This window comes from Dromiciops gliroides, chromosome 2 (genome assembly GCF_019393635.1).
Source record: "Dromiciops gliroides isolate mDroGli1 chromosome 2, mDroGli1.pri, whole genome shotgun sequence".
Classification (NCBI taxonomy): domain Eukaryota; kingdom Metazoa; phylum Chordata; class Mammalia; order Microbiotheria; family Microbiotheriidae; genus Dromiciops; species Dromiciops gliroides.
In genome coordinates this window covers 642,766,627-642,910,805 of record NC_057862.1, presented here as the reverse complement: position 1 = coordinate 642,910,805, position 144,179 = coordinate 642,766,627, and the positions used below count along the sequence as shown (strand labels likewise).

General features: G+C 40.1%; 1 protein-coding gene across 1 annotated transcript; it reads right to left on the bottom strand.

Moving 5' to 3' along the window:
• Nucleotides 1-67,532: 67,532 nt before the first annotated feature.
• Nucleotides 67,533-103,091, bottom strand: IRF8 (interferon regulatory factor 8). Its single transcript, XM_043986910.1, has 9 exons — nucleotides 102,992-103,091; nucleotides 90,861-91,035; nucleotides 88,001-88,184; nucleotides 83,833-83,921; nucleotides 78,017-78,122; nucleotides 76,684-76,731; nucleotides 73,723-74,109; nucleotides 70,435-70,550; nucleotides 67,533-68,405 (listed from the first exon to the last, which is right to left on the bottom strand). The coding sequence occupies exons 2-9, from the start codon at nucleotides 91,032-91,034 to the stop codon at nucleotides 68,229-68,231; spliced, it is 1,281 nt and encodes a 426-aa protein (XP_043842845.1). The 5' UTR covers nucleotide 91,035; nucleotides 102,992-103,091; the 3' UTR covers nucleotides 67,533-68,228.
• Nucleotides 103,092-144,179: the final 41,088 nt, after the last annotated feature.

The window sequence follows — 144,179 nt, the reverse complement described above, 5'->3', positions numbered from 1 at the left end:
CTCCCTCCCCTCCCCCTCCCTGAGGTGGTAAGCAATCAGATATGGGTTATACGTGTACAATTGTGTAAAATATTGCCATATTAGTCATTTTGTAGAAGAAAACTTGAATAGAAAAAATGAAAGAGTGAAAAATAGTATGCTTCAGTCTGTGTTCAGTCAAATATCTCTTTAACAGAGTCTTTTTTTTGTGGGGCAATGGGGTTAAGTGACTTGCCCAGGGTCATACTGCTAGTAAGTGTCAAGTGTCTGCGGCCGGATTTGAACTCAGGTACTCCTGAATCCAGGGCCAGTGCTTTATCCACTGTGCCACCTAGCTGACCCCCTTTAACAGACTCTTAAATGACATGAACTTGAGGCTTGTCACCATCCTGGTTGCCAGCCCTGGGTGTCCTTCAACTTATTAATTCCTGAGGGACAGAACAGATCAAGGAGTTCCAAGGTGAATTTTTACATATTGTTTTAGCATTATTATTGAATTTAATTCAATTGAGCAAACACCCATTAAATACCTAATTCATGCAGGTGCTGGGGAATGATAAAAATAGTTTTTCAAGAGAAGGATGGTGTAGTTTTCTTACACTGAAGCAAGACACCCTACCCTTTATTGTATATGCATGAACCCAAGACCAGGTGACCATTTTACTCCCCTACTGGATAATCTCCAGCAGTCCCCTATTATCTTCAGCATAATATAGAAAAACCTCTGGATTTTACACTGGAAAACTAGAAGCCTCAAATACAATCACACTCTGGTCACTCATCATGGCCCAGAGATGACCTTCATTTCTTGAAGGCTGTCAGGTGGACACAAGTTCTAACAGGTCCTATCAAGATGGAAAGGCTTAGAGTACAGCCCTGATGGTGGACCAACTTTGTGGCTACTATCCAAGGACCAGCCTAACCAAGTTCATTCATTTATCAACATTCTACAAGCATTTACTTGAGCACTAGTCATTATTTTTCCCCAAAAAACCCTTCTCTCTTCTTAACTTCTCTATTACATCCTTCTCTACTTCTACATCCTCCAGTCACCCTGGCTCACAACCTTAATATCATCCTCAACTCATCCATACTCTCACCCCACACATCTTTTCTACCTTTCACATCTCTTGTAAAAATCTTTTCTCCACTTGGCTCTAAAAGCTCTTTCTACCTTTTCCTTCCTTTGACTCTACAGATTCTGTCCATGTTGTTCTTCCTACACTCCATCCCCAATTCCATGTCTTATCACTGGATCTCCTTTATGCCTGAAATCATCTCCCTCCTTATTTGTAGCCTCCTTCAAGATTTAAGTTCTTAAAGCTTACTTTCTGTCAAAGTCTTTTGTTGTTCCCTTCTCAAAACCTCCCCCTCTGGCACCTTCCCTTCTGAAATTACTTCCATTTACACTATATTTTATATGTACATATGGTTTGTAAGTTGTCTCTCCCATTAGATGGTATGCTTCTTGAGGGCAGGGATCATTGATTTTTTTTGTTTCCTCCACACTTAGCACAATGCCTGGAACATACTAAGTGATTAATATGTTAAGAGCCCAACTCACTGACACCAAGTACTTGTCTAGGTGCTAAGGAAGCAGACAAAAATAAAAGCAATTCCTTCACTCAAAGAGCTCACTTTGTTCCTGAGGACCAACCCAAACCTGAAAAAGAATCCCCACTAAAAAATGCCTGATAAGTAGTCACATTCACTACAGCTAGGGAGTTGGGAAATATACCCAAGAACTACCAAATTAGTACCTTCTTGGGGAGATCAGTCTTGTCTATTTTATACTGACCCCTTATCTAGACACCCAGTTGAGCATCTTCTTTAACTTTAAAGGGTGATACCAAGACATAGTGCAAAGAACAGTGGATTTGAAATCAGGAGAGTTTGATTTGAATCTTGGCTTTGCCCCCCCACCAACACCTGGACAACATTGGGCAAGCTGTTTAAACCTCCCCAGTCCTCAGTTCCTTCTTGTGTAAAATATGGTGGGGGAAGGGAGAAAAATGTACACAGATATGTGGAAGAAGCTTATCTCAGATTGATGAATTTTTTTTGAGCCGTAGTATCTCAAGAAAGACAAAGACTGAAATCTATGTCAGTGGGGAGAAGAAGTCTACTGTCAAAATTACAGGTCCTTTAAGTGAATGCTCTGAAGGCACTTTTTGTGGGGGCTCCAGAAGGCAACATTAGCTTTATAGATTTAAAAAGTGGAAGGGACTTCAGAGATCATCCAGTCCCTCATTTTACAGATGAAGAAGCTGAGGCCCAGAGAGGCTGAATGCCCAAAGTCATACCAGCAATAAGTTTTAGAGAATAGGATTTATGTTCAGATCATCTGACTCCAAGTCCAGCCCTCTTCCCACATTGTAATGTCCAAGGTCACATAATTAATAAGTGGCAGAGGAAAAATTCAAAACCAGGTCTTCTAAGGGGCAGCTAGGTGGCACAGTGGATAAAGCACCAGCCCTGGATTTAGGAGTACCTGAGTTCAAATCTGACCTCAGACACTTGACACTTACTAGCTGTGTGACTCTGGGCAAGTCACTTAACCCTCATTGCCCCACAAAACACACACACACACACACACACACACACACACACACAAACAAAACCAGGTCTTCTAACTTGAAGGTAGGTGCTCACCAGCATACAATACTTGTCACATAATAAGAAGGTTGAATGAAAACAGAAAGGAATGGTACCTATTATTCAATCCACCCCCTCCCTTTCCTCCTGCCCTTTTAATAGATGGAGAAAATGAGACAAAGTTTCCTTTGTTTTCTTAAAGAAAGATCAAGTCAGAATAGAAATGTGACCTTTGTCACTTGTTTCAAAACACACCTTGAAAAATAATAAAAGTTTGTTGTTCTATAATTGTAATCCCATGTATCTCTGATGGCCTTGACTTTGGGGTTGAGGACAACTAGGCTTCACTCATGGAAGCAAAGTGAACTTTGGTCCTCCTTAAAACTTTGTCTAGGTTTATTCCTCCAGAAAATGGGGTGAGTAGATTACTTGAGGCTATGAGTGGAAGAGGAGGAAGAAGAAAAGGAAGAGAAAAAGAGGAGAAGGAATAGGAGTAACTAGCACTTACCTATCATTTTAAGGTTTACAAAGAATTTTAAAAATAGAATCTCATCTTCACAATAACCCTATGAGGTAAGTTCTACTATCATTCCGTTTTACAAAGCAGAAAACTGAGGCTTATAGAGCTTAGGTGACTGGCCCAGTGTCTGAATGAATGAATGAATCAATGAATCAAAAGACACTTAGTACTTACCATGTGCCAAGCATGGTGCTAAGCACTGAGGATATAAGTAGAGAAGGTGAGACAGTGCCAATTCCACAGGAGCTCACACCCCAAGATTAAGTTCAGCTTCAAAGAAGATGGAAGGGCCCAGAAATGCTAAAGATTCAGTGACAGAACAGACAGCAAGTACTTAGTACTAAGTACTTAGATTATAGCAATAGAGATGGGAAACTGAGACAAACAGGTGAAGTGACTTGCCCAGGGTTACCCAGCTAGCAAGTATCTGAGGTTGCACTTTTTTTAACTCAGTTCTACATGACTCTAGGCCCAGAGCTCTAGTCGCTATACCACCCAGCTGCCTAAATCAATATTATTCAATAGCTCTGTTCTTTTCCTACCTAGGTCTTTGAATTCCTTAAGCTCTTACTCGAAATTTTATCTTCTCTTGAATTCATTATTGGGATATTGCTAATGATGGAATAATTATTCTATTATTTCAATAAAAGGTTGTATTTTATGGGGGAAAGCCCAATTGACTAGATCACATGCTAAATGCTCTGAAACCGTTATTGACACTAGATGGAAGGCTAGCCATTGGTTTATGCAGCTATAATCCAAGTCACCACTGTTCACATGCTGTCATCTACATGAATTACACACACAGAGCTGAGAATGACATATTCAACCTCTTTAGTGCTGGCCTTGCACCCTCAAACCTACAGAGAAAACCCAAGCACAGATCTGGACTAAAAATCATCAAACAGTGAGCTCTATGCACTTAATTCACATCCCCAAATGATGAAGTCATTCTATTGTGATGGAGTCCAAAAGAGCATAGGCCTTCTAGTCAAAAGATTCAGAATATCAGGGTGTGAGTCCAGCTGTAACTACTTACTTAGCTAGGTCATGATCTTGAACAAGTGCTTATCCTCTCTGGACCTCAGTTTCCTCATCTGTAAAAAAAGAGAGATTGTGCTAAATGACCTCTAAAGTCCCTTCCAGTTCTATCATTCAGAGTGGCCTAGGACAGCATTTCACTGAAGACAGTAGACTCTCCTCATGTAAGCCGACGGTTTATAAATAAAGAAAAATAAAGCTTGGTTCAAAATTAGCACAAGACAGACACTTGACAGAGACAGAGAACACAAGACATGGTTTCCTGTCTCTCTCACTTTTTTTTTCAGGGTTTTTTTTAAGAGTTCTAGTGTAGGTTCCTCCCTCTGCACTACCAGCTAAGACCCCCTGGCCGGAAGGCTCAGAACCCGAAAAAGAATATGAGCCCAAGCATTGCACAATCCTCCTCCATTGTCTTTTTACGGTATGGGCGAAGGGCAGAAGGGAGAAGGCAGTGGGGAGGGGAGAGGAATGACACTCAACTGCAGGTGGGCTCAGCCTGCTACAGGATTGGTTTGGATTAAAATATTTATAACATTAACAGCTCAAATTTGACACAGTACAGTCTTCGAAGCACTTCCAGCTCAACAACCCTGTTAGTCAAAAAGCATTTATCAGGGTCATCCTTTGAGCCAGGCACTGAGCTAAGTGCTAGTAATAAATGGAAAGAGAGATAAACCCATAGTTCTTGCTCCCAATAAGTTCACCTTCTAAGAGGGGAGACAATATATAACTTTCAGTCCTTTGTTATTTCTAGTATACTATATGCATCTGCAAGAAGACCTAGGGATGCCATGATAACTCTTCTCAGATATCTGAAATTCTATCAGGAAGCTAAATAGCACAGTGGATATAATGTTCGATTTGGAGTCAAGAAGACCTTAAATTGAGTGCTGCCCTAAACACTTCCTATCTGTGTGACCCTGATCAAATCACTTAACCTTCCTCAGCCTCAGTCTCCTCACCTCTTAAAGGGTGATAATAATAGTACCTACTTCCTAGGGTTGTTGAATAGAGGGACAGGACTGACCGAGAAATATACTGAATCATGAGAGTACAAATTGTTACTCAAAGCAACCCAACAGATGCCTGATGGGTTCTGTTAAGGGATGCTATACAAGGAATTGCTGCATTATTGCAAGGCTGAACTAGATGGCCACTTTGAGATGCTATAATTCTGTGAATCCCTGAATTTCCTTCAGTTCTGATTTATTTTTGTATCAAATATAAGGGTGTCACTTCCTGCTAAAATGGAACCAGATTGGTCTCTCCAGATATCCAGGATGAATGGCAAGCTGCCAACCTGGAGGGCACAGCCAGCCTTGAAAATGGGCTGAATCAGAATGAGCAGATGTGGAGTTCAAGGATTTACATTAGAATCCTGGCTTTCCTACTTATGCAATATGTATGTATGTATGTATGTGTACATACATGTATACATATATGTATATTTGTGTATTTATATGTATATATAATTATTATTATCTATATAATAACTATATATAAAGTATTCTGCAAACCTAATGGTACTGTATAAATGCAAATAGTCATCATCATCATTACTGTTTAAGTATAAACAATAGGTATATGGATATACAGATAGCAGGTCAGAGGTCATTGTCACATTTTGCCAAATTTCATGCCCAAAATTGAAAGCAAATTTTTCTCATTCTGTTACCTCCAAGTTACTGATGGCCATATGTGGCAAGTAACCTGACATGGAAAGAGCAGCACTGAACACTATTTCCATGACAGCTCTGTTCTTCCCAAAACAACTCCATTGCTTTTTCATTCCTGCATATGACCAACCATGGTTATGTGCTGATTCTATGTTCAGAGAGTGCGTATGCTTCTCAGTGCTAGAGTCTTCCCATTGTTGATAATTTCCTATTTTTTTTTTGTCTATAGCTCTTTTATACCCCATTAGACTGTAAGCTCCTTTTTGTATTCCCAGTCCTTAGGAAATAAAGCCTAGAACATAGTGGGTGGTTAATAAATGTATTTTTTTTACTAACTGGAACATAGTAGGGATTTAATAAATGTTTATTGAATAATGAATGAATGAATATGTATCTACGCTGCATGAGACTTAAAGATTCTGTATTGTTGATTTCCAGCGCAAAGCCAAGATGGTGGAGGAAAGGTAGTAAGTTTTCAGAACTTATGACATGATTGTTCCAAAAAACCTCCAAATAATGCCATAGGACAGTTCCTGGAGCAGCAAAACCCACAAAATAATGGGCTAAGATGATTTTCCAGCCAAAGACAACTTAGAAGGTTGTAGGAGGGGACTGCAGTGCCAGGAGTAAAGGCCAACCCCATAGTCACACTGATACAGATGCAGTCCCAGGCAGTCTGAGCCAAGGAAAGAGACCCCCAGAGTTTCTGAATCAGCTGAAGTGCCAGTGTCATCTGGAAATAAGCTCACGGTCTGGTGAGAGGGCTGAGTGATTGGCCTGGGGGAGATTACAGGGATCTCTGCTGGTGCTGAGGTGGAACTTAGGTTTTTCACCCCTGATGGGAACCAGGAAGTAGACTTGAGTAGTAGTGGCCCAGGTTGGGGAGGGGCTCAGGCTCGTCTAAGTTAACAACCACAGCACACGTTTTGCTGTTTGGTTAATGAGCAAGTTGAGCTGGGGGTATCTACAGACCAAAGAACAGGCCAGGCAAGTGAAGAAACTGCCCCTCCTTAAATCATACCACCTGGGACCCCCTGAAGCTTGGGACCATGCAGCCTGGAAACAGTGCCCCACTTTAAGGAGGTAAAAGTTAGTTAAAAGACAGGCAATATGAGCAGACAGAGAAAGGTGAGGACCATAGAAAGTTACTTTAGTGACAAGGAAGATCAAGGCACACCCTCAGAAGAGGATAACAACATAAGAGCTCCTACAGCCAAAGCTTCCAAGAAAAATATTAATTGGTCTCAGGCCATAGGGGCACTCAAAATGGACTTTGAAGATAAGGTTAAAAAGGTAGAGGAAAAAATGGAAAGAGAAATTATACTGATGCAGGAGGGTCATGAAAAAAACAGTCAACAGATTGAAAAGCCAAATTGGCCAAATGGAAAAGGAAGTACAAAAGCTCTCTGAAGAAAATCATTGCTTAAAAATTAGGATTGAGAAAAATAGAAGCCAAAGACTTTATGAGAAATCAAGACACAATAAAACAAATCCAAATAAATAAATAAATAATAGAGGGCAATATGAAATATCTCCTTGGAAAAACAGATGACCTGAAAAATAGATCCAGGAGATATAATTTGAAAATTATTGGACTACCTGAAAACCATGATCAAGGAAAGAGCTTAGACATCATCTTCCAGGAAATCATCAGGAAAAATTGCCCTGATATTCTAGAAACAGAAGGTAAAATAGAAATTGAAAGAATCCACGGATCACCTCCTGAAAGATATGCCAAAATGAAAACTCCCAGCAATAGTATAGCCAAATTCCAGGGCTCCCAGGTCAAGGAGAAAATACTGGAAGCTGCCAAAAAGAAACAATTCAAGTACTGTGGAGCCACTGTCAGGATAGCACAAGATCTAACAACTTCTAAATTAAAGGGTCAGAGGGCATGTAATATGATATTATAGAGGGCAAAGGAATTGGGATTACAACCAAAAATCACCTACCCAGAAAAACTGTTCTTTCAGGGGGAAAAATGGAACTTCAGTGAAAAAGAGGACTTTCAAGTGTTTGTGATGAAAAGACCTGAAGTGAATAGAAAATTTTTCTTTCAAATACAAGACCCTAGAGAAGCATAAAAAGGTAAACAGGAAAAAGAAATTAAGAGGGATGTTAAAAGGTTAAACTGTTTACATTCCTACATGGGAAGATGATACATCTAACTCATAAGAACTTTCTCAGTATTAGGGCAGATGACAGAAATAAATTTGGACAGAGGGCACAGGTGGGAATTGATTATCAAGGGATGATATCTGTAAAGTATTTATTTTTTGTTTATCTTTTTTTGTGGGGTGGTTAGAGTTGAGTGATATGCCTGGGGTCATGCAGTGGGTGAGTGTCTTGTGTCTGAGGCCAGATTTGAGCTTGGGTCCTTCTTGGTCCAGGGTGGGTTCTTTGTCCACTGTGTCACCTAGATATCCCATGATGACATCTTTAGGGAAAATTAAGGGGTCAGAGGAATGCATTTGGGGGAGGGGGAAGGGCAGAGGTAGCATGGGGTGAAATCCCACATGAAAGAAACAAGAAAGGGCTTATGGAGTGGGGGAGAGATAGGGGGGAAGCAGGCAGTAAATTAACCTTACAAATCATCAGAATAGGCTTAGAGACCTTAATCTCATCAGAGTTGGCTCAAGGAGGGATTAACATACGCACCCAACTGAGTGGAGTAATCTTCCTAAAATGGGCAGTGAATGAGCCTTACACTCTTCATAATTGGCTCAAAGACCTTAATCTCATCAGAGTTTGCTCAGGGAGGGAACAACACACACACACACACTCAATTGGGTGGAGTAATCTATCCAACTCTGCAGGAAAGTAGGAGGGGAAAAGGATAAGGAGGGAGGGGTAAAAGAAGGGAAGGCAGATTGGGGGAGGTGGCAGTCAAAAGCAAATCCCTTTTGAGGAGAGATAAGGTGAAAGAAAATAGAAAATACAGTAAATATCAAGGAGAGGGAATAGGGTAGAGGTAAACAGTTAAAAATAGTAACTGTGAAAAAGAGAAAAGGAAAAAAAATTGTACAAAAAATGTTTATAGCAACTCTTTCTAAGAAATGGAAATCAAAGGAATGTCCATCAATTGTGGAATGACTGAAAAAGCTGTGGTATATGATTGTAATGGAATATTACTGTGCTATAGGAAATGACAAGCAGGATGATTTCAGAAAAACCTGGGAAGGCTAATATGAACTAATGTATATGGAAGTGAGTAGAATCAGGAGAACATCGAGCACAGTGACAGCATTATTGCTCTATGAGCAATTGTGAATGACTTAACTACTCTCAGCAGTGCAATGATCCAAGACAATTCCAAAGGACTGACAATGAGGCATACTATCCACCTCCAGAGAAAGAAATGATATTGATTAAACACAGACTGAAGCATGCTATTTTGTGCTTTCTCTTTTTTTTTACTTGAGTTTTTTCATGTAAAATGACTAATATGGTAATGTTTTGAATAATTGCACATATATAACCTATACTGATTGCTTGCAACTTTAGGGAGGGGGGAGGGAAGGGAGGGAGGGAATGAGAGAGGGATAGAATTTGGAACTCAAAACTTTAAATATATAAATTATAGACTTATGCTCAAAAAAAAAATTCTATACTCTTGGAGTACAGACAGAAAAGTGGCTGACTTCTCTCAACATTCCCCTCCAAACAACTTTAAAATAATGCCTCAAATTGAATTCAGGAGTGGACGAGTCAACAAAAGATTGGGGGTAGACATTTTTCCAGCTCAAAAGAACCTAGGAAGTTGGCAGGAAAGGTCTGCGATACCACAGTGGGCACTAGCTTAGAACACAGTGCACTTGGTGGTGACATCAGTAGCAGACCTTGGAAGTGACTGCAACAGAAATAGCAGCAGCTTCAGGAGCTCTCAGGCCATAGATTACTCTTCTGAAAGATATTATAAGGGACCTTTGCTGGCACTGGTGCAGGACCCTGTTGCATTGTCCATAGGCAGTTCCAAGTAGCAGTCCCAGGGCTACAAGGAGCACATGGGCTTGTTGCTGTAGGGGAGTAGGGGCCCTTGTCACAGTTCCATGGTAGAGAATAGAACTTATGGTTGTTCATAAGGGTTCAGGGGCCATGATCTCAGTTCCAAGGCAGAAAGGAGCACTAGCGTGAATTAGACACAAACCCAGCAAGAATTCCTGGAAGAGCTCAAAAATTATTTTAAAAATAAAAAAGAGGGGGCAGCTAGGTGGTGCAGTGGATAAAGCACCGGCCCTGGATTCAGGAGTACCTGAGCTCCAATCTGGCCTCAGACACTTGACTAGCTGTGTGACCCAGTCATTTAACCCCCATAGCCCCGCAAAAAATAAAATTAAATTAAATTTAAATTTAAATTAAAAATAAAGGTAAAAAGCAAAAGAGAGATTAACCAAATTGAAAGATCTTTTTAATTAAATAAGAAATTAAAATAGGAGCTGGTTTTATGAGGAAGGGGAGAAAATAAAATATATAAACCATTGGTTAATTTGATGTTTTTAAAAGAAGAAAACCAAAGTACCACTATCAAAAATGAAAAAGACAAATGCATCACCAATAAAGATGAAAATAAAGCAATTATTAGGAACTATTTTACCTAATAATATGCCAATAATTGGATGAAATTAATGGATATTTACACAAATAGAAATTGCCATGATTAACAGAAGAGAAAATCAAATACTTAAATAACCTTATCTCAGAAAAAAATTGAAAAAGCTATAAAAGTGTTCTCTTAAAAATATCTCTAGAACCAGATAGATTCACAAGTAAATTCTACCAAATATTTAAATAACAATTAATTATAATACTATATAAGCTATTTGGGAAAATAGGCAAAGAAAAAGTCCTACCAAGTGCTTTTTATGACACATATATGGTGCTGATTGATACCTAAACCAAGAAAAGCAAAAAACAGGGAAAGAAAACTATAAGCCAATTTCCCTAATGGATATCAATGCAAAAAATTTAAATAAAATACTATCAAGGAGATAATAGCAATATATCACAAAGATCATACACTATGACCAAGGGGGATTTATACCAGGAATGAAGGGCTAGTTCATTATTAGGAAAACTATTAGTATAATTGACCATATCAGTAATAAAAACAACAAAATCATACAATTATCTCAATAGATGCAGAAAAAGCTTGTGACAAAATACAACACACCTCCCTACTAAAACTCTAGAAAGCATAGGAATAAATGGAGCTTTTCTTAAGAAATGATAAGTAATGTCTAAAACCAACAGCAAGGGGGCAGCTAGGTGGTACAGTGGATAAAGCATGGGCCCTAGATTCTGGAGGAACTGAGTTCAAATCTGGCCTCAGACACTTGGCACTTAACTAGCTGTGTGATTCTGGACAAGTCACTTAACCCTCATTGCCCCATAAAAATAAAAAATAAAACCAATAGCAAGCATTATCTATAATGGGGATAAGCAGGAAGCCTTCCCAATTAGATCAAGGACAAAGCAAGTGTGTCCATTATCACCACTACTATTCAATATCATACTAGAAATGCTATCTATAGCAATAAGAAAAGAAATTGAAGGAATTAGAATAGGCAATGAGGAAACAAAACCATCCCTTTCTGCAGACATCATCTTCAAATATCATGCATATATCATGATGATATACTTAGAGAATCCTGAAGAGTCAACTGAAAACTAATTGCTGGGAAAACTGAAAAGCAGTTTGACAGAAAGTAGGTATAAACCAATATTTCATGTTGTATACCAAGATAAGATTAAAATGGGTATAAGATTTAGACGTAAAGAGTGATAACATTAGCCAATTAGGGGAGCATGGAATAGTTTACCTGTCATATCTATGAATAAGGAAAGAATTTATGACCAGTTAACCAGTTTGGTTAACATGACAGAAAAGGAAAATAACAAATATTGGAGGGGATGTGGAAAAATAGGAACACTAATGCACTATTGGTGGAGTTGTGAATTGATCTAAGCATTCTGAAGAACAATTTGGAACTATGCCCAAAAGACCATAAAATTGTACATACTCTTTGACCCAGCAATACCACCTTTAGGTTTGAATCCCAAATAGATCATAGAAAAAGGAAAAGGACGAATGTGTATAAAAATATTCACAGTAGCTCTTTTTGTGGTGGCAAAAAGTTGGACATTGAGGGGATACTTATCAATTGGAAAATGCCTGAACAAGTTATAGTATATGATTGTAATGGAATACTTTTATCCTATAAGAAATAACAAGAAGGATAATTTCAGAAAAACCTGGGAAGACATATTAACCAATGTAAAGTGAAGTGAGCAGAACCAGGAGACCATTATACACAGTAACAGCAATATTGTATGATGATCAATTGTGAATGACTTACTTAGTGATCAATACAATGATCTAGGACAACTCTTAAGGGTTTATGATGAAAAATGCTATCCACCACTAGAGAACTTATGGAGTCTGATTGCAGATTGGCATATAATTTTTTAGCTTTATTTTTCTTGCTTTTTTTGTAACATGGCTAATAAGGAAAGGTGTTTTGCATGATTTCACATGTTTAATTGATATTACATTACTTGCCTTCTCAATGGGTGGGAGAAGGGAGGAACTCAAAAATCTTTAAACTAAGTGTTAAAAATGAATAAATAATAATTTGGAGGGGGAAAAGAATCCTATACTCTTAGAGTTCAAAGAGAACCCAGAGTTCATGTTGTCCAAAAGTTCTTACTTACTTTTTTGAATCCAGGACACCTTTGCCTATATGATGAAATCTATGGGTCCCTTCTCAGAAATGTGTTTTTAACCCATTTAAAAAACAACAACATAGGATTACAAAGGAAACCAAGTATGTTGAAATACAATTAGCTAAATATTTTTTAACAAGTTTAAGCAAGGACCCAGGTTAAGAACCCTTGATCTAGTCCCTTGCTTCTTAAACTGTGGGTTGTGACACCATATAGGATTACATAACTGAATGTAGGGGTCACGAAAAATTTAGCAACAGTAAAAGGTTTTGTATACCTGTTTTATATAGTTATACCTGGAGGCACATAAAAATTTCTCAGGTAAAAGGGGTCATGAGTAGGAAAAGTTTCAGAAGCCCTAATCCAACCACCCTATTTTATAGAGGGGAACAATGTATAGGGAATAGAAGTAACTTTCCCAAGGTCACACAGCAGTTTCATGGCTGAACCAGGACTAGAAGGCAGGCATTTTGAATGCCAGATGCTTTTCCCTGACACTCTGTGCCCTCACTTATCATTGTACACCTGTGACTGTTATCAAGGAATATGAGGCAGAGTTGTCAGAAGAGATAACAGGGGAACTGATAGTACCAGGAATCTAAATCAGACCTTCCCATGGCTCTACTTTAAGGGAAGAAGAGGTGCAAGGAGAGGTTAAAGGCCTCCTGGTCAAGGTTGGAGTGGAGGTGAGAAGGAAATCAAGCTGCTGTTCAGCTTATCTTCTCTGGTCTTAACCTACCCCATTTGTAAAATGAAAGTGTTTGACTAGATGGAAGCAAAGGTCATTCCTAGCTATGATTTTATGGAATACTGGTTTTACTATTTATTATCTGTGTGACCTTGTGCAAATTACTTCCCTCTCTGAGCCTCTATCCCCTCATCAGCAAAATAAAGGGGAATGGACCAGACTAGATGATCTCTAAAGTCCCTTCCTGTTTTAAATCCTATAACTCTACAAGTTTTGGAAAATGATAGCTACATAGATGAAAGATAATAGATAGATAGATGGTAGATATAGATAGATTACAGATCGATAGATCGATAGATAGATTGATAGATGATAAAGATAGACAGATGATAGAGAGATAGAGAGATAGACAGGTAGATAGATAGATGATAGATTAGAGATAGAGATAGATAGATAGTATATAGATAGATTAGAGATAGAGATAGATAGATAAATAGACAGGTAGATAGAGAGATAGACAGGTAGATAGATAGATCATAGATTAGAGATAGAGATAGATAGATAGATTAGAGATAGAGATAGATAGATAGATAAATAGACAGGTAGATAGATAGATAGATAGATAGATAGATAGATAGATAGATAGATAGATAGATAGATAGATAGATAGATAGATAGATAGATAGATAGATAGATAGATGGATGGATGGATGGATGGATGGATGGATGGATGGATGGATGGATGGATGGATGGATGGATGGATGGATAGATGGATGGATGGATGGATAGATGAGATAGAGAGAGAGAGAGAGAGAGAGAGAGATAGACAGGTAGACAGAGAGATAGATGATAGATTAGAGATAGAGATAGATAGTAGATAGATTAGAAATAGAGATAGATAGATAGATAAATAGACAGACAGATAGATAGATAGACAGATAGATAGATAGATGATATAGATAGAGAGACAGGTAGATAGAGAGATAGATGATAGATTAGAGATAGAGATAGATAGATAGATAGATAGATAGATAGATAGATAGATAGATAGATAGATAGATAGATAGATAGATAGATAGATAGATAGATAGATAGTAGATAGATTAGAGATAGAGATAGATAGACGGATAGATAGATGATAAAGATAGATAGATAGACAGGTAGATAGAGAGAGAGAGAGAGAGAGAGAGAGAGAGAGAGAGAGAGAGATAGACAGGTAGATAGATAGACAGGTAGATAGATAGACAGGTAGATAGAGAGATAGATAGTGGATGGATGGATGGATACATAGATACATAAACACACAGATGATAGATACATAGATATATGGATAGATACATGGATGAATGAATGAATAAATGAACCAATACATCTTGGAATATGGCCTCAGAGTTTAGAAGAATTAAAGCAGGGAGGAACAGTGCATGGATGACATCTACTTACTTACATCTATTGAATTCAGAACACTATGTTAATTTCAAGTCAGGTCAACAAGTGTTTATTAAGCACCTACTGTATCGCAGGCACTGGGCTAAGCTCTGGATATTCAAAGAAAGGCAAAAACAGCCCCTGCCCTCAAGGAGCTCACATTCTAATAGGAGAAACAATATATAAACAATTCTGCCCATACAGGGTATATGTAGGATAAAGTGGAGATATTCTCAGAGGAAAGGCATTGTCATTAAGGGAAACTAGGAAAGGCCTTCTACAGAAGGTGGGACTTTACGGAAGTCAGAGAAGTCAAGAGGTGAAAATGAAGAGAGAGATCATTTCACGGACTGGAGACATCCAGGGGAAAAGCACAGTTGGGAGATGGAAGGGTCACATGTAGTGGTGTGTTGGAAAATGTTTAACAACTGTCCCTCTGAAAAAAATGTATGCACTTTAAATTCAATGAGTAGTATTAAATTTCTCTTTATCAGTTTCTTCAGTCTAGACAATCAGCAAAATGCTAAATCATGTCATGATTTGAAGTATTTGACTATTTCCCAGTTGCAAATACTCCCACTGAAAATTGTACAATTAAGCCCACTGAGCTGCCTCCAGCACACCCCTGTTTGTGTGGATAGAAATGCAAGTAGGCCAAGGTTGGTGAATCTTAGAATAAGAGAAGTCAAGGTAAAATGTCGGACTTAGTACCTTAGAATAAGGTATCAAAAGACTGGAAAGGTAGGAAGGATCCAGGTTATAAAGGGATTTAAAATCCAAAAACAGAAGATTTTATATTTAATCCTAGGGGTATAATAGTTTTCTTTTCCTCTAATGGTGACTGAGCAACAGCCATTTCATATCTAGTTCCTGAAAATTAGTGTCATTTGAGGAAAATGTCATTATAACCTGGTCTAATGGCTAGGAGGAGTTGGGGGTACTATAGTGGATAGAATACTGGGCCTGGAGTCAGGAAGACTAATCTTCCTGAGTTCAAATCCTGCCTCATATACATATTAGCTGTGTGACCTTGGGCAAGTCACTTAACCCTGTTTGCCCCAGTTCCTCATCTGTCAAATGAGCTGGAGGAGGAAATGGCAAACAACTCCAGGATCTCTGCCAAGAAAACCCCCAAATTGGGTCACAGAGAGTTGGACACAACTAAAATGACTTTAGATGGTTAGACTTAAAGTCAAGAAGACCTAAGTTTGGGGGCAGCTATGTGGCCCTGGATTCAGGAGTACATGAGTTCAAATCCAACATCAGACACTTGACCCTTACTAGCTGTGTGACCCTGGGCAAGTCACTTAACCCTCATTGCCCCCCCAAAAAAGGGGGGGAAGTGCCAGGCTCAAATCCTTCCTCAGACATATTTTACTAGAAGTGGAACAAATCACCTAAAGTCTCTTGGCCTCAATTTCCTCATCTTTAAAATGGAGATAATATCGGGAGAATCAACTTATTCAACAAGCACTTATATATCAGGCAATTGCTAAGCTCTGGAGTTATAAAGAAAGGCAAAAAAAGAGATCTTGCTCTCAAGCAGGCTGTATTCTAATAAGAAATGCTTTGAAAACCTTAAAACACTGCAGAAATGTCACTAATTACAAGGCAGTTTGGATGGTCTGTGGAATTTACTTGAATGAGCCTGTAATTCTATGTAAACTGCCATTTGGTTCACACATTTGGTTGGGAAAACTTTCCAGGATCTGGGTGAGAATTCCTGGTAAACTCATTGGCACAAATCCACTAAATATCTTATCATTTCAGCTCTTTTGGAAAAGTATTTGGAAAAGCATTTCTTTTCAGCTCCTGAACAAAATCTACTCCAATCTAAAACTTTTTTTTACTTTGTTATCTCCTCACTACCCAAAAGGCTCAATGAGGGACTTCAATGGTAACGGTTCCAGGATCACAATGAAATCAACCATTGAGTCGTCACAGGTCCTGATCCTCCTCTGTCAATTTATTGTTAATAACAGAATCACCATCATCTTCCACTAAAGTCCTACTCTAATGTCTCACTAGGACATTAAGATGACCCTGGGCTCTCCAAGGCTATGCCAGCAGAGCAGTAGCCCCAGCAGGTCCTGCCAAACTCAAAGATTTGGGGTAGAGGCCAATGAGGAGCCATCACCTGTTGGCCACTCACTGGCTTAGCTGAGGTCAGAAAGGCTAATTATCAAATTGACAGCAGAGCAGTCATTTCTGCCAAGGAAACTTCTGAAGAATGTGACCAAGTTGAAGAGGGATGGGATGTGCATAGTATGTGTGGGGAAGTTGGAGGGGTAGGGAGGGGACAGCCATACCATAAATGAAATTAGAATTTTGGAAAAGTTGAAGGAAGTATTGGATTTAATGATTGTTTTTACACCAGACCTAAGATTTCACTGTTATAAGGAACTCTTGGTATGGAAACTCCCATCACCAATACAGATTGGCAACTCCCCTATAACTTTTTTTTTTTTTTAGTGAGGCAATTGTGGTTAAGTGACTTGCCCAGGGTCACACAGCTAGTAAGTGTTAAGTGTCTGAGGCTGGATTTGAACTCAGGTACTCCTGACTCCAAGGCCAGTGCTCTATCCACTGCGCCACCTAGCTGCCCACCCCTATAACTTTTAAAAAAGCTAACTGGACCTCCTTCTTTTCTTTGCAGAAGTGGAGGGTCTATGGTTGTGGAATATTCCGTATAATGTCAGACCATTTATGTATTTGTTTGTTTTGCTGAAACTGGCTTTTTTTCCCTCTTTCCTGTCTTTGTTCTATTATTCAGTCAACAAATAGCAGTACCAATCAACCAACAACCTTTTTTAATTAAATGTTTTTCATTTATCAGACATTCATCTTTTTCTCCTTCCTAATTGTCCTGCTAACAAAATGTAGATGAGGAGGAAGAAAAGGAGAAAAAGAAGGAGGAGAAGGAGAAGGAGAAGGAGAAGGAGAAGGAGAAGGAGAAGAAGAAGAAGAAGAAGAAGAAGAAGAAGAAGAAGAAGAAGAAGAAGAAGAAGAAGAAGAAGAAGAAGAATGACACTTGGTTAAAAAGCATGACTCTTAATGGATATATATTGAAAAGATATATTGTGAAATTTAAATAAGATTATTTTTTTAAAAGATACCAATAAAGTAGTGGTAGTAGTAATAGTAGTAGTAGTAGCAGCAGCAGCAGCAGCAGCAGTAGTCATTATTGTTACTGTTGTATAAGAAACTGTTGCCTAGAGTTGTGAGAAGCTAAGGATGAGGAAGGAGAGTGATCCAGGTATGAAGAACAACAATACTGTAGTGCCTTATTGTTGCCCCTCTTTTTCAAATGAGGAAACTGAGACCCAAAAAAGTAAAGTGACTCACTTAGAGTCACAGACCTAGCAAATAGCAGAGCTAGAACTAGAAATCATATCTTTGGACTCCAAGTCCAAGGTTCATTTCATCATAGCTACCTCTCTTGATTTCCTTTTGTCCTCTATATAGACAGGGATTAAAGAGTCAGGGAGAGAAGAAAGGTGAAAGTTGAGGATGAAGAAAGCAAAAACCAATGGCTGAGTCATAGTCACAACTCAAAGAAAGGAAAAATTAAAGACCAAGAAGAAATTTCCATTTGAGGCTAAACCCACACCTAGTTACTGAGTATGCTTTGTAAAGGTATGTGGTAAAGGCACCATGGGGTCCAAACCACTTCTGATTTGAAAAATGGTTAAAAAATAGCAGCATCAGCCAAGAGAATTGGGTTTTCCTATGACATAACCAAAAGAAAGGGATCTCTCACAGGATGTCAGAGCTAGAAGGAAGCTTGGTGATCAAATGAATTATTGAGTTATAGTTGAAAGAGACCTCAAAGATCAGCTAGTGAAAACCTTTTAATCATCATGATGTCTAACATCACTGGGGGAATACAAAGACTGAAAAGGTGAAAGGAGCAGGGTGGAGCAGGGTGGTGAAAGACCCTAAACACATGCTAGGATACGGAGAAGTGAACCAGCCACCACCATCTCAGTTCCTCAGAATAGGGGAAAAGAGAGGTCTGGCAGGAAGCAGTGGGGCACAGGGGAAAGACCTAAGAAACTTTCATTTGTTTGTTTGGTTTTGGTTTTGTGGCGGGGCAATGAGGGTTAAGTGACTTGTCCAGGGTCACACAGCCAGTAAGTGTCAAGTATCTGAGACCGGATTTGAACTCATGTCCTCCTGAATCCAGGGCCAGTGCTTTATCCACTGTGCCACCTAGCTGCCCGCCTAAGAAACTTTCTACTGGAAGTCAGGATATCTGGGCTATAGTCAGAGAGGTGGCTGTGGGTGGACAGAAAGCTTCTGTCTTGAATTCTGTCCCATTCATGAAATGTTTATTAAAATGGACTGAACACCTATTATCTGCAAAGTATTATACAATAGAATCATGAGCTGCTGCTACCATCATCACCATCATTGGTCAAATAAGATGGCCCACATCACCCCTACTCAATAAACTCCAATGGCTCTCACAATCAAATACAAACTCTTCTGTTTAATTTTTAAAGTCTTTCCCCACCCTGCTCCTTCCACCTTTTCAGTCTTCTTCCAATTTATGCCCGCCCTTATAGTCTAAGGTCTAACAACACTGGCCTTTTTGCTGTTCTTCAAGCACAGCTCTCCATCTCCAAACTCCATGTTTTCATGGGGGCAGCTAGGTGGCACAGTGGATAAAGCACCAGTCCTGGATTCAGGAGGACCTGAGTTCAAATCCGGTCTCAGGTACTTGACCCTAATTAGCTGTGTGACCCTGGGCAAGTCACTTAACCCTCATTGACCTGCAAGAAAAAAAAGACTCAGTTTGAATCTCACCCTCTGCAGGAATTAGTACCCTACTGATAATACCTTTCCTCTGAAATCGCTTCCCACTGTAAATATCTTTTTTGTTGTTGTTGTTTTGCGGGGCAGTGGGGGTTAAGTGACTTGCCCAGGGTCACACAGATAGTAAGTGTCAAGTGTCTGAGACCGGATTTGAACTCAGGTACTCCTGAATCCAGGGCCGGTGCTTTATCCACTGCTCCACCTAGCTGCCCCTAAATATCATTTTTGTATGTAATTGACTTGTCTTCTTCACTAGACTGTGAGCAACTTGAAGACAGGGACCACATTTTTGGCTTTTCTTTGTATCCCCAGGGATTAGCACATAGTGATCCCTTAATAAATACTTAATAAATCCCCTAATAAATACTTGTTGACTGTTAATTGACTGGCTGTGCTTCCTACTACTTAAAGGAAAAGAAGACTCCATAAGAGCCTCAGAAGGCTTGTCTTGGTATAAGATAAGATACACAAAACAGAGTAATGACATTCAGGAGCCTGTGAATTTCTGATGTCCAACAGTGTGAAAGAAAGATCAATGATCTCAGAGTCTGATGATCTGAAGGAAGACCCGGATGCTGCCACTCACCATGATCATGGTCAAGTTGCCTCATCTCTCTGAGTCTCATCTCTAAAGCTCTGAGGTTGGACCAGAGTCCTCCCTTCTATATCTCACTCCTATCATTCCATTTGATGGAGAAATACAGAGACAAAGTAACAAAATGTTATAGAAGGTAACATACACTGAAAAAAGGAAGACGTAGTGTGATAATCCAGCATAGAGATTGACTTGTGATATGTTCTAGGGTGTCTGCTTCCAATCAAACATAGAATTTGGGCCTCCATGTGATGACACAGGAAAGGGACCATCTCACAAACACAGTAGGGTACCCAGCTAGCCTGAGGGGATATGTAGCCTGCCTGGCCCTAAGAGAGTAGGGTCAGAAGATATATGTTATATTCCTAAGAATGAAAACAGCATGAAAGTGGACAGCTTTGAAAGGTAGTGATCTCCCCATCATAAGGAGTCTTCAAGTGAAACCTAAATTTGTCAGGGTAAATGTCTAAGGAAGAATTTGAACTCAGGTCTTCCTTACTCCAAGGCCAGCTTTCTATCCATTGTACTACCTGAAATGTTGGCCTATGATAGACCTTCACCAAACAGAACAAGCCTCTGGGTTGTTCTTTTCAAACCAGCCACCTTGGAGAGCTACAGTCACTCTAGTAAGGATGCTATTATTCCAAATACCCACTCTATTCCCTGAGGGTGGTCTCTCCAATGCCCAGGGAGAGGGGGAGGGCAGAGGGTCCATTGGATGATGGAGTTTTCCATATCAGCAAAGAGTTCTTGAAAGGCTAGAACACTGGGCCGCAACTACTACTATGTAATTAAATGGGGTTTATCAATATGGTTTATATGCTAAGTCTTACACTTGGGTTCAAAAATTCAGCTCACGAGTAGAAGATGGAGGAGACATAGCTAGACTATAGTTTATATTTTGAAAGATCTGTGGATTTTTGAGGAAGAGAGGATGGGAGGAGAAGAGAGGAGGAGAAGAGGGGAAGGGAAGAGGGGAGGAAAGAGGAGAAGGGAGAGAAGGAGGAGAGGGGAAGAGAGGGAAAAGGATATTTTTTAAATATTCAGAAGAGTACAGAAGGAATTTAAAAAGAAACACAGGGAAGCAAGACTATATTTGTACTACCTGTTAATTTTAATATATATATATATTTGCGTGTGTGTGTGTGTGTGTATAATTATACATAATAGATACAGTTTCATCAACAATCCTCTTTGTCTGTTCTCTTTACATATTCATGCTTATTGATGTCTGCCAAGTTCATAATAAAGATTGTTTTTATTTGAGGCACCTTGGCATTTCCTAAATTCATTTATTCTGGGATTTTCCAAGCCACTCATCCCTGGAGCCTCCCCTCCACTACACTCTAAAGTATGGTGTAACAAGATCTGTCTTGGCCCTTACTTATGTCCATCTCATGAAGTTCCAGGTTCAAGTGGTAGGTCTAATACATATTCTCACAGTCTAGTGAGACTGTGCCAACAACATCAGAAACTTCTGCAAAAAATAGAATATACACATAAAGGAAATACGTATGGTAGTATAGAAAGGGGAACAATAGAAGGTTTCCTGTCGGCTGTCATTTACCTAAGAGTAAATGAGAAATTATCATTAATAATGATGGTGGTGGGGCAGCTAGGTGGCGCAGTGGATAGAGCACCGGCCCTGAAGTCAGGAGGACCTGAGTTCAAATCCGACCTCAGACATTTGACACTTACTAGCTGTGTGACCCTGGGCAAGTCACTTAACCCCAATTGCCTCCCAAAAAGAAAAAATTGGTGGTGGTGGTGGTGGTGGTGATGATGATTGCTAGCATTTATATACCATTTATATTTGTTTTTGAAAATATTACATTTTATCCTCACAGCAATACAAGAAGCAAGATGCTATTATTATTCCCATTTTATAGTTGAGGAGACTGAGACAGAAAAAGGTTAAGTGAATTGCCCAGGGTCACATGGCTAGTAAATGTCTGACTCTGGATTTGAACATATATCTAACATTCTACTGTGCCACCCAGCAGCTTCTAAAAGGGACTTCTCCCTGTGGTTGAGAGAGTGGCAAGCAATAGGACACTCTGAGAAGCTATTCAGATGCTTCATGAATGGGTCCTCCCAACTTTTGGTCTGACCACACAAGAGTTATATGTAATGCTCTCCCCATGTTGACATGTGGGTCTTGGAAGAAATGGCTTTCCCCAATGTGAAGTCAGAGATAAGGCTCTAATCCCCACAGTAAATGTATTGAAAGTACTTTCCTAGTCCTTTACTAATTGTTTTACTTTCAGAATACATTTTTCTTTTTCTGGTCTGTCAATCCTATCAAGGTAAGTTTAGATGACCTTAGAAGTACCCCGGGGTGGGGGGGGCAGGCAGCTAGGTGGTGCAGTGGATAAAGCACTGGCCCTGGATTCAGGAGTACCTGAGTTCAAATCCAACCTCAGATTCTTGACACTTACTAGCTGTGTGGCCCTGGGCAAGTCATTTAATCCTCATTGCCTCGCAAAAAAAAAAAAAGTACCCCCAATGAACTGGAATAAGGAGATCAGCCCCATAAGGGAAACATTAGCCAACAGATCCCTCACTGAGTCAATTCATTTATTCAAACCCAGGCTTCACATACTAATAGGATCATAGATTTAGAGCTAAAAGAGATCTTTTAGCCCATCTGGTTCAATCACCTTATTTTACAGATGAGAAAACTGAGGCTCAAAGAGAATAACGGGTCACCTTGGGAGTGAGTTACAAAATCGTATGTCAGCCACCTGAGCCTCTTAGAAGGATGTAAAGCATGGAGCTGGTGGATAGGAGCTGGCTGCCATCTAAGTATGACCTTTCCAATTATGAACATTCTTAACTGAAAAAGATAGAAGCTTTTTTTATTTTTTATTTCTATATAACTCAAGACAATCTGTTGATGAATTTAACTCAGATTTTCTCAATGAGAACTCACCTTTGGATGGAACCCAAGTACACAATTCAGAATAATAGGGATTTTTTAAAGAACATTCTGAGCAATCGGAAAACTTGGTTTTTAATGGAAATCTCTTCAACCACGACTACATCACCACCTAAGATCACACCCATCAAGAGGAAATGCCATGTTTAACCTCAAAACAAAGAGGAAGATGGTTAACAAATAACTCCCTAAAGTTGTTGAGGATTGTGTGGCAAGTACTTAAAGTCAGGCAGCCATCTCTACTCAGAGAATAAAGTGAAACAGATTTGAAGTAGAGGACAAAGAGAGAGAAAGAAATATCTTGTGACTTGATCACCTCAAAGACTGGATGAGACTGGAATAAGACCAGGCAAACTATTAATGCCTGCCCCTCACCATGATCTTCCATCTACTCCCTAAATACATCTTGAATGTGCCTAGTTATTTATATATTGTCTCTCCCATTAAAAAGTAAGCTCCTTGAAGGCAGGACTGGGGAATTTTTTTTTTCCTTTCTTTGAATCTCTAGAACTTAGACCAGTGCCTGACACATAATAAGCATTTAACACATGCACATTGACTGACTGACTGTTAGAACAAATTATAGCCACCATTTTTGTCCTAAGAGTTCTCATTCCATCATGCCAAAGAATTACTTTCTGAGACAGCCCCTCCACTTGGGCTCACCATGGCACAGAAATTTTAATGCTATACCAGTAGACCGCACACTCTGTCAGATCCTACCAGTCTGCAATGGCTTCAAGTACAGGCCTGGGCATTTAATCAACTTGACTCAGGTTGGAATAAGTCATCACAAAAGGGTTGGTGACAAAATTTTTGGACCACACTAACCCCTTGGAAGATCAGGCATGAATCAGTGATGGGAATATCTATAGCAGTTAAATCACAGGTCCTTGAAACATTAAAGAAAAGACATTTTAGGTGGTCATCTGTTTTTGTTTGGTTTTTGTTGGGCAATGAGGGTTAAGTGACTTGCCCAAGGTCACACAGCTAGTAAGTGTCAAGTGTCTGAGGCCAGATTTGAACTCAGGTCCTCCTGACTCAGGCTGGTGCTCTATCCACTGCACCACCTAGCTGCCCCCTAGGTGGTCATTTACTGATACACACCTTAGCGATGGACAATGTGAAAGGCGGGGTAAAGAGGTGAATTAGCATGTATGCTTTAATGGGGAAGACAGTATCTGAAAAAGGCACCTCAATTCCCTGCCATATTCAATTCTGCAAAAGGAACTAGAAATGTTTATTGTGGAGAAGAAAAGACTTAGGAGGAATAGGATAACTTTCTTCAAGTCTGAAGGACTATTACCTGGAAGAAAGATTGGATTTACTCTGATTGTTGAGAACAGAACTAGGAACCATGGATGGAAATTGAAAAGAGTTAAATTTCATACTGATGTGATAATTAGAATGATGCAGCAGGGGAATGGCCTGCCTCCGGAGATAATTAGGGTGTACCCACAGAACCTTTAGGCCAAGGTTCTATGACTACCGGTCTGATGTTTATAAAGAGAATTTCTTTTCACATATAAATTGGATTAGATGGTCCCTGCGGTCCCTTCCATCTATGAAATGCCACAATTGTGTGAGTCTGTGATATGGGTTCTACTCTCATCTCAGTCACTAACAAACTACTTGACCTCAAGTTATAGCTTCACCCAGGGCCTTAGTTTCCCCATACCTAAAGTGAAGGGTTTAGATTCAATGATATCCAGAGTCCCCCTCAACTATTACACTCCAAGTATGTCCCGAGGTTCCTTCTAGCTTTAAAGGTTTCAGTACTAAGCTTCCCTTCTAGCTTTCTTTTCTTTTCTTTTTTTTTCAGGGCAATGAGGGTTAAGTGACTTGCCCAGGGTCACACAGCTAGTAAGTGTCAAGTGTCTGAGACCAGATTTTAACTCAGGTCTTCCTGAATTCAAGGCCAGTGTTTTTATCCACTGCGTCACCTAGCTGCCCCACCCCTTCTAGCTTTAAGAGTCTAGGTTGAAGCAAACGATAATACAGTGGCTAGAGCACTTGACCTAGAGTCAGGAAGGGCTAAGTTCAAATCCAGTCTCAGGTACTTACTAGCTGTGTGACCCTGGGCAAATAATTTAACCTCAATTTACCTCTGTGTCCTCAACTGTAAAATGGGGAAATAGCAGCATCTATCTCAAAAAGTTGTCATGAGGATTTATGAGAAAATATTTGTAAAAAGCTCTTAGCATATTCCCTGGCACATAGTAGGGATTATTTAAATGTTTATTCCTTTTCCTCTCCCTCCCTCCAGGTGCTTAGGTCCCTCCTGGGTTGTTTTTGTTTTTTGTTTGTTTGTTTATTTTGATGGGCAATGAGGGTTAAGTGACTTGCCCAGGGTCACACAGCTAGTAAGTGTTAAGTGTCTGAGGCCAGATTTGAACTCAGGTCCTCCTGAATCCAGGGCCTGTGCTTTATCCACTGTGCCACCTAGCTTCCCACCCCACCACCACCCTGATTTTGAAAGTCTGGGCTAAATTCCTTTCTGATTCTGGTGTAATACACGTAAGAACTCTTAAACAGCTCTAACAGTCTATGGTCCAATGACCTTAAGAGGAAAAATTTCTAAAGGATTTTTTTTTAAATCTCAAATGTCTGGCAACCCTAGACACCCTCCCCTGTATAAGGGAAAGATATATTTCCCACTAACTTTCTGCTTGAAATAAAGAAAACACACTGGCTTACGTCACCTGAGTGTCATGTGTTCCATTGGTAAGGGAGAGAAAAATGGAGCTTGCCGTTGTTGACAAGGGGTCCCCCAAAACTCCTCAGTCTTATGGAAATCCATCCATTGTGGGTTTTCAGTGAGTTTCTGAGAAGGAAAACACCTTCCTGATTTAGACTTGTCATCATCAAGGAACTCCCCGTTACAGGTTATGGAAGGAGGCTCTTTGCAAACCATCAGACGTAATCTGAACATTGCTGGTGACCCTGTGGGTTCAGCCACTAACTTCACTCTTCCGACCAAGACTGGGGAACTGTTTTTGATCGTTACACATGGAATCTGGATTACTGACAATACACGGCAATGACTCACCCAAGATAACACAAGCTAGTGACATTTTCTATATTACCTTCCTTACATCACTACATGAAATAGGGAAATGTTGTATCTATTCTTCCAATGGACCTTAAGTCTATGACTGCAAATGAACTGCAAACTGTGGACAAGAGCCAGAGAAGAAGATAATGTCAAAACTACCTAGCAACATAGTAAGATAAGTATGTTAGAACTGATAGAGACCTTAGACAGCATCTAGACCAATTTGGGTTCAAAATCATTGACTTTATTTTATCATGGAAACTGGTGGCTTCTTATTGATGGATCTTATGTTCATTTTAGAGGCTTTTTAGGAAATTCTTATATTTTGATCTTTTTAAATCCAATTCTACCTCATTTTAAAATTGGTTAAACAAAGAAATAGAGAGGGGAAATTATTTGTTTTAGGTTGTCATACATTGAGTCCATTGCCAAAGTGAGTGGGACCAAAACTGGGTTTATATCTTTCCTCTGACATACCCATGTGACTTTATCCATGTCTCTGAAACTCTCCAATCTGAGTTTCCTAGCCTGTAATCATTAACATTTATGTTGTGCTTTAAGATTAATGAGGTGGTTAATATATATTATCTCATTTGATCCTCACAATAACCCTGGGAGATAAAGGTTCTTCATTATTCAACTATTTACAGAGGAAAAAGCTGAGGCTAAGCAAAGAGAATGGACTTGCCCAGGGTCACCCAAGTAGTATGTATCTGGAGTAATCTTTGAAGTCAAGACTTCCTGCCTCTAAGTCCAGTGCTCTATTTACTGCATTAATTCAATTGGTCTTCCATCATGTCTGACTCTTCATGACCCCATTTGGGATTCTCTTGGTAAAGATACTGGAGTGGTTTGCCATTTCCTTCTCCAGCTCATTTTATAGATAAGGAAACTGAGGCAAAAAGGGTGAAGTGTCTTACCCAGGGTCACATAGCTGGTAAATATCTGAAACCAGATTTGAACTCAGGAAGATGAGTCTTCCTTACTCCAGGCAGAGCACTGTATTCACTTCACCACCCAGCTGCCCTTCCATTGCACCACCGAGCTGTAAAAATGAGGCTACTAGATTAAATAATCTCTCAGATCCCTCCCAGCTCTGATATTCCAGGATTCTAAAATCATGGCCTCATGACCCAGTCCTGGGTTCCTTCCAAAAAGTTCTGATGTAAAGAAAGTCACAGTGAAAAGTGGTACAAATATTGAGACAAATGGTTGGAATCAAAGTATGGGTGTAATTTTGACTGGCAAGGAAAAATTTGTTAATGTAAAAGTGATAGGAAGGGGGCAGCTAGGTGGTGCAATGGATAAAGCAATAGCCCTGGATTCAGGAGGACCTGAGTTCAAATCTGAACTCAGACACTTGATACTTACTAGCCGTGTAACCCCTTAAGTCACTAAATCCTCACTTCCCCACAAAAATAAATAAATAAATAAATAAAAGTGATAGGAACTGTGACACAAAGTCACTATTTTATCTTGAAAATTTTAATTCCAAAGGAAGGGACTACCATGCATGGCCACATATGTACTGTATGTTGTAAGAAAACATATTTCAAAAAAAGTTGGAAAAAAGTAATAGACCATTTAAATTACATTTTAAGTTTCTTAAAGTATTTTACATTCATTCATCTCATTCAATTCTCATAACAACCCTGTAAGGAAGCTATTACAGATATTATTATTTTCATTTTATTGAGGAAATTGAGGTTCAGAGAGATTAAAGTAGAACCCTGCTCCCAGAAACATTCAACTCATGAAGGATGGAAGATTTCTAAAAAACTAAGTTCTGTCAATAAAAATATCAATTGATACTGATGAGGTAGTAAATGAGGTAACTAAAGAGATTAATGTGGCAACAAAAGGAGCTTTCTAATGAGTTCAAAGTTTTAAAGGACTTGAATTAAATTAGAACAAAGGTATGTAAAAAAAATAGAACAAAATGTCCAGTTCCTTGACCTATATATTCTATTACTCAGCTAGACTAATACCCCAAGGAGGTCATCAGTAAGAGAATCCTCATCTACACCAAAATATTTATAGCAGAACTTTTTGTGGCAGGAAGGAATCAAAAACAAAGCAGATGCCTATCCATTGGGAAATAGCTAAACAAACTGTGATACATGAATGTAATGGAATGTTACTGTGCTACAAAAAAAAAATTAATATAATGAGAACAGAGAAGCCCAGAAAGATTTTCATAGTCTGATGCAGAAGGGAATAAGCAGAACTAAGAAAACAATATACTCAATGAATACAATGATATAAATGGAAAGAACACAAAACAATCAAAATTGAAGGTTGCAAAATGAGAAAGAAAAAATATCCCTAAAGAAGATAAAGAATGTCCCTTCAGTTTGTGGAATATTGCAATATATTTTGGCCCTTTTCAATGTATTTATTGGCTTTACTGGGCTTTTTTCTTTTCTTCCTCTTTTTTAAAAAACATGTTATTTGCTATAAAGCAAAAGAAATCAATGAAAATTATTTTGGGGAAAAGGACAGAAGGAACATAGGTTTGTAATAATACAGATAAGACCACCTTATATTTGTATAATAATCAATCAACAAGCATTTATTAGATGTCTATTATATACCTGACACAGCACTTTTCTTAGGCTACAAAGACAGTGGAACTGTCCCTGCTCTCAAGCATGTGAGAGATAGATCACATATATCTAAGTCTATACAGAATGTATTTTTTTTTATTCAGTCATTTCAGTTGTGTCCAACTCTTTGTGAACCCATTTGGGGTTTTCTTGGCAAATATACTGGAGTGGTCTACCATTTCCTTCTACAGTTCATTTTATAGGTGAGGAATATGAGGCAGAGTTAAGTGATGCCCACGGTCACACAGCAAGTAAGTTTCTGAGGCCAGATTTGAACTCAGGTCTTCCGCTGTGCCACCTAGCTGCCTGATGCCACCCAGTTGGTATATACAAAGGGAATAAAAGGGAGTTTTGGGAAAGTGAACAACTGCAGCTGAGAGTAACGATAATAATGGTAATAACAATAATAGCATTTATAGATCACCTTAAGGCTTGCAAAGTACTTACAAGTATTATCTCACTTTATCCTCATATCAACCTTGCTATTGTTATCCTGATTGTACAGGTAAGGAAACTAAGGCTGAGAAAAGTTAAATGATTTCATCAGGGACCTATAGGTAGTAAATGTCTGAGTCGGGATTTGAACTCAAAATCAGGAGAAGCTTTATGTAGAAGATGGCACTTGAACTGTCTGGAAGAAATTTGGGGATTCTGGGAGGTAAAGTTGAGGAAGGAGTATATTCTAAAGATGGCATATAGCAGTATAAAAGCATAAGATGGCCAGACCATCAAGTGCATGGAAGGAAATATTGAGCAAGAAGAATGGAAAAGGGAGAAGGGATCAAGTTGTGAAGAGCTTTAAATGACAAACAGAGGAGTATATACTTGATCCTGGAGATCATAGGGAATTAGTGCCATGTATTAGGTAGAGTAGTCATATGGTTGAGGCAGCTAGGTGGTACAGTGAATAGAGCACCAGGTGTGGAGTCAGGAAGACCTGAGTTCAAACCCAACCTCAGACATTTACTACTTATGTGACGCCGGGCAAGTCACTTCACCCTCTTTCTTTCAGTTTCCTCATCTATCAAATGAACTGGAGATGAAAATGGCAAACCACTCCAATATCTCTTCCAAGAAAACCCCAAATGGGCTCATGAAGATTCAAACACAACTGAAAAATGACTGAATAACAACATTATTATGATCAGACATGTACTTGAGGAAGTCGGGCATTTGTTAACAAAGTGCTTTCAGACATTACTTCATTTTATCTTAAGACCTCTGTGGTCCTGGAGGCATCATTACATTGTAGGCAGAGTCAAGAAGACTGGGGTTCAAATCCCATTTTGACATTTGCTAGATGTGGGATACTTCACAGGTCACTTAAAATCTATGTTTCTCAGGTATTTCCCTAAGACTAATCTACTAAATTATAGATAAGATCTGTCTTGGTAGGATAAATTACTCTGCCAGGAATTCTCCATGTTAATGAAATCATAAATCATTAGTGTGTTTATACATAACTTTGACAACAATCTCAACCATTGGAATCATTATTTCCATTTTACAGGTGGAAAAACTGAGACCCAAAGGGGATAATGTAATTTTGCTAGAAGACATATAAAATCAAGACTTGAACCCAGTCTCTTGACTTACAGTCTAGTGTTACCTTCGCTATACTCCATTGCCTCCCCCAAACTATTATCAGGAAAGCTAATGAGTGGAATGGGCTGTGGTTTGTGGAAAATGCTTCGGTCTACAAAAAGGGCATTTTAAACTATGTTTAGGGGTAGAAAAAGTAAAGTAATCTGTCCTTGGGGCAGATGGTGTCACATTAACAGATGACAGAGAGAAAGCAGAACTGTTCTAGTCATCCTGTTCTTGTTCCTCCATCAAAGAGAAGATCAAGCCATAGAAGGGTATAAGTAATATCATTAAGAGAGAATTCAAACCCAATAAAGGTAAAGCAATAGCAGAAGTCCTTAGTTGATTGAATTAAGTAGGTGCCTCAGCTCCCAATGGCTTCCCAATGATCAGAATAAGGACAGAAATCGTAGGGATGAGCTTTGCACTGCTATCCATAATGTGAAAAAGGGGTCCAAAAGACTTACCCAAGTTTAGAATAGTTCATTAAATGGATAATTTTTGAACTCTTAAAAACATGATTACTAGAAATCAGGATGGGTTCAATAAGTATAAGTAATAACAATTTAATACTTCCATTTTTGATGAGTTACTATGCTGGTCGTTCAAGGGAATTGAATAGGCCTAATATATCCCATAGTTATCAAGACATTCACCAGTATCCCACTAGTTCTTATGAACGATGAACCATTGAATAGATGGTAGAATACTTAGGTGCTTGCATGGTGCCTGGCACACAGGAGGCGTTTAATAAATGCTTATTGACTGGCTAGCGACTGAAAGTACTCACATTGTTAAATAGAAAGCTGGACTAGTAGGAAGGAAAAACTAGGTTCAAATCCTAATTTGGATACTACACATGCAAGCCATTTAATCTTTCTAAGCCTCAGTTTCCTTATTTGTAATAGTAGTATTTCTTTGTAAGTTTTAAAAGGGTTAAATGAGATAATGTATGCAAAATGCTTTGCAACCTTAATTATCAATAAAATCAGGAAACCATTAAAGTATTGATGTACTACAAAGAGTACAAATATTATTATGTGCTGGACCAGTATTGGTTGTGGTTTATTTTTATTTTTAATATTTTTTTATTTTTTTTCCAGTGCAATGGGAGTTAAGTGACTTGCCCAGGGTCACACAGCTAGTAAGTATCAAGTGTCTGAGGCTGGATTTGAACTCAGGTCCTCCTGAATCCAGGGCCGGTGCTTTATTCACTGCACCACCTAGCTGCCTGGTTTTGGTTTATTTTTATCATTCATTTTTTAAAATTTTGAGTTCCAAATTCTTTCCCTCGCTCCTGCATCTTCCCTACCCTTTGAGAAGGCAAGCAAAATGGTATTGATTGTAAATGTGAAGTCATGCACACATATTTCCATATTAGCCATATTGCAAAAAAAAAAAAAAGCAAGAAAAATAAAGTGGAAAAAAGTATGTTTTAATTTATACTCAGAGTTTATCAGTTCTCTCTCTGAGGATGTATAGACTTTTTCACCCATGATGTTTTTGAATATTAAAGAGTTCCACACATTTGCAAAGGCTGATCAGTAGATTGAACAATTTCTAAGGTAACTCCAACTCTATGAGGCTATCATTCTATGATTTTGTATGAAACATAGAAAGCATATGTCTTATCCAATCCATTGGTGATATAAAAAACTGAGAGGAATAATTAATAAGGTGGATTACAAAAGCAAGATTCAAAATTATGTCCATAGGCTGAGATGCTGGATCAAAGCCAACAGGACGAAACTTAACAGATTTCTTTAATGCATTAGATAACTCTAAAAATCAACAGCACAGGAGGCAGCTAGGTGGCACAGTGGATAAGGCAGTGGCCCTGGATTCAGGAGGACCTGAGTTCAAATCTGGCCTCAGACCCTTGACACTTACTAGCTGTGTGACCCTGGGCAAGTCACTTGACCCCAATTGCCTCATCCCCCCACCCCCCCCAAAAAAATCACCAACACAGGTAAAGAGAAGGGTAAGTCTAAAAGATCTAATGAGGAACACGTTGGGTTTGCAAGAGGATAGAGAACTAGACCTGAAGTTAGGAATCCTTGCCTTAAAATCTAGCCTTAGGCCCTAACTGTAAGACCCTGGGCAAGTCACTTAACCTCAGTCTGCCTCAGTTTCCTCAACTGTAAAATGGTGATAATAATAGTATCTACCTCCCAGGGTTGATATAAAGATCAAATATTTATAAAGTGTTTTGCAAACCATAAAGAGCTAAGTAAATGCTAACCATTTGTTATTGTTATTATCATTAACTGGCAAATCAGTATTAGCCAAGAGTGTTGTTACATTACTGCTAAAAATGCAGTGTGATTTTAATTTGCATTAATAGAAATGTATTGTTCAGAGAAAAGAAAAGAACGGCCCTCCAGTATCTGGGCTAGTCATGTCACACCTGGAATATTCACAATACTTCTGAGCATCTGATTTTAAACATGATACTGGCAAACTAAAGAAAATCTAGTGGAGGGGACTAGTAGGGAAGGGATCTAGAAAACATTCTTTTTGAGGAACATGCAAAAGAATGAGGAATATTTAACCTGAAGGCTTTAGGGACATAATCATTTTATCAAATATTTGAAGGACTAATTTATAGAAGAGAGATTAGATTCACTCTTTATTATCCCAGATTTCTGCTCAAAATAAGAAATAATTTCACAATAATTCAATCTGACTGGTGCTTGAATGCTGTGAAACACAGAAGGTACAAGAGACATTTCTAAGATCACGAAAGGAACTAGTTAAAGAATCAAGCCTAGAAACTAAATCAAGGGTCCTTAAGTAGCAGCTAGGTGGTGAAATGGTAGATAGAGTGCCAGGCCTACAGTCAGGAAGACTCATCTTCCTGAGTTCAAATTCAGCCTCAGACACTTACCAACTATGCGACTCTGGGCAAATCAGTTAACCTTGTTTGCCTTATATTCTCATCTGGAAAATGACCTTGAGGAGGAAATGGCAAACAATTCCAGGATCTCTGCCAAGAAAACACCAAATGGGGTTAAAAAGAGTTGGATACAGTTGAAAAACAACAAAACAACAAGGGCCCTTTCCACCAGCAATGTCTAACTCCAAAGGAACATAGCCACTAAAGGGTACATAAGTATACCAGCAGGCCATAGATTGACTTAAAAAACCACAAATTAACATTATCTATACCTTACTGCATTTGTTTTATTAAATATTTTCCAATTTTATTTATTTATTTTTGTTTGTTTTGGGTTTTGGGTTTTTTGGTGAGGCAATTGGGGTTAAGTGACTTGCCTAGGGTCGCACAGCTAGTAAGTATCAAGTGTCTGAGGCTGGATTTGAACTCAAGTCCTCCTGAATCCAGGGCCGGTGCTCTATCCATTGCACCACCTAGCTGCCCCTCCAATTATATTTAAATCTGGATCTGGCAGCACTAGGGAGCCTAGCTGGCTTGTATGCAAACAGCAGGCAATATGTTTGACACTTCTGCTTTTTACTAGGCCAAACTGCCTCCTTACCACCAGGCCAGGCTGTCCTAGTTACATGAAGAAATCTAGCATGAGAAAAACCACCACAAGAGACAGGCTATGAAGCCATTCTGAATCATAAAAGAGCTAGAGATGATGCTTTCTCTCCAATCAAATCTATCATCCCTTCCTTCAATTGGTCAGTCCCACCTTTGTTCATCCTTGTTCTGTTACAGGCTCAAAGTTTCAACCTGAAAACCCAATCCATTTACCCCCAGCTACAATGGCCATTCACTTCCATGGTCCTTTCCCATATAAAATGCCAGGGCCTGCCTTATCTGGTCAGTTCCAGGAGAACCTCCAAACCAGAAGCCAAGCCCTCATCCCTATCTTCAGCCTGTGACCCCTTCAGGGCATGCTTTCATTCAGGGTCAAGACAAGTATTGAATATCATGCATTTTGTGGTTGCCTGAGAAAGAAGAAGTGAGAGAGTATGTTCAGAAAAAAGCTTTTACTAAAAACTTAGGAGGAAAAGAGGGTTCAGCTCAGAGCTCCCAACAACTCCATGCCCTCTTCCTTTTGCAGTTCTGTAAAGCTGGCCAAGAACAACTCCAGGCAAAATTTGGAAACAGACCCTGAAGTTAGTATTCATTCTGAACTTGAGGAAGAGGGATAAAGTATCTGCTGCTAACTTATCAATCAATAAGCATTTGTGTGCACCTACTATGTGCAGGGCACTGTGTTAGGCACTGGAGACACTAAATAATAAATAGAAATAATACAAAGAATGAAACAATACCTACTCTCAATGAGTTTATGTTGGAAAAACTGCACGAGTTTCCCTTTCTAAGAACAAGTACACTAAATAAAGGGGATCCTTGAAGTCTGGAAACCCTTTAAGACCCAAAGAAATGAATCACTTTGGGGAAGCTAGGTGGTGCAGTGGCTAAAGCACCAGCCCTGGATTCAGGAGGACCTGGGTTCAAATCTGGCTTCAGACACTTGACACTTACTAGTTGTGTGACCCTGGGCAAGTCACTTAATCCTCATTGCCCCACCAAAAAAAAAAAGAAAAGAAAAGAAAAGAAAGAAATGAACCACTGATTGTATAATTTCAGGCACAGCTTGGGAGGTATTTTGGAGCAAGGGAAGGCTCTCCTTTAATCACCAGTTCTCAAACTTTTTGGTGTCAGGATCCCTCAAGACACTTAATTTTTTTTTTTGGGGGGGGGGAGGCACTGAAGCAGGAGAATGAGGGTTAAGTGGCTTGCCCAGGGTCATATAGCTCATAAGTGTCAAGTGTCTGAGGCCAGATTTGAACTCAAGTCCTCCTGAATCCAGGGCTGATGCTTTATCCACTGCGCCACCTAGCTGCCCCGACACTTGAAATTTATTGAAGATCTTCCTCCCCTCCCCACCCCACTGCAAAAAAAAAAAAAAAAAAAAGCTTTTGTTTATATGGGTTACATCTATAGACATTTACCACATTAAAAGTTAAACTGTCTGAATATTACTATAAAATAGGGTTTTTTAGCTTATAGACCCCCTAAAAGGGTTTCAGGGACCCCCACCAGAGTTCTCTGAACCACACTTTGAGACCCAGTGCTAAATAACCCATGTAGACAGTTGCTTATTAGTATACTCAGCATCCCTCCCTCCTCAATCTCCTTCCCTTGGGCATATGAGCTTCGACAAGTTCCTTCATGTCTCTGAGTCTCAGTTTTCTCTTCTGTATTATGGGAATAATAGGCCAAATCCCAGTTAGGAGAGTCAAGAAAAAAAATCACAGTGAATCATTTTTCCAATCCAGGACAGGATAGGGAGACAGACAGAGAGAGAGATCTACAGACAATAGGGTCACTTCAAGGAGCATTGCAGTATAAGGAGAATGTGCACCAGGACAAGAATAGCATCTCACCACCCATGCATGGGGAGCCTGACTTTGTGTAAAATGTAAGAAAAGTGTCAACTGGCCACTCTATCATTCACTACCTAGTTCTAGGCCACAGATCTGAGACCAACCTGTGCCTCTGGAGTAGGTCCTAGGAGGACACCTGTGCTTATGGGTAGAGTTCTTTTTTTTTTTTTTTTTTTGCAGGGCAATGAGGGTTAAGTGACTTGCCCAGGGTCACACAGCTAGAAAGTGTCAAGTGTCTGATGCCGGATTTGAACTCAGGTCCTCCTGAATCCAGGGCCGGTGCTTTATCCACTGCGCCATCTAGCTGCCCCCTATGGGTAGAGTTCTAAATTGAAGAGCAAGTTCAGAAACGAATAGTAGCCATGTAAGTCTGTTCCCAAAAGTGGAGCAGAGACCCGACTCCAGCCTCCAGCCCAATCTAAAGCCTGCATAAGAATAACCAGGTCAGATATTTCTAGCTAGTTGAAAGTGACTGAATCCAGCAAAAGTCTACTGGAACTTACAATCAGGGGCAAACCTACAGGAGTGTTGTACAGACCCAAACACAGGTCAGGAATTTACAGAGGTTAGACCAGGAGGATAATGGTCATACCTTGTCCCAGATCACACCACTTTAGAAGCACTGAAAATTTGAAGGCCCTCAACTTGAATAGAATAGAATATATCCTCCAAGAAACAGCAGAAGGAAAAACAGAACAAAAGTTCAGCTGATACATTCCCCTTAAAGTACATAGAGCCTGGCCCAACACAAAGTATAAATTCAGGAAGTAGGATAGAGGAATGAATAAAGAAAAAAAATTCTCACCACAAAAAGCTGTTATTGTGACAGTGATGCTCAAGACACAAAAGGATGAGACAAAAGAAGAAATTTGCTATAAAACATCTACAAGCAAAGTCTCAAAGAAAAACATAGTTTGGGCATAAATCCAACTAGAGTTCCTGGAAGAGTAGGGGAGAGAGAGAGGAGGGAGAGAAATGGTGGGTGAGAGGGAGAAAGAGAGAGAAAAAAAATTTAAATTATTTTTAAAACCAAGTGAAAGTGATGGAAAAAAGATTTGGAAAGAGAACAATGGCCTGGAACAAGAGGTACAAAACCTTACCCAAAGAAAAAAAAAGAATTCCCTGAAAATTAGATTGGATGGAATAGAAGCTAATGATTCCATAAGACAAGAAGTGATAAAACAAAGTCAAAAGAATCAAAAATAGAAGAAATTATTAGGTATCTCACAGCAAAAAATGAATTGACCTATAAAATAGATCAAAGAGAAGTAATTTAAGAATCATGGGATTACCTGAATTCCATTTTTTATAAAGAGCCTAGAAATACTGTTTCAAGAAATCAAAAAAGAAAACTGTCCAGATGTCTAAGAACCAGAGGACAAAATAGAAATAGAAAGAATCCACTGATTACCTTCCAAAAGAAACTCCAAAATGAAAACTCCCAAGAATATTATAGACAAAACTCAGACCTTCTAGGTCAAAGGAAAAATACTTCAAGCAGCCAGAAAGAAGGAATTCAAGTAATGAGTAGCCACAGTCAGAATCATACAAGATATATCAGCCACTACCCTAAAGAACCATAGAACTTGGAATGTGATATTCTAGCAGAAAATAAGAAATAGGTTTACAGCCAAGAATATCTTAAACAACAAAACTGAGTATAATCTTACAATAGTGAAAAAAAGTGGACCTTTAATAAAAAGAGGATTTTCAGTCATTCCTAAGGAAAAGATCAGGGCTAAGTAGAAATTTTGAAATATAAACACAGGAATGAAGAGAAACATAAAAAAGTAAATATGAGCATTCAATTGTAGGGCACTAAATAGACACACAGAGCTAGGTACTGAAATACATTTCACTCAACAAGGAAATAAGGGAAGAAGAGAAGGGGAGAAAAGGGCAGAGTAGATTAAGGAAAGGATTAGTCTTAAGGAAAACTTTGAGGAGGGTAAATTTAAAGTGGGTTTTAAAAGAAAAGGAAAAAAGGAAAAAAACTGTTATTGGGCTCTGGATAAAAGAAAGATAAGGGTAAGGGAATAGAAGTAGATTTGGAGAATGATATTTAATCTACTCTTCTTTCACCATCCTTTTCTTTATAAAGAGAGAGTAGGAGAACAAAGAAAATAAAAAGTACAGGTGATAACAATGAAAACACAGTGAACAGTGGAGGGGGCAGGAAACAAATTGTATGTCAAAAGGTGGTTTACACTACAGAAATGGAATTAACTCCTCTTTTAACCTTCACCCTCCTTACATAATGAAATTTAGATGAGTTGGACAGTTAATGGGGGTAAGGTGGGTCCTACCTCACCCAGAGTGGAAATAAGGAAATGGAGATGCCCAGGAATAGTATGAATGCATTTTCTTGCCAGCCATACCTCTCAGATCTCTACAATCTCTCTAGCCTTCTAACCCCTCGGCCCCTGGGCCCCAAGGCAAGAGCTGAAGTGCCCAGTAGTCAGAAGTCAGAGAATACCAGAACATGAGAGTCTGGCATGATGATGACAGAGGAGCAGCAAACTAGGTCTGCATTGCACTAAATATTTTGAACAATAACCAATCAAAATCCCCAGAATGCCAGGGAATGAGCTAGGGTCATCAGATGCATGGCACCAATTAATCAATCAACAAATACTTATTAAGCACCTCCCATGTGTGAGGTACTGAGGATTCATAGAATGAATAAAATAATCCTGACTCCCAATGGGTGGTAAGTCTCCATGGAGCTAGGCATTTGCACCCTAGTAAGTAGGCACCCCAGTCCAGAAGATCTGGGGTGGGGGGACACTTGGCCAGATCTGTTATATTACAGATGATTAAAATTGAGGCTCATAGGAGTAAAGTGATTTGCCCAAGGCCACATAGGTAATAATTAAGAAGAGCTAGATTTCAAATGTAGGTCCTCTGACTCCAAGCCAAATACTCTTTCCTCTACAGTGTTTTACCTTATGGGGAAGGAAGCAATGGGCACCTCCCTGCAACAGTAAGGAGATTGTTTGAGTCAACTTGTTTAGTTAGTGTGACATGGCTGCCTGCAGAAGACTTTACAGCTCAGGGTGGAAGAAGTGTGGTCATTGCTAAAGAGGAATGAGGAAGAGAAAGCTAGTTTAGGGAATCACCTTTTGTTTCATAATTGTCAGCATCCCTTACCTGCACTCAAAGAGGTCCTTGTTGCAACGTCCTTCCTAAATGAATCTGTTTTCTGAGGTAAATCACTGGGAGTGGGTGGGGGGAGCCCTTTGTGCTTTTGCTTGATGGAAGAGATGCAAGGCTTTTGAAATCAGTTCCTTCCCTTGTAACTGTTCCAATTCAATTTTAATAAAAATTTCTAATAGAGAACAGGAGAAAGGGGGAGATTTGTAGCCAATTTAAACCTAAGAAAGTATGATATAAGCAGTGATGTGCTGGTAAATATTTAACAACCAGCTCTTTGTGGGATAAAATGTAGACAGATTAAGTGTAATCTGAATTATTAACATTGTCTCCATCACTCTATTAAGTCTAAACAATCAAAAAACAATAGAAGTTCTGACTTGGAATATTTTCTGATTTCCAAGGTGTAAATGCCCACACTGAAAACTTAACACTCTTCCCCAGTCAGTAAGAGCTCTCCACTGGATATAAAATAGAATGGAGTGGGATCAAAGAGAGCCAGACACAGTCATCTAGGAGAAATTACATTCAGCTGAGAGGGTGAGGAGAGGCTTCGTGGAGGAGCCGGCTGGCAATGGAGTGGAATGAATTTTGGTGTCAAGAGACAGAGAATCAAACCTCAGCTCTGCTGCTCACTAACTGTATGGATTTATGGAAGGACATGGATAAGACTTTTATAAGGATGAAAAAAACAGATTGATATAGGTGGATTGTGAGCTCCACTGAGTGAAGGGATCAACACATCTATGAGTTTTTTGATTCTTCGAATTTTGACATTCTCCTATGATTCTAGATCTCCAGATCAGATCTGACCTGATGATAGAATCAGAGAAGGAAGGGATTATAGAATCACCATCCAGTCTACTTGGTTTATTTCCTGGACCACTGTGGTGATCTGGTAAAGTGACCCCTGCTCTGAATAATGATTTTAAATGCCTAAAACAAAACACATAAGATTATAAAGAAAAGCAATTATATTGAAACACACTTAACAAAATATTTTTAAATAAGTTCATAAGTAGCTGATCTAAACTAACTCCCTTACTTTGTGAAAGGGGAAACTGAGGCTTCCAGAGAGAAGACACAGAAAGGCTGAGCATAGGTCTAGAACATGACCTCCCCATGACCATCAGCTGCATGCTCCAAATCTATTCAATACTACCCTCCTTTCCTTGTAGAGGAGAAATTTCTAAGAGAGTCATTCTATAAGGTAGTTGAAAGGTTGAGGATCAAAGGTGAGGAAAGATTGGTGGTGAGAAGCTGGTTGCAAAGCCACACCAAAGGTCTTTCTACCCATTTCAAATAAAATAGTTGAGGTTCTTAGACTTTTTACTAGGGACATCCAGAAAACTGGTTTTTGTGTAAACCAGAGCTCCTGGGTTTGTTAGTCTTGTCAATTACTGCAACCTTTGGTCTGGCTACTTCAGATAATGAGCCATTGACCAAGCCAGAGTTCAATCCAATTTATGACACCTGATGGGGCCCCAGCTTTCCCATAGAATGTCTAAGTACTTGGATCACTTTGTGACTTCTCTTTGAGTCTAGCCATACATGAAAAATGGCAGCAATGGTTAAAATACCTTGTCTTCCAGCAACTTTTTCTTCTGGGGCCCCACCAAGCTTCCTCTCACAACTATATTTACAGGGAGATCTCCACATTCCAAATGGGAGTCATTAGGAAGAGGTAGGATGACTCTATTGTTAGACCATAGCTAGAGTACTATACTCTTCTGTGCATCACTCTTTTTTTGAAATTATGTAAAACATTACCATATTGGTCATTTTGTTTAAGAAAACTTGAATAAAAAATGAAAGAAAGTGAAAAATAGCATGCTTCAGTCTGTGTTCAATCAATATCAATTTTTTCTTTGGAAGTGGATAGGATGCTTTATCATTAGTTCTTTGGGACTGTCTTGGATCATTGTATTGCTGAGAATAGTTAAGTCATTTATAATTCTTCGTCAAACAATATTGCTGTCACTGTGCACAACATATTCCTGGTTCTGCTCACTTCACTATACATCAGTTCATGTAAGTCTTTCCAGGCCTTTCTGAAATAATCCTTTTTGTCATTTCTTATAGCACAATAATATTCCATTCCAATTAAATACCACAGCTTGTTTGGCCATTACCCAATTGATAGGCATTCATTTGATTTCCAATTCTTAACCACCACAAAAAGGCTGCTATAAATATGTTTGTATAAATCAGTATTTTTTTTCTTTTGGGGGGATGTCTTTGGGATATAAACCTAGCAGTGGTTTTGCTGGATCAAAGGAGATGTGCAGTTTTATAGCCCTTTGAGCATAGTTCCAAATTACTCTCCAGAATGGTTGGATCCATTGACAACTCTACCAACAGTGGGTTAGCATTCCAGTTTTCTCAAATTCCCTCCAACATCCAATATTTTCCTTTTTTATTATATTTTGTCCATCACTTTTTAGAAAGGGCATAAACAAACTACCTTAAACAAGGAATGCTAACCCACTGTTGGTGCAGTGGATAAAGCACTGGCCCTGGATTTTGAGGGTATAGCCTTCTCAGAATGTCAGCATCAGAGAATCTCAAAATTATAAAGGAACTGTGAAGCCATCTAGTTTCTCCCTCCTAACCACATAAAATTTTCTTCTAGAACATCTCTAACAGATGACAATCCAGCTTTCCTATGAAGGGGAATCTAGTTTTGCCCACTTGGGCCAGGCAGAACAATTCAAAATATTCAATACATACTTATAAAGTGCTTATATACATAAATCAAATCACTTCCAGTTTTCTCAAATCCCCTCCAACATTTTCCTTTTTGTTATATTTTGTGCATCACTTTTTAATTTTTTTAATTTTTTATGCAGGGCAATGAGGGTTAAGTGACTTGCCCAGGGTCACACACCTAGTAAGTGCCAAGTGCCTGAGGCCAGATTTGAACTCAGGTCCTCCTGAATCCAGGGCTGGTGCTTTATCCACTGTGCCATCTAGCTGCCCCTGTGCATCACTTTTTAGAAAGGGCATAAACAAACTACCTTAGACAAGGAAGAATGAATAAGATGATGACAGAACTTAGGAGCAATCAACATGGCCAAAAATCGAAGGAGTTAAGGATGCTTAGTTTAAAGAAGAGAAGAATTAGGGGAGATACCTCTCGGTCTTCAAATATGGAAAAAATGTTTTATGAAAGAGTGATTTGCATTATTATCATTTTTTCAATTACCACAAAACAATAAATTTAAGCCCTGATTTGTAGCTTTTGTTTATTTCTGAGTTCCAAATGCTCCCATTGAAAACTTAACAATTGATTCTTGATTTGAGCTGGCTCTAGCTCAGGGCTTCTTAAACTTTTTTCACTCCCGACCCCTTTTCACCAGAGAAATTTTTATGTGACTCCTGATGTACAGGTATATAAAACAGGTATACATAACCTTTTACCATTGCCAAATTTTTCACTACCCCCACACTCAGCTACATGACCCCATATGGGGTCAAAACCCACAGTTTAAGAAGCTTTGGTCTAGTGCACTCCTGGGTTCAGAGCAATTCCCAGGATGGCCATGGCCAGTAATTGCTACAGATGGCTAACAATGCTGGTGCCCATGTCACTAACTACCTGACTCCCTACAAACCAGGATATTACCTTTTTCTAATTAAGGAAGCAAACATATCAGATCAGGAAATGTGCCAGTTATCTTGGGAGACACTCCAAATTTGCTCTATTCTGACAAAGTAAAACATTCTGAGGTTGCACCTATGCAATCAAGCAGTTGTTTTACTTGGGCAGAGCTGTGTTAGTTGATCAATAAACACTTATCAAGTGCCTACTTTGTGCCAGACACTACACTAAGGGCTGTGGATAACAAGAAAGAAAAAGACAGTCCCAGCTCTCAAAGAGCTCACAGTCTAATAGAACAGATAAGAAGCAAAAGACAATTTACAAACAAGGTAGGTAGAGCATTAATCTGAACTACTCAACAGAGAAAAGACACTAGAATTGAGGGATCAGGAAGAGCTTCCTAAAGAAGGTAAGATTTTAGGTAGGACTTGAAAGAAGGTAGAGAGAAGTCAGCAGGTGGCAATGAGGAAGGAAAGCATTTCAGGCATGGAGACAGCCACTGAAAACACCCAGGGTCAGAAGATAGGTTGTCCTGTTCAAGAAATGAAAAAGCAGCCAGCGGCACTGGGCTGAAGGTGTAAGAAGACTGGCAAGGTTTATAATGAATGTGGCTCCCTTCAACTTTCCACTGCATGGAGAGGCGTGCTGAGTAACCCCAGAGAGGCAGCCTATAGGAAGATGGAGGCTGGTCTTGGCCAGCCTGGGGAGCTCCAAGGAGCATGTGGCCCGTATGTGCTCCTCAGATTGGCCCCTCTCCTCCAGATGGCTGCCTATCTGAGGGCCCAGATCTGCACCTGGGGGAAGTTCCTTATCAGCTCTTGCCAACTGGCCATGGTTAAGTCACTTTCTAACCTACACACTTCCTTTCTCCAGTGACAGAATCCCAGGTAAGCTCCTCCCCAGACTGGTCCTGCCATATTGCCTGGTCTGATAGTAACTTCCTTAGCACTGGCCTCGAGATGTCTTTGGGTCTCTGTATGGCCCAACCTTTTCAGGATAGTGTCTGGGTCTCCACAACTCCCAACTTGAGAGGTGAGGTGCCTAGTTCTCCCCTCCTACTCAAATAAATTCAGCACCACAGGATGTCAGAACTAGAGCTGAAAGTGACCCCAAATGCCATCAATGTCCAAACTCCTCACTTTACAGATGAAAAAAACCAAGGCCCAAGGACTCTTGATTCTGAGCTGTCTTCACGCTGGCTCACATAGCTCATATCACTCAGCCTGGGCTCTACCATTTTGTGGAAGTTCTTAGAGGACTTTGCCCACTATGGTGTGATAGAAAGAGATCTGGATTTTGGAGACAAGGGATCCAAACAGCTACTTAACATCTATATGACCTTTGGCAGATCACTTCATTTTTTTTTCAATAAGGATTTGTCTTTTCTCCTTTTTTCCTCCCACCTTCCAACCAAAAAACATAAACAAAAACAAAAAAATTCCTTGTAACAAATTATGCAGGGGGCAGCTAGGTGGTGCAGTGGATAAAGCACTGGCCCCTGGATTCAGAAGGACCTGAGTTCAAATTTGGATTCAGATACTTGACACTTACTAGCTGTGTGACCCTGGGCAAGTCAGTTAACCCTCATTGCCCTGCCCCGCCCCCCACAAATATATGCATAGTTAGCAAAATAAATTCCTATATTGGTCATGTCCAATACAGGAGTCTGATTCTTCCTATTCAGTTCATCAACCTCTCAGTCTGGAAGTGAGTAGCATTATTTATCAGGGAGACTCTGGAATTGCAGTTAATCGTTGCATTGTTCAGCTGAGTTCTTAAGTCTTTTGATTTTATTTATTTTAACAGTGTTGTTGTTATAGTAAAAATTGTTCTCTTAGTTCTGCTAACTTCACTCTGCATCAGTCCATACACATATTCCCAGGTCTCTCTGAAACCAATATCTGCATGGTTTCTTACATCACGATTAGTATGTCATTATATTAATTGTAGAATAATTATTAACTTGTTCAGCCATTCCCCAAATGATGGATACCCCATTAGTTCCCAGTTCCTTAGCACCACAAAAAAGAGCTGCTATAGTTTATTATTATTATTATTATTATTATTATTATTATTATTATTATTATTATTATTATTTGAACTCAGGTCCTCCTGAATCCAGGAACAGTGCTTTATCCACTGTGCCACATAGCTGTCCCCTATTGGGTTGGGGTTTTTTTACATTTTTTTTTTCCAAATTGCTTTCTAGAATAACTGGAGCAATTCATAGCTCTACCAAGATTCATAGCTCTACCAGGCATTAATCTGTCTATTTTCCCATAGCCCCTCCAATTTTTTTTTTTTTTGTCAATTTTGCCAATCTGATGAGGAGCAAGTAAATTAAGCAAGCTCCATCTCAGAAATCTCTGAAAAATGAAGGATTTAAAAGTTAAAGAGAGGATTTTATATTTGATCCGTGATATGGTTGGGAGTCACTGGAGTTTATTGAATTATGGGGTCAGATCTAAGCTTCAGGAAGATCAATTTGACAACTGAATGGAGAATGAACTGAAGTAGGGGGAGACTTAAGGAAGAAAGACCTACTAGCAGCCTGCACCAGTGTATTGGCAATTTGAGAGGAGAGATGGGGACTTGACAACTGATCAGATATCAAAGTAAGAAGAGACAGACAGACAGACAGACAGAGTAAGAGCTAGAGACAGAGAGACAGAGACAGACAGACACAGAAAGAGAAAAAGAGAAAACTATAATAGCGAAGTAGGAAGAGAGGAGAGTATGGGGAAAAATAATGAGGTCAGTTTTGAACATGTTGAGTTTAAGATGTCTATGAGACATCTAGTTCAAGATGTTCAATAGGCAGTTGGAGATTGAAGATTGGATATTGTAGTTCAGGGAAAAGGTTAGGGACAGATAAATAAATCTGAGAATCATCTGCATACATATGATCTTTGAATCTATGGAAGGTGATGAGATCACCAGTTTTAAAAGCATATATCTGGGGCAGCTAGGTGGCACAGTAGATAAAGCACCGGCCCTAGAGTCAGGAGTACCTGAGTTCAAATCCGGCCTCAGACACTTAACACTTACTAGCTGTGTGACCCTGGGCAAGTCACTTAACCCCAATTGCCTCACTTAAAAAAAAAAAAGCATATATCTGGAAACCTTGATGCTAGGGAGGAGACACATGACAAAAGAAATGGATTTGAAGTCTGAGGGTCCAGATTCAAATCTAGGCCCTGTTACTTGCTACCTAAGTCAATCTATCCCTCTTCCATTTCCTCATATAGAAAATAAGATGCTAATACCTCATAGTGTTATATGGCAGAAAGGACACAGATATGGGGCTGTCCCTTACTGGTTTTGTGACTTTGGGTAAGTCACTTGACTTCTCTGGTCTCATTTTATCATCTGTAAAATGAAAAGGGGTGGCAAAAACTAGTTGTTTCTCACGGTCCCTTCCAACTGGAAGGTCTATGATTCTATGTGAGGGTCAGATTAGATGATTTTGAAGGTCTCATCTTCCCTCTGCCTCCTTCAAAACTAAGCTTAAACCCAATATTCTGTATAAAACTTTTCCTGGTCCCTCCTCTCCCCAACCTTCCCTTCCAAGTTTACCTCACCTTTGATTTGTACACATTTTGTCTTTCTCTAAATATGTGTTTGTTGTCTACCCATTTAAATGTAAACTCCTTGAAGGTCAGGATTATTTCCACGTCTGTCTTTGTATTCCCAGAATTAAGCACAGTGCCTGTCACATAGTTACCACTTAATAAATGATGGCTAATTGATTTATTATGCTAATAAGGATAATTACCAGGAAGCTCAGCCTTTAACCTTGCTTAATTCAGTGATGAAATAACCCCTGAGACCCTAATAGTTGAGATATTCAGAAATAGATGTTAGGTTAGGTTCATCTCCCTACTCCATACTTAGTCTTCCATTTGGCTCTGGCCTCTACCTGGGTTTGGAGAACATGTGCAAGGGTTGTAAAATAAACAGTCATTTGTATTTCTATGGTCACAGTTTCCAACTGGTGGATTGCTCAATACTTGTTTTAGCAGATGAGACCAGGAGTTGCTACTTGCAGAAAATGAGGGGCCTTGGGCCTCCCTGAAGGTGGGAGGGTTTTGCAGTCACAGAAAGGAAATACTGAATGAAAAGATAATAATCTGTTTGTGATCTGCAGACTGTGATTGTTTTTCCCAAATTGAGAAGTCTTGGGGTCATGTCCTTCAGGAGGGATTTTTATTTCCATCTTCTTAATTCATTAAAATGTCAGGGCTGGAGAGGGCTTTATTCTGAACATAGAATGCCAAAGCTGGGAAGGGCATAATGGAATGTTGGAGCTGGAAGGGGCTTACTTAGTTCTCTGTCACCTTCATTTTACAGGTGAAGAAACAGAAGTCTAGAGATGGAAAGTGATTTTACCAAGGTCACAAAGGTAAAAAACCAGATCCTGGTAGGCCTATTAACTCTCCATTCCTTCCAAATTCTGTTCCTTTTCTTGGGATAAAGCAAGAGGAAAGAGTCGTGGGAAGTTACCAATGGCCCACTCTCTAAATATGGGCAAATCACTTTTAACACAGTATGGTTAAATTAGAAGCAGTATGGTTTAGTGGATTTTTAAAAATAGGATAATACTTGTACTATCTCCCAGATTTGTGAGGACAGTGCTTTGTAAACCATAAAGGACTGAAGAAATATGAGTTGTTATTAATACATGTTTTTCTTTTCAGACCACTGGGAGAAGTTCTATATCTACTTTCAAATCATGCTTTCTCTAGCTCTTTCACAATGTAGCCAGTGTATGCAGATGTCCAGGGGAGAGGGTGATTACAGATGGGAAGAGCTTTCAATGCTGGATCCAATGGATGGACCCTCAGGCACTAAATACTATATATAAAATGAAACAATCCATCAATGCATATGCTACCGTGCATCAAAAGATCTGTGATTTGATACTCTGTATTCTCCCTCCCTGAGGCAGAATCCAGGCCTCCCCAACTTAGTTATGGGTTTCTTAGTAACTCCAGTCCATCCTCCACTCAGCTATTAAACTAACCTTCCTAAAATGCAGCTCTAACCATGTCAACTCCCACCTTCCATTCAATCAACTGCAGTAGCTCCCTACCAACTCCAAGATCAAATATAAAATTCTCTGACTTAAAACTCAATAATCTGACTCTCCTACACGCAATAATAATTAGTATTTATGAAGCACTTTTGAGCACTGGGCCAGGAATCAAAAAGACCTGAGTTCAAATCTGTCCTCATGCACTTACTAGCTGTATGACCCTGGGCAACTCATTTAATCCTATTTGCCTCAGTTTCCTCATCTGTAAAATGGTACAGAGAAGGAAATGGCAAAAACCTCTCCGGTATCTTTGCCAATAAAACCCCAAATGGGGCCATGAAGAATCAGAAATGAATGAAACAACTGAACAAAAAACAATATATCACTTTAAAGTTTGCAAAACACTTTATAAATATTATCTCATTTTAACCTCAATTATCTTGGGAGGTGAGTGCTATTATCCCTATTTTGTGAATGAGGAAACTGAGGCAGAAACAGTTTAAGTTACTTGCCCAGGATCCTTCAGGGTCTAATTCACAGTCTGTCACCAGTCTGTACTTAAGCCTTTCCAGATTGGTAGGAAACTCTCAGAAATTGCTCCCTGTCAGTACAGGCCTCAAGAATACAGACCCACCTCCACAACAGATTTTAATGGGTAATAATAATAATAATCGCTCTCGTGTATATGGTGTTTAAATAATAATAGCTGGTGTTTATATAACCCTTTAAGGTTTGCAAAATACTTTTATATTTCTTATCTCATTGGATCCTCACAATAATCCTGAGAGGTCGGTGCTTTCATTATCCCCATTTTACAGAAGAGCAAGCTGAGGCTACAAAAAGATAATTATCTTGCCCAGCTTATGTAATTTATAAGTGTCTGATACAGGATTTGAAGTCTGGTCTTGCTGGCTCTTAGTCTAATACTCCACTGACATAAAAAGGGTGCAATTATATATAAATAGATATATGTATATATATATGTGTGTGTGTGTGTATATATATATATATATATATATATATATATATATATATATATGACAAAATAGAGAAAGTCTACCAGAATGCACAGGATGATGGGCTTAGAATCAGGAAACCTTGAGCTCAAATCCCACCCCTCATACTTCCTAGTAGTGAGACACTTAGACAAGTCATTTAACCCCTATGCACCCTAAGCAATTCACTAAGACTGATTTACTAAGTCACCGTCTGGTTGTAATCTGCACTGTTGGGGAGAATTAACAGTTGGGATGGTCTTTTTTGATATTGTTGTTCAGTTGTTTCAGTCATATCCAACTCTTCGTGACTCCCTTTGGGGTTTTCTTGGCAGAGATACAGGAGTCTTTTTGCCATTTCCTTCTCCAGCTCATTTTGCATATGAGGAAACTAAGGCGAACACAGTTCAGTGACTTGCCCAGGGTCACACAGCTAGTAAGTGTCTGAGGCCAGATTTGAACTTACGAAGATAAGTCTTCCTAATTCCAAGCCCTACGTGGGATCAGAAATGACAGCAGTGTCTACACAACGTCTCAGCTAACAGCTATAGTGAGTGTCCTTAAGAATACAGTGACATTACACCTCAATGACGTTCCAATAGCCACAGTTCTGCTGCCCCAGGATCTTCTCCTGCTGGAATCTTTTCTCAAAGATTACCTTCCATCTACACTGTGTGTATCTTGGATGTGCAGTTCCTACATAGTGTCTTCCTCATTAGAATGTGGGCTCCCTGAGGGAAGGAGCTGTGATTCGGGTTTTGTGTTTTGTTTTGTTTTGTTTGTCTCTATGGCTCCAGCACTTTATTTTTTAAGTGACTTTGGGAGCCCAGGGCCTTTAACTCCTTTGCATGGTTTTGGTTCTTTTTTTTGGTGCAATGAAGGTGAAGTGACTTGCCCAGGGTCACACAGCTAGTAAGTGTCAAGTGTCTGAGGCCAAATTTGAACTCGGGTCCTCCCAAATCCAGAGTTAGTGCTTTATCCACTGTACCACCTATCTGCCCCCCTCCCCCTGCTCCAACATTTTAAAATAGTGTCTGGCACATAGGAAGCACTTAATAAATGATTGTCAACTGACTTCCTGACAAAATCCTAAAAAGATGGAGGCTGAACAATTTTGAGCAGTATCATCTCATCAAGCAGAGAGAAGAAATGGAAAATAAAGGCAACTGAAAGAGAGAGAGAGAGAGAGAGAGAGAGAGAGAGAGAGAGAGAGAGAGAGAGAGAGAGAATCGTTCTTCTTGGTCCCAGAGGGCAGATGTAGGTGCAATGCATAGAAGTTAAAAGAAGACAGATTTTTTTTGGCTCAATATAATGAAAAACTTCGTAACAACCAGAGCTATCTTCCTGTCACTGAGAGTGTTCAAGTATAAGATGGATGAACTGAACCTCTACTGGGGATAATTTGGACAAGATTTGTGCACTGGGTAAGGGTTAAACATGTAGACCTCTAAGGCCCTTTCCAACTCTAGAATTCTATGATCATTTTTATATACTCAAGGGCAGCCCAGTATCAGGAAGACCTGGGTTCACATGCTATGCTTCTCATATGTACTAGCTGTTTGACAATAGATGAAAACTCAATTAACCCCTGAATGCCTCAGGTCAAACTGCAAGATTCTAAGTTAAGGCAAGTTGCCCAACTTGGAGGAGAATGCCCCAAAGGGAGCAAACCCAAGTCTGAATCATTTGTAAATGAATCTACTCAGTCCTGCTGAGACTATGTGACACCTACAACACCTCAAAGGCCACAGGAGCATGAAATTTGAAGATGCTATAACCACAAATGCATAGTACATGTGTCTGTATGTGTACAAATACATACACATACATGGGTATGTACATATATGTATGCATGTAAACAAATACACGTGTGAACATAGAGATTTGTATTTTATAGATATTTATCTATCTATCCATATATCTAATATGTACATATACACTCTAGAAATGACTCAAGCATCTGTAAATGTCTGTACATATATACTTTTTTCATTTGGAAGGGCTACATTACATGACTATACCGTGTATTTAAATCCATAAAGCCAAGGATTGTTTTCATCTGTTTGTTTACAAAACCAGGGATCTAAGATAGATACTTGGGCAGGATACATTCCTTTGGCTAGTACAAAGGACTGAGGACTGGGCCTGTACCCAGACTAGGTGGGGTTAGAAATCAGAAAATCGGGGCAGCTAGGTGGCACAGTGGATAGAGCACCGGCCCTGGAGTCAGGAGTACCTGAGTTCAAATCTGGCCTCAGACACATACTAGCTGTGTGACCCTGGGCAAGTCACTTAACCCCAATTGCCTCGCTAAAAAAAAAAAAAAAGAAAAAAAAAAAGAAATCAGAAAATCTCTGATGGAGCAATCTATCAGCTTCTCAAAGCATATGCCTAGTCATTAGTTGCAGAAATGCACTCCTTGCATGTGTCTCTTAGGAAGGTGGCCTTTGTCACTCACAGTCACATGTTTCTTATGAAACCTCTGTGAAAACAGCAATTGACCATTGTCTTCCGCAAGTTCACAAGAGCCTTGGGAATTCTCTCCCAGCCCTATTCTCAGTCTCCTTTCCTTTTCCTCCCTCAATTTCTTTCCAGATTTTTAAAGGGGAAAAAATAAATATTAAGAAACTTACCATTCTTATTTCTGAGTAGACATGCCAGATCATTCACAAGATGATGTTGTCGATGATGATACATTATGATGTGGAAGTGACTTTGGCTTCCTAGGAGCTTTGCCAGTAGAGCCTAATTTTATTTTTTGTTTATTTGTTGAATTAAATATTTTCTTTTCGAAAGAAGTTCTGCCTTCTCTCCCTCCTACTTCCTCCCCCCTCCCCCATGAAGAAATCAAGGGAAAAAATTGTGAAACAAACAAGTATAATCAAGCAAAACAATTTCCTGCATTGGCTATGTCCAAAAAAAAAAAAATGTGTGTCTCTTTTTGCACTCTGAGTCCTTCACCTCTCTATCAGGAGGTGAGTAGCATGTTTCATGTTGAGTTCTCCAGAACTGTGGTTGGTCATTATGCTAATCAGAATTCTCAAGTCTTTCGAATTGTCTTTAAATATTGTTGTCATTTTAAAAATCGTTCTGGTGCTGCTCACTTCTATATGGTTCTGCATCAGCCCATGGAAGTCTTCCAGGTTACTGTGAAACTATCCCCCTTTGTCATTTCTTAAAGCACAATAGTATTCCATCACATTCACATGCCATAATTCATTCAGTCATATTCTAGTTGATGGGCATTCCCTCAATTTCCAGTTCTTTGCCACTACAAACAGAGCTGCTATAAATGTTTTTGTATGTTCCAGTCTTTTTCTTTGGGATATAAACCTAGTAGTGGCATCACAGGATAAAGGGATGGAGAGCTTAATAGCTTCCTGGATGGAATCACAAAGTCTCAATTACTTTCTAGCATTGCTAGACCTGTTCACAGTCCAACAACAGTGTATTAATGTACTTGTTTTCCCACATTCCCTTTAGCATTTGTCCTTTTGCTATTTTGTTGTTGTTCTTAACTTGGCTGATCTGTTGGGTGTGAGCTGAAACACCAGAATTCTAAGGTTTGAACCTCAGAAAAGCATAATTTCTGGCGATCCCTACCAAGCTAAGAAGGCTTCCAATATGAACACAGCAAAATGTTTTGTGTAAGGAAATCACAAGACAAATCTTGATGGATTTGGAGAAGATCTTCCCCCAGGCTAGCCACACAGTGATGAATTCTTCAGTGATAAAAACTCTTGAAGACCATGCTCTAAGGCAGAGAGAAATCCCATTCTTTGTCTTTGAATCAATGAAGTACTATAGCAGATAGTGGACCTGACACAAGGAGTACCTAGATGCAAATACTACCTCTAACACAATAGCTGTAAAAGTCATTTAACCTCTCTGAGTCTGTTTCCTAGTCTATAAAATGGGAATTGCAATACAAGGTTGTGAGTTTCAAGTGAAATAATCCATGTAAACCACTTTGCAAACCTTAAAACACCATAGAAATGTTAGGTTAAAGCCCATATTTTTTTCTATAACCATCCTATTATAATATTGTGTTATGTAATAAAACATAACACTATAATAATAGATGGCATTGCCACACCTCATTATGGTTTCTAATGCTCTTTACTAAACCAGCTCATTTGGGCTACAGAGAAACTTTGTGAGATTTCTAAGACTACATGGGTTTCATCTAAAAGTACATACAACACTGTACATGTGTAGCACTACCTTCCCATGACGATTTCTTTTTCAATTTGTAGAAAACTATTTTCTCTCCTTCCCCTCCACTCTTGTATCCCCAGTAGGGGTGGGGAAAGGGGAGATGGGGAGAAAAACAAATTTCTTCTATCAAGTACAGTCAAGCAAACCAAATTCCCATAATGGCTGTCTACTAGTTATATGTGTTTATAGATATGTATATCTATATACACACATAAATTATACACACACATATGTGTGTATCTTTCTACACCCTAAATCCACAAACTCTCTCTGAAATGGATAGAACGTATCATCATCCAACCTCCGGAATCCTGAACAATCTTTGTACGTTGATCAGAATTGTCAGAGTGTCCAAACGTGTGTATCTTTACAATGCTGTTGTTATTATATAAATTGTTCTCCTACTTAATTTATTCTTCATCAGTTTATAAAAATCTTCCCAAATGTTCATTTTATAATATTGATGTCATCATATAAATTTGGGGTTTGGTGACTTCTCTCTGCATCAGTTCATAGAAGTCTTTTTCACATCTTTTTAAGTCATCTATTTCCTAATTTCTTATAGCAAAATAGTCCTCTATCACATTTCTATATACCACAACTTGTTCAGCTGTTCCTCAGTTGATGGGTATCCCCCAGTTTCTAGGTTTTTGCCACCACAAAAAGAAATGCTATAAATATTTTTGTACATAAAAGACCTTTTCCTTTTTATTTGATCTTTGGGGGGCATAAATTTACAGCGGTAAAGCTGGGTCAAAGGGCATGTACTATTTAAGAACTCTTTGTGTACCTTTTGTAGCAGCAAAGAATTGGACATTGAGGATGTCCATCAAGTGGGGAATGGCTGAACAAGTTGTGGTATATGATTGTAATGGAATACTACTGTGCTGTAAGAAATGATGAGCAAGCAGATTTCAGAAAAACCTGCAAAGACTTATATGAACTGATGCTGAGTGAAGTGAGCAGAACCAGGAGAACACGTACACTGTAATATCAACATTGTGTGATGATCAACTCTGATAGACTTAGCTCTTCTCAGCAATACAATGATCCAAGACAGTTCCAAATGACTCATGATGGAAAATGCTCTCCACATCCAGAAAAAGAACTATAAAGTCCGAATGCAGATCAAAGCATATTATTTTCACTTTTTTGTTGTCGTTTTTTCATTTGTTTGTTTCTTCTTTCTTGTGGGTTTTCCCTTTTGTTCTGATTCTTCTTTCACAACATGACTAATGTGGAAATATGTTTAACATGATTGTATTGAATAACCTATATCAGATTGGCTGCTGTCTTGGGGAAGGGGGAGAGAAAGGAAAGAGGGAGAAAAATTTGGAACTCAAAATCTTACAAAAATGAATGTTGACTAAAATATATAGGGAACTAAATTAAATTTCCATGTATTCAAGTCATTCCCCAATTGAGAAATGGTCAAAGGATATGAACAGGCAATGTTCTGATGAAGAAATCAAAGCTATCTATTCCCATATGAAAAAATGTTCTAAATCACTATTGATTAGAGAGATGCAAATTAAAACAACTCTAAGGTACCACCTGACACCAATCAGATTGGCTAAAATGACAAAAAAGGAAAATAATAAATGTTGGAGAAGCTGTGAGAAAATTGGAACACTAATGCATTGTTGGTGGAGCTGTGAACTGATCCAACCATTCTGGAGAGCAATTTAGAATTATGCCCAAAGAGCTATAAAGCTGTGCATACCCTTTGACCCAGCAATACCACTCATGGGTCTTTTTCCCAAAGAGATCATAAAAAAGGGAAAAGGACCTACATGTACAAAAATGTTTATAGCTGCTCTTTTCGTGGTGACAAGGAATTGGAAATTGAGGGGATGTCCATCAGCTGGGGAATGGCTGAACAAGTTGTGGTATATGAATGTAATGGAATTCTATTGTGCTGTAAGAAATGATGATCAGGTGGAGTTCAGAGAAACCTGGAAGGACTTGCATGAACTGATGATGAGTGAGATGAGCAGAACCAGAAGAACATTATACACAGTATCATCAACACTATGTGTGGACCAACTTCAATAGATTAGATTCTTCTCACCAATCCAACGGAACAAGAATGTTCCAAAGGACTCATGATGGAAAAGGCTCTCCAAATCCAGGGGGGAAAAAAAGGAACTGTGGAATATGGATGCTGATTGGACCATACTATTTCTTTTGTTTTTGATGCTGTTGGTTTTCTGATTTCAGGTTTTTCCTTTGTGCTCTGATCCTTCTCATATAACATGACTAATGCAGAAATATGTTTAATGTTATTATGTATATTTAACCTATATTAGATTACCTGCTGTCTAGGGGAGGGAGGGAGGGAGGGGAGGGAGGGAGAAAAATTTGAAATTTGAAATCTTATATAAACAAATCTTGAAAACTATTTCTACATGTAACTGGAAAATAATAAAATACTTTTACTTAAATAAAAAAATGAATGTTGAGGGGCAGCTAGGTGGTGCAGTGGATAAAGCACTGGCCCTGGATTCAGGAGGACCTGAGTTCAAATCTGGCCTCAGACACTTGACACTTACTAGCTGTGTAACCCTGGGCAAGTCACTTAACCCTCATTGCCCTGCAAAAAAAAATAATAATAATGTTGAAAACTATCTTTACATGTCATTGGAAAAAATAAAATACTATTTAAAAAATAACTCTTGGTATATGATTCCAAATTGCTTTTCAAAATAGCTGTACCTATTCACAGGTGTACCAACAGTGTGCCTGTTTTTCCACAGCCCCTCCAATATTTATCATCTTCATTTTTTTTATCATTTTTATGTCTCTGAATGGTGCAAAGTAGGATCTCAGAACTCCTTTAACTTTCATTTCTCTAATTCTTAGTGGTATGAAGCATTTTTTTAATATGACTATAAATAGACTGGGCTTCTTACTTTGAGAATTGCTTGTTTATAATCTTAGACCATTTATCAATTGGGAAATGGCTCTTATTCTCATAAATTTGAACCTATTACTTATATATCTAGGAAATGATACCTTTACCAGAAAAACTTGCCACAAAGATTTTTCCCAATTACCTGTTTCTCTTTTAATCTTAGTTTTGTTAGACTTTGTGCAAAAACTTTTTTTTTAATTTTATGTAATCAAAATGATATGTTTTCTCTTCTTTGACCTTCTCTATTCCTTGTTTGGCCATGAATTCTTCTCCTGTAAATCTGATAGGTAATTTTTCATATTTCTCTCATTTGCTCATAATGTGACTTTTGATATCTAGGTTCACATATCCATTTGAAACTTATTTTTGTATAAGGTATGATATCTAAAGCTAATTTATTACATATGGGTATTAAATTTTCCCAGCAGTTTTTTTGGGGGGGTTAGACAATCAGGGTTAAGTGACTTGCCCCGGGTCACACAGCTAGTAAGTATAAAGTGACTGAGGCTGGATTTGAACTCAGGTCCTCCTGACTCCAGAGTCAGTACTCTATCCACTGAGCCATCTAGCTGCCCCTTCCCAGCAATTTTTGTCAAGTAGTGACAGATAATTCTTATCCCATTTGCTAAGCAACTATATACACTTGTTTCTGTATGTTGTATATCTAATTTGTTCTACTAATTGATTTCTCTATTATTTTAACTAGCAATAAATTATTTGAACAATTACTACTTCATAGTTTATTTTGAGATGTGACACTGCTAAGTCTCCTTTATTCCCATTTCTTTTTCTTGTTTCTCTTTAGATTCTTGACCTTTTTTCTTCCATGTGAATTTTTGTCTTTCCTCTAGTTCTATAAAGTAATCCTTTGATGCTTTATTGATATATCATCAAATAAATTTATTAATTTAGATTGTATTATTATTTTTATTCTATAGCCTCATTCCACCCATGAGCAATTAATATTCTTCTAATTATTTTGGTCTGTATTTCTGTAAATAATTGTTTGTTGCTGTATCTACATAGTCTTTGTGTGCATCTTGGAAGACAGACTCCCAAGTATTTTATACATTTTGTAGTTATTTTAAATGAAATTTTTCTTAATTTGCAACTGTACAAATCTCCTTATTTGGACATATGAAATACAAAATTAAAATTTTCTATGATGTATATAATTTTCTTTTATAAATTCAGTAGAAAGAGATCATTCCAATTCACAACAGCTTGAGCTAATACTGAGGAACAATCCTTCATCTTCAAAGATGTGTGAATGGGCCAGTGAGGACCAAAGCCCAAGTAACATCCTCAGTCCTCTAAATGGGAACCATTGGGGCAGCTAGGTGGTGCAGTGGATAGAGCACCGGCCCTGGAGTCAGGAGTGCCTGGGTTCAAATCCAGCCTCAGACACCTAACACTTACTAGCTGTGTGACCCTAGGCAAGTCACTTAACCCCAACTGCCTCACTAAAAAAAATAAAATAAAATAAAGGGGAACCATTAATAGCTGTGTTATTCCACATCTGTAGGAAGATCATAATCAAAGTTCCCCCAAAAAGGTTCAACTCCTAATAACTTCATGAAGTTGAATTGCTGACCTATGAGTCAATGATTCTTTCCCATAAATTCTGGTCTTCTGACTCTAAACTTAGTTTTGGCTCAGCTCCTTAAGAGGTTGGAGATAAATTCAGTAGAATGTAACTTCCTTGAAGGCAAACACTAGTTTTCATTTCAGTCTTTGAATCCTCAGTAACTGGTGCAGCTCCATTCATATAATAATGTGTGTTGAATTAATTGAAAAGAATTATGTCTATATTATTGGCCCTCAGGCATAGGATCATAGATTCAAAACTGGAAGGGACATTGGTCTCCACTGAGTCCAGCTCCCTCATTTTGTACCTGTGGAAACGGGCAGGGAGAGGTTAAGGGACTTGGTCAAGGGGGTCACACAGTTGGTAAGTATCTAATGTAGAATTTGAACTAAGATTTTCCTGAGTCCAAGTCCAGCAAACTATCTCTGTGCTACCTAGCTACTTAGGCAGAATTCTGTTCCTTAGACCTATGAAAGCCCTTTGAAACAATTCATGATAAACAACCCTGTGTTCCCATCCTCATCCCTTGGTCTTCTCTTCTCTGGGCTAAATACCCCAAATTCCTTCAGCCCATTCTCACAAGGCAAGCTATTGAACCTCTTTATCATCCTGGTAATATTCCTCTGGTACAGCTAGATGGTGCAATGGATAGAACACGGGACCTGAAGTAGGAAGTTCAAATCTAGTTTCAGACATTTACTAGCTGTGTGACCCTTGGCAAATCCTTTAACCTCTGTCTGCCTCAGCCTCTTCAACTGCAAAATAGGAGTTTTAATAGCACCTACCTCCCAGGATTGCTGTAAATATCAAATGAGATAGTATTTGTAAAGCAATTGACAATTCCTAGCATACAGTAGGTACTTAATAAATGCTTGTTTCCTTCTTTCCTTCACCTAGAAGGCCAGGTGGACATATCTTATCTTCCCAACCCTCCATGAGAGAAGGCATCAGGTAATCGACTTCTTTATATACCCCAGTGCCAAGTAGAAGGGATTACATAGAGCAAGCCTAAGAAACATTTGTTAACTTATTGGGGGGGGGGGAGGGCAGGACAATGAGGGTTAAGTGACTTACCCAGGTTCACATAGCTAGTAAGTGTCAAGTGTCTGATGCCGGATTTGAACTCAGATCCTCCTGAATCCAGGGCCAGTACTTTATCCACTGTGCCACCTAGCTGCCCCCAACATTTATTAGCTTAACCATTTGCATCATTGGGTCATTTGTCTTGTGAGTATTCACATTCTTTATTCCCTGGTATCTCTGAGGGAGGATGCATTTTATCAGTTCACAGGGTGTCTCTCTAGCTTGGGTGTCCACCTGGCCAATAACACATGAGACAAGGTTCCCAGCCCCACTCTGAGGCTGCAATGTTTGTCATAGACTTCCTTGCCAAAACTCCCATTTTCCTGAATTTCACTTGTCCCATAAATGCCATAAAAGGTAAAAGAGACCAAAAATAAGTTTAAAGAGGTGATTGCATCACAAGTCCTTCATGCTAAACAGCTATGCTTTATCAAGGGGCATGCCAGTTACTCAGAAACAGATGTTTCATTAGGTCCAAACGGAAATACTTTTACTTTAGAAAACTCTAATGCTTAAAGCCAAACACCCTAGTAGTTTCTTATAACATCTAATAAAATCTAAACACAACTTCCCTAAACTATGACTGTACAAAAAATATGGACTTCAGAATCAGAGCCTTCACCTTTGAAATTTACTACCTGTGTGACCTAGGACCAGTCACTTAACTTAAACATCAATGGCCACCAAGATCACTTCGAATTCTAAATCTATGACCGTATAAACTAAGGTCAATGGTCTAGATATAATTCTTTTCAATTCAAGAAAGATTACATGCATGGCACTGTACCAGTCACTGAGGATTCCAATACCAAAAATCAAGGAGTGGTATGGTAAATGCACAAAGGACCCAGGTTTTCATGAATGGGATCCACTTCAGAACCCAGACATTGTTTAGATCTGGCCACAGTGCTGTTACAGTTTCCTCAACTACAAAATGTAGATAAAAAAGACATCTTGAAGATCATCAAAATCTTCATTTTCAAAATGGAGAAACTGAGGCCCAGTAAGGGGCAGTGGTATGGCCGAGGTCCCACCATTAATAGGTGACCAAGCTGGTAGTGAATTGCATTCCTAGTCTAATCTAAAATGATTCCTAGTCTAATCTGATGCTTACTTCTACATCATTCAGTACTCTCCCTAGTGGCCTGAATTTAAAAAGGCCTTGTCTCTGAATCCTACCTCACACTCTTACAGACTGGATGATGATGGGGCAAATCAGTTTACTTATCTGTAAAACCGGAGGAGTCGGGGCAGCTAGGTGGCGCAGTGGATAGAGCACCGGCTCTGGAGTCAGGAGTACCTGAGTTCAAATCCGGCCTCAGACACTTAACACTTACTAGCTGTGTGACCCTGGGCAAGTCACTTAACCCCAATTGCCTCACTAAAAAAAAAAAAAAAAAACCGGAGGAGTCACTTGTTTTGCAAAGATACAATTGCAATAAATGCATTGTCCTCAGACAGAGAAGACACTAAGGTTAGGAGCAGGAGGGCAGTTTTTCTAGTAGGGAAGATAGCTTTCTTTTGGGGGGGGGTAGCTTTCAAAGTGTTCAATACTCAGCTAGATACTGAAGGATTCAGGAATGGTACCTATCTCAGAAAGCTTGAAGACTGGCTGGGGAAAGAGAAGTGTTCCATGTGTAGCATGGGTAAGTTTATAGCACTAATTATGAATAAAATGGATAGCTCCATAATAGTATAAGGACCCCAATAGGGTGCAGGGATTGTTGCTGAATGAGCAGAGCCCATAAAGAGGGGCCCAGTAAGGTGTCTATGAACCAAGGGTCTTCAAGTCCAAGCAAGGACAATAGCAGCCTTTAGCCCTAATGTGCCCTGGGACAAAAAGCGGCATCAACCTCTCCCCTTCCTAGAGGCTTGGGGGTTCATTTGCCCATAAATCTCTCTCTGTGGGCTTCAACAGACTGTCAACAACGTCAATAACACAGAAACAAAAAAAGGTTAAGAACCTCTAGAACAGAAGAAATATTAAGAACATGTGTCAAGAAATATTAAGAGCATGCGTCTCAGTCAGGAATGTGGGCCCCCACAATTAGCCAGATCTAACTTCAACAAAACTAAGCAGTGAATCAAGACAATTAGCCAGATCTTTCGAGCCCAAAGCTGTCCTTACAAGTTCCTTCTATGGTGTTAGGAGATTTTTTTAGAGTAAAACCATCAAGCTGAGGGGGCAGCTAGGTGGCGCAGTGGATAAAGCACCGGCCTTGGATTCAGGAGTACCTGAGTTCAAATACGGCCTCAGACACTTGACACTTACTAGCTGTGTGACCCTGGGCAAGTCACTTAACCCCCATTGCCCCACCAAAAAAAGAAACAAACAAAAAAAACCATCAAGCTGAGATGTGATGATTCTATAATTCCTTCTATGTAAGTCAGCATTTGGTTCCAACCAATTGTTTTTTCCTTCCTTTATTTGCTCTGGAGGAAATAAAAAGAGCCCCTTGACTATTTGGTTTTGAAGTGCAGATTTCAGAAGGGGTTATGACCACTGCTTACTAGGTTGTTCAAACAGGTCTACATAGAACAACTGAGTGCTTCAGAGGAAATTATTTTGACTGTCACTGCTTTTTGTACCTGTCTCAGCATAGGCTAGAAGTAAGAAGTAAAGCAGAAAAAGGAAAAGTTATTCACCCTCTTCTCTGGCCTCCACCTTTGGAATGTGGCCAGTTTTGATCACGCTTTTTCTCCTCCCATTAGATTGTGAGGTACATGCCAGTAGGGACTGTGTCTTGCCCTTCTTTGTATCTCCAGTGCTTAGCCCAATGCATGGCACATAGTAGGTCCTTAACAAATGCTTATTGACTTGACCCTAGCTCCTGAGTTTTACTCCCCTTATGCAGAGAACAGTGTAGAGGAAGGAAGAGTAGGCAGATCACATGTCCCCTCTGCCCAGCCTTTTCCCGGATACCAAAATGGTACTCTGACTCATTTTTAAGATAGGACAATAAAATGAAAATCCTGGATCTGGGTTTATTCTTTTGGGAAGTTCACCCACTCCCCACCCCCACCCCAGCCCCAAAAGAAACTAAGAAAAGCAAGACTATAACATTCTCTCTCTCAATTTGAATCACCCCTCAGGCAGGAAAAAGCTTGGTACTTTTGAACCAGGGCTCAAACCTTGGCCCTTTCTGTATCTCTGGATACCAAAACCTAAAGACTCTTCCTCTCTGTGGCAACCACCTGTTTACAATTAAGGCAAAACAAAGGTCTATAGCAGTTAGATTAATGGGATTTATTTAGTAGGCAAAAGAAGTTTTATCCAAATTATTTATTTATTTGGTTCATTTAATTATTTGATTATATTTTTAAATAATTATAATAGTTAGTTAATAATTATAATAATTCATAATGTATACTTTGTCGTTTATTTATTTGTTTATTGATATTTATTTAAATTATTTAAACTGAAATTATAAAAATAGCTTTTCTCAGGAGGGAGGGGAAGGAAGAGGAGACCATACTTTAAGATCTAGTACCTGTTTTCCCAAATCGAAAGTCAGCAAACCCCTCCATCAAGATTTCTGCTGATCTCTCCAGTTCCCAAACACTTCCTCCCATTCTGACCTCTTAACTGAAAGCAGAGACAGTCACCCCCCACCCAGGGCCGGGTCAGCTGACCTCAGTTCCCAGATACATAGTCTCTAGTCTCTGGCTCCAATTGACATTCCATTTCCTCACAACAGCATTTGGCAACTGTAGCTGCTGCACCCGATTGCCCCTTGGCTGCTGCATGCTTCTACAGCTTTAATTCCCATCACTCTGCAATTAACTATAACTAACATAGCCATCTCCAGACTTTCTTTTGAGTTTCATTCCTACATCATTATCACCACCATCACCATCAACTATGGGGCATTTCAAACTGGATGTCCTAAAGACATCTTAAATGCAATGTATCTAGATTTGGGCTCATTATCTTTTGTCTCAATCCTCCCCTCTTCCAAATGTCATTACTTGTCTGTTGTTGAAAGTTGCCATTTGAGTGAAATGAGCAGAACCAAGAGAACATTGTACACAATATCAACAACATTTCATGATCAACAACGGTGATGGACTTGGCTCTTCTCAGCAATGCAATGTTCCTTGACAATGCCAAAAGATTTATGGTGGAAAATGCTGTCCACATTCAGAAAAAGAACTGTGGAGTCCGAATGCAGAACTAAACAGCCTATTTTCACTTTTGTTGTTGTTTTTTGTTATTGTTCTTGTTTATTTTTTCTTGTGGCTTTTTTTTGTTCTGATTAATGTGGAAATATGTTTAACATGATTGTAATGTATAACCTATATCAAATTGCTGGGGGCAACTAAGTGGCACAGTGAATAAAGCACCGGCCCTGGATTCAGGAAGACCTGAGTTCAAATCCAGCCTCAGACACTTGACTCTTACTAGCTGTGCGACCCTGGGCAAGTCACTTAACCCTCATTGCTGGCCCCCCCCCCCCGCCCCCGCACACACGCAAAAAAACAACAAGAAAAAAAAAAAAACCAAACAAAATAAAATTGCTTACTAGCTTAGGAAGGGGGGAGGAAAGGGAGGGAAGGGAGGGTGGGAGAAAAATTTGGAACTCAAAAAATATCTTTACATGTAATTGAGAAAAATGAAAATAAATTAATTAATTGTTTAAAAAAAAGAAAGAAAAGAAAAATTGCTGTTGAAGGCACCGACATCCTTCCCGTCTTCCAAGTTTATAATCGTGGCATTAGGCTCTACTCCTCACTCTTCCTCACTCCATGTTTCCGATTGGTTGCCAAAGTTCACTATTCCAAGCTTCAAAATATCTTTTGCTTCTGACCCCTTCTCTCTCGTCACACAGTAACCACCTTAGTTCAGGTCCTCCTCACCTCTCCCCAAGATTATTGCTACAGCCTCCTAATTTGTCTCCCTGCCCTAAATCTCTCTCCACTCTAATTCTCTATCTTGCTGCCAAGGTCATTGCCCTTAAACACATAACCATGGACCTCTCCTACTCAATAAACTCCATTGGCTTCCCTTTGCCTCTAGGATAAAAAGGAAGCTCTGCTGCCAGATCTTTAAAACCCTTTACAGCCTGGCCCCAGCCTATCTTTCTAGCCTCATTGAACAATGCTCACCCTGTTGCCCTCCCAGATTCAAACAAAATGGCCTTCTCTCTGTACCTCACACACCGTACTCCATCTCCTCTCCCCCAGCCTTTGCACTGGCTGTCCCATGTGCCTGCAATGAATTCTCTCCTTATTTCTCTCTCTCTCTCTCTCTCTCTCTCTCTCTCTCTCTCTCTCTCTCTCTCTCTCTCTCTCTCTCTCTCTCTTTCTCAGAAAGGTCCCTCTCTTAATTTACCACACAGGTCAGGCACTGTTGTTGATTTTACTGATGCCCCTCAAATACTAGTGCCCTCCCTAGTTTGTGTTTATTTGTATTTATTCACTCCATATTTTTTGCAGTATCTATCTTTATATGTGCTTCTTTTCTCCATCAATAGTGTAAAAACTTCTTGCAGTTCAAGATTGTTTGATTCTGACCTGTAGGATTCTAGACCTGGATTCTATGACTATAGAGAGCTCCCAGGTGAAGAAAATATCAACTCAAGTGGCACCTTTTCTGAAACAAAAGCTGTATTGATTTACCTATCTGTGCTTTCCCTGGGATTTCCTTGATATGGATTTGAATACTACAAGGTAATTGATTTAAGTTCATTGTAGATAATATGTGTGTGATGATTAAAATGTACATATATGTAAAAAAAAGATTGTTTGATTCTTTGAACCTGAATCCCCAGTGCCTATTGATCTCAGTCCCCAAATTCTTGGCAGACAGATTTCTGTGCTAATGCTTGAATCCCATAACTGACTGGCCCAGAGTTTAAGCTAGTTTCTGTCCCTCCCAAGGAGGAAAGTGAATGTCATCTATCTGAGATGACATCTTCCAGAAACCCACATAACCAGAATACAGAGACCTCAAAAGTGGGTTAAATGTACTTGTAGATGTATGTGTGTGTGTGTGTGTGTGTGTGTGTGTGTGTGTGTGTGTATGAGGGGGGCAAGAGAGAGAGTGAGAGACAGAGAAAGAAACACCCCAGCAACAACAACAAAAAAGATAAGAGACCAAACCAGTACAAAATATAACATTTTATTTGTAAGGCCAGAGTGAGGGAAAGAAGCTTAACAAGATACTTTTTAAATGTACATAAAAATAAATATTCATTTAGCACATTCAAGATGTACATTTTGACATCCTTTTAGCTAAAAAGAACATAGATCAGAAATTGCTATTACTTTACATCAGACTTTAAAAATAGGCTTGATTTTTTTAAATGTTAAAATTGCATTTTTTAAAGTTACGAAGCCTTTGCTAATGATATATACATACACACACATACACAAATACCTATATATACATATACATATAGAAATATATCTTACTCTTATACTGAAGCCACAAAAATATTTCCCCATCACCCCCATAAAATTGCCAATAGAAAAAAAAGTGAATTCTTTCTCTTTGGTCATTCAAATTTTCAATCAGAGCCTCCCCACAATGCTCAGCATGACCACCCTACAATAGCTTTAATTTAACTATTATCTGTAAATAATGTTGCTGATCTAAGTGTGTGTTTTCATATCTATTATTTACACACATACAAATGCATACATATCTATGTATCACAGGATTCTGTTCCTAGTTCTTAAAACCAGACAAGATGAGGAGAATAAAATCGGGCTAAGAAATGCCAAGTGTCCCTCGATAGCCCCTTTCCTCTGCCTTCACTCAGATCCTGAGTGAAGGTGATAGTCAGAATGTATCCCTTCTGCCCCTGCTTTTAATGTAAAGTTAGGGGAAGGGTATGCTGAGGATTTCACATTGAGATAACGAAAGCACCAATTTTCCCAGTGCTGAACACACAGTATATAATAGGCACTAGAATTGCTTCTTAGGCTTATAGGATTCGGAACCAGAAAAGAACCTGGAAATGCAGGAGAGGGGAAGTGATTTGCCTGAAATAAGACAAGAAGTAAAAAGTAGGGCAAGGATCTGAACTGAGATTTCCCAACTCCAAATCTCATTTTCTTTCTGACTTGGGTGTGTATTCTTTTCTCTCCGAATAGATTATAAACTCTTCAGTGAGAACTAGGATTTTGACTTCTGAACTGGATTCATTAAGATGGGGTTGACTATCTTTTAATCAGGCCACCATTTGCTATGGAATAGAATTTGTTAGACAGGGAATCTATCTTGGACTCTGGGCCAAGAATATTTACTGACCCAGGTATACCATGTGGCATTAGGGTCCACCATATAACCTGACGGAGGCATTACCTGTTCTCTCTGTAGATTTATTGCCAGAGGTTGTGGGGGAGTGATCAAGAAACATGCTGTTGACTGACCAGGAAGGCCCAGTTGTTGTGTTCTTAAAAAGTATTTGCAGAATCCCAGGATAGCAAGAGTTGAAAGGGCTCCTGGAACCTAGAATGTTAGGACTGGGAAGGCCTTAGAAGAAAGAACATCAGTGTGGGGTAGTGCAGGATTTGGAAGCAAAGGATAGGGTCTTCAATCCTGTTGTGTCATTTCAGTGATGTCCAACTCTATGTGACTATTTGGGGTTTTCTTGGCAGATACTGGAATGGATTACCATTTCCTTCTCCAGCTCCTTTGACAGATGAGAAAACCAGGGCAAATAGGGCTAAGTGACTTGCCCAGGGTCACACAGAAATTATCTGAGGCCAGATCTGAACTCAGGAAGACGAGTCTTCCTGACTCCAGACCTAACACTCTATCCACTGCACCACCCCCTCCGTCATTTTACTTGTGACCTCAGGCAAATTTACTTTGGCCCTCAGACTCTTCATCCGTAAAAGCAGAGGAATAGAACTCTAAATCTCTAAACAGCAAGGCTGGAAAGAATTCCAGGACAGAGACTTTTAGGGTTAGATGGGGTCCTTAGAGCACAGAATAGGAGAGGTAAGAGGGTCCTTCAAATAACATTTAATTCACCAGCGTTTTCATTTTAAAGATAAGGAAATGACCACCAAAGAAAGAACATAGACTGAAGCATGCTATTTTTCACTTTATTTCTTTCATTTTTTTCTTTTATTCGAGCCTTCTTGTACAAAATGACTAATATGGAAATGTCTTACATAACCTATACCTGATTGCTTATTACCTCAGGAAGGGGAGGGAAGGAAGGAGGGTTACAATTTGGAACTCAAAACTTTAAATACAAATGTTTATTATCCAACAAAGAACAAGAAAAAGTTTTTTGGAAAAGATATGAAAATGAAGGGAAGAAATTTGTCTAATGTCATGCAGCTGGCTAGAGGCAAAGCCGAGAGCTGACAACAGGATCTATGTCTTTCTACCCCTGGTCAGAACCACTTTCCACTTCTGCTCCAACAATCTTTTGTCATGGCAGGGCTAGTGTTTGAAAAATCTCAAATGCCTACCAAAGTGCTTTAAAAATAAAAAGGTGGGCCAGCTACGTGGCGCAGTGGATAGAGCACCAGCCCTGGAGTCAGGAGGACCTGAGTTCAAATCTGGACTCAGACACTTAACACTTACTAGCTGTGTGACCCTGGGCAAGTCACTTAACGCCAATTGCCTCACTAAAAAAAAAAATTAAAATTAAAAGGCACAAAAAAAAAATAATAATAATAATAATAATAAAAGGGCACTAAAATCCAGAAATCCTCATGGGTAGCCAAAAGTCTACAGTTTTAAACAATGGAGAAAGTAAACCCCTTGAAGGCAGGACCCATTTAAACTTGCTTGTTGGAAGGTTTTTGGTATTCCCAGGGCCTTACCCAAAAGAGGCATTTCATGTATGCTTCTTTCTTGAATAGAACAGAACCAAAAGAAAGAAGAGGATAGCTTCCCCACTGGTGACTGCCCTTCACCAGTGTCCTCCTCAGCTGTTTGGTGGTAATAATAACCAGTGTTTACAATGAGCTGAAACATTAGCATTTACATAACTTGAAAACCACTTTACATGTTATCTCCTGTGAACCTCACAACATTGTGAGATAGGTGCTATACTAACCCCATTTTACAGATAAGGAAACTGAGGCTAGGGAGGTCAAGTTCCCACCCAGGGTCACATAGCCAGTATCTTTTTTTTTTTTCTAGGTAGTATTTCATTTTATTTTCCAATTACATTTAAAGATGGTTTTGGGGGCAGCTAGGTGGCACAGTGGATAGAGCACCAGCTCTAGAGTCAGGAGTACCTGAGTTCAAATCCAGCCTCAGACACTTAACACTTACTAACTGTGTGACCCTGGGCAAGTTACTTAACCCCAATTGCCTCACTAAAAAAAAAAAAAACAAAGGATTGTTTTCAACACTCATTTTTGTAAGATTTTGAGTTCCAAATCTTTCTCTCTCCTTCCCTTCTCTCCCCCCTCCCCAAGACAGCAAGCAATCAGATATAGGTTGTATATATTTACAATCATGTTATAATTCCATACTAATTCCGTAAGTCCATATTAGGCATTTTGTAAAAGAAGAATCAGAACAAAAGGGAAAAACCACAAGAAAGGTTAAAAAACAACAACAAATAAAGTGAAAATATAGCTATCTGAGCCAGGGTTTTAATTCAGGTTTTCCTGACCAAGTGTACTGCTCTATCAACTGAACTATTTATTCTACCAACACTAAATATTTGTACAGCAATTCCTAGGCCCTGGAAATGTCAACAATTTCAAAATTCAGAAGGAAAAAAATTCAGTGCAAATGACAATCAAATAACATGAAGAAAATAATAGCTTGTCTTTACAATATCTACAAATCTGGACAGTCTTGTTCTAGTCACCAAAACCCATCAAGGATTGGTTAGGGAAATGAGCTCATTTCTCTTTGAAACTTCATCTTTTAAAGACCCTTAGTTTTTAAAGGACCTGATCAGAATAGTTCTCCCCAAATGAATTCCCTACAGGAACCCCCCCCCCTCCAAAAATCCCTGAAACAGGGATGTTATTGATAGTACAATGACGGCAAATGAAGTGAAGAGTGGAGCCCAGTGGGACGAGAAAGAGGCACAAGGGGTCTCTAGACAGTGATTTGCTGGTTTTCTCTATAAAAGGGCCTTTGATGAGGTCCACAGATATCCTGGAATCTGAAGACCTGATCGGGCTGAGCTACATCCTCTGGAGACTGGAACATGAGGCCATTGCTGCAGTTTTTTCCAGCCTCATCCCTCAGTTGCCGTACATAGAGCTGCTCTACCTGGAGTTAAGCAAGGAATTGGAGATTAAGTCAGAAAAATAACGGCCAGAGTTTAAATTTTCCAAAGTGCTTTACATAGGTTCATTCATTTGGTCAGAATATACGTTCATCCAAGAATTCCAAAACTAGAGAAACCAAGGGAGATTATGGGAGGAGCACTTGATCCTAAGAGCAAGATTTAAGACCCAGCTCCATATAAGGCATATTATATTATCATATTATAAGGCATATTACTCACAGCAGGTTATTTAACCTCTCCAGGGCTCAGTTTCCTGGTCCATAAAATGGGTCAGTCAAACAACAAGCATTTCTTAAGCACCATGTACTGAGTGCTGTACTAAGCACTGGGATTTTTTTTTTTTTTTGGTGAGACAATTGGGGTTAAGTGACTTGCCCAGGGTCACACAGCTAATAAGTGTTAAGTGTCTGAGGTCAGATTTGAACTCAGGTCCTCCTGATACCAAGGTCGGTGCTCTATCCCCTGCCCCAAAAGGCAAAAATATATTCCCTGCACTCAAGGACTGACAAAACATGCAAATAATGAGCTACACTCAAGATATATGCAGTGTAAGTGTAAGGTAATCTCAGACGGAAGGCTGGGAGGAGGGAGAAGATGGAAAGAGGGTACCTCCTACAGAAGGTGTAATTTAGCTGAGTGTTGAAGGAATCTAGGGAAATAAGGAGATAGCAATGAGAAGGGAGAGCATTCCCATCATGGTGGATAGTCAGTGCAAAGGTACAGATAAAAATACTTGCACTAATTCTTTTTTTTAAGATTTTTTTTGCAGGGCAATGAGGGTTAAGTGACTTGCCCAGGGTCACACAGCTAGTAAGTGTCAAGTGTCTGAGGCAGGATTCCCACTCAGGTCCTCCTAAATCCAGGACCGGTGCTTTATCCATTGTGCTACCTAGCTGCCCCTGCACTAATTCTTTGTAAATCTTAAGGTGTTATAGAGATGTAGTCTGTTACTATTAGAGGTCGTCCTGTGGAATGCTCACCAGATACATAAATCCCTCTATAGAAGCCCTGAAAAGTGGTCTTCCAGCTTGCCCTTGAGCCCTTTCAGCAACAGAGGACTCCATGTCACACAAGACACCCCACCCTCCTGTTGGACAGCTCCAATCTTTTAAGAAGTTTTTTCCCTGCATGGAATTTTTTTTAAATGCCTGCTGGTATTTTCTACCTGCTAATTTTAGCTCTCCTCTCTGGGGCCAAGCAAAACATCCTGGAATCTTAGAACGTAGAAATGGATAACCAGTATTATAGAGCCCAATCCTATATACAAAGAGAAAACCCTGAATAGCATCCATGCCAAGTGCTCATTTTATTTGAAGACATCGAGTGATGGGAAACCCACTCTTCCTCAAGGCAATCCATTCTGCTCTTGGACAGGACTAATTGTCAAGAAGTTTTTTCTCACATCTAGCCAAAATCTGCCTTTCTAATCTCCTCAGAAATTTGAAGACAGGGAAGTCCTTTCCCTAGGTCTCCCCACCTCCACATCAGACATCTCCTGTATATGATCTTCCTTGATCCCAAACAGACAGCTTGATTATCTACTAACCAAAAAAGGCACCTCAATTCCTGTTGCTCTTGTCAGCCACTGGTCAGGCTCAGAGCCAGCTTGCAATAGAGAAGTGCCAGGCAGCCAGTGACTGGGATTGCAAGAGTCCCAGGAGAGCCCCCCTTTGATATAGGTCTGAAATTCCATAATTTAGCTCTAATGGGACATTCTCCCTTTGGAGACATAACACATGAAGTCTTTTCAGTCATTTATACCTTAATGTCAGCAAGTCTTATGTGAGAAAGACTATATGGTGGGGCTAGAAATGATCACAGAACAAGGAAGTAGAAGTATTGACTATTAACTTTGCCAGCGCTACCAAGGCCCAAGCAGGGCCATCCTGTTTGCCTGGCTGGCTGCAGAGACCCTCAGACTCGATCCATCCTACCTGAGAACTCAACCTTGACTTAGTACATTTCACAAGGGCAGACAGTGTGCTTAGCTAAAAATGGGCCATTCCTCACCTGGACAAGGATGAGTTTGGAGCGCAATGGAGTCATGTCAGGGAACTCTTCACCAAAACATAGCATCACTCTGCTGTCAGGAAGCTGATTTTGGTTGTTGTAAAACTGCTGCAGTTCTGTCAAAAAAGGCACAAAGGGACATTTCAAACCAAGAGCAAACAGGATGAATCTTCCGGGCCTCCTTCCCCACCCCTGAGGTTGATATTACAATTGCCCCCCAATCTCATTAAAACGTGGATTTTTTATAAATCAAGGCCAGTCATTTCACAGGTACCCTCAGGTCAGCAAGCACAAAGTTAAGTCATCTTTGTTGCTGCTAATGGTTCAGAAAACAGTCTCTCTTTTTCGACTTCCAGAAAGTTGAGCATAGAGTCATTAGTAGCATGGGGCACCTGAAGTGTTGTCCTAGGGCACTAGTATCTAAAAGGGAGGGAGACTACTTCTTTCCCATGTGAGCTGTGACAGAAGATCATGAGGTATGATGACTTCCACAGCCACAGAAAGAAGTATATAATCACTCTCAATAGCCCCAGACTCCAAGAGTCTTGTTAATGGCACATGTGTCACCTGGTATCCCTCGCTCCCCTCAACTGCCAACCTGGCATAACTGCATTTGATCAGGGTGGATAGCCAGCATTTTGGCTATCCCAAGGATTCAGCCCATGAAGAGCACCCAGCATTAACTCTGTAACCGATAGTGATGGTGCACTAGATCACCATGGTCTATCCTGAGGTCTTTGCTTCCCCATTTCTCCCACAAGTTGAACTTGTGCAGGTGTCAGAATCCCTAGTTTTGACTCTGAGAAGAAAACAACAGTACAATGACCCTGAATGTTTCAAGTCATAGGGAAACCTATGGAAACCTTCTAACCTTATCTCAAACTATTCTCCAGCCCCCCAAGAAAAATGCTGTGTCTGGTACATAGTAGGCACTTAATAAACGCTAGTTGACTTGCTCCAGCCAAGCCCCTAAACAAGCCTTGTGCTCTCCCCACTCTGTGATATTAAGAATTTCCCTCCTCTTCTGCTCTGCCTGTTTCAATCTTTCCATCTTTCAATGCCCAGCTCAAATCTCACCACTTCTATAATAACCTCCCTGAATAAACCACTGTGCACACTGAAGTCCTAATAACAATTCACCTTTCTATGGCCCTGTATGGTTTACAAATCACCTTCCCAATGAACAACCCTGTAAAGTGAGCAATGGCAGTTTCACTAAGCACCATATTAGATGGAGAGGCAGAGCAGCAGATAGAGCAGAGACACAGCCACAGAGGGAGAACGTGGCTTCAAGTCTACCTCTGACATGTGGCCCCCAAACCCACAGTCTCTCAGTGTCTCAGGCAGCTCTTTCATGCCATAAGTTGCAAAACAGTTGGAAATTTGCATTGGTAAAGAAAAATGTTCTCCAAAGGGATATCACCACACTGAAGAAACCCCAGCTCTGCTACAAAAATATTACAGGTGAGGAAACTGAGTCTAAGAGAAATGAGGTGCTTATGACTTTGCTCAAGGTCACACAACTTAAGCAAGGCAGGAGGGAAGCCTGATTGCAAGTCCAACTTTCTTTCCACTGCCAATGCTTCCCCTATTCCTACATCATTTGTAATCATCCATATCTCTCATCTTGTAATGTATATATGTATGTATGTATCTATAATTGTAATATAGTATTGCTATATAAACATTTTAAATATATATATATATGTTCTAATTTTCCCCTAAAAGACTTTAAGCTCCATGAAGACAAGAACCATTTTCTTACTCAATATCTTATACTTCTTGACATTCCTTGGGCAGCTAGGTGGCGCAGTGGATAAAGCACCGGCCTTGGATTCAGGAGGACCTGAGTTCAAATCCAGCGTCAGACACTTGACACTTACTAGCTGTGTGACCCTGGGCAAGTCACTTAACCCTCATTGCCCCGCAAAAAAAAGAAAAAAGAAAAACATTCCTTACAGCTCTCAGCATAATGTCAATCAAGTGCATAGTAGATCAAAAAAGATTTACTTGAATTGAATCTTGGATGTACAACATGAACTCTCAACTTTCAAATCCAACCACAAAAAAAGGGCTCATGGTCAAAAGGCCATGATGAATGTCACAGGAGAAAGGCGTTGTGTTATGGAATGGATACTGAATTAAGAGTGGGAAGACCAGAGAGCTAGGTGGTGCAGTGGATAGAGCACCAGGCCTGGAGTCAAGAAGACCTGAGTTCAAATGTGGCCTCAGATACTTATCTGTGTGACCCTGGGCAAGTCACTTCACCCTGTTTGCCTCAGTTCCTCATCTGTCAAATGAGTTGAAGAAGGAAACGGCAAACCTCTCCAGTATCTCTGCCAAGGAAGCCCTAAATGGGTCATGAAGAGTTGGACATGACTGAAATAACTAAACAAGAACAATAGAGCTGGGGCAGCTAGATGGCGCAGTGGATAGAGCACCGGCCCTGGAGTCAGGAGTACCTGAGTTCAAATCCGGCCTCAGAAACTTAACACTTACTAGCTGTGTGACCCTGGGCAAGTCACTTAACCCCAATTGCCTCAATAAAAAAAAACAAACAAACAAACAAAAAAGAACAATAGAGCTAAGCTCAAGACCCATCTCTGCCACTTATCAGTACAACCTTGGTCAAGTCACTCTTTTCCAGGACTCTTTCCTCATCTATGAAATGAGGATAAAAACACTTGCCATGTCTATCTCGCAGAATTCTTGAGAAGATCCAACAAGGTAATAGATATGATAGGATAATGTGGTCATGTGAGTGATTGTCCCAACAGAGTGTTGTGTAATAGAAATAACACTGAACAGGAAGCCTCTGCTCTTCAGCTTACTTGGCATGTGCTCCTAGGTTAGTCATTTCTCCTTCTCTGAAACCCAAGGGGCAGCTAGGTGGCACAGTGGATAGAGCACTGGCCCTGGATTCAGGAGGACCTGAGTTCATATCCAGCTCAGACACTTGACAGTTACTAGCTGTGTGACCCTGGGCAAGTCACTTAACCCCCAACTGCCTCACCAAAAAAAAAAAAAGTCTTGAAACCCAAGCACTTGGCACATAGTAAGTGTTTAATAAATGCCTATTGACTTGCTGAATGACACTCACACTACCTCATGGGGGAACTGTGAGGAAAGTGTTTCCTAAGTCCTATGGAAATGTGTGTTGGAAACAGCAGTCCCATCTTTCTGTCTCTCCCTATGACCCTCTCCCCAGACTTGGCAGTTCAAATTTAAATGGTACAAGATGGTGGCATTATTTAAAGTTCAAGGAACAAGACTAAGCCTTATACACACCCCTGAAAAACTGGTTTGTGTCAAAAATCTTGACCACTTCATCTCGCTCCAATTTGTTGGGCCTGTCCTTAAACATCATGGAGTTTCCACTGCAGAAGACTCTTCCCTGGCACAGCCTCTTGATGAAGATGCCTGTTTTGTTGCTGTGTAACAGGACTCCACGCTCCAGGTGGCCAAACAGTTTCTTGGTGACTTGCTTCTGACGGTCATTTTGAATGATATCTGCGGGTGGGAAGCGAATGTGCTCCAAGCTTTCGGAGCCATACATCTTCTCAAGGTGCTGAGGTGGCAGACTCAGCGAGATCCGACAGCCCTCGGGGTAAGTGGTGGTGGTGTGGCCCACTAGTTTTCCTCCATAATAAAAGCTGATCATCATCTGGGAGTAAGCTGTGGGAAAGGGAAAACAAGAACCATAAGCCTGTAGATAGCCTGGAGAGCTAGGAAGGACCATAGTGAGGAAAGGCTCCTAATTGGGGGCTAGAAGGGGCTTGAGAGGCTGTCTAGTCCAACCCACACCTGAACAGTAGTCATTTGACAAATGAGGAAACTGAGGCACAAAGTGATTAAGGAACTTGTCTAGATCATAGAGAGAACAAGCATTTCGATTTCAAGATCTCCGATTCCAAATCCAGTCTGGGGGAGTGGGGGGACTGGGTAGGGGAATGAATTGGTCTTTCCCCCATATCACACATCTCATGAGCCCTGGGCAAAATTGATAAGTGATTGAAATTGGCATGTTTTCTCCTCAGTTAGATTGTCAGCTCCTTGGGAAAGGGATTTTGTTTTGTCTTTCTTTGTGCCTTCAGAACTTTAGAGCCTGGCACACAGTTGGCACTTGATTAATATTTATTGACTGGCTACCTTCAAGACACAATAGAAATAGGACTAGGTTCCAGGAATAGGAAAAGAAAGATTATTGTTGTTCAGGTGTTTTCAGCCAGGTCTGCCTCTTTTGTGATTCCATTTGGGGTTTTCTTGGCAAAGATACTGGGAAGTTCCTCTGATTGAAGGGTGGATCCATGAACTCCAAACTGGGCAAGTCATTTAACCCTGTTTGCCTCAGTTTCCCCATCTGCAAAATGAGCTGGAGAAGGAAATGGCAAACCACTCCAGTATCTTTGCCATATCTTTCTCCAGCTCATTTGACAGATGAGGAAACTGAGGCAAACAGGGTGAAGTGACTTGTTCAGGGTCACACAGCTAGTAAGTGGCTGAGACTATATTTGAACTCACAAAGATGAGTCTTCCTGCTTCCAAACCCAATGTTCTATCCATTGCACCATCTAGCTATCCTAGTTTGTCAACATCCTTGCTAAAATAGGGAATTCCAAACTGGAAATGATATTCTGTCTAAGCAGAGCTAGTACAATGTATATTAGGGTTCTTTTAATGAAGCCTAAGATGACCTTAGTTCTTTTCATTGCCATGTCATACTCACTAATATTAAGGTTCTACTCAGACCTCCAAATCTTTTTCTACACAAATTTTTGTCTAGCCACGACTCCCCCATTCTAGCCATGAGCAACTGATTTTTTAGTCCCTTTCTAGGACTGTACACATAACATTTGGTCCATCTGTCTAGGCTATGCACAACTTCTTAAATCACTCTCCAATAGCCCACATAATGCAAAGCAGTTTTCATGTCCCTGAAGAGATTAATATCAGCTGACTGTAAGAAGGAAAGTTGGCATTCATTAGCTTAGCACTGAACACAAGGCTAATAACATTGCACCTAATGGCACATAAAATGCCTAATAAAATGCTTATTGACTGTCTAACCATATAAAATCAGTTAGCTCTGATTATTTCATCCTTTCCATCTTTAAAACTCTATAATCTATGAAACTGAGAAGGTCCTGCCATCTTCCCTTAAGAGGGCAGCACACGTTAGGGAAGCAAATAATAGTTCAGAGTGTATAGAGAACAACACCCTAGGTTATAAAAATCTAGGTGTTAACTGATGGTAATTCACAGATGAAAGCTAGGTGGCGTAGTGGAAAGAGCTCTGGGCCTGGAGTCAGGATAAACTTGAGTTCAAATCCAGCCTCAGGCACTAGCTGGACAAGTCACTTAACCTGCTTGCCTCAGTTTCCTCATATGTCAAATGAGTTGGAAAAAAAATGGCAAACCACTCCAGTATCTTTGCCAAGAAAACCCCAAATGGGGTGATGAAGAGTCTGACACAACTGAACAACAACTCATAGAGGCACCTAAAGCATAATCAAAGAAAACTGATTATAGAGAAATCAATATTAACTAGTCTCTAGTTCAGGAGTTCTTAGCCTTTTGGGTGTCATGAATCCCTTTGGAAGTTTAGATAAGTCTCTGGACCTCTTCTCAAAAGAATGTTGGGCTTTTTATCATAACTGAAGGATAAGCTACATTTTGATTGGAGGTTATTGAAATAAAGATGCAATTGTTTTTCCTATCAAACTTCACAGACCTTCTTACCCTAAATAATTTTTCTCTAAGGAACTTAATCTGCTTTCCAGACTTTTTTGGAACATCATGTTTTATTTACTCACAGAGAAGCCCATAGGAGTTAGTAGGCTTCCATACAACGAGGGGGAAACAGGGATAAGACTCTAGTTTGTCAACTGTTGGTTAGTCCTGCTCTAGCTTAGCTAAGAAACAGTAGGCTCACACTGAAAACCTTTTCCAGATTGGAAGGTCAAAAAACTACACATTCCCTGGGAACAGCCTTGGAGAATCTCCATTAGGACAAGACAAAGTGTGAGAGAAGAGCTTTTTTTTTTCCCCCCCCTGGCAATTGGGGTTAAGTGACTTGCCCAGGGTCACACAGCTAGTAAGTGTTAAGTGTCTGAGGCCGGATTTGAACTCAGGTACTCCTGAATCCAGGGCCAGTGCTCTATCCACTGCACCATCTAGCTGCCCCAAGAAGAGCTTTAATAGAGAACTCTTTAACATGTCCACTAAGAGTCAGCCCCTCTGCTACTTTACCTGAATGGTGAGATTCATAGGCAGGGTACCCAGTCATCAAGGGTATGGCTATTGGAAGGAGAAAAAATAAATAAATTTAGAGTCACACAAGACAGGTGCTGACAATGCATTCCTCCCTCCCAAAAAACAAAACAAAACAAAACAAAAACAAGTTTTCTTTCTAAGTTACTTATAGCGTGTTCATTAGGCCACAATACAGACTTCCGCTGAATTCTGAGTGTTCCTCTCAACCGTAACATAGACTCATGGTTTCATAAGAGCAGAAAACCAAAGTCTCACCCAGACCAGAAGAAAGGTTTATACTTCCTCTGTCCAGTGGGGATGGATTCTGTAGATGTGCTCAGGTATCTTGGCAAGCCCTTGAAGAATCTAACTGTTTAGTTGTTCTTAATCCCATCACCTCTCAGTCCCCATGACCTTATCCCCTGCATTCAAGAATTCAGAAACTACCTAACCTTGTTCATTATCCACGTATTTTCCCTAATATGCAATTGAGTAGAGCTGATTCTCTAAGCCTAATGTCAGAGTTTTCTTTAGATGTCATTATATTGAATAGGCCCCTTTCCCACCACATGTCCCTCTCTGCCCATCCCAGACATCCACATATCCACTTGACAACATACAATGCTGCTACACTCGGCATTGGCATCCTTTTGGGAAGTGAATACCAAGCTTTCAAAGCTAGCTCTTGCTTTTAAAAAATAGGAGGAGGGGGGCAGCTAGGTGGCACAGTGGATAGAGCACTGGCCCTGGATTCAGGAGTACCTGAGTTCAAATCCGGCCTCAGACACTTAACACTTACTAGTTGTATGACCTTGGGCAAGTCACTTAACCCCAGTTGCCTCACAAAAAAAAAAAAAAATAGGAGGAGGGGAGCTGAATATTCACTCTCACATTCAGAGGGAAGGGCTACCACCTGACAACTCAACTAGGCCCATCAGCAGAGGTATGTGGTCAGAGTTTCTTTAAATGTTTTCTCCTAGTATAATAGCAAACGAAGACAGGAAGTTACCGCATGTTCTCCGGAATGCTGTGGAGAACAAAAGACACCAATATCTTGTAGCAGTGGTTACCCTTTAGCGGTTTAATCTGATGGTCTAAGGGATTTGCACTAAAAAATTTTCAATGGTGCCTTAAACAGTAATTGTAAAGAATATTATGAGTACTGTGGTAAATTACCCTGGGAGTTCATCACCATTTGGGTGCATAGGGGAGGGGGGGGATTCACCTATTTTTTTGTGTGGTTGTTTTTAAAAGGGATTTACAGAGAAAAAAAAAAAAAAAAGTTGAGAACCACTATGTTGTAGCAGATACAACAAATATCATTCCTCACCTGTGCTGGATTGCTGTATCCACCAGTCTGGAATTGGTTGGCTTCTACAGGCCTCCTGGGGCGAAGGACTCCTTTTGATTATGCCAAGGTATTCATCTACCGAGGGCTGCCCAACATGGCAGAGTGGAGGTGGGCGAGGGAAGAAGGGAAGTACAATTATTTAGCTTTCAATTTGTAACTCAGCAAAGACGGTTTTATAATTGATGTCATTGTGCCATGTTTAGCAGTTGGTTTGTGTGAGAAACTTTTTCCTCCATTTCTGGGATATCAAGCAAGTATTTATTAAGCACCTACTATGTGCCAGGCACTATAACCAATCCTGCGGATGCTAGTACAAAGAATGAAACAATCCCTTCTCACAAAGAACTTCCATTCTAATGGAGAAGAGAACAAGTGTGCATAAGAATATACTAGCCATAAAAATAAGATGAATAAATGCAAATATATACAAAATGGTTAAAGGGTAATGGGCAGCTAGGTGACACAACAGATAGAGTTTGGGGACTGGAAAGTCATCTTCCTGAGTTCAAATCTGGCTTCAGACAATTCCTAGCTATGTGACCCTGGGTAAGTCACTAAATCTGTTGACTCAGTTTCCTCAACTGTAAAATGAGCTGGAGAAATGGAAAACCACTCCAGTATCTTTACAAAGAAAAACTCAAATGGGGTCATAGTGGGACATGACTGAACAACAAAAAAGTTAAAAAGTAAGCAGTTGAGGGGATCAGGAAAGGCTCCTGGTGATTGATCTGAATCTTAAAGGAAGAGGCAGAACTCTATGAGTTAGAGTGAAGAAGGGAGTGTGTTCCAGGCATATGGAACTGCCAATTCAACGGCTTGGAGATGGGAAATGGAGTGTTGTATGCAAGGAACAGAAACAAGGCCAGTTTGGTTGGATCTCAGAGGGCAAGAGGGGAAAGAATGTCTAATGAGGCTGCAAAGGTAGATTGGAGCCAGATGATACAGGGCTTTCAGAGCTCAACAGAGTTTATATTATTTTCTTTTTTTTCCTAGAGTTAATACAAAGCCACTGGAGTCTACCAAGTAGGAGAGTCGTGTGGGTAGATCGGTGTTTACTTTGGCAGCAGTATGAAGAATGGACTGGAGTGGGAAGACTCTTGAGGCAGGAATACCAATCAGTAGGATTGTTGCAATAATCTAGAAGACAGGTGATGAAGCCTGAACTAGGGTAGTTTCTGTGTAACTGATATGAGAGCTATTGTGAATATAGAAATGACAAGAACTGAACAATTATTGCATATGTGGGTTGAAAGTCAAGGAAATGTCAAAGCTACAAACCTGAGAGCCTAGAAGGGTGGAGGTACCTTTGATAGAAGTCAGTTAGTTTGGAAGAGGGCAGGCTTGGAGGGGGTGGGAGGGGGAGGGGGGCGGGGAATGAGTTCAGTTTGGAGTTTGTTGAGTTTAAACTATCTCCAAGTAGTTATCTACCCTGACAAAACAGATGACCCATTTTGGAAGAATTAATTAGTTGATTCCATGAAACAATAATGGATTTTCCCACAGAAGTCAATTCAATTCCATAAATATTTATTTTAAGTATCTATTATACTCAAGGTGGCAGCTAGTGGCTCAGTAGATAGGGCACTGGGTCTGGAGTTAGGAAGACTCAAGTTCAAATCCAGCCTCAGGTACTTCCTAGTTGTATGACCCCGGACAAGTCCCTTAACCTTTGACTGCCTAACAAAATGGATCTACTGGAGAAGGAAATGGCAATCCACTCCAGTATCTTTGTCAAGAAAACCCCACATGAGATCAAGAAGGGTCAAACGCAACTGAAATAACTGAACAACAATACTCAAGGTGTCAGCCAGGCACTGGGAAGACAAAGACAAAAAGAATAGTTCTTTGGGGATTTCCTGTCCCACTGGAAGATACAACTAGTAAAAAAGATGATTAAATACAAAATGGCTTGAGGAAAGGGAGAACACAAAGGGGCATCGGGAGAGGTTCAGTAGAGGATGTGGCACCTGAAAATTAAGATTCCAAGAAGACTCAACAAGAGGTGAAGAGGGAATGCATTCTGAGTATGAGGGGAAGCCTATATACAAAGTCACAGCAATAGAAGATAGAAAATGTCGAGTTAGCTGGAAGGTAGAATGAATGAAGGAGACCTACATTTCCTGACCCCTCCTCTCAACTGTCATTGCCCTCCCTTCCAAACTATCTCACATTTAACTATTTTGTATGTGTGTGTGTGTGTATATATATATATATATATGCATTTATTTATAAACATTTATAAATGTATTTACTACCTTTGTACTATACATATTTTTAGGTGTACTTGTCATCTTCCCCACTCCATTATAAGCTCATTTCAAGGAAGCAATGTTTCATTCTTTGTATTTGAATTCCCTGGGCCTAGCACAATATCTGGAACATTGTAGGCACTTGATTGATTAAAATGAATTAGTCACTTTGGTGTCTGTCCCATGGACATAGCCCAAGGACCCAGAATCACAGGACCTCTGAGCTGGGAGGTCCACCCAGTCCAACAAGCACCTCAGCAGGTCCAGCGACCCCAAGCATGCAGAATCTGATTAAAGACTGGGGATGGTGAGGACATCACTTTGGAGACTGATGGTGCTACTTTTGGACCTATCTCATTGGACAGGTCTCTCTACCATTTCCACTTACTGATTCTAACTCTTTTGTCTGAAGCTAAGGAATGCCCATTTAATTAATCCCTCTCCCACATAACAAACACTGCTTGGCACATAGTAAGTACTTAATAAATACCACTGAGAGTATCTCCAGTTGATTTTATATATAAATATATAATATTTGTGTTTATACATATATAATATATTGTATAATATATACACATATAGATATGTTTTTACACAGATATCTGTTTACACCATGTCTCCCCATTAGACTGTGAGCTCTTTTTGTGTCTTTCTGTGTATTCCCAGGGATTAGCAACGTGCATAGCACATAGACAGTATTTAATAACTGCTGACTGATAGATTTGAAGACAACTATTAGATCATCCTTGTCTTCTCTTTTCCAGTCAAAACAATCATTTTTTGTTTTGCTTTGTTTTGTTTTCCAACCTGCTCTCATATGGTATAGTATCCAATCAATAGTAAATTCAAGTCAAAGGTCTCCATAATTTGCAGAAACAAAAACAAAAACAAAAAGCTTTATTGTGTCACATTTTTACTATAAACACCTGCTGCAGATCTCTGCCCACTTCTGAAATTTGTCACAAATCTGATTACAAAACATTTGGTAATTTGATTTTCTTGTGACCCTAATGTGGCAATCGACTCGTCTTCCCCTCTGAGCTGATTCAATGGAGAAAACAGCACACAGAATACAGGAAATTGATGGAGAACTCTTCTACCTACATGATATAAACAGTTGGGAATTAACCATCAATAGTCCTTATCTACCAAAGACTATGGTCTATTTGGATCCTGTAAGACTAGCATCATCCTGACACGCGCTGGTGTCAGATTGTTCCTGTGTGTGACAGTGTTCACATATGTTACCAATAAAATTCATTTCATGAATAAAATTTAAATAATTCAATCATTTCATGTCTGAAAATTAATCTTATTGGCATTTGGTAACTTATCGAACAAGGAACTTGGTGCGGTTTTTTTTCAATGTACTAATAAATACACTGTTTATCTGAAGGACAGATTTCCAGTAGCTTCAACCATCCATAGAAGAGCCAAGAAGCTAGAAATCAGTGAAAAGGAGCTCTGGGTAGTAAAAAGACCTAGGCATTCAAGACAGTGCACTTCACATGTAAAAGAACCCTACATGTGGCTTTATATCACAGCCTATTTGCTTTCGTTTTATACACAATTTTAAAAATCTTAGCTATCTGGCTTCACGGGACACAAAGAATGAAATACAACAAATTAGAAGAGAGCAGGAGGGATGTCAGCAGAGGCAGGCACATAGGCTGCTGGCTGGTTGTTGTTCTTGTTGTCTAACAGCAAGGGAGGAAGTAAGAAAACTATCAAAAGCAGACATGAGAATTCAGAAAGAGAAGCTGTTTAGAGGCATTGGCTGTACAGGAAGCTAGTCTCATAGACTTCAATTGCCCCCGAGGGCACAATAAGTGGTACCCATAATAATAATAACCTTTTCAACAGAAAAAGGCTTAACTGGGCTCAATATCATTGTTCAAAAAGTTAAGGACGGATCTGCTCCACTTTAGAAAGAAGTCATGGGGTGGTGGAAAGCACCCTAGATTTGGGGTCAGAGAACTTGGGTCTGAATCCCAGCTATGCTTGTCACAACCTGTGTGACCTGAAGAAAAGCCATTTTTACCTCTTGAGGCCTCTGTTTCCCAATCTGGTAAAAATGAGGTGATTAGGATTGGACTAGATGACCCCCAAGGTTCCTTCCAGCTCAAAATCCCATGAGTTTTTTTATAATCTCTAAAGTTTCAGGATTTGACATTTGATTTATGTGGAACAGGGCCTTCCTCACATCTGTCAAATGAACCACATGTTATCATAGTCTTACTGAGAAAGCCAGAGGACTAAGGGACCAGAGTATTGTAGGATTTAAAGCTGGATAGGTCCCTCGATATCATCTCATTGAGACCCCTTATCCTACAGCTAAAGAACAACTCTTTTCCCATCCATCAAGTGAAAGAGATGATACAGGGGTGGCTAGGTGGCACGGTGGATAGAGAACCGGCCATGGAGTCAGGAGGACCTGAGTTCACATTCAGCCTCAGACACTTGACACTTACTAACTGTGTGACCCTAGGCAAGTCACTTAACCCCAATTGCCTCACCAAAAAAAAAGAAAGAAAAGAAAAGAAAGATGATACAGGCTTTTCATTGCTCAGAGCTCTTTTTCATAGATTTCTAGCTTCTTGGCTCTGCTTTGGATGGTTGAGGCTACTGGAAATATGTCCTTCTGATAAACATTGTATTAATCCATTCAAAATAATGCACCAAGTCCTGTGTCGAATGAGATGCCGATGCCAATAAAGTTGCCAATTGCCAATAAGAGTAATTTTTTTAAAAAGAGTAATTTCAGTCAACATTATTATGTTATTTATTTAAATTTTATTTGTAAATTTTTTATTAATAAAAATTAATTTCATTGGTGGTGCATGTTAACACTATCACACAAAACAATCTGGCCCCAAAGCATGTCAGGACGGCACTGAGCCACAAGATTATGGGACCACAAAATCCTAGGACTTAGAGCCAGAAGCAAGCATGGATGTCATCTCATTCAGTCCCCTAATTTGACAGATAAAGAATTGGTTGCATGTGAAGTGTGTTGCAAACTTTAATGCACTATATAAATGTCAGCAAGTATCATTGCCTGATCCAATACAATCAACCATCCAATGAGGTAAACTCAAAAGAGTTCAAGGCATCATCTTTGCAAAAGTACTACAGTTATCCCTCCCACATGAGGGAAGAGGAACAGCGGTGGGACACGATGCACCCCCCCCTTCACAATATGGAAAATCTGCATACAAAATTTTGGCCCTCCCTCTGTACTAGAGAAGACTTCTGAATTATTCATTATTAAATGATAAAATATATTGATATTATACTATATATATACTTTATGGATTTGTGAGTTTCTAAATTTTTTGTTATTTCACCTTCACGTGTTGTTTGCGACTCCTGCAAAACTCCCCAGAAATTCCCATTTAATTCTCATACTGACCCGTGATATATCAAAATTGTGATGGGGAAAGTCACAATGTGGAAGGGATAACTGTAGAAGCCAGACTCCAGGGAGACCCAAAAGAGAAGGGAATTTTTTTGAGAGTAAGAGTTCAGGAAGTGGCTGCTACTTACCTCTTTCATCAGATCTTCTATTTCGGATCGACCACAATTCATGTCAGTGACTTCATTCACAGTGCTGCTGTTTGCCATCCCTATTTTGCCTAAAGAAAACCAGAAAAACCCATGAGAAATAGAGCCATGACTGGGACCTTTGTCAAGAGAATGCCCAATGAGATGACTTATAAGAAGCAATGCAAAGTGAAGGAAGAAGAGCCAAAAGGATAATTTTCTCAGTGACTAACTACAGTATAAATAAAGCCAGCATTTAGAGGCCAGATAACTCTGGTCAAACAGAATGGTCAATGTAGTACCTTACTACCAAAGTTAAAGGACACTCACAGCCTTCCTTTCTGTGAACAATCAATAAATAGTTTCCTGCCATAGTTCTTTATAAAGGGATTTGTTTGGGTATTCATCAGGCAATGTCTCTTGTGTCAAGACAAATTGTATCGATATTTCTTTTCAAAATAAACGTATTTCAAGACCCCTGATGGTAAACATACTTGAGTTTTAAGAAGATGGTATTATCTTAAATAAATGAACTAGCTTGTCTATTGGTTTGGGAAAGAAATAGTAATTCAGCCATGATTCTGTAAGTTGACCAACGGCAGAAATTTTTTGTGTTCAGTAACAATAAATATTTCCATTTACATAGGGCTTTAAAACTTACAAAGTGCATTACTTGAGGGACAGGGTGGTGTAAATTTGGCACCAGCAGATTTGTGTTCACATTCTAGCTCTGACACATAAACTATATGAAAAAAATCACTTCACTGGGTCCCAGTTTCCTCACCTGTAAATTTGGGGTGATATTTGCCTTACCTCCATCATAGGGATGCTGTGAAGAAAGTATTTTACAAACCTTAAATCATTATAGGAATGTGAGTTATTATTAGCAGCAAATCTTTGATGTAAGGTAGTGTATCAGGGTATGTGTTTGGGGGGGGTGTTGTTGTTTTGGGGGGAGTGGATTTCATTGGTGTATGGAACTACCAATGTAGATGCATCCTCCCCTTATACAGACCAGCATTTCATCTGAAACTTAAATAAGCCTTAGAAAATTGTCAAGGGTACTGAGAAGATAAGAAAGTATCAATATCAAGTTATGGATAAGGAAACTGAGAGTCTGGGAGATTTAAAAAAACAGAGGGGGCAGCTAGGTGGCATAGTGGATAAAGCACCTGCCCTGGATTCAGGAGTACCTGAGTTCAAATCTGACCTCAGACACTTGACACTTAACTAGCTGTGTGACCCTGGGCAAGTCACTTCACCCTCATTGCCTTGCCCCAAAAAAAAACCAGCCAAAAAAAATACAGTGCAATGTCACAAAACTGTGACAGAATCCCAGCTGGAATCCAGGTCTTCAGAAGACTCCAAACCTAAGGCTCTTTCCATTCCACATGGTCCTCCCCATTGTCTTCAAATAACAAAGCTTTTTGGCCTTGTCTTTATAAGGTCATTCTAGAAACTTCTTAAGTATAAGAGCTGTGCCCCAGAACAGAATCACCCAAGAGTTAAGTTTATAAACTAACAGTCTTGAAGATACGCAAAGATTTTCTGCCAACTGTATTTGGTGATTTAAAAAATCAAGTTGACAGGAAATCTCTTTTCAGCCTTTCTGAACATGTGTATGCACACACACAATACATACAGTTTCACTTATGCAGAAAATTAGACCAAACTTGCTAGCAACAACTACTCGGAGGGCCCAGATGAATGGAGATTTTTCTAGTAATATCTATAAGATAATTCATTACATTTCCCACTAATGTTTCCCTCCCAGATTGTCTTGATGTCCCAGATTGTCACGAGGCAAGACACTATGTCATAATAGACAGTGTTGAGTTGGGGTCTCTTCCCTTCAAACCCTGCCACTTACCCTTACTAACTGTGTAACTATGAAATAGGCTTTTAACCACTCTGGAGGGCTCTGGGCAACTCTGTAAGACATATCTCCTAAGTGATAGACTATTGGCAGAGGAAATCATAGATCCTGGATGAAATGACATACTAATACTAAGTGAGGGGTAATACAAGTCTCAAAAGAAAGATCCAGAGCTATTGTCTATTCAAGTTTCTTCATTTTATAGACAAGGAAATCAAACTCCAGAGAAACCAAAGGATTTGCTCATGACTAAATAGCTAGTTTAGTGCTAAAGTTAGATTTGAACCCAGGCCCTCTGAAATTAATCCCACTGTTCCTTCCACTCCACCATACTGCTTCCCTAAGTCATGTGTAGCAATGAGATTCTCTTATTTCTACAGAGTATTTGTTTAAAATTAATTACTCATAAAGGACTATGGAGAAGTACAGGATTTAGCCCATATAACCAAGAAAGCCAACCTAAATTTTGTTTAAATAACTGGGACTTTGGGCAGAATCAAAGAAATTCTCCCCAGCAGATTCTCTGTCCCCTCTTCCCACTTTTTTTCCCCCAAGGGTACGAAATTGGAGAGTAAGGATTGCAAAGTGCTTGAGCAGGGAAGAACGTTTGGTTGTTTGGACAATATGCAAATAATTCATTTCCTTACCCCATATAACTCAAATCTGCTTTTAAAAAAGGGGGGGTACTTTTTTTTTACATTTCCGGAGCCTTACTGTTTATACAACCACTCAGTAGACATTACAAGCCTCAAAACATCAGAATAATGTTCCCCTCCCCATTAAAAAAATAGTTTGCATTTCTATAGCCTTTTACAGCTTACAAAGTCATTTCCTCATAACAACCCTGTGAAAAAGGAAGTTTAAATCTACAGTATTCCTAGTTGATATACCAGGAAACTGGTGACCTAAGAGGTCAAGTGATTTGGCCAAAGTCATGCTGTTAGTAAGCAACAAATTCAACAAACTCTAGGTTTTAGTCCAGAATAGAGGTTGAGAGATTTTTTTTTTATTCTGCTGTCATGTCCTTTCAAAAATGATAGCATTTGGAACTGGAAGGGTCTTTTAGAAATCATCTAGCCCTGAATTTCTTAATGTTTTTGAAGTCAGAAGTTTTTTGGCAACAGTCTGGTGAAGTCTACGGACCACTTCTCAGAATCACATTCTTAAATGCATAAAAATAAAATACAAAGGATTACAAAAGAAATAACATTAAGTTATCAAAAAAATTTAAGTGCTTGAACACCAAATTAAGAATCTTTGGTCTAGTCCAATCTCCCCCCACCCTTTTTTTTTAATAGATGAGGAAACCGAGGTCCAGAGATGCTAAGTGATTTTCCCAAGATCACACAATGCTAGTTAGAAGCAGAATTGAGATTCAAACCCAAGTCCTTTTACTCCCAAAGCAGTGGTCATTCTGCTACATACTGCTAGCTTAAAAGGCAGCTTCCTAAAGTTAGTCAAAAGCCTTTGCAAGTGGATGCATTTAGGATTGCTCCTGCCTCCTTGGAGTTTGTATCCAGAAGAACCTGTACAGTCAAGAGAAACTGATAGCATTGCCCCTCCTCAATCAAGTCACCATTGATTTCTGCACATGGGTAAAAAGAGCAGGTCTGGTCCCAGAGCTGACATGCCGGCCTAAATTTAGTTTTAAAGGATCTATTTCCTTTAGGCAGGCATGGTGATGAACCTCTGGGGGAATGTTGATAATGTCCAGGACAAAATTCCAGTCTCTTGTGCCAGGATTCTAACTGACATATTGAATTGTCCTGAAAAGTAAACTTCCTTTTGTTAAAAGTTTTAATTCATTCTCAAATATTTTAATGGTATTTTTGAGCTGGCAAGGGCCTCAGAGACCATCTGTCTGGTCCAGTCATCTCCAAGCAATTAGAATCTACTAATAGATTGGAAAGGCTTATTACTAAGATGGTCAAACTGATGGAGATTACCACACACATCTTTCTACCACATTCCATTCTTTGCAATTTTCAAGATTCTCCAAGGGAATTGAGGAACAAACTTTTCTGGTTCATATCCAACCCCTAACGCTTTCTAGCTGTGTGACCCTGGGCAAGTCACTTAATTTCTATCTACCTCAGTTTCTTCCTCTGTAAAATGGGGTTAAAGAATAGCCCCTACCTCTCCCAGGGTTTTCATGAGGATCAAATGAGATGACTTATAAAAAGCACTTTGCAAACTTTAATGGACTACATAAATATAAAGGGAACATTATCATTATTAATCAGCATGATAAATCTAGGTGGCTTTGGAATATTTTCATGCCTGAAGGATAGTTACATTTTTGCTCTTCTTCGGGAACGATGCGATAAACTTTGTATGGCTCAGAAATGTCCAGTTGGGATCGGTCTGTCACCTCCTCAAAATCTGGACTCTTGTTCAATGCACAGCGTAACCTAGTCTTCCAAGTGGCTGGTTCAGCTTTGTCCCCTTCTTTAAACTTTCCTTTAAAAACTGCCCAGGCCTAAAGGAAGAAGAAAAAAGGAGATGTTCAGTACACTGCCCAATTCTGAGATCACCCAAGAGTGCCTGCCATGGTAAATGACAATCCAGTATACTGGTGAGAACCTTGGACCTTAGAGAGCCTCTACCGTGAGACATCCCCTTCCATCATTAAAAAAGTGGGGAAACGAAAACCTGAGAGGGGAAGTGACTTCCCCAGGGTCCCAGACCCATTAATGACAGAGTTAACACTAGGACCCAGGTTTCCTGGCTCCCAACCCAAGAGTCTTTCTTTTACAAGAAGGCTTTCCTCCTTAAGATGCATGGATTTAAAGCTGGAAGGAACCTCAGAGGTCATCTAGTCTGATTCTCTCGTTTTACATATGAAGGAAACTGAGGCCCAGAAGACTTAGAATTATAGACTTAGAGCTGGAAGAGACTTTGGAATCCATCTAGTCAGACCTTCCTCAATTTTACAGATAGGGAAACTGAGGCCCAGAGACTTAGAAACATAGATATAGGGCTGGAAGAGACCTTAAAGTCCACTAAGTCCAGCTCCCTCATTTTCCAGATAAGGAAACTGAGGCCCAGAGAGATGAAGAGATTTGCCTAGAGTCACACAGCTAATAAAGTGTCTGAAGCGGGATTGTTGACTAAGGTCTTCCCAATGCCAAGCCTAGCTTTCTATCTACTGCTCCCAAGATGACTTGCCTAAGGTTACCAAGCATAGAACTTGAACTCAGATCCTCTGCTGCAGCCAATAAACCTTTCACTCCATCAAAGCTGGCTTCATTTAACAAAGACTAAAAGAGGTCATGAAAACCAAAGCACTCATCTCCTCCCTCCCAATTCAGGGCTCTTTCCATAGTGCCCTACCACCTTTTAATAGACTCTTCCTTCACTAAAGTCCCTAATCCCCTTGAGGTTAAGGAGCAGAAAGAGGAAGTTACTAGCGAGAGTTTTCTTACCCTGAACCTTTCATTTTTTTTTTAAAACAGACCCTGGCTACAAGGGACATTATGCAAATAGTCTTAATTTAGTCATCCATCCCCCTGTTATTTTTAACAAAAAGGTGTTTTGAATTTACATAGCACCCCCCTCCCTGAACCCCCAACCCCAGGCTCTATTTTTAAAAGACAATGAATTATTGCCTCCATTTTCTTGCTTTGGGGCAGTCTCTAGATTCTGACCTTTCCAAACCTCTGGATCAGGATGAACAGGACCCCAAAATCTCATCTGTATAATGGGAATCATATTATTTGCAGTAACTATTTCACAGAGCAGTTGTAGATTCAAATAAGGTCATATATGAAAATTATTTAATAAATTGTAAAGCACTAAAGAAATATGGGTTGGCATTATTGCCATAAAAACGTACAAAGGAATCTTAGTCAAGAAATTAAATCCCATGATCTTGTGAATTAGGGACTACTATTTGGCTCAAGAACCTTAGGTAATAAATTCCCTGAGGATAAAGACCCATGTTTCATTCATTTTTGTATCTGAGACAGAGCCCAACAAGACCTTACCCTTTCTTCCTCCCACAGACATGATTTTATTGATCTCCCAGGAGGGAAATTATCAATGCAGATCCACACCTGCTCAGCAAGTTAATAATCATAGGTTATCAGGAAGCACCAAGAGATTAACTGAGTTCTTTTCCATTTCCTCCTCCAGCTCATTTTACAGATGAGGAAACTGAGGCAGACAGGGTTAAGTGACTTGCCCAGGGTCACTCAGCCAGAACATGTCAGAGGCCAGACAAGAAGCAAGGTATTCCTCACTCTAACTCAGATCTTCTAATGCTAATCCAGGCAGGTTAAGTGGTTCCAGTAGATAAGAGTGCTGTGCCTGGAGTCAGGAAGATTTGAGTTACAATCCAGTCAGACACTTACTAGCTTCATGACCCTGGAGAAGTCATTTGACCTCCATCTTTATCAGTTCCTTGATTGTAAAACTGTGATAATAATAGCACCTAACTCCCAGGGTTGTTGTCAGGAATAAATGAGTGATGTTTACAAAGCACTTTGTATACCTTAAGGTCTCTGTGAGAGCTATTATTACTGAGTCACATTGCTTTTCTTATACTTAGTAGATATTTTAACATATATCTGTTGTAGCAATAACTCAATGAAGAAACCGAAGACTTAGAATTCATCTGGCATTTTTGTTTTAAATAATTCAAATGTACAGTAACAGGTTTTACGTTGGGAACCAAGGAATATTTCTCAGTGACTTTTTGCTAAGCTACCATCAAGGGCATGAGAAATGGGGAAAGCAGGAAATTGTTCACAAAATAGGAGGAAGGGATAACAGATGGAAATATGAAATATGAAAAGAACCAAAAGAAACCTTCTAACATATTAGATGCATCCTCCACAAAGGATTTGGGGAAACACACAAACAGGCATCTCATAAGAAAACAAGGATGGGTTGCAATCTCTGCTTGCGGAGGGAATACCAACATATCCATAAAATGATAGCTCCGTGGTCTCAAAATATATACCACAGATACAGTAGAGAAGGTGAAGGAGATAGGAGAAAATGTTATTTCAGAATTTCTGGGTTCTGTTTAAAGTAACTAGAAAACTCAAGAATTGAGAGAAAACTAACAATTAGGCAAGTCAAACTGCCCACTAAATTGAGAAGCGATCACAATTCAGGCAGATTTCCTGAGGACAGAAATGTCTCTCCATACCTTGAAAATTGAAGCATCCACCTCCTGATTATAATCCTGCTTGCCGGCATGTTTCCAAGGGATTCGAAACATGCTTTTCTCCTCATTTTCCCAGATAAGACCAGGATACATATTACTGTCTATTTGTTCAATCAGCCACTGCCGGAGCCGCCTTCCACTATTTCTGTCACACATCCTGAAGGAAAGAAATCAAAGGTCAAGTATTCTGTCAGCCAGTCCCCGCCTCCCAGGCATTCCACCTTAACAACCAAGAAGTGCCATATCAGAAAATGGGAGCTAGAAGCACACAACAAGCTTCTTTCATCAGAGAACAGGGAGAATCCAGAAACCTGAGAAGTCAAAGTAAGGAGGAGACAGTTGCCAGATGCATGATATCAAATGCTTCAATAAAAATAAGAAATTTCATTTTTAAAAGCCAATATTACCAATTACATGATGCCAAACATCCAAATGGAAAGAAATTGTCTTTATGTTTCAAGGGGAAAATTAACTAAAATCTAGACAAAGATAAAGTGTAAGTATTCCAGTCCACTTTGTTGATGGTATCGGTAGTGGTGGTCCTTCATTTTCTAAGAGGACTAATAATATATCACAGGTGATGTCTTAAATTGTGCCTGAATTGGATTTAAGTGAAGCAGAGTTGCACAAAGTCTTTAGTTTCTCTCTCTCTCTCTCTCTCTCTCTCTCTTCCAGAGCCATGGAAGTCCAGTATCAGGACAAGACAGGACAACAGGCAATGTCAGGAAGCGGTGAATGACCTTGGCATCTTCAGTGTCTGACCAAGCCCTAAGTGATCCACAACACCTACTTCAGCCACCTGCATGGCCATTGGAACAAATTGATCCCATCTCCCCATTCCACCAGGGGAGGTCCTCACATGCTTGGGGCAGACATCCCCCTCACTCACTGACTGGTTTGAAGCCTGTTGGTTAGCCTCGACCTCATTTAGCCCATCTCCTGAGACAGTTTTACTAAGATGTGACTGCTACACAAGCTCCAGCTTCTTGGTGCCACAGGTAACACCGAAGATGAATGAGCAGCCCTGAAAAGGGCTCACATCACGGGTGCTCATCCTTGCTGAACCTCCCCATACACCCTTTGGTCCACTTTGACCAGGAATAGAAAAGATACTCTCTCACTTACGGAGAAAAACCCTAAAGTTTGCCAGCCAACACTAATCCCATCTTCCTGCCTCTGTGACTTTGGACAAGTCACCCGACATCTCTGGGCTCAGTTTCCTCAGCTGTAAAATGAGAACATTGGACTCAATGACCTCTAGGGTCCCTTTCAGCTTGAAATCTGAGATTCAATTATCTTTTTTTTTCATGTATTCATTCCTTACTTCTACCTAGGAGAATCCTGAGCATCTTTCAGGTGCTGCTTCCAATAGAAGAGCTTTTCCTGAACCCTGTTCATTTAGCCCAATTGTTAATGATCTATCCTTCTTGTTTATCCTTACTTTGTTTATGTTACATTTACTTGTGTGCATGTAATATCCCTACTCCACCCCACCTGAGAATATAAGGTCCTTGAAGGCAAGAATGATTTCATTTTTGTCTTTGTATTCTGGCACAGTGTTTTGCACATAGTTGGGGGGGCTAGGTGGGGCAATGGATAGAGCACTGACCCTGAAATTGAGAGGAGCTGAGTTCAAATCCCACCTCAGACACTTACTAGCTGTGTGACCCTGCACAAGTCATATAACCCTAATTGCCTTAAAACATCCAGGACCATCTCCAGTTGTCCTGATATATATCTTGCCACTGGACCCAGATGGCTCTGTAGGAGAGAGGAAGGTTAGTGATGCTGCACTCTCTCACTTAAATCCAATTCACTGCAAGTTCTGACATCACCCCAATGTCATGGTCCTCTTCAAGAATGAAGGACCATCACCAACAACAACTTTGCACATTGTAGTGGCTTAATAAATGTTTGCTCAATAGAATTACTGGATGAATGAATTGATTATAATTCAAAAATAGAATAAAATGTTGTCCCTGACGTCCCCAAATTATACCATTGATCACATAAGTAGAACAAGGGATTTTGAGTTTGTTTTTTTCTCTCCCAATAATGGCATATCCTACCCAACATCTCTAATTCTTCTCAAAAGAAAACAAAGTATTAATTGAAACATTATTACAAGGCAAGTCAATTCCATCGGAAAAATAACAAGAGTACCAATTCGTGTGTATATAATGCTATAGCAACCCTACCAGGTAAATACTGTGAGTAATATTATTCCCATTTTATAATTCAGGCAACTGAGGCTCAGAGATGACTTTCCTAGGGACACAAAGCCAGCAAGTGTTGGAGTCACAATTTGTAGGCTTCAGAACAGCAAGGCACCTTGGAACTCATCTCAGCTAACCCCATCATTTCACATAAGAGGAAACTGAGTCCCAGAGAAGTGAAGTGTGTTACCCAAGATCACATGACCAGTACAGAGCAGAACTAAGATTCAGACCCAGGACTTTGTCATTCCTGCAGGGTGATCATACAGTGGGATTTGGTTACAATGTATTAGCCATGTTGTTTAAAAAAACACACACAACACTTGTCAAAATAACTTTAAGGCAAAGAATGCCTATGGATCCAATCGACTCATGTGGTTCCATCCTACCCCATCCCACCTAATTGTTAATTTTCTCCCCTTCTTGAAATTACTTACATTTATTTACTTAATTGTGTAAATGTAATATCACCTCTGCCTCCCTCTCCCTCAGAGAATATAAGCTCCTTGAGGACAGGCGTTATTTCATTTTTGTCTTTGTATTCCCAGAATCTGGCACACCGTTTTTGCACATAGCAGTGGCTTGTTAAACATTTGCTGAATAGAATTGTTGTGTGAAGAAGCTAATTATATATTCAAAACACCTGTCTCTTCTATGTCTTTATAACACCAGTGATATGTGCCTGGAAGGTGGCTGGCCAGGGCCATAGTACAGGAACAGAACAAAGCCAACTGGTGTCTTTAGTGATCAAACCTATTCATTTCTTTAGCACTATTTTCTATTTTGCGGGGCAATGAGGGTTAAGTGACTTGCCCCAGGTCACACAACTAGTGAGTGTCAAGTGTCTGAGTCCGGATTTGAACTCAGGTCCTCCTGAATCCAGGACTGGTGCTTTATCCACTGTGCCACCTAGCTACCTCCTTTAGCACCATTTTCTAAGCAATTTGGGCTACAAACCAGGCATGGGGGGGTGGGGGTGGGGGAAAACCCAGGAATAACTGTGTCCAGCTTCTCAGATCTATCTCATGTAAGAACAATCTTTGGAACCTAAGCACCATGCCAGAACATGTCCATTTTCCCAAGAACCATATGGGTGACAACCATGCTTTATTATCTTACAGTCATCATTTACAAGAACAGCTGGAAATCCCCTAGATAGTTGGCCAGACACTCACCCAAAAAATAACATTTGTGTTCTGTGGAGTGAAAGATATCCTCTTCCTGGCTTCCTGATGGGCAACAATCATGAGTTACAAAGCACAACATACAGCATGATTCAATCGAGTCCAGAAGTAAACTACTCCCCAAGTCAACACTACCCAGATCATCAGAGTTTCTGTAGCCTGCGGACCCACCTAGATCTTAAGGACATCCTCCATTGGATGGGGAAACAAAGAATTCTTAGTCAAATTTCTGCCCAAACTGCTTTTGTCCAACTCATCCAGAAAGTTTAGTTCATCCCCCACTGTTGCTTTATGAATTTACAGAGCAGTGAACTGCAGTCTCAGTTGTGCCACTAACTCATTCATTCATTGTTTGTCCTTCATTCTGGAAGAGGACCATAACATCAGGAAAATGTTGTGACTTGCAAGTGAATTGGATTTAAGTGAGGGAGGGCTGTGCAAGATCACCAGCCTCACTCTCTCCTCCACAGCTACATGGGTCCAGTGGCAAGATATACATCAGGATGACTGGAGATGTCTTGGAAAGCAGTGGGAGACCTTGGTCTTTTTAAGCTAATGTCTTTCCCAGGTCTCAGTTTGTCTGAGGCAATGCCCATTCAACACATAAGGCTAAGTAAGAAATGGGGCAAAGAATGGCCTCTCTTACCTAATCAAAAAAAAAAAAATCAATCTGTGAGGGTAAGATCCTCAGAGTTTCTGGCCAAAACAGAAACAATTGCTATTGACATTCACTCTGAGCCATCATAACCCCCACCATGGCCAACAATGGTCCCAGCCCAAGCCTCACTTGTGCCACCAACTAGTCTCCCATAGATGCCTTCTCTGTTTCTCCTGGACTACAGTGATCTTCCCTCTTGGACTACAGAGTACCTTTCTGATGTCCTTATTATATATCCCATGTCAGTTTTCTGTCTTCATGCCTTTTTCCTTTACCAGGCCATAAACTTCGTAAGGGCAGAGACTAAGACTTCAACTCTCTGTCTCTCCCAGAGATAGCCAATGCTCTAATGACGGAATGATACAATCTCTCTGACTCCCAAGTTCCATACCAGGTAAATGAAGGGTTTGAGAGCTCTCAACTCTTTTCTAGCTCTAGGTTTTAAAAACCATCATCCACTGTGATCCTTTTCCGATAGTGGGAGTTGGTGTGGAAGAATGGAAAGAATACTGAACTTCCTGGACTTGACACTTACCAGCTGCATGGTCACTTTACTTCTCTGAAACTCAAATTCCTCATCCATAAAATGAGAATAATACATGCACTAGTGAGATTGTATGGAAGACATCTGATAAATTTCAAACAGTTATGGAAGCATGAGATAAATGAATTTTATTATATGCTGTCTTACTTGGAATAGTATTACATTATTTTGCACATTATGCTTTGTAACTATAGACTTTCAAATCAGGCTTGACTGAGAAATCAGCTGAACAGCTAAGAAAAAAGCAGTGGCTTTATCACTGATTCAACAGTAAGGGGGTGGGGGGAAGGATGTGCTAGAAAAACAAAACAAAATTAAGCAGCCTCCTGAAACAATAACTCAGCATACACAGTAAGGAAAGGTTTCAGAAACGAAAGAAGGATTTCATTAACATTAGGAACTGTTGTTATTTGGAGGACTTGGGTGATCAGGTGAGAGAAAGAGCTGAGAGAAAAACAAGTAATATACAATTGAGGGAAAATTTAAAAAAAAAAAAGAAAACATATATACAATTGAGGGTCCTTGCTTCCCCCTTTTGCTAAATGAGGCATCTAAAGTCATTAACATTTTATATTTACATAGCACTTTTGGCTGTCCTTCTATTGGGTTTCAGAAAGGAAAGTTAGATATCCTAAAGACAAAGAGTTCTTTTTTGGGGGGGGAGAGACAATCAGGGTTAAGGGACTTGCCCAGGGTCACAGAGCTAGTAAGTGTCTGAGGCTGGGTTTGAAGTCAGGTCCTCCTGGCTCCAGGGCCAGTGATCTATCCACTGTGCTTTCTAGATGCCTCTAAGGTTCAGCGTTCTTAACATGGTGTCCACAGAATGACTATCAGAGGGTTTGTGAATTGGATGGAAAAATATTTTGATAAATAGATTTTATTATAATTGGCTTCCATTGTAATCCTATGTACTTCATTTTATGCATTTAAAACTGTTCTGAGAAGGGAATCAGCAAACTTCCAAGAAGATGCATGACACACACACAAAAAGGTTAAGAACCCCAGAGGTAGTACAAACTCCCCCACTCCATCCCACCCAGCATTTTATATATATTGAAGATGACAAGGAACGAGATTTGCCCAAAGTCATTCAACAGCTGGTCACACTGGACCTTGAACCTGAGTCTCTTGACTCTCAGTCTAGTGTGTATTCTCTACATCAAACTAATGAAAGGCAGATGCAAGATTCAAGTTCTCAGCACAAATTTATCTTAATTTTCATTGGAAAGTGATTCAAAAGGATGAGGTCCGGATTTAGTCAAAGGAAAACTGGATGGAAATTCTAGCTCCAACATTAAAGAGCAAGTCACTTCCCTTTTTGGGGCCTCATTCTCCTTATCTGTAAAATAGAATGCTAATTACCTCCCTTATATATCCTTATTAAGAAGAATGCCCTTTGGAAGCCCTAGAGCATGACAGAAATGGGAGTAATTGTGATCATGGTTTAAGATTGTAACTTCTCACTTGTATAGGGTCTTGTGAAGAAGTCCTTTAGATAACATTGGCCCCCTCATTTTGTCCTCACAACCTCCCTTTTACAGAGGAAAAAGGAGCCTCAAATAGCAAGGTGAGTTGCCGAAATCCACATAGCTATTAATGGATAGGATTCAGATGCAAATTCTCCAATTCCAAATTGGGAATTTTTCCCAGTACTTCCTGCAATGAAATTCTATGATTTTATTGTCATTATTAACTATCAGGATCAAAATTCTATCTGGAGCACCCATAAATTTACCTGTGCACCAATACTAACCCAATGCATTGGCAGGAACAATTCAGAAACAGGGTCATGTGCTTACAACTAACTTCCTCTTAATTTCAAGATAATAATTTTTCCTATCTGCCAAGTCTACCTAGAAATAATCTGCATCCCTACAAATCTGTCAGGCAGTAAAGCCTCCCGGATCTGGGATAAAAACAGTCCTATCCAATTTGGAAATCCATATACTAGACAGCAGAGGTGTGTCTAAGGGCATATTGTATCTATCCCATCAGGTACCCTTTGAACTGAATGTATAATTTCCCCTATTACCCCTCTCCCTCTACCAAGAAAGCTTAGAGACTGGTTCAACTTCTTCCCCTCTTCTAGGTCCCCAACATTCTTGAAACAGTAAGACATTTCCAGTTTTATTTCAGAAAACCCTGTGCCAAATCAAAAGGGACCAATCCATAACCACAGACGACCAAGCACCCTCTCCCTGGGCAAAAATAACCAAGGCTCAAATGAGATAATGTCTATAAAGTGCTGTCAGTCCAGCAACAGTCAACAAGTGCTTACTATGCGTCAGGCATTGTGCTAAGAGCTGGGGATACAAAGAAAGGTAAAAAACAGTTCTTGGACTTGGGGAGCTTGCAGTCTAATTCTAGTGAGTAACATATATATGAGAGGGAATAAAGTAGACAGACTTTTATGTAAAAGAATCAGATAAATTTACTACTTTACTACAGAGAAGGTAAGTTACTCTGCTATTAAATACATGAAGTACCTTAATCAATCAAGTCATGATTTCAGGTGATTTTACACTAAAGTGAACCAGGAACAGTGACCCCAGCAAAGGAGATCATTGCTACATTATGGTAGGGAGGAGAGGGTCCAGTGTATAAATCAAAGGACCTAAAATCAGATGAAAAAATATTCATCTTGGCTGGTAAATACATATGAAAAAGGAGAAAAGGTCTAGTGCCTGGACATAACAACCTCTATTATAATTCAGATGACTGAAATATTAGGAAGATTAGAAAGCATAATCTATTAGAAAGAGATCTAAATTAGGAAGTTGTTTAGTCAATTAGTCATGTCCACTCTTCATGACCCCATTTAGGGTTTTCTTGGCAAAGATACTGGAGTGGTTTGTCATTTCCTTCTCTAGCTTACTTGACAAATGAGGAAACTGAGGCAATGAGGGTGAAGTGACTTTCCCAGTCACACAGCTAGTATATGTCTGAGGTCACATTTTAACTCAAGTCCTCCTAACTCCAGGGCCAGCACTCTATGCACTGCACCACTTAGATGCCCCAAATTGGGAAGACCTGAATTCAAATCCTGATTCCACTCCATAAGTACCCTAATGGCCCTTGGCAAGGTTGGAAGGAAATGCAGAAAGAAAGAAACATTTTTCCAACACCCATTATGTGCCAGACACTCTGCTAAACTAGTGGAAGTCACTTAACTTGAGTCATGATTTTCTCATCTGTAAAATGGATTAGTGGATACAGTGCCAGGCCTGAAGTCAGGAATTCCTGGATTCAAATCCAGCCTCAGACCCTAGGCAAGTCACTTCACCCTGTTTGCCTCAGTTTCCTCATCTGTCAGATAAGCTGGCCAAGGAAATGGCAAACCATTCTGGTATCTCTACAAAGAAAATTTCAAATGGGCTCACAAAGAGTAGGAGATGACTGAAACAACTGGACAACAACAACAAAATCCCATCTCGAAATCCTATGATTCCCATGCAGAAAGGTGGAAGATGGCAAGAATTTACCTGGGCCATATAAGTTTGCTGTTCGTCTTCATATAATGACGCTAAATTTAGTTTTGGATACTAGAAGAAAGAAAGGCTAGCATACCATACTGCTGGAATCCAAGGACCAGGTTTGATTCTTAGCTGCTCCACCTCCTGGGTACAAGACCTTGGGCAAGTCACCGTCAGCCCTCTTTCTACCTCACTTTCCTCAACTCCATTGGACTAGGTCTTAGACTTCTAAGATCCTTTCCAGTTCTAAATTCTGTCATGAGGGAGAGGGTCTGGTCGCAGTTCATTTGACATTCAAAAACTCCATAAAAGAATCATTTAGGTATTTCAGGAGATACATGATTTCATCAGTGGGGGTGCCCCCTCCACCAATGAAACATAGTCCCACCACAAATTAGTAAATAATCTTCATGAGTTGCTCTGGCAGAAAAAAAAAATGATCACCTTGGTGGCCCACCTTAGGGTGAGGGGGCTCTCTGAGTTTAACTAGACTGCTCTTCAGCCAACAGATGCATAATAAATACACAGCTGGAACTTGAAGTCCCTCCACCAGCCAAAACCCAAACTTCATAGATCAACTCCACAGAATGATGAGGAATTGGAGAATATGAATAGAGGATCATTCAAACAATAAAAATCACTTCGGTGATATTTAAGGTGGAAAGAGGGTAGAAAAAGGAGGAAGTATGTAGACAAAACTGAGCCTTTTTAAAGTGGACAAATGCAATTTGGAATTATGCCCAAAGGGCTATAAAGGTGTGCATACCCTTTGACCCAGCAATACCACTTTGGGGTCTTTTTCCCAAAGAGATCATAAAAAAGGGAAAAGGACCCACATGTACAAAAATGTTTATAGCTGCTCTTTTTGTGGTGGCAAGGAATTGGAGATTGAGGGGATGCCCATCAATTGGGGAATGGCTGAACAAGTTGTGGTATATGAATGTAATGGAATTCTATTGTGCTGTAAGAAACGATGAGCAGGAGGAGTTCAGAGAAACCTGGAAGGACTTGCATGAACTGATGATGAGTGAGATGAGCAGAACCAGAAGAACATTATACACAGTATCATCAACATTATGTTGATCAACTGTGATGAACTATATTCCTCTCACCAATGCAACAGTACAAGAAAGTTCCAAAGGACTCATGATGGAAAAGGCTCTCCAAATCCAGGGGGGGGAAAGGAACTGTGGCATATGAATGCTGATCGGACCATACTATTTCCAGTCCCCGATCTTTCTGGCAGGGCGATCCATTTCCCCTTCAAAGACAGAGAGGGATCTGGTACACAATTCCCGCTCCCCATGGTTTGTGACACTTAAGGGAGGGAAGAAAGCCATACCATATTTCATTTTTTACCTCCATCACAAATCACATGTTAGCCATGAGCAAGGGTGCCAAATACAGGTGAGGGTTGATGATGTCCTTGTGGGCAACACTTTCCTAAATCAGAGGATCTTGGGGACCATGCTTAGAAAAGTGGCATCAGGTTGGGTAGGTCAGGCTAAGATCAGCTAGAAATCCCATTAATACAAGCAGGGAAAATGGGGTTCTTTATTCCATGTTGTCAAACTAGAAGGATTTCTACGAAATGAACTTACCTGCCTCATTTTTTAAAAGCGTTTTGATTCTTTTACACACACACACCACTTGCCAGTTTCAAGTTAATCTTCTCAAGAAAACAGGCAATGTCCAGGATGCCTTTTTGATCTACAGCTTCTGACTATGTCTAAGGCATCCCTAAGTGGGAACATCTCATTTCATCAATACAGTGTGGGCACACAGAGGGCCAGAAGTCACTCTGTGCTCCCAAATAATTAATTAACTAATTGGTTAATGAAAGTCTTTCTCCCAAGGGCCAGCCCACTGACGCCTGAAACTTTGTGATTTTTCCATCTCCCAGGGAAAATACATCAAACCATTTGTAAGATATCAACACCACTTCTGTGGATTAATTTCTCAGAAGCCTTTACCCCATGACAGAGAGGTAAGGGCAGTTTTTAACAGGAGACAGCATGGAGGTCTACCAGAACCTTCTTGAGGAATATAGAGAATAGAATAATAGTATTGGAAGGATATATGATAATAGAGGAATAAGTCCTAGACAGAGTCAAGAAACTAGAGTTCAGATTTCTATACCACATTTAACTTGCTATGTAACTTTGGGCAAGTAGTTTGGCATTTCAAGTTCTCAGTTTCCACATGTGTAAAAATGAAGGGGCTGGACTAAGTGGTCTCTTTTATTCCAACTAGCTCAAATGATCTGTGACTCTATGAATGAAGAATCCAGGAATACAAAAGAAAGACGAGAATTTATTTCCTCTGCTCTATAGTTTGAAAAGAAAGAAAACAAAAGACTAGTTCCCCCCCACTATGCTACCCTGAGCAGAGTTTAAATCCCACTTCCAAAAGGGAAGTTAAGGCATTATTTTTTTTTAATAATTGCACAAGCAAAAAAAAAAAAAACCCGACAACAACAACAACCAAAGAACAAAGAGCAAATTTCCCAGAGCTTTGTGTTAAAGAATGCTTACAAAGATAGGCATACTTTAACCACTTAGATACTTGTACAGGGTAAGCCAAAAGTCATGAAGTCAGGAAGAGGTTTCTATATTTAATAACTCTTTATTTTTTCTTTTTTACTTACAATACCATTACATCATATACTATATATATAAGAAATAAATATGTATACATAGGAAATAAAGAATAATAGTTTTCAAAAAGTTAAGACATCCTGACTTTTGGCCCACCCTATACTTGCAAAGTCCTGTAGCACCCGAGAAAGATACAAAGTTTAGATTAGTCCTTGCCTTCACGAAGCTTACCTCCATATCAGTCAACAAATAAAGTACTTCTAAACGTTTAAAGGACCCTCTCAGAGGCAGAGAGAGAAATTGAGAAATGCAGTATATAGGCACTGATAGTTATTTCCATCATGGGATTTAGAATTGGAAAAGACCTGAAAGATTTAGACAAATCTCTTCATTCTAAAGATGAGGAAAATGAGGTTCCAAGGGGTGAAATGACTTATACACTTGAAAATGGCAGAGGTAGAAGAGACATAGAACACAAACTAGTCAGAGCCAAAAAGAGCCTTAAAGAGAAAATCCACCTGACAAGGGCTTCAAAACATAGATTCCCAGGATCTCTCAGCTGAGAGACCTCAGAAGTCACTAGTCCAATCCCTACCTGAATGAAAGTCTCCACTACAATAACTCAACAAGTGGTTATCCAGTCTTAGTTTGAAGATGACTAAGTGAGGAAAAATTCACTGCTTCTCAAGGCAGCCCAATCCACTCTTGAACAGATGTACTAATTGTTAGAAACCTTTTCCCCCTACTAAAAAGCCTAAATTAGCCTCTCTGCAATTTTCCAATCTTTGCACTTTTGTGCCTTCCCTACTCTCACCGAGCAAGCAAAACAAATCTAAATCATCTTTCTCAGAAAACCTTTTAAATAAAGAAAGACAACTATTACGTTCCCCTACCCCCCACCCCAGTCCTCCCTTGTCCAGACTAAATGGTCCCAATTTTTCCCAGCAGACCTCACCTGCCATGACACGGAGGATCGTCAATATCTTGTGTCTGCCCTCCTCTGGAGGGCCCCAGCTTGTCAATGTCCCTCCTAAAATGTGACATCTAAAACCGAACGCAGTTATTTTGTATGTCTAACCGGGCCAAAGGACAGTAGAACTATACCCTTCCTCTTTCTGGACGTTTGGCCTCTCTCAGTGGAGCCTCAGATCATAGGCTAATAGAGGGTAATAAAGCTGGAAAGAACATTTAGAAAGAGCCTTTACACCAATCCCCTCATTCTACACAAGAGGAAGAAGTTGTCAATAGTAGAAGTGCTAAGATTGGTACCCAGGTCCTCTGTCTCCAAATTTAATGCCACTGTATAGAAATATAAGTCTATCTAGTCATCTAATCTGCCCTTATATTGGGGGCACTAGACTGAGTTGTGCTGCATAAGAACCCACTGCCAGTTCTTTTCCTTGGAAAGCCTCAGAAGGCAGGGGGATGGGAGGATCCCTACCTGTTAGGCAGCAGTCGTCCGTCCAGAAAAAGGTCCTAGCCCGGAGCAGCTTTCCCCGCTGCAGCTGTCGGGAGTTAGCGAGTAATTGGGGAGTCCAGGGGCCCGGATGGTGACACTAGCCCCGGGCGGGGCTGTATATGAGTTCGGGGAGTGTCCCGACCATCCCGCCCCCTGAACGGACTGACGGCGGCTCCGACCAATGGTTGGCAAGGAACGGAGAGAACTGGACCAATGGATGCCCGCCATGCGGAGACCCTTCTTCTAAGTGCAGCTTTTCCGAGAAACCCGTCCAGTCCAGGAGGCGGCCGTGTCCGTGACTGTGATAGTGGAGGTGGCTGCGGGGGCGTCCCCCGCCTAACGAGGGCTCCCCGTTCCCCATCCAGGAGTCCGGGGGCCCCAGCAGCCTGAGGACTGAGGGGGTGGCAGCCCGGGGGTGGCTCCCAGGTTCGGACGAGCACGGGCGGCCGCGGCGGCTTTGAGGGGTGGGATGCTACGGCCGAAAGTGACTCGAGTCAGCTGGACCCGAGCGGAGGCGGAGGCGGAGGCGGGAATTTCCCGGAGGTCAGAGCCCTGAGACCCTAAACTGACTCTGCCAAGAGGAAAAATAGAAGCCGAGTCGATCACAGAACCGCCCCCACCGGCAACCCCGACGCCGCGCTGGCATTAGCCCGGCGGCTGGAAATAAGCCGTCACCTGGGCATTTGGGGAGGTGGGGGGTGGGGGGGAGCACTGATTTGTCCGATTGTTCCCGGAAAGAGAGGCAAAGGGAAGGGGGAGTAGGAAGAGGATGTTTATTTTTATAAATTTCAAAAATGGAAATGTTATTTAAATATATCAATTAAAAGGTTCGTATGACTACTTTTGGAAATGTTATTTACATATAAATAAAATATATCAATTAAGAGGTTCGTGTGATTACTTTTTTTAAGCTGAGCAGCCCCACTATCCGAGGAGCCTCAGAAAAGTCAATTCCCTCCTCTGAGCCTCAGTTTCCTCGTTTGTAAAATGAGGAGGTAGGACTACATGAGTTCTGAGTCCCAAAGAGTCCTAGGGTAAAATCCCTGCTCACATAGTTCAGAAGTAGGCCCAGATTCCAAGGCTGCTCAAAAGAATTAGGAGCAGGGGAAATGAGAGGGAACCTTTTAGGGGCAGCTAGTAAACCTTCCACCCCCTGTTCCTGTAAGTCCTTAAAAGGCTTTATCATTCACCCTAATGCTCCTCTCCTGGCAGGACGGGAGGAGAAGCCCATAGGATGCGAAACCTGCTTTTTTAAATAATCTGGGCACATGCTGATTGTGTGACCTCAGAAAAGTCATTTCAGGCTCCCTGGTCCTCCCCTCTGCAAAATGAGGGAGTTGGTGATCTCTGAGCTCCAAAGTCATTCAACCTCTCGAGATAAAAGCTTTCATTCAGAGCACTAAAGGTGGGGAATGAGTTCTCCGGAAACATAAATACACACTACAAACTCAAATTAAAAATAAATTGTGGGGGCAGCTAGATGGTGCAGTGGTTAAAACACCGGTTCTGGATTCAGAAGTACCTGAGTTCAAATCCGACCTCAGACACTTGATACACTAGCTGTGTGACCCTGGCAAGTCACTTAACCCCCATTGCCTGCAAAAAATTTAAAAAATAAATTGTATAACCACCTTCCCCCACTACCTGTGTGACCTCAAGCAAATTGCCTTTCCTTGGGGGGGGGGCGGGGAGGAGCAGGGAAAGATAGAGCGCTAGTCCTGGAGTAAGGAACACTCATCTTCATGAGTTCAAATCCAGCCTCAGACACTCACTTCACCCTGTTTGCCTCAGTTTCCTAATCTGTAAAATGTGCTGGAGGGGGCAGCTAGGTGGCGCAGTGGATAAAGCACCGGATTCAGGAGGACCTGAGTTCAAAGCCAGCTCAGACACTTGACACTCACTAGCTGTGTGACCCTGGGCAAGTCACTTAATCCTCATTGCCACGTCCAAACAAAAAAAAGTGCTGGAGAAGGAAATGGCAAACCATTTCAGTACCTTTGCCAAGAAAACCCCAAATGGGGTCATGATAAGTCTGACACAACAGAAATAACTCAACTACATAAATAAAAGAATCTTTTTTTAAAAAATTGAAATATAGAAAGTGACCCTCAAAGCACTGATAGCTTCCTGGGGCTGGGAGATACCCCAACCAATGACACCACAGAACTTCATTAAGTAGAGATTCCTTGTCAGGATTGACCAAGGAAATTTAGACGATTTAATTCCCTCTTTAACTGAAGAATCTGATAGCTAAAAGGAGCCAAAGAGAAATCACTGTAACCTGGAAGACGGCCTACAGAACACAGTCCCACCCTCTTATCCTTTGACCAGGGAAGGACTCTTAAAGCTTGGCTTTGAACTTGAAGTGGTCTGGATGGCTGCAAAGGACTTCTCTACTTCACACTCTTGGGAGATTCATTAATGGAAAGTCTTTCCAAGATCTGATATGACTGATACTGGTTTACTCTATATTGTCAGTCAGATTGATTTCCTGCCACCCCCAGCTCCAAAAAAAGGAATGGTGGGGGCAGCTAGGTGGCGCAGTGGATAGAGCACAGGCCCTGGATTCAGGAGGACCTGAGTTCAAAGCCAGCTCAGACACTTAACACTTACTAGCTGTGTGACCCTGGGCAAGTCACTTAACCCCAATTGCCTCACTAAAAAAAAAAAGGAAAAGGAATGGTTACGTTGAAGTGTTATTTTCTGTGTCCAGAGATGATAAATCTGGGAGCAGCAGGATGTGGTGATGGAAGCATTGGCCTTGGAGTCAGGTGACCTCAGTAGCACTGTCACACCTTGGCTCTGTGATGTTCTGCAAGTAACTTGATATTTGAAAGCTTCAGTTTGCTCATCTGTTAAATGAGGGGATTAATGCCAACATAGCTCACAAGGTTGGGGGAAGGAGAAAGCTTTAAGGAAAGTTTCATCAAATGTCAAGTGTGTATAAATGTGAGCTGTCATTTTTCTACTCCAAGTCCCCCATACCCATTCCAATTCCTTTGAGCAGCTTTGGAATCTGGATTCACTTTTTAACCCTGTGAGCTGGGCTTTTACCCCAGGACCCTTTGGGACTTGCAGCTCATTTAGCCCTACCTCTTCATTCTACAAAGGAGAAAATCAAGGCTCGCAGAGGGGCACTGACTTTTCCAAGACTCCTCGGGTAGTCGGAGCTACACAGCTTTCTTACAGCATCGTTGTAAGGAAGGTGATTTGTAAATATTAAAGGGCTATAGAAATGGGTCTAGTAGTAGTAATACTAGTACTGGTGGAAAACAAGAGCTCCACACCTCATTCAGTGACTCAACAGTTGTGCAACCTTTGTCAAATCACTTAATCTTTCCAGGCCTCAGTTTTCTTTATCTGTAAAATGGGAAGATGAATACTTCCACTCATTACATAACACCTCATAGGTTTATTTTAAGAATTAAATTTGGGGCAGCTAGGTGGCACAGTGGATAAAGCACCGGCTCTGGATTCAGTAGTACCTGAGTTCAAATCCAGCCTCAGACACTTAACACTTACTAGCTGTGTGACCCTGGGCAAGTCACTTAACCCCAATTGCCTCACCAAAAAAAAAAAAAAAGAATTAAATTGAACTTCTCTATGTAAGGAGCTTCATATCCCCTTTACAAAAAACAAACAAAAATCCTTGCCCCTCACAAAGAGGATCATTTAAATAAGTGTTTATAGGGAAGTGTCAGTAAAAAAAAGATTATTTCCAGCAAAAGAGATCGGAGCCACTGCCAAATGAGCAACAGCAAATTAAGAGCATTTCTAAACATATGTTATAGTTAGTCTTAGCCATAATTGAATCTAGACATCTTTTATTGTGATATAATGGAAAGAGCACTGGATTTGGAGAGAAGGAAAAGAGACCAATGTGTATTTAAAACCCTCCTTCTACACCTACTTGCTATGACTGGGCAAGTCACTGGATTTGTGCCTTCATTTCCTTATCTATAAAATAAGAATAATAAGATTACTTGCACCTGCTTCACAGGGTTGTTCTAAGGATCAGGTAAGATAATAAACCTGAAGTATAAAGTACAGCTATTCATAGAAATTTCTAATATGCTACTTTATGTGTTGTAAGATTCACAGGATTATTGTGGATCAGAGGAGGGAAGGTGGGGCAAAAGGGGAAGTGAAGGAGAAAGGGTTGGAAAAGAAGGGAAGATGAGGGGAGAGGAGGAAAGGGAAGGAAAAAGTTAGTGGAGGGGAAGAAAGGGGAAGAGAAGAAGAAAGGAAAGGAGGGAAAGAAGAGGGGAGGAGCAAAGGGGAAAGGAAGGGAAGATATGGGGAGAGGAGGAAAGGGAAAGAAAAGTTGGTGGAGGGAAAGAAAGGGGGAGAGAAGAAGGGAAAGAAGGGGAGGGAAGGGGAGAAGAGGAGAGAAGGAAAAGAGGAAGAAAGGGGAAAGGAAGAGAAGGAAAGGGAAAGAAAAGAAAAGGGAGAGGGGGAAGAGGGAGGAGGAGAGAGGAGGGAAGGGAATGATGCTGAATGACAAATCATCCAATCTGTGGCATTGCTTGAAAGAATGAGGGAATAATCTCTTCTGCCTATGTTTATAGGTGCTACATTGTACTTGCAGCTAGGGTTAGGAGGAAGGGAGCTGGACAAGAGATTAGGAACATATATTTCTATTGCCTGATAGATTTACACCAACAGAGAGAGGTGCACTTAGCATACAAGAGTTCACTGGTCACCTTAGAGTAGTTTTCAAAGATTTTTTTTTCTCTCCACAGATCACCACAGCAAGACGCCCCATGAACAATTTACATGACTGTCCATTTTTGCTTGTCATCTTTAAAAATACACACACACACACACACACACACACACAAGTTTTGGGGCAGCTAAGTGGCGCAAGGGCAGCTAGGTGGCACAGTGGATAAAGCACTGGACCTGGATTCAGGAGGGCCTGAGTTCAAATCCACTTAATGACACTTAACTAGCTGTGTGACCCTGAGAAAGTCACTTAACCCTCATTGCCCCGCAAACACACACACACACACACACACACACACAGAGACACACACACAGAAACTTACAGAAGAACCTCATCAAAATTAATGGTAAGAATAGAGCTGCTTTTGATTATTCCCCAAATGAATGCTATCTACCTTTTGCTAAATAACAATTAGTGGTTTTTCAAGAACCTGGACGACCCTAAAAGACAACTGTGGAGTCAAGGAAAAATATCAAGTAGGTGAACTTTGTCTTCAAAGCCCTTGCTACCCTTTTGGCACATACCCATGACCTGTTTTCCTAGCCCAGCACTTGACTGGCTCTCTGCTATCAAGGGTATATCCCTACCAAGTATATCACCACCAACACCCAACACCGCCACTGAAACTTATCTGTTCTCTATTTCATTTCCTCAGATTCCTTACTCAAAATTAGTATGCAAGATTGACAACCAGTCAATCAAATCAGCAATTCAGTGCCAATGCACTATTGGAAAAAGACAAACAGAGAACTTCCTCCATCCCTTTCCACCAGGACTCTCCTTTCTTTCCTCTGTTCTGGGGCACATTTTAAAAGTACAAGGTCTTTCTGGAGACAGAGTTAACATTATATTTCCACCCAAAACTGCCATCTTTTAAATTTCCCTTTTACTGTCGGGATCACCACAATCATTCCAGCTTCCAGTGTACAACCCAAGTGTCATCCTTGATTCCTCATTCTCTCTCATCTCCTGTTTCCAAACTCTTGCTAGGGTCTGTCAATTTAATACCTCTTGCACAAGCCGCCTTCACTCTTCAGATACTGTTGCCAACCTGGTGTAGGCCCCAACCACCTACACCATTTCAATTTCAACCACTGGTTGGTCGGCCTGTCTGCCTGTCTGTCACAAGTCTCTCTCCACTAGTTTATCCTTCACTCAGCTGTCAAAGTGATCTCCCTAAAGTGCAGGTGTGGCTATGTCATACTCCTACTCAATAAATTCCAGTAACTGCTAACCACCTGTAGGATCAAATGGAACATCCTCTGTTGGGTGTTCTAAGGCATTAACAAGTTTCTCCACCCCATCCCACTCCCCCTTTTCAGCCTTACACCTTATAGAGTACATGCACACCCTCTCCAACATGTACTCTTCTATTCAGTGAGCCAGGCCTCAGTCTTCCTTGAAAAGGATGCTCCATCAGGGGCAGCTAGGTGGCGCAGTGAATAAAGCACTGGCCCTAGATTCAGGAGGACCTGAGTTCAAATCTGGCGTCAGACACTTGACACTTACTAGCTGTGTGGCCCTGGGCAAGTCACTTAACCCTCATTGCCCTGCAAAAAAAAAAAAAAAAAAAAAAAAGAATAACCTGGACTTTTTTTGGCATGCCCAGTTTGGATATATCCTTGAAGGGTCTTTTGAGCATGCCCAGTTTGCCCAACATGAAGCCTACTAGGTCCCCTAGCACATGGCTGGGGGTAGTCTTCTTTGATTGGCCACATGTGTCTTTAAAACTAGCTAGATTAAGCCATATGATCTCTTTTCTGTGCAGTCTTTTCCACAGCTTTTGTGTGATGTGTCCAAAGGGTGAAGATCCCAGTTGACCCAAAGGATGGGTGCCATGAATTGAACTGGTGAGAGGGGAAGGGCTTGGCTTCCCCTGTCCCTTGACTTTTGCTCCTGCTCCTAGATGCTTGGATGATGTTTGTTTCTGTTCTATGTTGTTTGCTTTCAGTTTCATGTGTTGGAGGTGATTCCCACAGACCAGGAGTTTGAGCCACGGGGACCTTAAAAGCCAGATTCCAGGAAGAAATCATGCATCCAGCCAATCTAGCATGGAAGCCCCAAGAAGTCAGGGTGCCAGGAACTTGAGCTAGAGGGAGGAAAATGAACCAAACTATGATATACCTAATCCTCTTCCCCTCTTCAGACACTAAAGTGGTAGGAGAGAGGAGCATGATTATATATTTATATATTTGTGATCATGCCTTTTGAAGGAAATATTTCTATGTAAAAGCTAATCTGACTATTAGTGGCCAAATGGAATTGGGGTGCATGGGACCCCTCTACATTTAGGGAGCACCATTGTTGGGAGTTGGAGCCAATTGTAGAGAGCCTAGAACCCTCAGATCTCCTTAAGGGTACCAGAGAAGCTTGGCAGAGTGGGGTAAAATATAATATACCTTGTTGTCAATCAGGGGAGGCCATAATGGTCTGTGTTACACAAGAAAGCTTTTCTCAATCCCCTTTAATTCCCTCTGGTGGTTTTTCCTATATGTAGCCTGTTTGAACATAGTTGTTTACATATTATCTGCCCCATTAGATTGTGAATTGAGGAATAAGAGAGATTTAGAGAAATGCAACTTGGGCAGTAACTATAGCAAAATACTAATAATAGCTAGCAATTAGATAGCATTTTCATTTGGGGGGGGCAGGGTAATGAGGGTTAAGTGACTTGCCCAGGGTCACAAATCTAGTAAGTGTCAGGTGTCTAAGGCCAGCTTTGAAATCGGGTCCTCCTGAATGAAGTGCTGGTGCTTTATCCACTGTACCACCTAACTAATCCCTAGATAGCACTTTAAGGTTTGTGAAGTATTTCACATAGATTATCTCATTTGATCCTCACAACGGCCCCATTAATAAAGTGTTATCAAGTAGAGATCCTCCTGGACCTGCTTAAGGAATAGGTAAAATTTTATTTTAATGATCACATTCATTGTGTGAAAAGTAGGTGACAGGGGCAGCTAGGTGGCACAATGTATAAAGCACCAGCCCTGGATTCAGGAGGACCTGGGTTCAAAGCTGGCCTCAGACACCTGACACTTACTAGCTGTGTGACCCTGGGCCAGTCACTTAACCCCAATTGCCTCACTAAAAAAAAAAAAAAAAAAAAAGAAATGAAGCCCTCAAAGTCAGTGAGGAGGCTGGAGCTCACAAAGCAGACGTATGAAGTCACTGTTGGCCAGCCCTCTGCCAGGATGATACTTGAAGTCCTTCTGTGTCAGTAGAACTTGTCAAAGTTTAGATTCCATTGATGTTGCCTTCAAGAATCCAGAACTCTCTCCACACCATTCTGAGGCATTGGAGAAGGACTTCAGTGACTACCCTACTAGCCTGATATGGAGGAAACCAAATTCCAAAGTCTTTGACTTATCAGCTTGCGACACTTTTGATACTGATTATGTGTGGTATGCTTCTTTCTCTTCTTTATGTGTCCAAATCCTAATTCTTCAAGGTCAAGATTGAGTTGTTCAGGGGGCAGCTAAGTGGCACAGTGGATAAAGCACTGGCCTTGGATTCAGGAGTACCTGAGTTCGAATCCAGCATCAGACACTTAACAGTTACTAGCTGTGTGACCTTGGGCAAGTCACTTAACCCTCATTGCCCCTCCAGAAAAAAAAAACTGAAGATTGAGTTGTTCAAAGTAAAGGTACAAGGAGGCTCTCTTCTTGATTGACTCCTATTCATGCATGCACTGAGGACTATTTAGTATGGGATCTTCTTTGTTTGCAGAAGTTTGCTTATCCTGTCCATCTCCCTCCTTCCCCAACGACACTGCTGAGGTTATCATCACTATCACATCTCTAATAGAGGTCACCAAAGAGCAAGAATCTCAAAAACAGAAGGGATCTGGACTCAGTCAGGGAGACAGTTCAAGTCCTGCCTCAAGCAATTACTAGCTACTGCTGTTGTTCATCCTTTGAAAAGGACCAATGACATCATGAGGATGGTGCTAGCCTTGCAAGTGAATTGCATTGAAGTGAGGCAGATGTGAAAAGCTGTCAGCTTCACTCCTCCAGTTATCAGAGTCCAATGGCAATACAAAAGTCAGGACAACTAGTGATGGCCCACGATGCATATGTCACTTAATCTCTCAGCCTCAGTTTCCTTATGGGTAAAATGAGTCCTGTCCAGCTCTGAAACTAGGATTCTATGACCTCAATACCTGAACAATACTCTACCACATATCCAACCTAAGTGTGGACACTCCTTCTACTTAAAACCCAAAGCAAAACCTGGTTCTAGTCTTAGCACAACATACTTCACGAATTGTCACGGCCAAAAATAAGGTTACCACCTAGTACCCAGACTTTCCTTGAGGAGCGATAGTGGATATCAATCAAAATTTTAATAGACTTTCTTTCAACAATCAGAAATTATTAACAGTAATGAATAATTTTCTCCAGAGAAGTTGGTAACAAGAACTGCTTTTAAAGAAAATTGTCTTAGAATTCTCTTCTGAACTAAAAGTCAGAAACACCCTAATGTTGGCAGTAGGTGTCACTCTAAACATTAGGAGAATTTTTCTCAATGGGCTGCCTAGTATAATTATAATAAGTTCTGAAATGTTATCCACTAAGTCTTTCCTGCCTGCTTATGAGTCAATTGGGATACCGTTTACCCCAATCCTGACCTATCTAAAAATGGAACTATGGTGATTCCCTCTTCACTCACTAGCCTCATCACTTCCTTCTCTTGAGTTAAGACTTGGAGAATGTGTCCTAGAATGTCATGCTATGCTTTCGCTCACTTTCCAGTTTCCTGAGGGATGCAAATCTTGCATTTTCAGTCTCTCCACTAGTTCCTGTATTTCTGCTTTCAAATGTGAATTTAGAATATCTCCTAACCTGGAAAAAAATCAACTCACACCCCTTCATCTTGCAGCCTCCTCTGGCTGTTGCCCTTTTCCTTTCCTTTCTGGTATTCTCATACTTCTTGAAATGATGATCTATACCTACTGTTTCCTTTTCCTCACTAGTCATTCCTTCCACCAGTCTGGCTTCTCTTCCCACCATTCTATTAAAATGGTTCCCAGGGGCAGCTAGGTGGCACAGTGGATAGAGCACTGGCCCTGGATTCAGGAGGATCTGAGTTCAAATCCGGCCTCAGACCCTTGACACTTACTGGCTGTGTGACTCTGGGCAAGTCACTTAACCCCAATTGCCTCACCAAAAAAACAAAAAACAAACAATAAAATGGTTCCCCAAAAAACCTGCTATCAGTGACTTCTTTATTGCCAAATTCATCGTCCTCTTCTGTGTCTCTATCCATGGTGATTTCTCTGCATCATTTTATACTATTGAATGAGTCCATTAAATTCTTTTTTTCTCTTTTGGCTTCCATGAAAGTACATTATCTTAGTTCATCTGCAACTTTGTCTTCTCCAGCTCATATTCCTAAAACATTAATACTACTAATAATAGCTAGCATTTATTAAGCACCTACTATGTACCAGGCACTGTGTTAAGTGATCTACAAATATTATCTCATTTGATCCTCACAACTCTGGGAGGGAATAACTAACAGGAATTAGGATCAATCTTCTCTCCTTTCTATTCTCTTTCTAAACATTCTTTCTTTAGTATAGTTCATTCATTCTTGCAGTTTCAATAACCACTGATAAGCTAATGATGCTAAAAATCTACATTTCTAGTATCACTCCTAGCTGTGGTGCTTAAAAGGTTTAAGAGACATGATTTCTAGGTAACCTAATCATTTTGAAGGAGGAGGGTAAAAGGGTTAACAGATAAACTAGCTAGAAGGGTTAACAGAGAAACTAAGGTTTGAATTTTTATCGACAGTAACAATAACCAAGAGGATCCAAGTCCTATCAACAAACACTATCAACAGAAGCCTAGGGAGGGTAACCAGGGACCATTAACCATTAATATCCATTCATATTCCTAGATGACAGGAAACAGAAACTGCACCTAGAAACCAGATCTTAAAGTAAAAAGATATCATAAACAGAAAGACCCTCTGGCTCTGACAAGTTTAAGCAACTCTTTATGAACATGCGCAGAAGGACCAAATGTGTCCTTAGGTTCACCTTATGATGTTTAAACCCCAAAAACACACCCCTAGGGGAAAAGGTACCCACCTTGAAGGACGTATTAGGACCCCAGGAATTCCAAATTAGGATATGAACTTCCCACATGGAGGAGATTAAGATAATGAGGAAATAACCTACTTTTCTCACTATAAATATAACTATTTTCCTCTCCCCATCCTTTGGGTGAATCTCCCTGTGGTCATCACAGTCTGATAATAAAACTGGAAACTGAGTCACTGAGTCTTGTAATTGTTTGGGATGCCTCACGATCAATTTGCTCAATTAAATTTCAATTTTATTAATAATGCCAGCATGTTTATTAATAAAAAGATGGTCATTTGGCCATCTCGCTTAGACCAAACCCTCTCATGGCAGTGGATTCACAGTTTTTATGCCCTTTGAAGAGTAGTTGTTTCCCAGGTTGGGAAATCAACTCTGAATAGCTAACAATTAATGAGAGGTGGATTTTATCAAAAGAAGTGGGTTTATTCCAATGAGAGGCTGAGTGACATCATGTTACCCTTGGACAGAGAAAATATCTCTATACCCAAGCTAGATGGTACAGTGGATAGAGCACTGGACCTGAAGTTGGGAGGACCTGAGTTCAAATCTTATCCCAGACACTTACTAGCTGTGTGACCCTGGGCAAGTCACTTAAACCCAATTGCCTTAAACATACAGAAACACCCCCCCCCCCCCCCCCCCCCGTCATCCTGATAGCATATCTTGCCACTGGACCCAAATGGCTGTGGAGGAGAAAGTGAGTCTGGGTGACTTTGCACAGCCCTTCCTCACTTAAATCCACTTCAGTGCAAATCATGATACGTATCATGGTCTTCGTTGAGAGAGAAGGACAAACAACAACAACCCAGACTGCTCCCAGCCTTGGGCAATTTAGACAAAAGGGTCTATCTCCACTGAAGCTTGATTGAATGGGATTCACCTTACACTGGAGATTCCTTGTAAGGTTGATTGGTGTTGGAGAGAGCACAAGGTTAGCTCAACAGTCAGAGACTGAGGTCTTAAAAGTAAAAAGGTAGGAAACTCTGAATATCCCCGAATCATTAGTTATTCATAATCATTTCTTTCACAGCCCTAGTCTCCAGTTGCCTACCATACATTTCTATTTAGCGATTCAGCTTTAACTTAAAATACAAATATTCAAAACCAAGTTCACAATGCCCCCCCAAAACACATGTTCCTTCTCCAAACTTCTTTGTCAGTACCATTAAGCTTATAGGATCATAAGATCATAGTTTTAGACTCTGAAGGGACCTTTGAAGTCAAGTTCAATGACATCTCTAAAATGAGGGGAATGAACTTACATTAATGATACTGATGATTAATAATTTAACAAATTGAATGCTTATTTGATTTAATAATAATTAATGACAAATTATAATAAATAACCAAGTTATTGAATGATTGGCTAAGTTGGCATAGCTAATTGGTAGAGCTGGTATCCAAACCCAGGTCCTCTGATGCCAAATTGAATGTCCCTTCCACTTTCACGATGGCAGCAACCACATCTTATTTATTTCCTAGTCAAATTTTATTCATGTCAATGCCTAGTAGAGTATTGCAAATAATAAATAAATGATTCATGGTGTTTGCTTAATGACCTTTGAGGAATTACACACGCCAACCGTGCTCCCTTTTAAACAGACTCAACCCCAATTCCCCAGATGATTTTTTCACATCCACCTTAAAGGCTTTCTCACACTAGCAATATCTCCTGTCTTATAGCCTCCTCTTCTTATTGATGAGTGCCCTCCCAGAACCTCCATTTGAGAAAATACCTATACTACCAGGCTCACTCCTAACCCAGCTCAGCCTGTGATTCTCCAGATTACCTTCCTCTCCAACTCTTATTTCCAGTTCCCTGTTATTTGTCTTTCTCCAGTAGAACGTAAGCTCCTTGAAGGCAGGGATTATCTTTCTTTTTACTCATATTTGAACTTTCAGCAAATAACTCTGTAACTAGCACATCATAATTACTTAATAAATGTTTATGTAATCTAATCTAATCATAATCATTAACACTAGCACAGAGGGTAGGATATCAAAGTAATGATTCATTGTGGTTCAATAATAGGAAAACAATTAACATAATCATATTAAAAACAAAAATACCCCAAACCACATGATTATATCAATAGATATAGGAAAGAGTCTTTGACAAAATATACCACTCAGTGGTGGCACAGTGGATGGAATGCTGGGCCTGAGTTCAAATCTAGCCTCAGACATTTACTAGGCACATCTCTGTTTGCCTCTAATATCTTTGCCAAGAAAACCTCAAATGGGATCAGAAAGAGTCAGACATGACTGAAAACAAATGTACAACAGCAACATTCATTTATGCTTTAAAAAAAAAAACATAGCATAGACAAGGAAGGCCAGTTTTTAATGTCATGAAAAGTTTATATCTAAAACTAAAGGTTAGAATTATTTGCAATGGGGATACTCTAGAGGTATATGACCCTTTCCTGCTCTAAATTTTATGACTCTGACAATGACTGGAAATGTTCAGATGTTGGATTTGCACTGCCACGAGTGTGGTAAAAGAGATATCTCCATTTGATGACCAGCTGGACTACGTGAACTTGAAGGTTCCTTTATAGTCTAATATACTATAATTTCCTAATTTTACATATAACCTGAATTCTAAGGACTTTGTACCACCACTAACACCCCTTAAATATTTTTAGCATATAGAGTTTATACAAATTATGGGAGTTTTTTCACTTTATTTGATTGAATTATGTAATTCCTCCTGAAATATCTGGCTAACTGAAAACTGTTTTCTGTTAATATTCTCACCTAGCTAAAATCTAACCCATAGAACGTCATTGTCAGAAACTTAAGATTTAGAGCAGGAAAGAAAGACTTTTGACATTTCTGAGATAAAAAACACATAAAAGGAAAAAGGGAATACCTCATCTTTAAAACCTTCCAAAAAATTTTATTTCTGGAAGAATTTCCCTGGTGGAAAATCTTTGGTTATCTTTGTGACATGTAAATCTCTGCCCCCAATTAACATATTGTGACTTCTTTCAATTGTAGCCTTTTAATTTTTAAAGTATAGGACTCTTAAAAACTCAGTATTTAGGGAGCAGCTAGGTGGCACAGTGGATAAAGCACTGGCCCTGGATTCAGGAGGACCTGAATTCAAATCTGGCCTTAGACACTTGACACCTACTAGCAGTATGACCCTGGGCAAGTCACTTAATCTTCATTGCCCTGTTTAAAAAAAAAAAAACCTTAGTGTTCAAATCTGTAACAGTCTTTTTACTAATTAGTTCTTAGTTTGTTCAACCTTAATTGAAGGAATTGTGAGATAATGAAATTCTTTGACTAGGCCTATGTGACCTTTATGGCCCAACAAGCCATAAAGATTGTGTAAAGAATTAATTGTTATTTGAGGTTTTTACCCATCTTTTGGCTAGAATTTTTTAAAAAAACAAAAACAAAAACAAAATCTCAGCACACACTGGCCTGGGGCTCTGCAAACCACATGGTGCTCCACCCATTGGTTGCAGCTGGTACCTCAAGTCATCACCACTTACTGATGCCTACATGGTCCTGGCAAAATTATAATGATTGGAAGTCTAGTGAGGGCAGTCATGTGACTGTCAGAGCAACCAGCCAATTGGCTGGGGGCTGTATGGAGTTTGCTGGGAAGGGGGAGGAGAATTCACCATTCTAGCTGGAAGGTGGAAGACAACAGGAGTGCTGCTGTGTATTCCCAGCTGATTCCTGGGCTGTGGTGTTTTTTCAGGTTGTATAATTTCCCTTTCCCTATTTTATTTCCTTTCCCTTGGTCCTACTGATCCTGTTTGTATTGGGTTTTTTTTAAGTTCGTTCTTGTTAAAATAAATCCTGCTCTGTTTTGAGGGAGGCTGCCGGTCTCTTTCCTTGCCCCAATATTGCGGCGAGCCGCTTAGCTAATACTCCCCAATTAAAAATTGGTCCCCACAATTGTCATAGGTTTTTAAAATATATATATTTCTCTGTCTCTCTGACATAATTTTCTCTAAAAAGACTTTATCAGAAATTCCAATATTTGTTCAGGATTATTTCTCTACCTCCTGAACCTGTGCTTAAGCATAATAAAATCTAAGTTTTTAATCTCTATAATTTCTGCCCCATGATAGGTTTATTTATTTATTTTAGTGAGGCAATTGGGGTTAAGTGACTTGCCCAGGGTCACACAGCTAGTAAGTGTTAAGTGTCTGAGGCCAGATTTGAACTCAGGTACTCCTGACTCCAGGGCCGGTGCTCTATCCACTGCGCCACCTAGCTGCCCCGTGATAGATTTATTTGGCAGCAGAAACCCACCTCATGAACTCAGGAGGAGATATTTCTCCCCTAATAGTACAAAGATTCCTTTAGAATTTGTACTGCATGAGAGTTTGCAATTTGCAAAATATATTTCAGAGCTTATCTTTTCATAGGTGTAGTAGGTGATAGTGCCTTTTTATGAAAGATCAGATCCACATGTTTCAAGTAATTAAAATGTGTCCTTTAGGAAATTAGCACCCTTCATATAATAAAATATTAAGAGTAATGGAGGGTCTAGCATGGTGGCATATATTTGGTAATCCCTGAAGCTGGTAGAAGGCTTGAGTTCTAGACTTCTGAGCCACAGGAGAGTTAAGATAAATGAATGCATGCATTAAACATAGCCCTGATATGGTGAGCCTCCAAGAGGCCAAATGAGGGATGGTTTACTATGTACATGAAACCTAGAGAAAATAATGAATATTAAAAGAAGAAGAGAGGGGCAGCTAGATGGCGCAGTGGATAGAGCACCGGCCCTGGAGTCATACCTGAGTTCAAATCCAGCCTCAGACACTTAACACTTACTAGCTGTGTGACCCTGGGCAAGTCACTTAACCCCAATTGCCTCACTAAAAAAAAAAAAAAAGAAGAAGAGAATGGTCCTGTAAGAATTATGTCCAGAATCAAAGGAATGTCCATCAATTGTGAAATGGCTAAACAAGCTGTGATATATGATGGTGATGGAATATTATTATGCTATAAGAAATGACAAGCAGCATGATTTCAGAAAGGCCTGGAAAGTCATGTATGAAATGATGTATTGTGAAGTGAGCAGATCCAAGAGAACATGGTGCACAGAGACAGTAATATTGCTTGATGAAGAATTGTGAATGGGGGGCAGCTAGGTGGCGCAGTGGACAAAGCACCAGCCCTGGATTCAGGAGGATCTGAGTTCAAATCTGACCTCAGACCCTTGACACTTACTAGTTGTGTGACACTGGGCAAGTTACTTCACCCTCATTGCCCCCCCCACACACACACACACACAAAAGAATTGTGAATGACTTGACTATTCTCAACAATACTGTGAGAAGATCATGGGGTTCTATGAGACCCAGAGAGCCTTGCCTGACCTTTCTTGGGGCCAGCCCAGAGTCAGTAGAATTCCAAAGGAAATGTAGTTGGACCTTGGACTGTCAATAGAGACAATTAGAGATTAAAACCACACCTACCTGAAAGCCTTCCCCTCAGAGGGTCTGTCATCTGTACTCTGACCTCAGCACATACTGCTCCAGACCACTCTCAAGTCCAGCAAACGAATAGATTTGAATGATGCTAGCACAGGACTGAGAGTTCAAATCATGCCTCACACACTCTTTCACTGTGTGGCCCTAGGCAAGTCACCTAACCTCTCTGTGTTTCAGTTTCTTCATCTGTAAAATGGGGATAATACTAGTGCCTCTTTCATGGAGTTGTTATACAAAACACTTCATAAATGTTAAGAATAATTTAGGGGATAGCTAGATGGCAAAGTGAATAAAGCACTGGCCTTGGATTCAGGAGGACCTGAGTTCAAATCCAGCCTCAGACACTTGACACTTAACTAGCTGTGTGACACTGGGCAAGTCACTTGACCCTCATTGCCCTGCAAAAATTAAAAAAAAAAAGAATAATTTAGGTGATAATACAGCATGTACAAGGCACAAGAGGGACAACGACAGAGGCTAAACAGTCCCTGTCTCCCTCTGGCTGAGTGTGAGGAGTCCAAGGATTCTTTATTGGTGAGAGATAAAGAAGGTTGTACTTCCCAGTCTGAGACTTCAGGAACTCCTGAACAGTCTTCTGTAGACCCCCTGCCCCCATTACCCAGGCATATGAGGAAGAAGAAGATGAAACGATTCTCCAGTATAAGGTGTGTGTACTCTACCTGAGGAACAAGCTAGTCTAGGACTGGAGAGACTATTTAAGAAGACTTCAGGTGAAATTGCTTTTAAAATGAGAATTGTTTTAAGCATTCATAGCTTTATCAATGTCAATAGCTCCCCTTACAGAATCTCCTCTTATATTCCTCTACCCACTATACAAACCCATTGAAGCATTTAGTTGCCAAGCATATATTAAATACCACCCACACACACCATGTGTAAGACACCATAGAGACCAAAAAAAAGAGTATTTCTTCCTCTCAAGGATCTTCCATTCTACTGGGAGGATGTGACATTTACACAGAGTGGTAAATATGATATGATTTGAAGAGGGAAAAAGTAACAGAAACAGGGAGTAATGAGGTAATGGAGGGGACCAGCAAAGACTTCTCTTAGGTGGTGGTACCTGCTCTGAGCCCTGAAGAAGGCTAAGGAGTCTATGAAACCAAGGTTAGGAGAGTATACTCCAAGCAGTGCACACAGCATGTGCAAAAGGACCAAGTTGGAAGATGGAATTCAGATTTAGGGGAAGATCAGCTTAGGTCAGTTTGGCTGAAGAATGGCAAGTAAAAGGAAGGAAAATGAAATAAGGATGAAAAGATGGGATAGAAGCCAGCTGTGAAAGACTTTAAATGTCAAGTTGAGTCATTGGGATTTTACCCGAGAGACAATAAGTAATCACTAAAGTTTCTTCGGGGAGGGGGGAGTGTCACAGTCACACATATGCTTAGGAACATTATGCTTTCAAACACAAGATGGAGCGAGAATGAAACATATGGACTCAGATCTGAAACAAATTATGCTTCTCCTCCTCGCTGTCAGATCTCGAGCCCTTCCTAATGCATAGATTTGGAATTGTTCAGAGCAGAAGAACATCACAGGAATCACTGAATCCTGAAGCCAGAAGAGACCTTGGAGAGCGCCCAGTCCAACTGTCTTCTCTACTGACAAATCCCTGATACCACATGACAGGTAGGTGGGTGGCTCTGCTTGAATGCACCCAGGTGACCAACCACAGGAGGCATTTCTATTTTATGAGAGCCCTAAAACTTTCTATTGAGCCAACATCTGTCTGAGTGTATCTTCCCTCCATTCATCCCAGTTTTGCCCTCAGGAGCCATACAGACAGAGCTAATACCTCTTCCACATGTCAGCTCTTGGATGTTTAAAAATAGCCATCAAGTTTCCCATATTTCCAGATCCAGAACTCTATTGATCTCATTCTGGGTCCCAATGATGTCAAAGCAACTATTCATCTATCCTGGGCCCTCAAATCTTCATCCTATACCCTGTCTTGCTTAGTGATCTCATCAGTTCCCATGGGTTCGATTTTCATGATCCTCTGAGCTATTTGGACAGCCCTAACCTTTCTCCTGACCTCCAGTCTCACATCTTCAGTCACCTATTGGACATCTCGAACTGGATGTCCTGGAGGCATCTCAAACTCGACAAGTACAGAACTAATTACCTTTCACCTAAAAAAATTCATCCCATCTTTCCAATTACCTTAGTACTGTCAAGGGCACCACTATCCTTAAAGTTACCCAGGCTGGCAACCTCAGTGTCATCCTTGCATTCACCCCTAACATCCAATCTGTTGCCAGATCTCATCATTTCTGCCTTGACAACATTTCTCATATGCATCATCTTCTCTCCACTCAGAAACCTTGTGGCACAGGCTCTCATTGCCTCAAGCTTGGACTCTTTCGATAGCATTCTGGTGGGTTTCCTTCAAATCTCTCCCCACTCCAGTCTATTCTCCACTCAGCTGCTACAGTGGTTTTCCTAAAGTGCAGTTCTCACCATTTCACACACCTCTCCCCTACTCAGTGGCTCCCTATTGCCTCCAGGACCAATGATAAAATCCTGTGCTTGGTTCTAAACACCCTTCATGACCTGAACACTTCCTCCCCTTCCTGTATTCCTACAGTTTACACTCCTCCATGATCCAGTGACATTGGATCTTCTTGCTATTTCTCACATATGACACTCCATCTCCCAACTCCATGCTTTTTCACTGGCTGTCCCCCATGCCTGGAATGCTCTCAATCCTGACCTCTGCCTCCTGGTTTCTTTGGCTTTCTCAAAGACTCTGCTTAAATCCCATCTTCTGTAAGAAGACTTTCCCAGTTCCCCTTCCCTGGTCCCCAATTATAGAGTCTTCCCTCTGAGATTATCTCCCATTTACACTGGATGTAGCTTATATGTGCATAGTTGTTTTCATGTTCTCTCTCTCTCTCTCTCTCTTTCTTTCTCTCTCTCTCTTTCTCTCTCTCTCTCTCTTTCTCTCTCTCTTTCTCTCTCTCTCTCTCTCTCTCTCTCTCTCTCTCTCTCTCTCTCTCTCTCTCTCTCTCTCTCTCTCTCTCTCTCTCTCTCTCTCTCTCTCTCTCTCTCTCTCTCTCTTTCTCTCATTAGAATGAAAGCTCCTTGAGTGCAGGGACCATGTTTTTACCTTTTTTTGTGTGTCACCAAAACTTAGCACAGTGCCTAGTATCTAATACATATTTGTTGTCTGCCTGGCTGACTACATATTTTCAGTTCAATTATGATATTTATAGAGCACCATATAGGTGTAAAGTACTATTTTAGAAACTATAGGGGATGCAAATATAATACTGATGACACTGATCCTGTACTTGGGACCCTTGGATTATATGACATGAAGGCTGTCTTCTCTAAACTTATAGAAAGACAACATGCTACTGTATTACTTATACAACAAGGAAGTACAGTATCTGATGTTCTACTTGAGTCACCAGACCAACTCTGTTGGTTTCTGCGATGACTGCACTGTTATCCTTCCTAAAAGCTGCAATATCACAATTGGCCACTAAAGAGTTATTCTGCCTACAAATGTATAATTTGTTCCCTCCATGGTCAAACCCACATTGTGATTCTGATTTAGTGCAAAACAGCTTGAATTAACCTTCATTGACCTGGTCTGAAATTAATCTAGGTGATGAAACAAAGTGTAGCATCTTCTCAGATCTACTTTAGATTATGAGGTCCCTTAGAGGAAGAATTATCTGTTTTTTTGCCTTTGTTTAATCCCCACTGCTTAGCATAGTGCCTTGCATATAGTGGGCACTCATTTTGCTTAATACAAATGCTTGCTGACTTGAATTTCCCAAAGGGAAATTTTACCTACTACTCAGATTCTAGAGTGCTCTGTAGGTACCCTACATAAAAATGGCTCACAAGTTTCCTCCAATGGGCTTCCCATTAAACAGAGAGTTGACACAATTAGCTCAACGTAAAGTCACTTATAGTTACAGCAGTAACTTCAAAAATTTCCTCTGCCTCCAAACCTGAGGTCCTCTCTTCCATGAATATACACAGTGCTCACAGGAAAAGCAGGCACAAGTTTAGAGTGCTCTGGTAGTGGGGCACATATGTAGGAACATTTGTGGTAGAAGAATTTATATCTCCAGCACTTTGGGTCCTTAATGTTTTTTATTGGCTCCTCCTTCACCCATATTTTCTCCATTCCCAAAGCCCTGTAGTATCTCTCTTGGGCAGGTGGTGCAGCTAGGCTCCCAAGTTCTGTTATTCTCTGTACCTTGATTCTCCAAGGCTGGTTCTTTCTTGAGTTCATTGTCACCTGTCTCTCTGTCCCTCTCTCTCTCTCTCTCTCTCTCTCTCTCTCTCTCTCTCTCTCTCTCTCTCTCTCTCTCTCTCTGTCTCTCCCTCTTCCCCCCCCCGCCTCTTTTCCCCCCCTCTGTTATAGGCACAGTGATCATTTCACAAAGATGCTCCTGTCTGGACTCACTCCAGAACAGGTGAGCTCAGCCTTTTAAGGGTCATCAAGGTTTCAGCTAATCTTTACCTAGCCAAGAATGTTGACCCTTCCAATTCAATCAAGGAAGCTGCTTCATGCTTTGAAAATGGATGGCAATAAGGGGCAGCTAGGTGGCAAAGTGGATAGAGCACTGGCCCTGGATTCAGGAGGACCTGAGTTCAAACCCAGGCTCAGACACTTGACACTTACTAACTGTGTGACCTTGGGCAAGTCACTTAACCCCAATTGCCTCACCAGAAAGAAAGAAAGAAGGAAAGAAAGAAAGAAAGAAAGAAAGAAAGAAAGAAAGAAAGAAAGAAAGAAAGAAAGAAAATGGATGGCAATGCCTAAGCAGGCAACTGTCCCTCCAATTCCATCAAAGAGAAACTTTTCATATTCAGTAAAGAGATAAAAAGGCATTAAAAAATCTTTGCAGGGCAGCTAGGTGGCACAGTGGATAGAGCACTGGCCCTGGAGTCAGGAGTACCTGAGTTCAAATCCGGCCTCAGACACTTAACACTTACTGGCTGTGTGACCCTGGGCAAGTCACTTAACCCCAATTGCCTCACTAAAAAATAAAAATAAATAAAAAATAAAATTTTTTTTATATCTTTGCACTGTAGGACATCTTCAAGATATCCATGGGGGAACTGGTGATATCAGTCTGAAGCTCAAAAGAATCATTATTATAATATTGGACCTGGTGTCAGAGGATGTGGGCTTAAATTCTGACTGTACCACAACCTTTGTAACCCTGGGCAAAACATCTCACCCCTCTTTACCCTCATTTCCTTTCTCTCTAAAAGAAGGACATTCTACTAGAGAGTCTCTAAGGTCCCTTCCAGTTCTACGTTCTGTGATCTTGGGTAAAAATATTGGAGCTGCAAACCTATTCATGTTAAACAGATCCTTAAATTTAAAAAGCTCCTTTGTGGAGTCAAGCAGCAAGGAGAAAGAGAAGGTGATCAAAGATGAGCCATCTATCACCCACATTATCACTGGGTCATCTTTCACGGCTTGCTAGGTGTTTTCTTCCCCTTTAGCAGTCACTCGGTCTTCCTCTGAAATACTGTGTTGTGTCATATGGAAAAGTTTTCAGTGGGTGGCTGGGAAAGGGGGGGACTTCCAGCAGTGATTTGGGGTTTTCTATCTCTCATAATCCACAGATGAGGTGGTGTGTTAATCAATTATATTTCTATTGTCCTAAGTCATCACATATAGAGTAAGCTTTTCCAGAGCGTGGAGTGCTTTGCTTGAGATCACATTAGTGAAACATTTCAATTTTGACTTCCTCAAATTTTTAAAGGAATAAGACTTGAAAGCCCCAAAAGATGGCCAACTGGATAATATGGAAGAATGTCACAGCACAGAAAAGACAACATTCTCTGTCTCTGTAGTAGCAATGCACCACAAATATGAGTCAGTCATTCTTTTTTTTTTTTAGTGAGGCAATTGGGGTTAAGTGACTTGCCCAAGGTCACACAGCTAGTAAGTGTTAAGTGTCTGAGGCCGGATTTGAACTCAGGTACTCCTGACTTCAGGGCCGGTGCTTTATCCACTGCGCCACCTAGCTGCCCCTTGAGTCAGTCATTCTTGAAACAAATATTTCTACTGCATGTAGGGCACTATGCTCTAGGTTGAGAGGGAGATACAAAAGTTAGCCAAGATACAATCCCTGCCCAGATAGAATGTAAAGCCTAGTAGAGAGTTAACACAGATACACAGATAACTATAAAAACATAAATATGTGATTGTTGATGGGTCAAGTCATAAAACATCTCTGTATGGCTCCATTCAGCTTCCTTGTGAATTCCCAGATAAAAACCCCTTTTCCTAGTCATCTCTGCCCTCTATGTGTTATTTACCCCCATTAAAGCATCAATTAAGGAATGTCTCTTTTTATATTGGGGCTGAACATAGTGCCCGGAACATCTTTGTGGTTTAGTTGGTTCAGTCTTTGTGACATTTTGTGACCCCTTTTTAGTGTTTTCTTGGCAAACATAATGGAGTAGTTTGACACTTCCTCCTCCAGCTCCTTTTACAGAGGAGGAAACTGGGGCAAATAGGATTAAGCAACTTGCCCCGGGTCATACAGTCACTAAGTGTCTGAGGCTGGATTTGAACTCAGGTCTTCCTGACTCCAGAACCAGTTCTCTATCCACTGAGCCATCTAGCTGCCTGCCTACCTGGAACATAGTACATGCTTAATCAATGCTTTTTCAGTCATTCATTCACAAATGAATTGGCTTTTGCAGTAATCTAAGCAAGAGGTGATGAGGGTCTGAACTAGGTAGTGACTATTCATAAGAAAGAAGGCTACTTATCCCACATATTTGGGAAGGTAGAAAAGACAAGATTTGTAACTGCTTGGCTATGTGGGATGAGTGACATTGAGGAGTTAAGGATATAATATGTAGTTTCTATCAGAACTAGGATTAAAAACCTCTGACCACAGATCCCACTCATGTCACACTTCAATTCTAGTTCTATTTCACCAGCAGTCTATTGGACATATCAGACTGACAAGTTTGAGTCCAGTGTCAGACTAGATGTCCCAAAGGCATCTCAAACTCAACATGTACAAAATGGAACTCATCTTTTCCCCAAAACCCAAACTCTCCCCTCTTCTGAACTTCTTTCCTACTTCTAAGGATACCACCATCCCGCCAGTCACAAGCAAGAGATATTATGGCATACCTTGTGTGCTACCATTCATTGGTTCAATGGAAATATGATCGAAGGCAAAATAACAGTACTAGGATCACTCAGATACCTGGAAATAATGTCACTTAAGTTATGAATGGGCCATCAGCTAAACAATTTTACTACAAGGGCTCACAACTTTTGAGTGGAGTTTAGTTATGAAGCATTAGTGATATAATGTCAAACAATGGTCAAAGGAACCATATGCCTGGAAAGATTTAGGTGTCTATAAAAACATAGGCTATGAAGTCTTTTAGAAATACTTTTTAACTTAAGTAAAAGGAGTTTCTATTTAGTCATAGAGACAACAGTGAGTCAATGGCAAAGAAGAGGATTGTGGTCAGAACCAGGGTGTCCTGGTAAATGGTTAACCAACTCTGAAAACAAACACACTACGTTTTATTTTAGGCAATTGGGGTTAAGTGACTTGCCCAGGGTCACACAGCTAGTAAGTATTAAGTGTCTGAGGCTGGATTTGAACTCAGGTCCTCCTGAATCCAGGGCCAGTGCTCTATCCACTGCGCCACCTGGCTGCCCCAAACACACTACATTTTAAAGTTGAATCTGCATTACTCATATTTTCTCCATCACTTTTGTAAGTCTACACAATGAACAAAATATAAAATCAAGCCCTGATTTGTAACATTTGCTGATTTCCAAGGTGTAAATGCTCACCTTGAAATTTGAACAATCAGCTTACAAGCCTATTTGAGATGGCTCCAGCCCACTCTTGGGACTCAGTTCTATGCTTGAAGAAAATAACCTGAGCAACTCTTTAAAGGATTGGAGGAGGGGAAAATTTGAGGGAAGTAAACCAATTCAGACCTGAATGAAGTTTATAGGAGAGAAGAGGGTACACATAAGAAGTAGAAATGAAAACATTTGACAACATATTAAATAAGGTGGGTGAGAGAGGAAGAAGTCAAGGTAAATTATAAAATTACCTAGTAGACTCAAAGAATGACAGTAACCTTGACAAAAACAGGGAAGTTCAGAAGAAGGGAGAGTTTGAGGGGAAGGAAAAATGATTTCTGTTCTGGACATCTGGACATGTTAAATTTGAAATGTCTCTGGAATATCCCAATGTGAAATGTCCAATGGGAAATTGGTGATGTGGGATCAGAGCTAAGTCATCCATAGAGAGATGATAATTCAAGACATATGAGCTGAAGAGGTCACAAAGAGAATGAAGAGAGAAAAGAGAAAAATCAGGATAGAACCCTGGATTACACACAGATTGAGGAGGTGTGATATGAATGAACATCTAGCAAAGAGAAAGGAGCAGTGGCCATTCATGCAGGAGGAGAACCAGAAGAGAGAGGTGTCAATAAAAAAATCCAAATAGGGAGTATCCAGGAAGAGAGAGTAGCCAATGCTGGAGAAAATCAAGAAGAATGAAGAATGAGGAAAAAAAACAATTAGATTTGGCGATTAAGACATGGTTATTTGGGGGCAGCTAGGTGGCGCAGTGGATAGAGCACCGTCCCTGGAGTCAGGAGGACCTGAGTTCAAATCCGGCCTCAGACACTTAACACTAGCTGTGTGACCCTAGGCAAGTCACTTAACCCCAATTGCCTCACCAAAAAAAAAAAAAAAGACATGATTATTCATTTTAGAGAGATAAATTTCATTCAAGTGATGAAATAAAAAAACAGATGGCAAAGGAGGAAACTATTTCCCCTGATCCCATCCCATTGTCCTACTCTTGACTTTACCTCCCAGATGCCTCTTCAGTGAGGTCTTCTGACTGGCCAATCTGGCTGAGACTTCAGCAGCAGACATGAGAGGGACTTTTAATTACACTTCACCTTGACTTCAATGACTATTTCTCCCAGGTAACTTCATGGAAGGGACTTCAATTTGGAGGCCATCTTGTTCATGGTGGGAAGAACATGAGAACTCACATATGTGAATATAGGCATTTGGCAAATATATGTTTGATTAATTTTTTTTCCTTCTTTTCATTTGTTTTCCTGCCAAGGAAGATAGATTTCAAAGCATAAAGGACAAAACAAAAAGCTAATAAGGACCTGGAATTCTACACTGTAGGTTAATGAGTTTGATTTCTATTACTGGCAAATTTTTACTAAATGGATGGTCAATGAGCATGAGAAAGTGATGATCACAAAGAGCCAGGATGGCTTCACCAAGAGTAGTTCAGGCCATTATAATCTCATTTTAGTAATAAAAATAAGAATAAGAATAGTTAGCATTAGGGGCAGCTAAGTGGCACAGTGGATAAAGCACTGGCCTTGGATTCAGGAGGATCTGAGTTCAAACCCAGCTTCAGACACTTGACACTTACTAGCTGTGTGACCCTGGGCAAGTCACTTAATCCTCATTGCCCCACAAAAAAAAAAGTTAGCATTTATGTGGTAGTTTAAGGTTTGCCAAGCACTTACAAGTATTATCTCATTTTTATTTCAAAACAACCCTGGGAAGTGGGTGGTATTATTATTCCCATTTTACATATGAAGAAACAGAGGCAAACAGAAATGACTTGTCACACAGCTAGTAAATATCTGAGGTGAGATTTATATTCGAGGTTTCATGACTCCAGGTCCGGCATTTTATACACCGTGCCACTAACTAAAGAGTAATTAGTGATTTGAGTTAACACAGTAAGTAGATTAAAAGCAAAAAAGGAGAACATTGTAGTTCTAGTTTGCCTAGATTTTATCAAAGTATTTGACAAAGTTTTTCATGCTGCCCTTGTGGACAAGATAAAGAGATATGAGCTGTATGATAATAGAGTTTTTGTTATTGTTCAATCTTTTCAGTTGTGTCTGACTTCACAACCCCATTTGGGGTTTTCTTTGTTGGGGGGGGGTGGTTTTCTTGTGGGGCAATGAGGATTAAGTGACTTTCCCAGGATCACACAGCTAGTAATTGTCAAGTGTCTGAGGTCAGATTTGAACTCAGGTCCTTCTGAATCCAAGGCCAGTGCTTTATCCACTGTGCCAACTAGCTGACCCATTTGGGGTTTTCTTGACAAGGATACTGGAGTGGTTTGTCATTTCCTTCTCCAGCTCATTTTACAGATGAGGAAACTGAGGTAAATGGGGTTAGTTCCTTGCCCAGGGTCACACAGCTAGTGTTTGAGGCTGTATTTGAACTCATGACTGGACCAAAATACTTTAGGAGGTCACTGCTAAAGTCTCTCTTCCCCAGTGATCTGCATTTGCCTCTGTACTTCAAAATGTATACCAATGACTTAGATTGTACTTAGATGGTCTGCTTATCAAATTTGCAGATGGCACAATAACTAATAAAGTCAACTGACTTTACATCAGCAATCCCAAAAGTCCTGCCTGATTAAAATGTTGGACCAAAGAGGATGAAATTTATCAGGAATACATGTAATATCTGAAACCTGAGGTCAAAAATCCAACCTCATTACTTACAAAATTAAAGGAGACATCACTAAAATAACATCTGAAAAAGATTTATGTGTAGGAATGGGCTGCAAGCTCAATGTGCATCAAGAGTATATGGATAGGAAGGGGCAGCTAGGTGGCGCAGTGGATAGAGCACCGGCCCTGTATTCAGGAGGACCTGAGTTCAAATCCAGCCTCAGACACTTAACACTTACTAGCTGTGTGACTCTGGGCAAGTCACTTAACCCTCATTGCCCTGCCATAAAAAAAGAATATATGGATAGGAGCAGCTAGGTGATACGATGGATAAAGCACCGACCCTGGATTCGGGAGGACCTGAGTTCAAATCCAGACTCAGACATTTGACACTTACTAGCTGTGTGTCCCTGAGCAAGTCACTTAACCCTCATTGCCCCACCAAAAAAACAAAAACAAAAAACAAGAGTATATGGATAGGAGCAGCTAGGTGATACAGTGGTTAAAGCACCAGCCCTGGATTAAGGAGGACCGGAGTTCAAATCCAGCCTCAGGCACTTGACACAAAAAGGGGGGGGGGATATGGATAGTGTCCAGGACCAGGGGGATCCCAGCCCTTTTCAGGTTGTACCTAGAGTATTGTGTTCATTACTAGACCCCGCATTTGAGGAAAGACACTTAACAAAGTAACCAGGGGGAACCTTAAGATGATATCATATGTGGTCAACTGGGGGTTTAAGCTTGGAGATGGGAAGACTTAGGGGAAGTATGATCATTGTTTTTGGTTTTTGGGGGTTTTTTTGGTGGGGCAATGGTGGTTAAGTGACTTGCCCAGAGTCACACAGCTAGTAAGTGTCAAGTGTCTGAGGCCGGATTTGAACTCAGGTACTCCTGAATACAGGGTTGGTGCTTTATCCACTGCGCCCCTAGCCGCCCCGAAGTATGATCATTATATTCAAGCCTCTGGAGAGTCATTATATAAAAGAGGGATTAGAAAAAAAAAGAGGGATTACACTGGTTCTGGTTGGCCCCCAAGGACAGAACTTTGAAGAATGGGAGGGGGGGGATTTTGCAGAACATTAGAATTTGACTCCATGAAAGAAAAAAAAATTTGCCATAATTAAAACTGCCCCAGAGTGGCACTGGGATGCTTCAGAGGTCACAAGTTTCCCTTAACTAAAGGCTGGATGACAATCTATCATGTGTGTTACCAAGGGGATTCCTGTTTAACAAAGGTTAAACTTGACAGCCTGAGGTCCCTTTTAAGTATGTTATTATAATGGAGGCTCCACAGTTTAGCCCATTCCTGACTTTCTGACTGGCCAGCAGTCTCAAAGAGAATCTCTGGATTTCTCATCCCTCCCTCTGAGAGGAGTCTGTTTAAGTCCCATGGGGCCCATTGAAGCCCCTTTTCTCTACCTAAGCAGCCTACATGGCATAGTAGATAGAATGCTATGAATAATTTAAATTTAATTCATTTAATTGAATTTAAATTTTAATTAGCTGCATGACCCTGGACAAAGCTTTTTGAACCTCAGTTTCTGGATCTGTAAAATGGGGTGATAATAACACCTACCTCAGAGGGTTACAATAAGGATAAATTAGATAATGCATACGAAGCATTTTGTACACATTAAAATTTGTTGAATGACTAGACCCAAAGACTAGCCATTAATGACCCAATGTCAACTGCGATCTATTATCACAAGTTGGTGGCATTACTATTAGCAGTTTCAGAAGGATCAGGAGCAGTAAGTGTGAGGTAAGGGAAGGTGGGAGCTGGAGTGAATCTATGACCAACAGACAAGATTGATCTACTCCTTAGACCATGGGTTCTTAGCCTTCTTTTTGTTTCAATGACCCCTTTAGCAGTCTTGCGAAACCTATAGGTCCTTTCTCAGAATTTTTTTAAAATGTTTAAAAAATGCACAGAATTGATGTCAAAATTTGTTTTATATGTATATGTATATATATATATATATATATCTTGGAAAATAAAATTCTAAACAGAAATCAATTATATTACAAGACAGTTATGATTTTTTAAATTTCTGGATCTTATGTTAAGACCCCCTGCCTTAGAGGGGAAGAAAAGAACAAACATTTATTAAATACCTACTATGTGCCAGACACTATGCTAAGTTCTACACAGATACTATTTCAGTCAATTTTCACAAGGACTCTGTGAAGGAGGTGTTACTGTGATCTCTATTTTACAGTTGAAAAAACTGAGTAAAACAGAGGTTATTAGTTACTTGGCCAAGGTTACAGAGCTAATAAGTGTCTGAGGCTGGAGTTGAACTAGGGTTTTCCTGATTCCTGACTCAACTCTATCCATTGTGCCACCTAGAATTGCTTCCAAGTGTTGTAAAACATTATCTCAAAGTACTGTGGGATCCAACTCCTGCTAAAAGCCTTAGGTAAGTGTCATCCTATAGGACATACAACATAGAAATCCATATTCACTTTCACCCATGATTTTCTGGTTCTTAAACTTAGAATTGTCCTTATTGGCTTAGAGTCAAGAACACAAGCGAGTATTGATTCGAGAAATGCAAATTAAAACATACCTGAGGTCCATGGGGCTCCTTTCCCTGTTTTTATGATCTCTTTGGAATACAGAACTGGTAGTGAAATTGCTGGATGATGGGCAGGCAGATTTCAGAAAAACTTGGAAAGACTTTCATGAAAAGATGCAAAGTGAAATGAGCAGAACCAGAAGAACATCGTACACAGTAATAGTAACACTATGCAATAACCGACTATGATTGACTTAACTCTTCTCAGCCATACAATGATCCAAGAAAATTCCAAAAAGACTCATGATGGAAAATACTATCCACATCCATAGAAAAAACTATGGAGTCTGAATGCGGATTGAAGCGTACCATTTTCATTTTTTTTGGTCTTTGTGTTTTTTTTCCTTTTGTTTTGTTTCTTCTTTTACAACATGACTAATGTAGAAATATGTTTTATATTATTGTACATGTATAACCTATATCAGTTTGCTTCATGTCTTGGAGAGGGGGAAAGGGAAAGAGGGTGGGGAAAAAATTTGGAACTCAAAATCTTTCAAAAAATGAATGTTGAAAATTATCTTTACATGTAATTAGAAAAAATAAAATATTATTTTTAAAAAGAATAAGTGAATCAAAATTCACTGAAATATATACTGTTGTTAATTATTCTAAAATAGACAATCCCCTGTGTGCTGGGGGGTTCGTATAATGTTACAATAAACCTTTATTTGTTTGTTTGTTTGTTTGTTTGTTTAAATAATAAATGTTTTTATTTATAGTTTTGGATTCTAATTTTTATTCCTCTTTCCCTACCTTCCCTCCCCACTCCCTGAGGTGGCAATCAGATATGGGTTATACATGTATGATTGTGTAAAACATTACCATATTTGTCATTTTGTACAAGCAAACTTGATTAAAAGGAAAAAATGAAAGAAAGTGAAAAATAGCATGCTTCAGTCTGTTCCATCAATATCAGTTCTTTCTTTGGAGATGGGTGGTATGTTTCATCAATAGTCCTTTGGGATTGTCTCAGATCATCGTATTGTTGAGAATAGTCAAGTCATTCACAGTTCTTCATGAAACAATATTACTGTCTCTGTGTACAATGTTCTCTTGGTTCTGCTCACTTCACAATACATCATTTCATACATGTCTTTCCAGGCCTTTATTGTTCTATAAGAAATAATCTTTATTTATTTTTAAATGGAAAAAACATTCTTAGTCTGCTAGCTGTACAAAAGCAGTTGCCAGGTCTATAATTTGTCTGCTCTGACCCTAGTAGATGCTTTCCCAAAAAAGCTACTTGTTGAGCAACTTCTTGTCATATATATAGATTTGATGTCAGCATCTAGTTCTTACTAACTGGTTGCTAGCCACTCAGTCAATACAGGAACCCAGAAGGTCATAAAAACATAGATTTAGAGTTGGAAGGGATCAGAATCTAACCCTTGCACTTTGGAGATGAAGATATTGAGGCTCAGGAAGGTCAAGTATAAACTCCTTGAGGGCAGGGGAGAGTCTTTGCCTCTTTTTGTATCTCCTGCACTTGGCACAATGCCTGGCACATAGTAGATATTTAATAAATGTTTGTTGAATTAATTAATCGATTAATAGAATAATTAACTTGCCCAATATTACACAGTTAGTAAGTGTCAAAGGCAGGATTTAAACATAAGTTCACTAAATGCAAAGCCAACACTCTTTCTACCGTACTACAAGGCCACCAATAATAAAATACTTGGGGAAAAAAACTTATTACTACAGGGCCAACCAGGTGGCTTAGTAAACAGTATGCTGGACCTGAAGTCAGGCAGAACTGAGTTCAAATATGACCTCAGACACTTGACATTTACTAGGTGTGTGACCCTGGGCTAGTCACTTAATCCTCATTGCCCCACAAAAAAAAAAAAAAAATTGTGCTGAAGCCCTCAGTTCAGTTTCACATTTTCCTGGGGTTCTAATTCATTTCAAATTAATTCAATCCAACAAGTACTTATGGGATAGCTATCATTTTCACAGTACTCCCCAAGGTACTTGCACAGAGCTATAATAGGAGTCAGAACCTGAACTCATGGAGGTCATGCTCATTCAAAGAAAACTTCAATATCATTTATACAAAACTCATTTCTAAGGTTTGTTACAGCTGCCATGTGAAAGTCGAATGGGGTTGTGAGTGTTGTTCAGTCTTTTCAGTCATGCCCAGCTCTTTGTGACCCCAATTGAGTGTTTTTTGGCAGAGCTACTACATCGGTTTCCCATTTCCTTCACCAGCCCATTTTACAGATGAGGAAAGTAAAGCAAACAGGGTTACGTGATTTGCCCAGGGTCACAGAGCTAATAAGTGTCTGAGACTGGATTTGAACTCAGGTCTTCCTGACTCCAGACTCAGCAATCTATCCAGTGGGGCATCTAGCTGTCCTTTGGACTGTGAGTAGACTAATGAAATTGCAGCCAGGAAAACATGAGTTCAGATCCCACCTCCAGTGTCCTCCATGAACAGGTAATTCCATTTCTCTGAGCATTAGTTTCCTCAGCTGCAAAGCAAAGATGTTAGACTAGATGACCTCAGAGGTTGCTAGCTATGCCTCCTGCTCTGCAGCATCCTCTTCCAAACTGGACCCAAACTCCTATGCCTGGAATAAGATTGGTAAACTCTGAAAAATAAACATAAGGGGCAGCTAGGTGGTGCAGTGAATAAGCACCGGCCCTGGATTCAGGAGTACCTGAGTTCAAATCCAGCCTCAGACACTTGACACTTGTATGACCCTGGGCAAGTCACTTAACCCCCATTGCCCTGCCAAAAAACAAATAAATAAACAAACAAACAAACAAATAAATAAGTAAACATAAACCTTATTTTGCCTGGTCTTCCCCCTTTCCAGCTGTAGCTCTGAGAAAAGTAGTCAAATCCACACCACCACCCCTAGAATGGACATACCATCCATTTCGTTCTATGACTCCAATCATTCTTCCTGACTTTCCTGTCCAAAAGATTCTTCCCTGACCACCACCACCCCCATATTCATTATCTGCCCCTATGAGAATGTAAGCTCTTTGAGGGTGGGAACTGTCTTATTTGCTTGTATGTGTATCCTCAGTGCTTAGCACAGTGCCGGGCACATAGTAAACATTTATTGCTTTCATTCATTCATTCCCTTCCCATTCTAAATCTATTATCTTAATGTAAATAAATGCTTTGTACAGTTATTATTATGAGTAGTTTCTAGGTTTTGATCTTATAATTAGAAAAGCTATTCTGTCAGTGGCTGGTCCATAATTACAATTGGGGACCTAATTCTCTCTGTCCAACATCTCTCAGAAGAGCAACTGGAGGGAGGTGGAGGGAGAAAGAGGAGAGAGGTGGGGGAATCTCCACTGCCACATTTTGAAATGAATTGCTAGCCTTGGTTTTGGCAACTAACATGTGATGCCCTTTACTGCTTCTCCAAAAGGAAAAAAAAAAATCTTGTTTTTTTGCTTAGCTGTCCCTGACTATAATGATGCTTACAGTTTCTCCCGCAAAGAACTTGGTCCCTTCCAGCACAACCCAAGGTCAGATTTACATAACCATGAGAATGTGATTCCTTCTGAACCAGATCATATGCTGGAGTCAGAGGACCTGGATTGGAAGCTGGGTGAGACTGGGCTGAGCCCCTCCTCCCCTTCGGACTGCACTTCCTCCTGCGTAGAGTGAAGGAGCTAGACTCAATGAGCTCTAAGAAGGGCAGCTACAAATTGAACTGGAAAGAAAAAAAAAATCCTACCCCAATTCTCAAGCTCTTGACACGCAGAGCATGACATGTCATGACCAACAGAATAGAATGAGGAGCAGTTCTACAGAACTTGGGCTTCAGCAGTCTCTAGAAGTTCTTGGATTTTTTTAAACAAGCATATGCTATTACATATATGTGTTAAGTATGCGTGCCTGAACCTATATACTGTGATAGAGTACAAGGCTGCAAACATTTTTAAAATACCTACTATGAGCAACATATAAGACTCAGACTCATGATATGCAGCAGGACATGATAAAGGGGCAAACAATAGGGGCATTAGGGAAGTGGCAAATGTTATGATATGCTATGGCAGGTCTGGGTAATGGGAGGGAGATCAGGGAAGGATTTTTCAAGAGGATATATTTCATTTGGGCTTTAAGAACTAGGTAAGGAAGGGACAGCTAAGTGGCAGCTAGGTGGCACAGTGGATAAAGCACCAGCCCTGGATTCAGGAGGACCTGAGTTCAAATCTGGTCTCAGACATTTGACACTTACTAGCTGTGTGACCCTGAGTACTTAACCCTCAAAGCCCAACAACAACAAAAAACGAGCTGGGGAAAAAAGAGAGGTGCTTTATTTTTCTGCCTCCCCTCCCCTATCCCCCAGTATCATTCTTTGACTTTTTTTTTTAGACTAGACCCATGATTGCATTGATATTGGGAAGTCCCAGTGAGAAAATTCCCCTCAAACAATGCAAATCAACACATTTTCTGCCACTTAAAAGGGCTGCCTGGATAGCTGAAAGGTAAGTGACAGAGGCAGGATTGGAATTCAGGTCTTCCTGGCTTCAATCTTGGCTCTCTAGCTACTTCACCAGAGTTACCTCTTATTTGGTTCATGTCTTTGTTAAAGCCTTTTTATATGGATTATAATTATATAAGCACTAAATGACTGAAAATGCAAATGGTCTGGTATTTTAATTGGATAAATTATTCAAACAAACAAAAATTTTAAAAAAACAAGTCAAAATTTCCACTTGAAATGGTTTGGAGAAAGTGAAACGAAACTTGTAAATATGTTTTTTCCCTCTTTTAAAGGACTATAGGTCATTATTAGGGGGTTTTAAGAATTGAAAAATTATTTGGGAAAATATGTGTAAGGGTAGTATGAGAAAATGGGTAGTTGTCTCCTCTCAATGAGGATATAACAGTCAATCATACTCCTCCTGAACTGTTTTTAGGACAAAGGTCTCAGATCCCCTCCTCCCACTCTGGCTAACAAATCACAGGGTTCAAGGAGCCCTGGTCTCAATAAGGTCCCGCTCTGAAGTTGTTTCCATATAAGGAAGAATAGGGTCCACTCCTGAGTTATGCCCATATAAGGAAGAACTGATTAGGGATAGGAATACTGCGTTCAGATTAGCTAGTTTTTGCATAGATTGTAAACCTTGAGTAATTGGACCAATGATGAAAAAGGGGAGGATCCATTCGTGTTAGGGACTAGGGTTTAAAACAGGGCCTGCAAGCCCCCTTTGTTTGCACCCACTAACTGCACACTAGGGTGCCTCCTCTTCAGGAGAAGGAAATAAAAGAGCCTTTGTCACATTGCTGCTGAGTTCCTGAGAATTATTGAGAAGAGGATTGTTTTCCCTCAGGTTGTTGATTCAGTAAATCAATCAAGTCACTTAAGGGAAAAGAGCACTTTTATCTGCCCTTAGTTCCTCCCATCTTTAACTGGATGAGGATTTTGCGAATTTCAGAGGTAGGGAGGACTTCTGGTCTTCCCATTCTAATCCTAGCCCTGGAACATGCTCTAGGTTGACTATCTCAATTCCCAATTTGCCCTAATGAGGCAGGTGCCCAGAGTATGGCCATGATTATACCCCCTTAGCACCCTAGGGGTAGTTTTTAGTCATACTAATAGGGTACAAGTTGGTATAAAACATTCCAAAAAATGTGTGACACACTCTCCCCACCAGTGCAGCAGATTCCACTGGAAAGTAAGTTTAAGTTTAGAAAACCCATCTGATAAGAGGTAACTCACAGCTCCCAACTGCTAGAACCCTTCTCCCCTCAAAGGCTGGGGGCAGGGGGGAGTGGCTCAAGAAGTTCCCCATAATTATGAAGTTTCTTTGCTGCACTTCTTATAAAGCTGTAAATTTGTGTAAAGAGCTATAATTTTTTTTTAGCAGTACCAAGTCACTTTATTGGTGGTAATGGTAGTGGTACAGATTATGTAACGGTGGTAGTGTTTTGGTACAGATTATGAAAAGGTCAGATGTCCTTGATTCCCAATATGACTGTTACCTCTACGGAGATACTGCTAAGATGTCAATAGGAAGATTAAAAAGTCATCTGGACTTCCCAAGTTCATGAGGTCCCTCTGGTCATCTGAAAGTCAAAGGGAGGAGACCAAGACCAAATCAAAGTGCTATTCTCCCCTCTCCTTACCCCACCCCTAACAATTTCCTTTCTGAGGATTCAGTTCTAACATTCTTTCCATTCACCACTCACTAGAATCTTGATCTCTTGGTTTGGTACTGGTTGGCTATTTTAAAGGATCTTCACAGGACATGACTAAGTCTCCCCAACCAATCCAAACATTTTTCCTATCAATACACATGAGTTCATCCAAGGACTTTTAAAACTTTAATGTGAAGTTTAGTTGGTCAGAGGACTAAGACTTGTTTTCACATTGTTAAAGCATCAGAGCATCTTATTCATTACTTTAAATGAGGTGGGATAACTTTAAAGATTTACTTGACATGGGTGAAGCTTTGCATGTAAAGTACTTTGTAAATCTTCAGTATATAAACACCAGTAATTATTACTAGCCTTCAGTCAGCAGGCCTCCATTTGTGATGACCTCATTCCCTGAGTCATTCACTGCATTCTTACAGCGCAGTTCAAGAGAAGTTTTAGAACAATATAGGGGATTACTGGTAAATGTTTAGCTATTAGCTCTGGGGGTAGGGTGGGAATATATGTACATACCTTTAAGTTGAATCTTCATGATCAACATTTTCTTAAGTCTAGACCAACCCCAAAACAACAAATCAAGTCCTGAAATGAAGCAATTGCTGATTTCCAAGGAGAAAATGTTAAGAGTGAAAATTTAACAACAGGCTCACGAATTAGAGCTGGTTCCAGCACACCCCTATTCCCATCATTACATATAAAAACTAACCTCTATGTCAGTCAGTTAAGACCCATTTATTAAGTGACTACTACTGGTTAAGCACAGTACTAAGAGCTGAGGACCCAAGGAAAGGCAAAACATGGACTGTCTTCAAAGGACTCACAATTTAACAGGGGAGAGAATGTGTAAATAACTGTAGAGGCAGAATATATAATGAGTTGTTCAGTTGTATGCTTCTCTTTGTGACCCAAGTGGGGTTTTCTTAGCAAAGATGGTCGAGCAGTTTGCCATTTCCTTCTCCAGCTCATTTTACAAATGAGGACACTGAGGCAAACAGAGTAAATGACTTACTCAGGTCACACAGTCAGTCAGTGTCTGAGACTGGATTTGAACTCAGGAAAATGAAGCTTCATGACTCTAGGGTCAGTGCTCTATCCACTATGGTGCCACCTAGCTGCCCCATATGAAGAACAAGGTAATATCAAAAAGATTAGATATGAGAGGGGGGACAGGGAGAGACCACCTGGATAAGGTGCATGAGAAATAGTGGGAAGCACCTAATTTCTCTTTTTCTTTTTTACTTTATATATGAAAATTTTCTCATTTTTTGATGTTCATTAGATTCCAAGTAAAAAAAAATTAAAATTTTTTAAAGTAGGGGGAAAAGAACTCAATTTTGAGTCAAAATCTTAGGATCAAATCCTGTCAACTATTTTCTATCTATATGGACTTGGGCAAGTCATTTCATTTCTCTGGACCTTGGGTTCCTCCTCTGTGAAAGAAGTAGATGAACTAGATTCTAGACCAGAGAAATTATTGGATAATCTCAAGAGTCCCCTCCAATCTTTTATAATTTCATGTTTGTGAGGAAATGGGGATTGATCTCCTCTCAATAAAATATAATAGTCACCATTCAAATCACACTCCTCCAGACCTGTTTGAGGAAAAAGGTCTCCTTCTCCTCCCCGACCCCCCAAACAAAATACCATGGTTCAGGGAAAACCTGAGCTGGTCACAATTAGGTCCACTCCTGAGCTGTGTCCATATAAGGGAGGAATGGAAGAATTGTCCCTGCATCACCTCTGTCATTGGCTAAGGAATACTGCATTCCGATTAGCTAGTTTTTGTGCATAGATTGTAACCCTTGAGTAATCGGACCAATGATGAAAAGAGGGAGAGTCCATTCACGTTAGGGATTAGGGGATAAAAGGGGGCCTGTGAGCCTCCATTTTTGGTCACCCACCAGCTGCATACTGGCTGGCCCATTCTCAAGAGAATGACAATAAATGAGCCTTTGACACATCACCACCACTGAGTTCCAGAAAATTATCATAGGAGTCATTTTCCTCACAATGTTACTGTCACAGAATCATATTGAAGTTATAAGGGGAAGAAATGTGTCCTCCAGGAGCTTATAACCTAGTTGGGGATCCTATTGCATCACCCTATATATGCCTAAGACAACTTCACTTTTTTTTTGCAGGACAATGAAGGTTAAGTGACTTGCCCAGGGTCACACAGCTAGTAAGTGTCAAGTGTCTGAGGCCAGATTTGAACTCAGGTCCTCCTGAATCCAGGGCTGGTGCTTTATCCACTGTGCCACCTAGCTTCCCCACAACTTCACTTTTCAAAGTGGAAAAACTTTATTAAAAAGCACGTATATGTGGGATGATGATGAGTGAGATGAGCAGAACCAGAAGAACATTGTACACAGTATCATCAACATTGAGTATTGATCTACTGTGATGAACTATATTCTTCTCACCAATGCAATGGTGCAGAAGAGTTCCAGGGAACTCATGATAGAAGAGGATCTCCAAATCCAGGAAAAAAAAAAAAAAGAACTGTGGAGTATAGATGCTGATTGAACCATACTATTTCTTCTGTTTTTTGGTGCTGATGTTTTTCTATTGTGAGGTTTTTCATCATTGCTCTGATTTTTCTCTTATAACATGACTAATACAGAAATATGTTTAATGTATTATGTGTGTGTGTGTGTGTATATATATATTATATATATATATATATATATATATATATATATATAAAACCTATATCAGATTACCTGCTGTCTAGGGGAGGGGGGAGGGAAAGGGAGGGAGGGAGAAAAATCTGAAATTGGAAAGCTTGTATAAACAAAAGTTGCGAACTATCTTTACATGTAACAGGAAAAAAAATAAAATTACTTTATTAATTTTTTAAAAAGCACGCATATGAAACACTAAGGTGAAGAAAATGCTTAATGATGGAGAAACCCAGTGACTCCAATAGAGAAACCCATGATAGAAAAATATGATAATAACAATAGCTCACATTGATAATAATTAGAATAGAATAGAGACTATAGTATTGTTATGTTTATATGATTGTTATTGTTCAGTTGTCTCAATTGTGTCTGACTCTTTGTGACCCCGTTTGGGGTTTCCTTGGCAAATGAGTTTGCCATTTCCTTCTCCAGCTCCATTTGGCAGATGAGGAAACTGAGGCACACAGGATGAAGTGACTTGCCCCAGCTAGGTAAGTGATATAGCTAGTGAATATCTGAGGCCAGATTCAAACTCAGATACGTATTCCTGACTCCAGCCTGGCCACTCTATCCACTGTCACCTAGCAGCCAATGTCTATATAACATTAATATATAAATTAATATGATACAATAAAAGCCCAGCATTTTTATTTTGTGTGTTAAGGTTTGCAAAGCACATTACATAATGTTATTTCATTTGATCCTCACAACAACCTGGGAAGTAGGTAAGATTTATCATCTCCATTTCATAGATGAGGAAACCAAGGCAAGGGGAAGTTGAGTAACTTTCCCAAGGTCACCCACCCAGCAAGTGTCTGAGGCAAGATTAATTTCAGATTTTCTTGACTGCATGTCCAATGTTCTGTCCACTCTACCACCTAACTATCCACCCCAAATAATCTTTTTCCATAAAAGAGAATTTAGAGGAGATCCCACTGTACTTCCAAGTTTCTCAGTCGCCACTGCTCCAGGGCAAGCATTATAATAATAACAAGAACAAACATGTTATGGACTTCATACATTACTTAAATTGATTCTCACAACAAATCAGTAGGTAGATAAGGAAGCTAGTTTGGTCCCATTTTACAGATGAGGAAACTGAGGCTCCAAAATGGATTAGTAGTGAAGTCAGAGCTCAAACTCAGATCTTTTGACCTCAAGCTCAGTGGCAGAAAGGAGTCAAAGACTCCAGGTCCATAGGACTCAGAACTGGAGGGACCTTGGAGATAACATACGCAAATATTCAAAGGAGGAACTGAGAACCAGAAAAATCAAGCAAATTATCAACGTCACTCAGATGGAAGCTAGCAGAGTTAAGATTCAAATACAGGAGCAGCTTGGTGATGACATCAATAAAGCACCTGCCCTCAGGAGGATCTGAGTTCAAATCCAGCCTCACATACTTACTAGTTGTGTGACCCTGGGCAAGTCACTTAATTAATCCCAATTACTTTTAAAAAATAAAAAAAGATTCTAACACAGAATCTAAACCTACTGCATTTGGCTGACATATGCAGATAGGATGTTGAGAGATATACATTCATATTCCATGCTATCAATTGAGGGAACTCTACAGACTTCTGCTTGACCTCTGTATGTGGCACAACAATCCCTAGTTCCCCCACTGTTGACTACTTTCCTGAGGTCAGCCTCAATCTCTCCATTGCTGCACACTCAAAGCCTCCATCTCTTTTCCTATTCCTAGAGTCTTGTCTTGTCCTCTCCCTAGGCTATTATATAAAAAAAAATTTAAACCGATTGCCCTTTCTCCTTCCCCTGTTACTAATCCAATTTCTCTTCCCTTCAGCCATCTGTCAGGGAAAAAAAATACTCTCTATTCTGTTCTCTCCACCCTGTTTCCTCTCCTCCCACATCACCATTCTTGTGACCCAGCTCACAAAGGGCAAAAAACAGGCTGGCAGCGGCCACCAGGATTTTGCCCTACAGATCTCTTCCACAATAAAAAAAAAAAAGGTCCTGAAAGAAGAATTTCAAAATCACTTTTACGCCAAACTAAGGACATAAAATAGAAAAACATGATCAGCTCAGAGCTGCTTGGGAAATCCCTCAAAGTCTCCTGAGCTCTTTAACGGCCTTCTCTCTCTGCCATTTTGTCCCAGACTGATACTGACTAACCGCTCACCTCAAAAAAAAAAAAATCCCGCAGCTATCCATTGACTATACAACAAGATCCAAGTGCCTTATCCATAGTATTTGCCTGATCCCCCCTCTCCTCTATGCAGACCCACCCCTCCAGTGCACTGCCCTCTTCCCTTTCCCCCTCAAAATAGAAAGCCTCATGCTTGCCCATCTTTGTATATGCTGCTGAGTCCAAATGAAATGCCCTGTCTCTTTCCTGATTATCTAGAGCAGACTCTCCTTTGGGAATCTTCTCCCCAAGCACTCCAGCCTGAAGTAATGTTACTTTCCCCTAAACTGTTTTGGCACTATCAAGAATGTACCCCCAAGGAAGTCATTGACAAGAAAATCCCCATATACAGCAACATATGTATAGCAAACCTCTTTGTGATTGCCAAAAAAAAAAATGGAAATAAAGTAGTTAGGTATTGGCTAAACAAATCATGTTATATGAATATAATGGAATATGTTACTGTGCTTTAAGAAATGTGGTACAGTAGATAGAGTGTTATGCCTGGAGTCAGGAAGACTTATCTTCCTGAGTTTAAATATGGCCTCAGATATTTACTAGCTGTGTGAACCTTGGGCAAGTCACTTCACTCTGTTTGCGTCAGTTTCCTCATCTGTCAAATGAGCTAGAGAAGGAAATGGCAAACCACTCCAGTATTTTTGCCAAGAAAACCCGAAATGGGGTCACAAGGAGTTCAACAAGAAATTATTAATACAATAATATAATAATATATAAATATTATGAAGCATGATTAATATAACCATATTGTCAATATAATATAATATTTATATAATATTATATTGT

What these genes read in the sequence shown, in the direction of transcription:
- IRF8 (XM_043986910.1), bottom strand. Translation starts at nt 91,034, where the DNA reads ATGTGTGACAGAAATAGTGGAAGGCGGCTCCGGCAGTGGCTGATTGAA. An exon ending in CTATGAATCTCACCATTCAG is followed by an intron (nt 74,110 to 76,683) that starts GTAAAGTAGCAG and finishes CCTTTCCCACAG; the next exon opens with CTTACTCCCAGATGATGATC. An exon ending in CACAAACCAGTTTTTCAGGG is followed by an intron (nt 70,551 to 73,722) that starts GTGTGTATAAGG and finishes CTTTTTTGACAG; the next exon opens with AACTGCAGCAGTTTTACAAC.